Genomic DNA, 126,274 nt, shown 5'->3' on the forward strand with positions numbered 1-126,274 from the left:
ACCCACATAGCTCACAACATTTAGAACTTCTAGTTGCACCAGGTGAATCACTCTCTTTTGGTGGGAAATTGTTGCAGAAATCACCATGTTTGCTTGCTTCTGCACCTTTGCACATCTTGATGAGAAATGAGAAGCTCTGTATGATAATTGAATAGCACTTGGAGAATTGTAGTTTCTTGAATTGATGGTGGAGCTTGGTGAATGAATATAAGCCTTTTATAACAAAGTCATGAACTTGAATGTTCTGTTCTGTTCCTTGGAAAAATTCTTGTGGACAAACAGAGTCAAGTAATCACGTGTCTTTATTTTAAACCATTTGTCACTTTCAATCATGCCTAATGGTTAAGAAAGAATTTGTAACCCCACTAGTTTTGACAAATGAATAAAATCTTCTATAAGCTTCATTCATCATATGCTTTAAGGATTGTTTTGAGCCATAATTTTGTGTTGTGGAGTGGTTACCAAGACAATTAATTGAGGTTCCTAAGAAGAAAGGTTTATTGTATGGTGTAGAATGAACACCTTTAAATATGTGACCCACCATAGCCCATTTGGTTGCACGTAAAGCCACTTGAAATGGAACCAATTGTCCACCAACAAAACAATGGAAACTGATTGACTTATTGGTATTGGTTGGAAGGTTCTGTAGTTTCATAACATAATTTGTCTTGCTCGATTGGATCCAAAAACTAATGAAATTTGCCATTTGCAAGACACGTGTGCAAAACAAGTCCTTGTCCACAAATTGATTTTGAGGTTGATATTTATGGTTGAAACCTTAGGAGCATCAACCTGCAATTACTTGCCACGAATATGAGTGAATGATTCCATAGAAAAATAAAGTTGATGGCCAAGGAAGAAAGAAAAATGATTGGGAGTGGGGTTTGACTTATTTTAAAAAATGTTCAAGTGCAAGAATTGTAAACATAGATTAAACGTGAAGAATCGATATTTTAAATCTAGTTATATTTTGGGTTTTCTTTGGGTGTGTTGTTGGTTTTTCCATTGCTGTACGGTTTGGTTTTTAACCCGGTTTTGTTCCTTTTTTCGGCCTAGTTGGGTTCTCTTTTGATCGTTGAGATAACTCGTTTTTTTGGGTTATCTTCTCTCCCTGAGGGTGTTGTCCTTAGGGGTTTTTTGTGGTCATTAATAGATATTCCTTCATCTTTCAAAAAAAAAATCTAGTTATAGAATAATTAAATATAAATATAAAATATAAATTATTGGCTTTGCATTTTATTCTCCTATATTGTGAACTCTGTTTGAATTTGCAATCAAATCTTGAGCATTTTCCCTTTGAAAAAAATAAAGTCTTGGAGTAATTAAAATGTTTATCGATGGTGAGGATGAAATAAAACAAATAAGAATATAACTGTGCAATTATATTAAAGCGGTCGTTAGTGCGCTGACCGTGGGGTGAGGGATTAGTCTCACGGCTATCGACTGTGGGGATACCTTGGTCAAGACCGAACAAAAAAAACGGTCTATTCCATAAAAAAATTAAAGGGGTCTGAAGGTTACCACAGTAATAGATTAAGACCCGTTTATACTCTATTATTGAATTTAATTGCACAATTATATTCTTATTTGTTTTCTTGCATCTCATGATCGATCAACCAAAAATCGGCCGAGTCACCGGTTTCACTGTTAAGCCGACTGAGCCGAACCGGTTCACAACAGACCAATTGCATGGCCGATCCTATCCTCGAACCGAATCAGTCTAGGGATTGGTTTTCGGTTCAATCGGTCGGTTCTGTCCGAGTCTGATAACACTGCATATGATTATTTTATTTTGGCTTAATAGCACTTTGGCTCCCCTAAGTATCATCGTTGTGCGATTTTCCTCCCTTAAGTTTAAAACGAGCGATTTGTCTCCCTTATGTATCAATTTGTGCCAAATTGGTCATTCCTTTAAGTAGGCATCCAATTGCTAACGGAGGAAGCTTACATGGCCTTCATTAAACGAGGTGTCTCTGACATATACGCCACTTAGATGCCATGTCACATTTTTTTTCTTTAAATATATTCCTTTTTCTTTCAATTTTTCATACCACCACAACAGCACCACCACCACTCCTTTCTTCCCCACTCCAACCCCAATCCCTCCTCCTCTCCTCTATCTTTCCCCAAATCAATTTTCCAAAAATCACAAGCAGAAAAGAAGGTGAATGAGAGGGGGAAGACTGAGAACAGAACCCATAAATCCTCAAAACCCAGACCTTCAGATCCAGAACCCACTCCATCTCCTTCTCCCTTCCTAGATCAGAAACTCAAAGCTTCCAAATTAGAAACTCAAAACCCCAAATCGGAAACCTCAAAAACCAAACGCCACAATCGCAATCCATTGCTCATCGGCAACTAATTCTCACATTCACCGGAGAGCGGGCAATACCAGCGTCGCCTCTGCGTCGCCTTCCGGGAGCTTCGACAAGGGCTCCATGAGCTCGAATCGTTTTCCGACTTTCTGGAACCTAGAAGCATCTCCCCTGCTCTCTGATGCGACGAGTCTGCAATGGGTCTTCGAGCTCCTAACCTAGAAATTATTGGAACGGCCTGATTTGGTGAAGGAAAAGATAAAGCGGGTTTGCGGGTTGTTGTAGATGGAGGGAAAGACCCATAACAGAAGGGGAACGAGAAGCACCAGACATCAGCTGCAGAAGAGAAGCCAAACAAGATGAGTTGAAACAGATAAGGAACAAAAGAGCAGGAGGATGCCGGCCTGGGCAAGCACCGAGAGAGAATTCCATTTGTTTTTTTTTTTAATTTATTTATGCATCATTTAAGATGGTGTAATTATTCAAGTGGTGCAAATAAATGTTAGGTGGTGAAAATAGTAGTGTCATGTCAGCAAATTTCGTTTAAATTGGATGCCTACTTAACAGAATGACCAATTTGGCACAAATTGATACATAAGAGAGGCAAATCGCTCGTTTTAAACTTAAGGGAGGAAAATCGCACAACGATGATACTTAGGGGAGCCAAAGTGCTATTAAGCCTTTTATTTTTTTTGAAAGTGAATCATATGATTATTAATTATACCCAAGTTGTTTACTGGTTTAAAGTATATATAATTAACAGTCTTATCCACACGCACTAGCTAGCAACAATCGTTAATAAGCATGTTAGAGTGAGTAAATATGAAGCGCAAGCTACTTAAAGGGCAATTTTATGGTCCACCATTCTTGGGCAAAATTGAAGTATTAGAAAGACAAGACTAATCATAACAATCCCACCATGGGCGATTTAAAAGTGACTCTTTAATCAACTTGGTTGTCTTTCAGTTCCGTATGTTAACACCCTAATTGGAAACGAGCTAATTACGAAGACTATACTACGGTTCATCATGTTGTAATACATGTATTACTAGATATTATACCCGTGCGTTGCACGGGTTTGTTTACAACATTTTTAACATTAAATAACAATGACTATAGTTTAAATTTAAATTATTTCATTAATATTAAAATAGTTTTTATTTTAAAATAAATAATAATAACAATTGTGTTCAACATTTCAATAATTTCAAAAAAAATATTTTTCAATAAATAGTATTGGAGTTCTCTTTTTAAATAATAATATTACTCAAGTTTAATAATTAATATTTAATAATCAGCATTGGATCAATTTAAAATTTAAAATATTTATTTATTTAATAATGTGAAAAATAATGCCATCCGTTTGAAAAAAAATTAAGCAATAAGTTTTTAATACCATCAAAATAGTTGTTTTACCAATTTTTTTTACTTTTTACTGAGAAAGTCATTTTCTGGAAATGGAAATCACAATTTCCCAAACAGGTTTACACATGTTAAAATCGAAAAAATAAAATTTCATCTTTTTCAACTACAATAAGATATAAATGAAATAGATTAAGGATTATGTAGTAAATTTATATTTATTCAACTTTGGTCATAACTTTTTTTCTCTATTAACTTTGATCAAAATCGTTTTTACTAATATATAATATGATCATAAAATTATATTGAGATTGTTTCTTCAAATAAAACACAGATACATTATATTTTTTTAGAAAATGGAAATTTATTTTTTGACTTATACGAATTTATTCATTTTTAATATTTTAATTTAATTAATTTAATACAAACAAAAATTCTAATACAAAGGTTCAAAGTAACTTTTACATTTTAGCAGGCAATGTGAAAAATAGAAATAAGTTTTATTTGTTATTTTAAAAAAAGTCATCAACTTATTCTGAATAATTATTATTAAATTAATTTTAATTTTAACATATAAAAAATTAGAAAGTTTTACAATTAGAAAGAAGTATAAAAAATTACTATTAATGATCTAATATTGTTATTAATGTAAAATTAGTCAATTTCAATTATTATTATTATTATTACTTCAAAATTTCTCTAATGTAGTAATTGATAATTAAAATTTAAATAATATTAAAATTTAATATTAAAATTTAATGTAAAATATGAGAAATTGAAAAGTTTAACAAATTCTATTCAACTTTCAATTTACATCCACTTATTATTAATTATTTAATTGTTTAATGCATTTAATACTTATAGCTCAAGTGAGCTTTACATATATATATAGATTATCGCAGAAAGAAAACATCAATCAATAGAAAACTAATTCTATAAAACTATAAATCGGGGTTCACATCATCTATTACATCATCACCTTGAGCTAGAGATTAATCCTAATCATAACAAGCAAGTAGCAACCTGAAAAACAGGGAATATGATGAAACAATCTCGCGAAGCTCTTGATCTTAACTTTAGGAAACCGCAATAAAATTCATTCTCGTCTACGACCTTCTCTCTATGAAAATTTTATTTTATTTATTTTCTTAACCATATCTCCACAACTAGGGAGACTTCATTATACAATCAACCCCCTAAGCGATATGGGTTTGCCATTGAGTTTTTTCCCATTCAAAAATGTTGGGAATCAAACTCCCTTATACTAGGAAAGAAACAAAATTTATTGAAAAATTAATGATTGAATCGACGCTATGTTTATATACTTGAATCTACGAACAATAGCAACAAACAGTCAGGGTGGCCGAGTGGTCTAAGGCGCCAGACTCAAGTTCTGGTCCTCGTGAGAGGGCGTGGGTTCAAATCCCACTTCTGACATTTTAGTATGTTTTTTGAATTCTTTCCTTTAATTATGAGATTTTGTTAATAATAAGTAACAGATTTTACCCAAATTCAAACAGTACTTATTTTATTTATCATAGCTCCTTTAAAAAAAAATATTTTATTTATCATAGCTCAATCCATAAAATTCGAGTCTACTCCCTAACAAATGAGTAAATTTCATATCTAATGTTGCAGCTTCCACCAACAACCCTGCCTCCTTTTTTCCCATCACAACAATTTGGAAGTTCACCAATTGCATTATCAAGACACTTCTTGCAATCAACGCTAGAAAGGTCTCTGGTGCACTGAGTTAACCCATAAATTTTATCTGATTCTCCATTAATCTTTAGCTCTCCTTCAGCATAAAATTTTGTGTCCATGGAAGCTTTATAGGAAAGTAGGCTCAGTAAGTCCTTGACCATGTAGTTAAATGTGCTAGGATCAGTAACATTTTGCACATTCAACAAAGAGAACTTGTTTGTGTTGTCAATTTTGCCAAAAAAATCAGTGTGCAAATACTTGAACATGCAATTGTCATACCATATAATAGCACCTTTGTTGTGAGGACATAGGCTGAGGATTTCTGTGGTTGCCTCAGAGACACAGGTTTTGCATTCTGAGGGTGAGACATCGCCACGGCAGAGAGCGAGCCCATGGGCTTGTTGGGTTTGATATTGGCCCACTGACCCAACACCAAAGCCTGATGAAGGGGTCTTGTAGATGAGTGAGTTCATCAGAATTTTCAGGTTTGATTCATATGGGCTTTGGTCTGTGAAATTATCAGTGTTTGAACAGATATGGTAGAGAGGATTGGCTCCAAAAGATGTTTGGAGAAAGAGAGCTAAGAGAACAACTGTGAAGAGCTTTGAGGAAGCCATTTTGGATGGAAGTGATTAAGGAAATGTGTGTTTAATTTCTTTCTATGGTTTTGGTATGAGATTATGGAGAGTGAGGATGATAGTATATATAGAGAGAACTTGTTTTGTTCTTGATTGAGGAAAAGTTCATTAGGCTTACGCTGACATTTTCTATTGACAATTTTTACAAGCCAGTTAGGTAAGATATTTTCAATTCAGAAGGAAATGTTCCCTGCGTCTAGATTTGGTTTCTAAGTAAGCAAGAGTGAAACATTCAATAGCGGATTCTTTCTTTTAATCTTTTTAATCTGCAAAGTATTTGGTGGTTTCTTTTAGGCCAGTTCAATATGATTCGTGCGTGCTTATCAAAAAAAAAATGATTGGTTTGGACCAGTGTTATTAAATATCGGCCATGGCGGCGCCATGGCGTTTTTACATATCGGGATTTTAACAAGCCGCCACATAAAGTGTGTGGCGTTGCGGTTTGGTGTGGCGGGGCCATGGCGGCCGCGACGTCCATGGCGCTATGGCGGGCATAACGGGAAATATCGGGAATTCCCAAATTTGTTTGGGAAAAATAAAAACTTTGCAAAGGGCCCATGGATTTTAATGGCCCAAGTCCCATATTCAATGGCCCAAGTCCCATATTCAGAATAAAAACCCTAATTTCAGCTTCAAAAACCCTAATATCGGGAATTCAGAATGCTGCCCCCCAATCACCTCCGACCTTGCTCTGCCCATTCCCGGCCACCTGCGGCCGCGACCACCGGCGACCACTCTCGCGGCCACCGGCGACCACTCCGGTCTCCGGCCACCCTCCGTCCAAGCTCTCATGTGAGTTATCTCTGCGGAAACAGGTGATATATATATTATAGATATATATATATTTATAATATTTTTTATTAAGGCCGCCATGGCATCCGCCATAATTATATGGCGGTTTTTTGGCTTTCCGCCATGGACCGCTATCCGTCATTGATAACACTGATTTGGACATAGTATAATTAGTATGACATAATTGTAACATCTTAATATAAATTGAAATTTTGTTTACTAAAATCATTTTGTTTGCATGGATAAAAAAAGACTATGAGGAAGATGCCGATACAAAATGTTGGGTGGTTCCCTCCTTAATTGGGCAACACAACTTATTTTAAAAAAAAGTAAAAAAAAAAGTTTAGTTTTTTCTTTTATTTATAAGAGATTATCAAACCCTTATTTTGGTGAATAGCAGCACACCTGAATTTGGAATTCACGTTGATGCTTTTGAAGCACAACGACATTAGATAAGGATTTTGTGAGTCATCGACAAACTTTTTAGGTACATCGTTTGTTCTGTGGCTGAAATTTTAGTATGTCCTTCAAGTCTGTGAGCTCTTTATTTTAACCCTTATTATTTGGGATTTGATCTTCTCTACTGTTTGGGTGGTTTACCTTTGTTGTGTGTTCTTTTGCTGTATCATATTTCCATGTTTCTTTAGTGTAGTTTTTCCCTTTTTGTTTGGGGGTTTATTTCCACCTTTATGGGTGAAGCTTTTGATGTCGTGAGACATTATTTTGTAACTATTATTTTTCTATAGTGAATTACTTCTTGACTCGTGCACGTGGTTTTTATTCTCTTCATTTGAGGGAAGTTTTCCACATTAAAAATTTCATGTGTCTCTATTTTATTTTATTGTTGTCACCGTTGGAAGTCGGATTTGTGTGGAAGTTATTTTGTATGTTCTCACAAGTGAAGAGAGTTTTTCTACACCTAATTTTTCTGCTGCGCCACTTTGATTCCCAACAGTGGTGTCAGAACTCCGGTTCTTTTCGGAGTGATTAATATTGTGTTGAATAATGGACGTCAATCCAAGCCGAATAGTGACTCATTTTGAGATGGCTCATGCGGTGGATACAATTATTTGTTTTCTCTCTAATTTAAGGGGAGATTTGGCATATCAATCAAAATTGCAGAAGTGTTTTGCTCAACTTACTGCAGATTTAGATCCCCTCATGTGTTAATCTCACATGACAAGGTCATGTGAATGATCTAGACCTTTAATTTATTTTTTAATGAAATATGATGGTCAGTATTTATTCCTGCGAAATTTTAATTTTTTCTCTCCATATAACTATTAAGGGTCCACATTTCCTTAAAATAGAATTAATTGTCTAGATCTTTCACAAACCATGTCATGTTTTTTTTTTGTGATAAGTCAATAGATATATTGAAATGAAGTATAAGGGGTACTTCAACCCAATACAAAGATAAGAGAAAGTGAGAAAGTGACAAGAAAAGCAAAAATACATCTCAAGCATACAATCCACTTGAAGGCTAGGCTAATCGAAAAAATGTCTCATTAAAACCTTACTAGGAAACTATGTCATGTGAGATTAACACATGAGAGGATCCAAATCCATTTACCGTATAGTCAAAGTTTATTGCTGCAACTGAAGCTAGTGAGGAGTTTTTATTGGATGAAGAATTTTCTCCAGCACCATGGCGTTATTTACCTCGAAGGTGATGATAGTTATATGTCGACAAAACCATTTTCAAGGGCGAAGCTTAAGAGTTGGAGCATGATTCGTATGATGACAAGATTTAGCCACACTTAAGGAGTGAGAGGGAGAAATGTTTTGTGGTTCCCTCCTTAATTGGGCCACACAACTTATTTTAAGAAAAAGTAAAAAAGGAGTTTAGTTTTTTGGGCCAAGCCTAAATTTTTTTTATTTAAAAGGGATTATCAAACCCTTGTTTTGGTGAACACCAACACACGTGAAATTGGAATTCACGTTGATGCTTTTGAAGCACAACGGCAGTAGATAAGGATTTTGTGAGTCATTGACAGACTTTTTTGGTACATTTTTTGTTCTCAATTTTGGCTGAAATTTTAGTATGTCCTTCTTGTCTGGGAGCTCTTTATTTGGGTGAAGTTTTTGATGTAATGAGACATTATTTTGTAACCATTAATTTTCTATAGTAGATTACTTTCTGGCTCGTGCCCGTGGTTTTTATTCTCTCAATTTGAGAGAAGTTTTCCACGTTAAAAATTTCCTGTGTCTCTATTTTATTTTATTGTCATCTGTTGTCTCTCAATACCAACAGTGACAACAATACATGCTAATAAAATAAAATAGAGACATGAGAAATTTAAGTAGAAAACTTTCCTCAAATTCAGAGAATAAAAATCACAGACACAAGTCAGAAAATAATCCACTATAGAAAAATAATAGTTACAAAATAATGTCCCACCACATCAAAATCTTCACCCAAATAGGTGAAATAAAACCCCTTACAAAAAGGGAAAAAATTACACCAAAGAAAGGAGAAAAATAGGCACCAAAAGACCCAACAAAATGACAAACAAAACCAGAAAAAAGAGAGGGTAAAAATACAAAATAAAAATATTAGTATAACGAGCTCAATGACAGAAAACACATACTAAAGTTTCAGACAAAACAAAATACAAATGATGTACAACCAAAATATGCGATGGCTCAAAAATCTCCTTCTTTTGTCTAGGGTGATGCAGGTGCCGTTGCTGCACCAAATAAGGGTTTCATGCCCTTTTAAATCCAAGACATTTAGGCCCATAAAAATAAAAAATCCTCTTTTTTCTTTCCTTCAAATAATTGGTGTGATCCACTAAGGAACAACCACCCAACAAATTCCTGGTGGCTACGTTGGTGTTCAACAACGGAGAGAGTGTGTCGTTCGTGGACGTTTGAAGCTCCACCGGCCGGAGGTGAGGTTGCACCCGACCTTGGCGATCATCTCCGCGGCAGTTGGTTAGGGTTAGGTGAACTTTGTGAAAGTGAAGTTGTGGTTAATTAAAGTGAGAATGAGATATAAAAGCTGGAGGAAAATCTATAATTAATAAGAGTACCAAAATGTAATTAAATAAACTAGCAGACTATTTTTCTAAATGAAAAGAACCTGTAACCACAAGTAAAAATAATCTTTGTAGAATGAAAGCGCTAATGAAGTCTTTGAGCCTAGAAGCCACCTAAATATACAATGAATCAAAGTGCGACTGAAATCCGCGGCAGATTGAAATTAGGTCTGTTTAATTTGTCCTATCAATGAAAAATAATATATCATTAACAATTTTTCCTCATTTTATACAAACCTTCTTTCTCCTAGTCCTTAGTTTATATTTTACTGAACATGGAGGCAAAAAAAAGGAATTATAATTTAACTTTGGCGCGTTCAAGTTGCTTACTTACTTTTTCTTCATTTTATTTTTTGGTCAACAAGTTACTTTCTAAATTATAATTTGTACTCTACTAGGTTGGTTTGTACCAGAAGAAACCAAAGCTTTTAGATGATAGATCCAAAAATTAGGGCTGCAATTACATTCAAGTCAACCAATGGTGAAGGCCACCTTCATGTATAGGCTTCCTTGGTACTTGAAAAATTTGCATAGGAGACGTGGATTCAGCAATTTTTCTTTGGATACCCCTTACGTATATAAGACGTGTAGATTCAATAATCCACAAATAACGTACGTATCATCATTTTATATTACATAATTACATAAGTACAAATTGGTTTTCTTTTGAAGTGGTAACATATTGCTTATTAATTTACTATGTTCAATTGGACAAAAATAATACAAGATTTTCCTCCTGCGTTTTCCCTCCTTCATGTGTTATTACCCTAATCATTTCCCAATCCTATTTTGTTTCAAGTTTGGGTGCAGAAGAATAAATCATTCTTACAACTTCAATAAGTTGCTCTGTTATGAAAAGTTGGAAATCTAGACTGAAAATTCCTTACAAACATATATATCTTGCCATCTCATATACACAAGCAAAAGTTCTCCGCCTTCAATGAGCATAAATTGAGAGAAATTGAACATAACTAAGCACTTTTTCTCTGTTAGTGCATGTAAATCAGTTCATCATATTTGCACTCTCTAATTGCAATTTCCATTAGGTGACCAGAGCTAGAGGACAACACATCACAACATTGCCTTCTTGGAGCCTGCAACTGAATACAAAAAAACAGTCTATAAATAAATAGGAAAAATATTTTAAAATCCTAGCACAATCTTGATATTCAATAGACATAGTGCCGGGTCTTGCAATCTAAAATCGTTACTAATGTGTAAAGTTATAAAAGTCGAAATCGGAAACTAATTCTTGAAATGTATTTTTATAAATTATATTCTGAATTTTAGTTTTCAGTAACTGTTTTGGTGGCAGTGCACATTATTGATGTTCTAAAACCGCTCGGTTGTTGACTGAATGCCGATCTCACCCGTTCAAATTGAGTGACCCAAATCTAATGTTCTAAGTGCGTGTTTAGAAATCATTCGACAATTCTACAAGTAATTCTAAAGTCAAAATTTGAAAAGAGGTTTTTGTGAGAAACTTCTATATGTCAGAATTGATTTAGAGGAAAAATAAGCTAAACCAAATGCTATAAATACATGTGTCTATAGATTACCTGTTTGCTGTCAAGGTTCAACTTATTAGTGACCACTTTGATATCTTCCAGTTGTGATATCTTGTTATATGAGCAATTCTGAAAAGATTTTCTATAGCTGCTTATGATGCCATCTTTCCCAGAAGAAACCTTGTCAAGATAGAAAATGGAGGGTCTTCTACATGGGTCAGGGTGAATTTCTTTTGAATTAAAAGTGTATATCCCTGCCAAAGCAACTTTTTCCTTCCATGGCTTGAATGTCTCTTGCACTCTCAGTACTTCTGGCAAAAGCATCTTGTTCTGGAACACTTGAACTGCATATCCCCATGACACTGAAACTGTCCATGAGAATCGTTTCTCATAGCAAACTGTTTGCTGTAGGATCCTCTGGGAATCAACATTTGCAGCCTTAAACAAGTGTTTGATAGAAGTTCTAGTTGTCATGTTGGGAAAGATAGGTTCAGTTTGATCTGGGTGATGCAGGGACAACAAGGGACTCAATGGATGTGCTGCCAATAGGCCAAATATGTTTCCCCTCAAATCCACCTAATCCAATTTCATAATCACACAAACAGTGTACTAATTAGTATGATAAAGAGGGTTAAAAGGGAAATCACCAACAGTTTTCATTTTTAAGACTAATTACAGCATGTTTGAATTAACTTATGAGTTTTGAATAAATTCTAAAACTCAGAAGCTAGTCACAGAAACTTCTCTCCATAATTGATTTTGATTTGAGAATGTAGTTGGGTTTTCAAACATGCACTTATAATTAATTAGCTTATGAAAACTGGGTTCATATGTTAATCCAAATTCATAATCACACAAAGTGCTCATTAGGATGATAATTAAAGAGAGGGAAAAAGGAATCACAAACAATTTCCCTTTTTAAACACTTAAAATAAATTACAGCATATTGGAAACCCCTCAAGTAGTGATTCTAAAATCAGAATAAATTTTGGGGAGAAGGTTCTGTTGGTAACTTCTTGAGTCAGAAGAATTGTTTATGAGAATACATAAGCTACAACTAGTTCTAAAATTAGAGCCAATTTGGGGAGAAATTTCTCTGACTAGCTTTTAGCTGTCAGAATGGATTGTCGAAAAAATAAGCTGATTCAAACATGGTATTAATGATGAATTACCTGATGAAAACCTGGTTCATATGTTAATCCCACACCTAGCTCTGCTATGCAAGAGTACACCCTTGCATCACTTCCATAAAGATGTGAGTACCTCTGTATACATGAATCAAACACCTTGGCTAGAACTTTTGCTAGAGAGGAACTAATGGCAAAACCACCACCACCAAAAGCCATTCCAAAACCAAAAGTCTGTGTCCCCTCATAACTCTCAGAGTAAGCACCAACATAGTACCATAACCTGTGATCATATTTGGAAAGTGTTTTGACCAGATTCTCAGGGAAGAAAACAGTGTCATCATCTCCAAACACGTACCATCGAACACCGGAATAATTCAGCGCCACTGTCTCCTTCACCACACGCGCCACGCGGATCGCTGATCTTAGTCCCCCGGGCTTGTAAGTGAAAGGAAACTGGGAAGTGTCTTCAGAGACACACAGAGGAGGAAGAGAAATTCCACCAGTGTTGTCTTCAGGTGGGAGATTATCCACAAAAACACAACCTTTCATTGTTTTAATCCACCAGAGCTTGGCATATTCATTCCTCTTAGGCCATGAGGTTCCGGTTGAAGCAATTCCAAAGACAAGATGGTCAATGCTGGTAGGATCAGGATCAGAGACTTGAGGTTCTGAAGAAGAAAAGACATCTATCTTTGATGTTGTAAAGAGTAGCACTGTAAATAGAAAGAGAGAAATGGCACAAAATGAAGAGGAGACTAAAATGAATTTGGTGAGAGGTGGGGTTTTGATAGGAGTATTGTGAAGTGATTTCATCATGATTAATGAGGGAGCTTGTTGGAGTTTGGAGATGGTATATGTGTAATGTGTGAAAGTTTTAATTAGAAGCTATAATCACTTTCACATAATTCTAAAAAAAACTATCTTTATAATATAAGGAGAGCTCCATCAAGTATTAGGAGTATAAAAGTGCCACCACAGTCTGCGGCTTAAGAAAGCTGGGAAAATGGAAATTCTATACTTCATAGTTTCAAGTTAAATCACTCTCTATATAGGAAGGTCCATTGCATTCAAGTCAATCAATAAAAGCCATGTGAAGACCAACTTTTTTAAAGTAAGGGCGGCATCCTTAGTCCTGACTCCTCCTCAAGTGCTTTGGTCTGTGCTTCCTACAAGACTGGTTAATTGGCACCAAAAATTGTTTACACTTTTTATGTCTATTATGTATAGAAGGAGATGATTCCATCTCTAGGTATCCTATCGAAATCATAGGCATTTTGAGGCCTAAAGCAAAAATGTTAAAATTACTTTCTTTTAGTAAAAATCTTAAAGAGACTTAATATATTATATAAATTATCAATTTTTATATTAATCTCTACCTTTTTGAGCTGCCAAATCGTTTATTTGAATTTTATAATCAACCAATTTTAATATTTCTCTTTTGATAGTTAAGATTGTTAACACATTCAATCTATCTTGGAACATTGTGATTTAAACAGTTTTAATTTTGAAAAACTTCTTTCGGCGGTAACAATCGTTACATAAATTGTCAATACAATTCTTAATGTAATATATACATTTGGAAAGGAATATAAAGCGAACTTGAAACACAAAGAAACAATGAGAGAATTTCCAAAATTTTGATATCAAACATCTGCTTTGATAATTCACATTTAGGTATAAATAAGGAATATTTTAAGAGATAAAACAATGAATGAAGAGCAAACTTGGACAATATTATAGATATATAAGTCATAAAAAATTAACAATTATGAGTAAACACAATTAATTTTTTAATTTTGAGAATGTAAAAATAACAGATATTTTATTTATTAGTATTTTTTTGAAAAATGTAAATTTACTAGAATAAAACACTACGATTAATAACTTAGCACTTCCCACGTTGCAATTAAGATGACTTGATTTTTCATTATTCTATTACTTCTCTCAAGTCTTAGTAATATATACTATATAGGTACTAGTCTTTTTCGGAGGCCTAAGGCAATTGTCTATATGGCCTTACACATTGCACGACCCTCATGGAAACTAGGGATGAGTTTCGGTTAGGTCGCTTTTGGGTTAAAATGTATCATCTAATTGTAATTGAAGGGATAACATCTTCAGTTGTTTTTTTTTTTTTGAAAGCTAAAAGTATATTGGCAAAAGGCTTGAGAGCAAAACTCTCATGCAGAGATTACAAATCAAACGAGCTCGGCATCAACAAAAAGAAAACCAAAAACACCTTTAAGCACCTCCAAGGACCACCGAGCCCGGCCAAAACCCAAAGGCAAAACACCCAAAACATCTTCAGTTGTTTTCTTATGTAACAATTAGAATGTTTTGGGCGACTCGATTTTCGGGTAAGACGATTGGACAGTTGCTTCAGGCGGGCTCAGTCATATCCATCGCTTGATTGCTCATATTATCGCCGAAACTACAAGAACGAGATCAACCACCGTGTGCGTCAAGATCTACGTCGTGGTGTCATTAGTTACCACTACGTTTGTCCATACCAGCACAAATCCATTGCTTGTATGTTCAAATCCATCACACGCTCAACCAAAGCTATGAGAGGTGAAGACGAGAATGGGGGTACAGGCCGTCATGGGGGCCACTAAGACAAAGTGGATGTGGGAGAAATGTGAGGAGGAGGGTTCCATGTATCAATATTAGATCTACCACGCCCATCAATGTAACACCCCGATCTGACGACTAACATCACGGTAAAAACACGAGTCTTTTTAGTGCGCTTTGTCCTCACTCGCGCACTTCCCGGGAAAACTTCCCAGGAGGTCACCCATCATAATATTGCTCCAAGGCAAGGACACTTAACCTTGGAGTTTTTATGAGTTGAGCTCTCGAAAAGAAGATAAATCTTGTTGGTATGAGTAGTACCAATAAAATCTTTTATGCCCTCCTCAACAGTATAGTCTCATACCTATACAGTCTTGGAATACATCTTGTTCCGGTGCGAGACCAATTCATTCATGTGCCCCTTCGCCTAGAAGCCTACCAGGAGTCGCTCTTTGTCTGTGCCTCACTGCACCGGCGGTCACTCCCCGCCTCGTCGGCCCCGGGTGTTACATTCCCACCAGCTTCCGCTTGGTTCGTCCTCGAACCACACCGTACTGGGATAGGTTGGCTCTGATACCATTTGTAACATCTCGATCTGACGACTGGTCTCACGGTAACAACACGAGTCTTTTCAGTCCGCTTTGTCCTCACTCGCGCACTTCCCGGGAAAACTTCCATGAGGTCACCCATCATAATATTGCTCCAAGGCAAACACACTTAACCTTGGAGTTTTTATGAGTTGGGCTCCCGAAAAGAAGATGCATCTTGTTGTTATGAGTAGTACCAATCAAATATTTTATGTCATCCTCAACTGTATAGTCCCATACCTATACAGTCTCGGAATACCTCTTGTTCAGGTGCGAGACCGGTCCATTCATGTGCCCCTTCGCCTAGAAGCCTGCCAGGAGTCGCTCCTTGTCCGTGCCTCACTGCACCGACGATCAATCCCCGCCTTCGTTGACCCTGGGTGTTAAAATCAACACCTATAAAAGATGAAGAGAATGAAGGTAGAGGCTGCCACGAGAGCCACTGATAGCGATTCTACCGACAAGTGTATCGGGTCATATTAAGTGTAATAATTGAGTAAGAGTATCGTCACAAATTAGTTACCATTTGAAAATGCTCCTAAGAATCCCAACGATGATAACATGATGAATTAGAGAGAGAGAGAGAGTGTGTGTGTTCAATCTCACACTTTTCCCTTCGAGTAATGACCACACTAAAGATCCTAACCTTCCTCTCTCACCATCTGCATTATCTTCTACAAAGGAAAGCTAGTTCTGTTGGAACCTCTCAACCATTCCGAACCAAACTCCAAGCATTAGTTCACAACCTCATTGTTGAAATCTGCCACTAGGTTCAGGGTTTTCAGGCTCATGCATGGGATCTCTTCAATTGTTCGATCGAATGAGTTTTTCTTTTTCATTTTCATTTTCAAACTTATTTCGCTCTCTCCCCCTCTATTCGGGTTTTGCATGGAAGAGGCTTTTAGGAAATTTAGGAGGTGGTTTAGTGAGGAGGAGGAGGTGAATAATGGAGCTTCAGCTATGTTGAACGGCGGCGAATGGCAGAGCTTGGCGACGTTGATGTGGGAAGGTTAGAACTTAGAAGGGAAAATGTGGGGCATCAAAGATTTGGGTTTGGAGTAATTAGAGAATTTTGTTTGTGGTAAATTATTAAATAGGCCTTAGTTTACCGGTGGACTTATAAAAAAGACGTCCATTCTAATCTCAGCCTCAATATGTTAATATCAAATCCTATTGAGATTAGTGTTTTTCTTTTGAAAGTGAGATTAGTGTTATTAAGCTTGGACTACTCATCGACTCAATTAGAGTATTAGGTCAATAGATTATTTATCGAACAAATAAGCCACTAATTAAACCGTAAATATACTAAATTATTATTAAATATCAGTATACACATTAAAGAAAATTTTAAAAAAAGTAAGTTAACATGTTACAACTTTTTCTCTGACTAAAAAAACAAATAATTTTACTTTAAAATAACACACGATTCTGGATATAATTGTAACGTGCATTTCAGGTTTTTTTTTTTCAATTTAAAAAACCACAATCTCTCCATCAAGTCTATGGTGCATGAGTCTTTATGTATTGTACTTGTGCGGTTTGTAAGATGATATTTTCACCATTAATATAATATTAAAATACTAAATTGTTGACACTGAATGAAATTACTAAACTATAATCTCTAACCCTAGTTCATTTTCTCTCATCGATACACTAATTTAAAGATAAACCTGTCAATTTTCAGTAATACATTACACTCGCACCATCTACAAGCTAAGGCAATGTAGCCATCAGCTACAATATATAAAATAATGAGTTACGATTTATTTATATATGTCTTTTATTTTCAGTTCATTTTCTATTTATATCTAATTTACTTACATTTTTTATATTCTTTTTTTCATATCTCTCTTGTTCACCGCATTATCACTTTTTAAGGAGTTAAATCAAACTTTATATGGGAAAATAACCACTAGTGCACTACATCTTAGACAAAAACAATTGGCCCCGTGGTAAGTCACTTGGTGGAAGTGCTTCTTACATAGTGGAGTTGGGCTCAAATCCATGTTAGCACCACTTGTGCTTTTTAAATCGTGGTAGCTAGTAGAAGCGCTACTTGCCTACTTGCAGTTCCTCACTTCCTCACAAGTGACATATAGTGAAATAGCTAAATTTTGAAGACTACAGAAAGGGACCAAACTTTCATTTTATTTGCAACTCTTGCTGAATTAGAAGCAACCAAAATCTAGAAGCAGTCGACATTATCCAAAATTTTAAATTGTCAAACCGTAGCCTAATATGTTGACTTTGAAATGTATAGCCTAACTTTCTAATAATAATGGTCAATGGAATATGTCAGCTTTATAAACTTGTCTCTTCAAAGACCAATCAAGGCAACAATGATTATTCTCTCTATAAATACTCTCATTCTCACTCTCCACAATATCCCACACCAACACCATCAAAAAAATCACATTCCCTTCATCAATCACCATCAAAAATGGCTTCTTCAAAGCCCTTCACAGTTGTTCTCTTAGCTCTCTTTCTCCAAACATGTTTTGCAACTGACCCACTCTTCCATTTCTGTTCAAACTCGGGTGAGAATTTCACGACCCAAAGCCCATATGAATCAAACCTGAAAACCCTCATAAACTCCCTCATATACAAAACCCCTTCAACAGGCTTCGGCGTCGCGTCAGCGGGCCAGCCCCAAGCCCAACAGCAAGTCAACGGGCTGGCCCTCTGCCGCGGTGACGCCTCGGCCTCCGAATGCAAAACCTGCGTCTCAGAGTCCGCCACAGAAATCCGCAACCGCTGTCCTTACAACAAAGGTGCAATCATATGGTACGATAATTGCTTGTTCAAATACTCAGACACTGATTTCTTCGGGAAAATCGACACTGCAAACAGGTTCTACATGTGGAACTTGAAGAATGTCAGTGACCCTGAAACGTTTAACTACAAGACTAAAGGGTTGTTGAGCGAGCTTGCAGGTAAGGCTTCTTCGAATCCGAAGTTGTATGCGACTGGGGAAATGGAGCTTGAGAAATCGGTGAAACTTTATGGGTTGACTCAGTGTACTAGAGATTTGTCTAGTGGTGATTGTAAGAAGTGTCTTGATGATGCCATTAACGAGCTTCCGAATTGTTGTGATGGGAAAGAAGGTGGGAGAGTTGTGGGTGGAAGCTGCAACTTTAGATATGAGATATACCCATTTGTCAATGAATGAATACTCCAATGTAGTGGGTTGTGTTTGATAGGTTGATAGTTGACCCTCTTGACCAATAAAGATCAACCTTATATATAGTATTCATATGCATGAATAAAAACTATGTGATTTTTGAAAAGAAAAAATACGTTTTAGGATGAAATAAGGGCCATGTTTAGACTTTAGATATCTCTTGGCACGACCCTTCATTGTAGATTGTCTAGGTTTTGTGAAAATTTTCTTGGCCCATTTGTACTTGATCAAGAGACTTTAATCCCGAAAGAATGAGTAAGACTTGAGTAGAAGAATGAATTTAAGTGAGTTAAAAGTTTCACATTTGTTAGAACTTAGAAGTGAATTAATCCGAGATAATATAAGAAAATATACTCATGTGGTGTCAGATTCAATTTGTGTGGATTGTTGTTGCTTGTTGGTACTTGGTACATGTGTCTTTTTTCATGTTTAATTTACAGTCTTTCTGTCTTTCCAACTAGATTTGTGCTGAAAGGATGAGCACACATAATTGGAGCAACAAAATCAATTATGATATAATCACTCTTATATTTCTCACTTATTTAAAGGTAATATACAATCGTAAGAATAATCCAAGCTAAAAAATAAAGAAATAGTAAAAAAAATTACAGAAGGAGATTTAGTGAGACCGTACCACCTCCGTTCGACATATGTATTTAGTGAATTTTTTTACCATCGTTGACTGTAAAATGTAGAAGAAGAAAAGAGTTTAGCAGGAGATTTTGATCTCCACCAATAAAACACGTAAATTTATAGTAGTTACTATAGGGGTTTGGATCCTCTCATGTGTAAAAAAATTTGAGAGTGTCAAGTTTCATCATCTCACCATTAATTTTATTTTATTTTATTTTTCATTTATTATCTACACAAAAGTTAATGGTGAGATGGTAAAACTTGACACTCTCAAGTTTCAAAGCTACCAGGATCTTTTTTTAATATTTTATAAATGTGGAACGTCGCTCCTCTCTGTATGTATTAACAAAACCTTCCCCGCTTGCAAGGAGCGTAATATATTTTCACAAGAATTATTATTCAAGGAACCAAAAATAAATAAATAGCAAGAAAAGCACAGTAAATCTTTAATGTCAAATATCCTTTAGTATGAGATAAACAATCACGGGATGTAGTTCAATTTTATTTTTAGTATTATACGTAATGAGTACTATGCTTTTCAGTATGATAATAATGTAGTACAATTTTTTTAGATATTTTCATGAATAATATAAGCTGCTTTGTATTTTATTACATTAATAAAAAAACTTTTTAATTATTTTGCTCCCTTATTTATTCAGCACTTTTAAAAATAATTATTATATATGTTTAAAAGCATAGACTTAGGAAAATGGTCTTTTAAATTAAAAAAAAAAAATTGAAACAAACACGCACAAAAGGAAGAGGAAGAAGAAGAAAATGAGAAGAAGAGGTGTGGCAGTGGTTTTAGCGCATATTGTGGTCAGTTATCGCTTAGTGCGAAAACTCATGGTAAGGAGATTACTAATTTTTGTCGGCGGTGGTGGATGCCTGGGTAAAAAAAAAGGCAAGGTGCCAGAGAAAATCAGGGTGTTTATATGGATGGTGATGAATCAAGCTATCCAGGTTAATAGAAACAGATTCAGATGCAATTTGGCTCCCTCTGCATCATGTGCTCGCTGTCATCGTGATATGGAGGATGAACTCCATTGTCTTTGTGATTGTCAATTTTCGATGGCTCTTTGGCAGCGTTTGGGTGAGATAAATTGGCCCAATTTCCAGAATCCAGACATCACAGTGTGGGTGAAATCTCTGGCGCTTAGTAGTAATGCAATTCGTTTCTTGGCGGGAGTGTGGAATTGTTGGAAGTGGCGGAACAATTGGCTTTTGGATCCAAATAAACGTACAGTAGAGCAAGCTTGGAGAATGCTCTGTCACGACCATAACGATTTTCTTCGTTATCATAACGCACGGACCTGGTGTCGAACTCAAGCTTCACGGTCCGAGGCTGGACAAAACCTACTGAGGGAGCCGTGAAGTGTAATTCAGATGGGAGCTTTCGGGAGGAAGCGAATGTCATGGGAGCTGGAGGGGTCATCCGCGATCACCATGGGAATTGGCTGGGAGGTTTTTTCTCTTCTATGGCAGTAGGGAGCACGTTCTTATCGGAGGTCATAGCTCTTCGCGATGTGCTGAAGCTAGTATGGGAGCAAGGGCATAGGAAAGTGTACTGTGAAACAGATTGTGCTGACTTGATCTTGATATTGGAGTCTGAGGAAGATATGCAGTTCCATGAAGCCTATGATATTTTTAGAGAAATCAAGACTCTGCTGGCTAGGAATTGGTCAGCTTCCATTAGTCTCATCCTGAGAGAAAACAATGAAGTTGCAGACTGTCTAGCAAGAAAAGGCTCTTATGTAGTCTCATATGGGTTTCGGGTGGTGGAAAGAGTAGATGCTAAATTGGAGTTCCTTATGTTAAAGGGGAAAATGAATCATCGTCCGCGTAGCTTCTTTCGCCCTCAAAGATCTCCGGCAACGGCGGTGTGCGACACGAAGGTGAAGAGCTAGGGTTCTGTGTGGTTGCTATTCTGAGTATTCTGGTTCCAGAGGAAAAAAGAAAGTGGATATGCGTGTTTGATTTGTCTGATGTCTCCTGGGCTGAACCTCATCCTTCTTGAGTTTTGTTTTTTGTCCGAGCCCAGTTTTATAAAAAAAAAGCCAAAAAAATCATTTTTTCACTGAACTGCCAGAAACCGCTAACCGGCCGATTTTTCCGGTTCACCCGGTTCATTTTCGGTTTTTGTGTACCACAGTTTTATAGTTAAATTGGACCGGCTTAGGGTCCGGTTTTTCGGTCGAACCGGCCGGTCCGATCCGGTTTTAATAACCATGGTTGATATAGAATTTGTGCTGTGGTCATAATAAAAATGCACCTGATATTTCTTTTAACTCGAAGTGTTAGACCATCTCCAATGGTTTCAACATTCAACACCCTCAACACTTCACTTTTTCTCTTCCCAACACTCCACATCACCTTCTCTCTCCAGTTCAACACTTCATTCAACTTTTACCCACTCCAATGGTTTTTCATTCAACACCCTACCCCCTACCCCACCACTTTTTTTATTTATTATTTTGATTTAATTTTATATTTTTCTTTTTATGATTTCATAAAATTAAAATTTTCGATAAAAATTAAATTAAATAAACTATTATCGATTTAATTTAATTTAATGTTTTTATTATTATTTTAAATTAAATTAAATTAACGTAATTTTTTTTAACGTAAATTAAATTAAAACACTTAACAATTTAATATTTTTTTAAAAAAATATACACAATAATTTATTTTATTTTATTAACTTCAAATGGAAGAAAGGAAACTAAGCACACAATAATATATTTTATTTGCTTAACTTAAAATGCAAGACAACAAACTAAGCACACAATAATTTATTTAATTTTCTTAACTTAAAATGCAAGACAACAAACTAAACACACAACACACAAATAACGTAATTAGTACGATACAAAGCATATTTAATCATGATACATTCCAAACTTTGTCCAGATGTGCTTCACTAGATCTGCTTGCAGTTCGTGATGGACTTTTGGATCACGGAACTCGGATCTAGCACGCACATGATCCGCAAAAGCGGGTAACACCTCGGTCGAGCACTTCCCTCAGCTTGCTCAAAATCGGTCCAGCGTTGGGCATATGAATCTCGTTCATCCTCAACAATCATATTATGTAATATGATGCATGACCTCATGATGATACCCAAATCAGTTATGTCCCACAAGCGAGCTGGTTCACGGATGATTTTAAAACGAGCTTGAAGCACTCCAAATGCACGTTCGATGTCCTTCCGACATCCCTCCTGATGTTTTGCAAAGCACTTATCGGGTTCACTTTGAGGAAGTCTAATAGATTTGACGAAAGTTTGATAAGAAGGGTAGATACCATCAGCTAGATAGTATGCCATATTATAGGGACGTTGATTCACGATGAAATTCACACTTGGAGCGTTTCCCTGTTCCAATTCATCAAACACTGGTGACCGGTCTAGAACGTTTATATCGTTCAACGTTCCCGGACATCCAAAAAAGGCATGCCAGATCCAAAGATCAGGAGATGCAACTGCTTCAAGAATAACTGTGGTGGTTCCCTTATCCCCTCTAGCAAATTGACCTTCCCATGCTTTAGGACAATTTTTCCACTCCCAGTGCATGCAGTCAATACTCCCGATCATGCCTGGGAACCCCCGCATTTCACTAACCTGTAGTATTCTTTGCAGGTCCTCTTGGGTTGGTGCTCTCATGTACTCTTGCTCATACAATCGTATGATTCCTTTACAGAATCTACGTAAACACTCCAATGTTGTAGTCTCTCCTATTTTGATGTACTCATCGACTGCATCTGCTGCCACACCATATGCTAACATTCGCATTGCTATGGTGCATTTTGCTAAGGGCGATATACCTTCTTTCTTCGCTGCATCAACTCGCTGGGTGAAGTAGTTATCACTACTTGAAAGGTCCGCAACGATTCGAAGGAAAACATGTTTTTGCATCCCGGTACCGGCGACGGAATATTCCATCGTCGTATGTAGGCTCATTGGCAAAGTAGTCGTCAATTAGCCTTCGGTTTGCCCCTGCATGATCTCTACTGAGATGTTTTCTACCACGAGGTGCACTATCCTCCAATATTAGATTTCGACGATCCCTAAATCGGTTGAGTATATAAGTGTCTTCTCTCTCACTTTTTTCAAGGTATGCTTCGAGATCAAACTCTGGTGGACCCATTTTTTGTGAAATTTGAAGTAGATGGGAAGAGATACATTGAATGGTGGATCTATGAGTCCATATATATAGATAAATTGAATGGTGGACACTGACGGATTCGAAATAATATGAACTATAGTTAATTATCGGATAAGGACTAGATTCGAATTGAGTGATACATATTCAAACTCGGTAACCCATACATTAAAGCCACTGACAACACTGACAAATTATTAAAGTAAACAGTACAGACTTGACACCACTTGAAAATTAATAAAGCAAACACTACAGACTTGACAACACTGACAAATTATTAAAGCAAACACTACAGACTTGACACCACTTGAGAATTAATAAAGCAAACACTACAGACAATTAATTTCCAAAGAGCTCTTGGGACAACCGCTTCAACAGCTCTTTCTTCTGGTCACTAAGATGCTCCTCTTCACTTAACTTTAGAAATAATTCCATTTTCTTAGCTTCAGTCTCCTCTTTCCTCAATTTATTAGCCTCTTGTTGCATCGATACTATCTGCTTCAATTGTTCAACCTCTATCTCCTTGACTTGTTTGTATTCAGCCCAATCTTTCTCCATCGCCTCCAAGGCAGCTGTTGTGCTCTTCTTTTTACCCTTTTTTTTAGCTGCATCCCTACCCATTGGACGGGGAATCGATCCTATAGAGTTTGAGCCACATGCATCACTCTCGCGAGATCTCTTAGATCCACTACTTCCCGAGCCAACATTTCCTCCTGCTTGACTACAGTAACGTGGTTGATCACGGAGAGCCTTCCATTCTGCCATCAAATTAAATTGACTCTTCTTCCCATCTGCGTATAATTCTTGCGCTTGGGTCAAAATATCATTATCCGACCAACCGCTTCGTTCCATACGCTTAGCGCCATCATAAGCGCCAATCCATTTATTTATTTGCTTGCTCATATAATTATAACGGTTTCGGCATGCATTTCCATCCCGCGGAGGATCGAATGAGCAATGCTGATTACAATACTCAACAATTTGACCCCAAAATGTTTCTCCTTTTTGGTTTCTCCCGACAACACTGTTTGTTCTATATTTAAGCCACCCACTAATTAACACCATATTTTGATCAGTGTTCCATGCTGGTAAGTGACATCCGCATTGCTATGGTGCATTTTGCTAAGGGCGATATACCTTCTTTCTTCGCTGCATCAACTCGCTGGGTGAAGTAGTTATCACTACTTGAAAGGTCCGCAACGATTCGAAGGAAAACATGTTTTTGCATCCCGGTACCGGCGACGGAATATTCCATCGTCGTATGTAGGCTCATTGGCAAAGTAGTCGTCAATTAGCCTTCGGTTTGCCCCTGCATGATCTCTACTGAGATGTTTTCTACCACGAGGTGCACTATCCTCCAATATTAGATTTCGACGATCCCTAAATCGGTTGAGTATATAAGTGTCTTCTCTCTCACTTTTTTCAAGGTATGCTTCGAGATCAAACTCTGGTGGACCCATTTTTTGTGAAATTTGAAGTAGATGGGAAGAGATACATTGAATGGTGGATCTATGAGTCCATATATATAGATAAATTGAATGGTGGACACTGACGGATTCGAAATAATATGAACTATAGTTAATTATCGGATAAGGACTAGATTCGAATTGAGTGATACATATTCAAACTCGGTAACCCATACATTAAAGCCACTGACAACACTGACAAATTATTAAAGTAAACAGTACAGACTTGACACCACTTGAAAATTAATAAAGCAAACACTACAGACTTGACAACACTGACAAATTATTAAAGCAAACACTACAGACTTGACACCACTTGAGAATTAATAAAGCAAACACTACAGACAATTAATTTCCAAAGAGCTCTTGGGACAACCGCTTCAACAGCTCTTTCTTCTGGTCACTAAGATGCTCCTCTTCACTTAACTTTAGAAATAATTCCATTTTCTTAGCTTCAGTCTCCTCTTTCCTCAATTTATTAGCCTCTTGTTGCATCGATACTATCTGCTTCAATTGTTCAACCTCTATCTCCTTGACTTGTTTGTATTCAGCCCAATCTTTCTCCATCGCCTCCAAGGCAGCTGTTGTGCTCTTCTTTTTACCCTTTTTTTTAGCTGCATCCCTACCCATTGGACGGGGAATCGATCCTATAGAGTTTGAGCCACATGCATCACTCTCGCGAGATCTCTTAGATCCACTACTTCCTGAGCCAACATTTCCTCCTGCTTGACTACAGTAACGTGGTTGATCACGGAGAGCCTTCCATTCTGCCATCAAATTAAATTGACTCTTCTTCCCATCTGCGTATAATTCTTGCGCTTGGGTCAAAATATCATTATCCGACCAACCGCTTCGTTCCATACGCTTAGCGCCATCATAAGCGCCAATCCATTTATTTATTTGCTTGCTCATATAATTATAACGGTTTCGGCATGCATTTCCATCCCGCGGAGGATCGAATGAGCAATGCTGATTACAATACTCAACAATTTGACCCCAAAATGTTTCTCCTTTTTGGTTTCTCCCGACAACACTGTTTGTTCTATATTTAAGCCACCCACTAATTAACACCATATTTTGATCAGTGTTCCATGCTGGTAAGTGACATCCGCATTGCTATGGTGCATTTTGCTAAGGGCGATATACCTTCTTTCTTCGCTGCATCAACTCGCTGGGTGAAGTAGTTATCACTACTTGAAAGGTCCGCAACGATTCGAAGGAAAACATGTTTTTGCATCCCGGTACCGGCGACGGAATATTCCATCGTCGTATGTAGGCTCATTGGCAAAGTAGTCGTCAATTAGCCTTCGGTTTGCCCCTGCATGATCTCTACTGAGATGTTTTCTACCACGAGGTGCACTATCCTCCAATATTAGATTTCGACGATCCCTAAATCGGTTGAGTATATAAGTGTCTTCTCTCTCACTTTTTTCAAGGTATGCTTCGAGATCAAACTCTGGTGGACCCATTTTTTGTGAAATTTGAAGTAGATGGGAAGAGATACATTGAATGGTGGATCTATGAGTCCATATATATAGATAAATTGAATGGTGGACACTGACGGATTCGAAATAATATGAACTATAGTTAATTATCGGATAAGGACTAGATTCGAATTGAGTGATACATATTCAAACTCGGTAACCCATACATTAAAGCCACTGACAACACTGACAAATTATTAAAGTAAACAGTACAGACTTGACACCACTTGAAAATTAATAAAGCAAACACTACAGACTTGACAACACTGACAAATTATTAAAGCAAACACTACAGACTTGACACCACTTGAGAATTAATAAAGCAAACACTACAGACAATTAATTTCCAAAGAGCTCTTGGGACAACCGCTTCAACAGCTCTTTCTTCTGGTCACTAAGATGCTCCTCTTCACTTAACTTTAGAAATAATTCCATTTTCTTAGCTTCAGTCTCCTCTTTCCTCAATTTATTAGCCTCTTGTTGCATCGATACTATCTGCTTCAATTGTTCAACCTCTATCTCCTTGACTTGTTTGTATTCAGCCCAATCTTTCTCCATCGCCTCCAAGGCAGCTGTTGTGCTCTTCTTTTTACCCTTTTTTTTAGCTGCATCCCTACCCATTGGACGGGGAATCGATCCTATAGAGTTTGAGCCACATGCATCACTCTCGCGAGATCTCTTAGATCCACTACTTCCTGAGCCAACATTTCCTCCTGCTTGACTACAGTAACGTGGTTGATCACGGAGAGCCTTCCATTCTGCCATCAAATTAAATTGACTCTTCTTCCCATCTGCGTATAATTCTTGCGCTTGGGTCAAAATATCATTATCCGACCAACCGCTTCGTTCCATACGCTTAGCGCCATCATAAGCGCCAATCCATTTATTTATTTGCTTGCTCATATAATTATAACGGTTTCGGCATGCATTTCCATCCCGCGGAGGATCGAATGAGCAATGCTGATTACAATACTCAACAATTTGACCCCAAAATGTTTCTCCTTTTTGGTTTCTCCCGACAACACTGTTTGTTCCATATTTAAGCCACCCACTAATTAACACCATATTTTGATCAGTGTTCCATGCTGGTAAGTGACTTCTCCTGCTCGTAGGAGTTGAATCCTCTTCATTTGGAGTGGCTTCATTACCAGCTGTCATGCCACCAAGAGTCATTTGTGTTGAAAATTCGGGAAACTCAGGTGCACCATCATTAGACGGCAGTGTTGGAGATGGATATCTGAACATAGATCCATGATGGGATGAGGACGTTGGTTGAGAAATTGATTTGGATCTTGAAAATTGTTGTGATTTTGGTAGTTGGATTGATTTGGATCTTGATAATTGTTGGGAGTTTGGTAGTTGGAAATTTGATTTGGATGTTGATAATTGTTGGGATTTTGGTGGTTGAAAATTTGATTTGGATGTTGATAAGTGTTGGGATTTTGGTAGTTGGGAAACTGATTTGGATGTTGATAATTGTTGGGAATTTGGTAGTTAGGAAACTGATTTGGATGTTGATAATTGTTGGGAATTTGGTTAGAAGAATTCTGGGTGTTGAAATGGTACTTGTTGGGATCCATTTCAAAGCAAAGAGGATAATAGAAAGATAATAAGATGATGGAAAACTTGGTTTTTTTTTCTGTGTCCAAATCAAACGAACCAAGTCTCTATTTATAGAAAAAAAAAATCATGAATTTTGGTAAATTTTTAAAATTTTTAAATTTTTTTTTTTGAATGAAATAATTGAGTTGGAAAGATTAGGATAAACGAAAATCGCCCGGACGAATAAAAATGTGACACGTGTAACGTTGCAGGCCCTTTCTCTCTCCTCAGGCGCGTGTCACGCACGCGCCTGTCGGTGCCCAACCGACGCGTGCCACGCGTCCCACTACCGGACGCCCTGGGACCCACACGCTGCCAAGCCTGCAGCGTTACGCGCCTTGTCGGCGCGTGTGTGGCACGCGCCTGGCGGTCACCAACCAGGTCGTGCCACGTGTCACCGAGCGCAGGTTTCACAAGTGTTGAATTTTTTCAACTCCTCTCTCCCCCTTTCAACTTTCAACACTTCTATTAAACACCATTACGTACCTATTTCAACATTAAACACTACAAATTCAACACCATTGCTGATAGTCTTAGGTGTAAACTTTCAGATTGAGATTTAAAGTGGTTCCTAACATATTATCATGACCAGCTCATGTTTTAACTCAAAGCTAGCTCTGAATCGTGGTGTAATTCCATTTTCCACCAACAGGATATCATCAAATTATTATTGTTGCGCTTGCCTACATACATTAAATGCAATTTTTCAATGTCAGTAAATAACTAAATACCAATTTCCTCTTCATTTTTACTACAATGTTCCTGTTCTATCTTAAATTCCTACTTGCCATCATCTTAAAAAATAATTCAAGATGGGTTGGTTGCATATTTGGATTAGGTGCACTTCTAGTGAGGGAACTGGTTAGACTCGAGACAACCTCCTGATGAAATTTTTTGGGTAGAATGATTAGGGTGCAAGTGAACTAAGCCACAAAATTCTGATTGTGGAATTTAATAAAATAGGCTTCAAATTGTAAATCTGGAAAGTGCCAAACTTGAGTTGTTGTGAATCCAACAACTATCACCTGAAAATTCTACACCTGTGAACCCATCAGGAATCAACCACCCAAACTCCCCCCACTTTGCCTATTTGCCAGAAAAATTAAAAGATAGTGAATCAGATGGAAGAGTCAAGACAGGCAAGAAAGAGTGCTTGAATTCCAAATAAGATAATCCCTCTCATTTGCATGACAATACCAACTCCAGCATTGCAAGAATGAATCACAAGCACACATCATCATCATCATCATCATTCTAAAGAGCCTTCAATTCCTTTATACCTCTCTATATAAGCCTCTAACAGTCTACACTCATAAGTCAATCAATCATATCTATTCAATTGATATTGATCAATTCTCATCTCTGTCTTTGACATTCCATACTTGGCATTTAGCAAACATGGGTGTACTTCAAGTCATTATCAGGTTATCTTTGGTTGCTACACTCATCAAATTGGCCATGGCTACGGATCACATTGTTGGAGGACCAAATGGTGGGTGGGATGCAACCTCAAACCTTCAATCATGGGGAACATCCCAACAATTTTCAGTGGGAGACAATCTCAGTAAGTCATTAACATGTATCAGTTAAACAAAATTCTGCTTCAGGCTTTGCTTAATTAATAAACGACACATTACCTTTTTGCTTAACAAGTTGAAGTACAATGTAACATTTTGTTTATTATAGCATGTTTGGAAACCCTTCTATAATTGATATTGTAGCCAAAAGCAATTCTAGGAAGAAGCTTCTGTGACTAAATTTTAGGTGTCATAATTAATTCTGAGGAAAAATAAGACATTAATATAACGTCTTTATTTGCAGTTTTCCAGTACCAGCCAAACCATAATGTGATTGAAGTTACAAAAGCAGATTATGACTCCTGCCAGGCAACTAGCCCAATTCAGTCTTACAGTGATGGTGCCACAACCATCCCTCTCAGCTCACCAGGAAAAAGATACTTCATTTGTGGGGCAATAGGACATTGCACCCAAGGAATGAAGGTTGAGATAGACACCCTTTCCAGCTCAACTTCTTCTGATGACTCACCAGCTGCATCTCCTCTCGCAGATTCCCCAACAATTTCTTCCATCATTCCCTCTGAATCTCCAGAAGAATCTACTACCTTACCTGCTGAATCTCCTGAAGATAATAACCATGAAGCTCCAAGTCCATTGTTTGAAACAAATTTGGGAAGTCCTTCATTCTCTCCAGTTGTTCCATCCACTGAATTTCCAGCTGCTGCCTCGCCTCTAGCTCAAGCACAAAAATCGTCGGACCTCTCAGCTTCATCAACCAGGAATGGCGATCTACAAGCCTCCGTTGCGATAGTGTTAAGCTTTCTAATTATGTTCATAGCTTTCTAAGGATGGGGAAAATCTTACCCAACCATTGCTGCTGAGCCTATCTTGTGTGAAAAATTGTTTTTGGTGTTTTGTCCTTGTTGTTGTGGTGTGGTTATTGCAAACTACTTCAGTGAAATACAAGCTTGCTTTATTGGTTTATTTAATGTGTCTCATCAACAAAGTGATTTGCTTTGCTTTTATATCCTATTGTTGAAACTACTTTTTGATCATCCTACCAAGGACAAGCACCTTAAGCAACTTTGAGTCTTCAAACTTTGTTATACAAAATTAAAACGACTGTGAACTACTTGAACTATACCAGGAACAGGACAGGGTACTTGAAGGGGATTTTCCAATACAACAATACACCCCAAAAACTAATTTACCTCCCATGCCCACTATATAAGTATGATGAGGAAAATTGCATCATAGAGAAACATAACAGGAACACAATCACAAGACAAGACCTTAACGTGGAAAAGACCAAAATCGGAGAAAAACCATGACCATACCAGTTTCATATTATAGTTTAGATTGTAGAAGCACAAATTTATCAAATCAAGCAGTCTCCAATAACACTTTCAGCCACACACAATAATAGAGACATAGTGAATAACTTGGAAAAAATATTATACAAGCAAAGCACACATACAGCAAAGAAGTGGATGCTAACCACTCTAGGCAACTGGAGGTCGAAGAAGATGATCCCTTGATGTATCAAGTACAGCAGAGGGCATAAACTGCCACATGGCAATTCCAGGATAACCAATGTAAGGTATCAGCTTGTGGCTAGCAGCACCTTTCCCTTTAACAGCTGCGTCGGCGTGAGGGAGGAAGCCAGGCTGTACATTTCTCAATTTGACCTTCTTCTCTAACTTTTCTTTGTCTAGCTTCAGCTTATTCTTCTCATCACGAATCTCATTCTTCTCAGCCTGCAAGGAACCATGAGTTCAGAACTTCAATTCACACATAATCACATGCCACTTTTTTTTTGTAATTTAAACCACAGATATCTTCCACGGAGTTAATCATATTCAAGCCGGATAGGACTATGTGAGGCAAAGCTCTCCCTACCAAATACTTAACCGAGCTGCACTCACAATTACTGGAACCATGGCACTTTTTCTTAGAAATACAAAGTATAGCCTTAAATTTAATATATAACCATATTACTTCGACATAACCATTATAAACAGAAAATCACCTTCAACTCTTTAATTTTTTCTTGTAAATCGTTATTCATTTCCTTCAGCTTCTCAGCTTCATTTCTTAATTGGGTTACCACTCGAACCGCGTCACTTATTATAGCAGCCTTGTCTGTTTTGGGCTGCCTACCAGGCTCCAAGATAGAACTCAATTCCAGAAACCTTGAAGTTATGTCAAATTGAAGAAATGAGATTCAGAAGTCTGAACTAAATCAGATTACATGCAAATTAATAGCATACCTCTCATTCAGTTTATCCCTTCGTAGTTTCTCACGACATGCCTTGGAGCCAGACACACTTGATTCAGTCCTTAACCTGAAGTAACAGTTTCATATCATTTATTTAGGGAAAATCATGACAAGAAAGGGAAGGGTGACAGAGTAAAAGAAGCACATGAAGGCTAATAAATCACAAATTTTGAGTTGAAAAAACCGGACTAATTGAAATGCTTGATTTCTCAATCAATTAACACATAAATAATTGGAGGAAAGAAAACAGTAGTTCAAGATCACATTTTATCAGCAACTAGCATGATTCTTATGCATTTAGTTTTGACTTTTGACTGATGCAAAACAAAGCTAGTCACTAATCAGCACACATGTAATTCAGCAAGCCCAACCATGCCTGTCAAATTTAAAGTTGAACTTAAATGCATGTAATTGACAAAATCAGGCATAGTAGAGAAGTATATTTCTTGTCATCAGATCACTAAGTATGAACATAATCACTGAAAACAAAGTAAGAAAGGAACATAACTGGCTTCCTTGATCTCCAAATTTATGAAGTACATCAATTAACATATTTGAAACAATTTTAATAATTAGATTCTTTAATGGCTGCTAGTAGAGGAAATTAGAAGCATCATTTCAAGCTTCAGTTTACTTGAAGAATCTTTTTACTCAAACCCTTATACACTTCAAGTATTAATTTCTTCTATACTCACATGGAGAAAGAAAACAGTATGTATATTTCTAGTCTGCATAATAATTTGAATAATTGGGTGCTCAATTGCTACAGAATCTCAAGATACAAAAGTCAAAGCTGTATAAAATTTTAAAAAGTTTCTAGTTCTGGTTCATATATCAAATGGTCAAAATGCCAAATCACAAAACTTTGAAGTCACTACACAATAGTCAAACAGTTGTGAAGGAACAACATCAACTTCACATATCCTTTGCAGAACAAAATAAGAGAAATCACCGCTTTGAAGGGCCACTTTCGAAGACAGTTGAATCCAGTGAGTATTCCATTTCCAAGCTGAAATTACAAATCAACCATCATGTCATGATTCACTTAATCATAATCTGGGGTTCTAGCTTTCTAATGAAGGTTTGACCTTTCTAGTGAACAATATATAAAGAAATACAAAACCAAACCCACTTCATATTGGAAGGAACCCAGGTGAAATCAGCAGAGTCTGCAACCATGAAATCAGCTGCAGCAGCAACAGAGATATCATCAAAGCCATAATCATAGAGCCAACAGGAATCACCTGAGGAATCAATTTCCATTGTTGTTGGGAGCAATAATGTAAGGTAAGAGTAGGAGGAGAATGTGTGTATATATCAAGTGGAACCTAAAGAGCAGTGAAATTACTGTGAAAATAATAGCGTGAGAATAATATAATACTACTACTATGTAATGTAACTAACATTGAACAATGTTGATTTGTTCGTTTGGCATTTTGTTTTGTTTAAAATGTCCCTTGTAAGAAGAGTGAAGAGAAAGTCATTGTTTGTGAGTGATTGCGATTTGTGAGTTTTGGTGACGGAAGCAGAAGATTGTGTGTCGTGCTAGCACTGTTCGCCATGGCCAATTGCCATACATTGTATTACGTTGATACAGTCCAGAGGAGCCAAGTAAACGCCATGCCTAAAACTAGGGACCGCTTCACATGAAAGCAGGGTTTATTTATTATGTACACAAAAATTTCCGCGGCCGCATTACTCACACACCAGGGCCGGTTCAACACTAAATGAGACCTAAAACAAATTTTAAAGTTGGGTTTTTTACCTAAAAAATTTCTTTGTTAAAAAAATTTACGTAAAAATAATTTTTTATTTAAAATTTATTTTTCGAGCTTTTTAAAATGTAAAATTATTTATTAAATTATCATAATCAATTTGATTTACATGTCTTTTTCAATTGATAATAAGCTAATCCATTTTATCTTTGTAGAGATATGTTTGATCTAAGATCCTTTCCCTAAAGCAAATTTTCGACAGACTCCGATACAGATCTCCTAAGCTTGTACTGTCCCAAGGTTTACACAGCCGATGATTTAACCCGTGCACTCGAGATAGCGCACCTTGGAACCTTCACAGATCATTTACCCATAAATGCCAGGTAAGAAAAGGATGATAGCTTGTAGGAAAACAGTACAAAATGTATAAGAGGATATTTTGTGTTCAGTGCCTAGAAGGCTAGAACCTTTGCTGCCAACACCTTACATAATATAGCAGACAATGGAAATTGAAAATCAAATAAGTTTCTTTTAAACTTATAATATAGCCATAAGTCATCAATACACCATCAATGCATAATGCTTTTTTTGAAACTAATGCATAACGTTAATATCAATGATGACCATGGAAATTTGAAATTAACACAATTAAAGGGTCAACAAATTGTGTTTGTCGTCGAGTAGGTGAAAAAGGAAAGAAACATAGTTCTGATTAATATACTATTAATGCTTGGATTTTTGGGACCTTTTTGACTTAGTAAAAAAAAATTGGGGGGTCTTTTTTACATAGTATAAAAAAATTCGGGCCTAAAGCCCTTGCTTGGGTGACTTTGGCCTTAGTTCAGCCCTACGACACACATGTGATTTCTGTCGTTTTAACCGTCACAAACTGCAAAGCTTCTTTACTTTGGAATTTAAAAACCGCTACAAATCGCATGTGTCATCAGTATCGCAAAAATTTTAAGATACCAACATTTACTATATACTTGACCAGTTTCCGATTGAACTAGTTGGACCGACCAATATCCAATTAGGTTTACACAACTAAAGCCAACTTGAATTTAAGTAATGCATTATTTTCTTATAGTAATTCCCTTAATTAATTAGTTAATATTACTATTAAATGTATCACATTGACGTACCCTCTCTTCTTTTCCACACTCCAATTAAATAGTATATTAATTGGAGTGTATTAGTTACTTATTCCTTTAGTTTCTTGTTTATAAGTCACTCTTATCTAATTATTTAAGATTAAAAAAAAATTACTCGTAATAAAATTATAAAAATTGTTAATATCATTTGAGTAGACATCCAATTGAATTCCGCCAAATCAAAAAATATCTTATTCTTTTAATTAAAATTAAAGTCAAATGTAATTATCTCTCCTATGTGGCATGTTTTGATTGGATGACTGTGTAAAACTATTTTACACTGTCAGTGCATATCCATTAAACTCATATCATTTAGCGTAAGTACCCATGATGAAATGCTCTTATCTAACAAAACAAAAGTTAATCATAATTCAAAATGTATGTCCTTTTATCATTTGAGTTAATGCAACACGTTTGTTTTACCAAATTCTTTTTAAGTTAATTAATTAGCTTATCAGCTATCAACCACACACTTGAGATATCTTGATAAAATTTCATATCATTTTATTTAAATTTTTAAGAAAGTAACTACTAACTACTACAATTCTTTTTAAAAATGTACCTTACTGCTGTAGGAGGGTTCTATTGGTTGGATGAAGGACTATTTATAAGGTCGGGCGGGGGGGGTGGGGGGAGGGGACCAGTTTCAGTGACGGTTCTAGCAATTACCTTATTGAATTTGGCATCTTAATTATAGTAACAAAAAAACGGTAATTAGCTCAATAATACTAGTAGATTCTGTAGAACTTTCCACTAATTAGCTTAGTATGCTCATCTATGCTCTTCAAAATTGGACCAATAATAAAGTCCAACTAGCCTTTTGGGGATGGCATGATCCATGCCTTTCATTGACGTCACTGCGATGGGATATGGATGAACTCTATAATAGTTTTAAAAATCGTTTTTCTCTTAACATCCCCCATGGTTTTAAGAATAGATAAAAATAGATAAAACTTAGATGTTATAAAAAACTTATGTTACTCATTTAGTCACTTACTTAATTGTGATAATTTTTTGAATTACCATTTTTTAGTCTGCGTGTCATACTTTATTAGGTAACAATAGTGATGAAGTTGAACTTAAGTTTTATCCTTTAAAAATATGGGGTTGTCTAAATGACTCATGATAAAATTAGGGTTATATCACCCATTGCTTAGTTGTTCCAATTATATTGTCACATGTGTCACTATATTATTCACCTCACTTTTTATTTTTTATTTTCATAATATTTATTTTATTAATTAATTGAATTGCACAATACCCCTACCAATTTAGATAATAGCTTAGTACTCCTTTTCTATAAAAAAAACCCTAATCCCCTTTCTTTTACGTTCTTCCCTTCGCCGACGCCACTTGTACTACTGTCATGCGTGAATTGTCTAAATCGGGCAAGGCAAAAGATCTGTTAGAATTACTCTCGCAAATGTTGATAGTGGGCAACAATCTTGACAGGGAAGCATATTGTATCCTTATTAGTAGCATGAGTAAGCAAAACCTTGTAAAGGAATGTGTTTTGTTGTTCAGTATGATGGTCAATGAAGGTCTCATACATGATTCAAACAAATTATATTGGTCAATCAAGGTGGGGGTGACGGGTAAATTACTCGATCTACGCCGGTGCCGGCGAAGGGAATTAAGAACGTGAAAGAAGGGGGGTTGGGGATTTTTTTTTAAAAAAAAAAGGAGTACTAAGTTATTATCTAAATTGGTAGGGCTATTGTGCAATTCAATTAATTAATAAAATAAATATTACGGAAATAAAAAATAAAAAGTGAGGTGGATAATATAGTGACACATGTGACAATATAATTGGAACAACTAAGCAATGAGTAATATAACCATAATTTCACCATGGGTCATTTAGACAACCCCTAAAAATATAACAACCAGTAGTTATCAAAATGCAATTGTTTATGGCAATTTTACATTTATTATATGGTTTGTTATCAACTTACGTGAATAGTGTATTTGTTCATGTAGAGTGTAGACTTATGTGAAGATATTTACATGAAATTAAACTTCCTCAAGGCATTGAAGGGGATCATAATACTCAAGTTGCAAATTGATGCAGTCTCTATATAGCTTGAGACAAGCCTAGAAAATGGTATGAGAAGTTGTCCTAATTGTGCTTTGTTAAGAGACAGGTTGAATCATTCGCTATATTATTGGTTTATGTTGATGATCATATAGTTTTAGTTGGGCATGATTCATAGAATGGCATTAAGGATCTTGGCATCCTTAAGTTCTTTCGTAAATGTTGGCTGATTAGTTAGCCAAGCTTATGGCTGATTAGAAAATTGGAGAAATAACAAAACTAACGTAAAGAAAAAAATACAATAATAGCTTCTTTTTTTGTAACAGCTATTCTCTTTAATACCAAAAAAACAAAACTATGGGCTGGACCATGATCCGGGCCTTCTTGTTCACTGACCTCTGGGCCCGGAAAGTGATTTTTATTGCAGTTCACCCTACCAAAAAAAAAGCATCCCAAGATTTTGAAAAGGGTAAATAGCCAACTCGGTCCCTGAATGTGTCAACCGCCTTCAACTTCGTCCCTGAACTTCTAAAATGCCTCTCGTAGTCCTTGAATGTGGCAAAAGTCATTCACACTAGTCCCCGAGTTAAAAAAAGTAGACGGACGTTAACGGAATGCTGACGTAGATTTTTTTTTGTTAAGGCCGAAGCTTATGTGGCATTTGAATGTTGAGAAAGTTTTAAAGTCTTCAATTTAGTCCCTATAGTTCAAAAACAAATTCTTTCTCCCCCACCACCATCACCCTCTTTTCCTCCCACCTTCCTCCCCAACCGTCCACCTACTCCACGACCACCACTCTAAACTCAGAAATTTAACCCTCTTCCAGAATCATTCCCACAAATTTGGGCACCAATACTGCACATTTTCCGATCAATTGAACTAAAAATGTGATATTGTAAGTCCTTCACCTCCCTGTAATTCACCTTAAACTCTTCTAAATTCCTAACATCCTGCATCAACAGTACCAAATGTATTCAAAATTTCAAATTCATATTCCAAATTCCATAACAATGAAGCTTCATCCGTCAAACAAAATCCAGTGAACCACAAATAAAAATTGAAGTTCAGCAGCCAAAATTAGCTATTTCGAATGAAAACCTACCCTAAAATACCCAGAAAGAGGAAGGGAAAAAAAGTAGGTACATTTACAAGACATGAAATAAAATAGAAATGGAGAAGAAATCACAGATTAACCGAGAACACAAATCAATTGCCAGATTGAAAGAGAGACAGAGGATGAGGGAATCAGGGTGGGTTTGCTTTCAGAGATTGAAGAGAATTTCCGTCTGAGAACGTTGCTGACTGACAAAACTAAATGGTCAGATTGAAAGATTCAATTGTGGAGCGAGATAAAGGAACCCAGATCCAGAAAATGGAAAGAGGTATAAAGGGTTACATAAAAATCAAATCTTGAGAATAAAGAGTAAGTGGGTGGTGTTGGGGATAGAACATGTGTCATCGGAGGTTTGAGAAGTGGAGATCGGTGGTGGTTTGATACTTTGATTTGAAGACAATACACATTTCCTTTTTTTTTTCTTTAACATCTTTGAAAATTTGGGGTTTCTTGGCTTATGGTTTTTCAGTTGGGATTTTAGAGTGGTGGTGGTGGGGTGGGTGGACGGTTGGGGAGGAAGGTGGGAGGAAGAGAGGGTGATAGTGGTGGGGAGAGGTAGAGGAAGATGGGGAGAGAAATTTTTTTTTTAAACTATAGGGACTAAATTGAAGATTTAATGTTTTGATCAAATCACTTTTCTTACGTGGAATTTCCAAGTGGAAAATAAACATGACAAGTCAGCCTCTCCGTAAACGTCTGTTAAGTTTTTTAACGTCAGGGACTAACTTGAATGCATTTTGCCACATTCAGGGATTACGGAAGGCATTTTAAAAGTTTAGGGACCAAATTGAAGGCGGTTAACACATTCAGGGACCAAGTTGGCTATTTACCCTTTTGAAAAACAATAGAAGCACCCCAAGAGAATATCATTTCCATTTCCAGGATCACGAAGGTCGTGTGCTTTGGATTTTCATTAAACACAAGTTACACACCCTTTCATATTGACGCCAACATATTAAAATTCTGCTTATTTAATCCACGCTAAATTAAAGGTGACTAATTATAATTGTTTCATATTTCAAAAAAAAAATTTATAATTGTTTCATTATTACATTGAAATATAGTAAATCACATTTACTTTAGAGATAACGCCAAAACAAACATGCATAATTGAGAAGGCGCACTAACACAATATACTGTCTTTTAGTCATACTGAACCAAATGCATCCCCCATACCCTTATTCAATTCTTGCGAGTAATTACAAGGAAATCTGCACCTTTTTAGTTCTTCACGTTCTTCCCACTTTCCGAATACATTGCAATTTCTTTTCTAAAACTTGTATTCGATCTAGCTAGCTATTAGACAAGTTGTTCAAAAACTCTATCTCACCAATTAAAACTTAACACTTCTCCTTTAAGGATAACGATATGAAGATAATTATGCCAATTTTTTTAACTGGTGGGACTTACATTGAAACTGGAACTATGAACAAAGGATATGGATCCCTCCCTCACACATTCATGAGCTTTGTGATCATAATTTGGTAATTAACTAAGTCAAATAAAATTAAGAATAATGGTAAACAATTACATGAAGTGAATCAAAGGAATATTCAGACAAGACAAGAAGAAAAAGGGGATGATTGAAAATCAATATAGATACCAAGGACTGCTCTGTAAATTTACTAGACCAGCTTACAAAGATGCTTTTCCCCATCACACTCAGTAAAAAAAATGTGAAAAAAATAGAAACACTCAGATCCACTTTTCAATTTTTACTCTTTTTTTTCCTCCCCAAATCAACAAAAATGGCATCAAGAAAATTATAGAGTCTTCAATTACCGTCACCGATCAACCGCTGCAAAATGCAGCTCACCTAGCTAATTAAGCAATAGCATGTACAGGACCTGGAGTCACTAGATTCGAACCTGGTGTCGGTGTTCTCGTAGGCGGTGCCGCCACGCTCGGAGGATTCGGAGCGGCAGTGTCCGGCGGTGGAGGCGGAGGAGACGGCAGCAGAGATGGTGACGGCGGTGAAGGCGGCGGCGGAGATGGGTCGGACTGAGCCGGAGTCGGAGGAGGAGGGGGAGGGTTTGGATTTTCCACCGGTGGGGTGGTGGCGGCGGTGGGAGGAGCTGGCGGCGGCGGAGGGGTTGGGTTGTCAGGGAGAAAAGGGGAGCTCGGTGGGTTGAAATCTGGGGTTGGGATCAAGGTTGCCGGAGAAGAAGAGCTGCAAGAGCCGTCGGAGCATTTGGCGGTGTTGTTGTTATGGTGGCGGCGATGCAGGATCCCAAATCCCAAGAGGAGACCGAAAACAACGAGCACGGTGACAATGAAGATGAAGATCTTTGTAGCTTTCCCCACGTAGCACATGTTTGCTTTCTCAGCTTTTTCCTCTGAACTTGTTGTTGTTGTTGTTCTGCTGCAGTAAGAGAGTGATGGTGGGGGCTTTTGTCTGTCCTTGTAATGAACTTGGTTTTTCTTTATCTAGTACAGCTGCTACTCTTTCTCCAATTCCTATCTGTTCTATTTTGTTTAGCAGAAATGGGTGTGGGTCTTGTGGGTTCTTTTTCGTCTTTTTCTCATGGCGTTTTCAGGATGGGAAGAGAGAGTGAGTGAGTGAGTGAGTCTGAGTGTGTTGTGTGTGAGATTGTCAATGGATTGGCTTATAAATATGGGTAGAGAATGAGGGAGTTAAATGGATTGTGGACTCTTAAATGTGAGCATGTGAAGAGCAATTAGGCACTAGAAAAAAGTGGAATTGTCAATGCTATATATGAACCAATGTCAAGGACGCTTTCATCTTTATGAATTACTCTCTCCATTTTTATCATATGAATCAAATTGGAGATGTACAATGGTGGTGTTGGTAGTGCGGTGCGATTTCACGATGACATTTTAGTTCTTGGCTATGCTAGTCACATTAATGTTACCGATAGTCTATGTGATGAGTTGTAAGCACTTCTATATACATACGCGGCTTAATTCAGTTTTTGGTCTCTATCCTTTGTCATAAATATGGTTTTAGTCCCTCGCCGGAGTAAAGGTGGGGATTGGTCCCCAGTTTTTTGTAAAATAGTTGGCTTTGGTCCTTCCGGTCGGTTGGGTCAACGTCGGAACTCCGCCAGCTGATGTGACCCTTGCCATGTCCATTAATGAAGTCCATGTGGCTTTTTTTCCATTTAAATTCTAAAAAAAATATAATTAAAACCCTTAATTAAGTCGTTCATTTAATTTAAAAAAAAAAATCATTTTTCATCTTCTGGATTCATCCACACATCTCTCATCATCATCATCTTTCATCTTTCATCTTTCACCATCATCAACATCCTCCCCCTCTTCGTTCAACCTCCCCCCTCTCCCCCTGGGTTTCGATCTGCCTCAGCTTGGTGGTGTTTCTAGGTTCGTCGTTCTTTTTTCTTTCAGATCTGCGATGTGGGTATGGTAGCGGTGGGTTGGGGTTATGGGTTTTGGGGGGTGGGAGTTTCGATGGTCATGGTGGGTGGGAATTATGGGTATGGTGGATATGGGTTGCGGTGGGTAGAGAAAAGGGGGCCAGATCTGGAGGAGGAGGAAGAAGTTTTTCGTGGGTTTGCTTCTTCTTCCCTTCGATTTGGAGGAGGAGGGATTCGGCGGTTGGTGGTGGTGGAGAGAAAGGGGAGATTAGAGGTGTGTGGTTTCAGCTCATCACTTTCTGAGTGGTCTACCCAAACTTTACTCTGTTTGGAAGGTCTGTGAATATTACTTGTTTACAATTTATGCACTGTGTTTTTGTTGTTGGTTGCTGTTAGTCGAAGGGTGGTTCTAAGCACCTTGCTGGGTAGTCGTGAAATGGGATGGCTGGAACATTGTTGTCTGTTGTTAAAGCAAGGGAAGGTTTTCAGATTCTTGTGGAACATACTGCTTGTGCGGGTGCATTGCTGGAATAATGCAGCATTGATGGGTTTTGTGGGCAACATTTACAAATTGTAAATTCATCTCTTTTCATGGTTAGAGCTTAGATTCTTGTATCATTGTGTTGAAAGATTATTAGATGGGTAATTGTTTCCTGTGGAATTTTGATGGATTTTAAGTTCTGGTAGAGGAAGAGGAGGAAGAAGAGGCTGGGAGAATATGGGGTTTTGTTTTTGAAAAATCTGATTTTTTTTAAACCAGACATATCTGGGTTGAAGAAGAAGATGAATAAGAAGATAGATTTTTTTTGAATTAATTAAGAAGGAAGTTAATTAGTGAGTAATTAGTGAGGGTTAATGGTGTTTTAATTTTATTTTTTAAAATGAAAAAGAAAAAAAAGTCATCTGAACCTCCTTAATTGACGTGGCAATGCCACATCAGTTAACGGAGCTCCGACGTTGACTCAACCGACCGGAAGGACCAAAGGCAACTATTTTGCAAAAAAAGTGAGGACCAATGCCCACATTTGCTCCGGCGAGGGACTAAAGCCACATTCATGACAAAGGCTAGGGACCAAAAACTTGATTAAGCCTATATAGGCTAAATGTTAGTTGGCAATACATATTTTGGTAAATTGAGTTTTTTTCCTTCTAGTTCTAAGCATGTTTTAGGCTTATAACGTTTTTCATCTAGAATTTTACCATTATGCATCTATTATTAGTTGGATTAAGAAGTCTCTTTAATATGATTAGTCATGTTTTCCCATCATTTTGTTTTGCGAGAGTAATGCAATTGCAAATTTTTTGTCAAAGTTTAACTTGGTGCCTGTACTTCATTTTCATTGACGGTTTGAGACATTCTTTCGAATGGTCTTTCCTTTGTTTTCGGCAAATTCCTTAGGTACAATGTTTCTTAGGTGGTAATTTTTTGTTTTTATATTTGTTTCTTGTATCAAGTAAAATCTATATATATATGTAAAGCATACTTGTGTTTTTGCATGCAATTAATGTATTAAACCATAAAAGCTCACATACTTTTATATTAAATACATTAAAAAATGAAAAATTTAATAAACTAAAAACTGAAAAAAATTGTATTATAAAAACCTATTCAACTACTTATATTAAATAACAACATTCATAGACTTAAAATTGACTTGAGCTTTGCATTTGACAAATTTAAAAAATAAAAATAAAAAATAAAATAATATTTATTAATAAATAATTTAGATAATCTATCTATATATATTATATATATATATGTAAAGCACACTTGTGTTTTTGCATGCAATTAATGTTTTAAACCATAAAAGCTTACATACCTTTATATTAAATACATTAAAAAATGAAAAAATTAATAAACTAAAAACTGAAAAAAAAATTGTATTATAAAAACCTATTCAACTACTTATATTAAATAACAACATTCATAGACTTAAAATTGACTTGAGCTTTGCATTTGACAAATTTAAAAAATCAAAATAATATTTATTAATAAATAATTTAGATAAAATACTTTTAAAATAAAAAAGTTTCTATCAATATATATCTATCTATATTGTACTTGGGGCTCTTATTTCCCAAAGTAATTATATATATATATATATTTAGTTTTTTCAAAAAAAAAATATCAATCTATCTATATCTATATATATTAGTAAAGCTCACTTGAGCTAAGTATTAAGTACAAATACACATGAGAACCTACATACATTAGTAAAAAAACTGGTGTTTTAATGAGATAGCTTAGTGAGTGAATGAACGGGTAGTGGAAACTTGTGCACTAATAATTTCAGTTTTAAACTTAATAAATATCAAATGTATAAGCAAAAGAGTAACATTCATGTCAAAAGTGTAACAGGCCACAAAGTTATATCTGCAAATGGTTTTAGCACAGTACCTTAAATTAAAATCAAATTTAATGTTAATTTTAAACTAATATCAATTTAGTCCAAGAAAAAAAAACTATTAACAATAAAGCATACTTCCGCCAAAATTAATCTTGATATGCAATGGTCTTAGTTTGCTGTCCAATTTTCTGCAAGAATATATATCTATTTTTCTTAAACTGGCAAACTCTTAGAATTCCTTAACATAGTAACTCCGAAGAAAAACTAACATTAAATTAAAAATAGTGGCATGATGGCAATACCAGTGTCAAAAACTGAATAAAATTGTTAATGTCAAGAGGCTATTCAACTATCTACATTAAATAAATAAAAAATGAAATGTATTATATTGAACCATGCATATATTATATCTCTATATAAACAAACCGGTGAAATCACTCACAAACTCAAATTATTCATATTTCTTAGACTTCAGCTGCTGGTGAGAAAAAATGACAATTGTCTCTAACTACTTCAACAAGTATGTCATTTTCAATTATTTTAGTTAATTTCAAAATTGTTTTTTTAAATTACTCATTCTTATTTCTTTATTGCAGGAGAAAGATCATCAACAACAACAAGAAACACACATTACTTAGTGATATATCCCCGTTGCAGATGATTGGAAAATAAAACTGTGAGTTTCACATATATGGTAATTAACTAAAGAATTCTTCTCATTCAATTGAAATCATACAAATATATCATCATTTCTATATTTATATGACACAAAACAGTAACAAAGTGTGAGCCACATAAATTTATATACTGCACTAGAAAGATAAGTGTAAAATGTAGTACTCACTATATTCTTGATAAGAAATAAGAATCTTTCACTCCTCAATATTGTCATATTATGGAAAAAAAAATAGCAACTTAATCATTCAAAGGGAACAAATGACGTCCATCCTGGAATTAGATAGAATCTATTTTTATGTTCGTGAAAGTGATTTTAAAAGAATTCATATGCCACCAGCAATGGTAAACAACACATCAATCTTGATAAAAAAAAATTAGCACAACTGATAACATCACTGCAATGACTAAATCAATATTAGAAAAAAAATAGTAGACTACCACGTTCATTTCAATACTAATCTAATTAAGTAATTAAATTTCTTTTATATAAAAAAAAAACTACTCTCATTTCAATCTCAATAGAAATCTACCTATTTTTTCTTCCGATGAAGCAAAAAAAAAAAAATCTACCTGTTTGATCCTTTTTTCCCTTATTAGAGAAAGAAAGTGTGAGAATATCATAACTCAATTATATTTAATTATACATATATTCTAAATCTTCTTCTAAATAATAACTTTCTTACCTTTCTACAAATTTAAATATTATAATTAAAAAATACAAATTAAAAACGAACCCGTGCAACGCACGGGTTTAATTTCTAGTTTGAAGATATTACTAACTTGAAATTTGTGATCCCAATCCAATATTACTACCTTGAAATTTGTGATCCTTATACTATGAATGGCAAGTATAGTTGCAAATCTGGTTACAAGTTGTTACAAGTTTTGACTCATGAGGATGCTCCTTCCTCATCTCGTGCTGTCACGTTGCCACCTCCCTTGTGGAAAAAAAATTGGAGAACAGATGCGTTGCCTCGTTGCAAAGAATTGGCTTGGAGAGCTATCAAAGGAGTTCTACCGGTGAGGCATAGCTTGAGGGTCTGTGGAGTGGATTTAGATGATGTTTGCCCTTTTTGTAGTTCAGAGCCCGAAACTTCTGATCATGTTCTGGTTCGTTGACCAGCGGTGCGACCGCTTTGGTTTGCATCTCCCCTGGCCGTGCGCGTGGATCAGTTTTCGTCCATGTTGGAGCTGGTTATCGCTTTCCTATCGACGGCGGAAGAAGAGCATATAACCGTGTTTCAAACCTGGGTTTATGCTCTTTGGGAGGCTCGGAATTCCCAGGTGTTTGATAGCATTCATGTTCGCATGGAGAGGCTTCTTCAGCGAGTTGCTGGTCTGTGTGCAGCGCCTTAACCAGGTCCAGCGCCAATGGTTCGGGATCAGAGGAGCCTTGCTTCATCATGGTCAAGGTCGCGACAAGGGATGTCGAAGGTAAATTTGGATGCCTCATATCGTGAGGGTGAGGGAGCTACCTACGGCATGGTGGTGCGGAATCATTTGGGTGAGGTCCTTGCAGCAGCAGCTTCGCATCCTACACCAGCTATGTCTGCGTTGTTGGCGGAAGCTCAAGGCTTGTGGTGGGCTATGGTGATGGCGAGGGAGCTTGGCTTTATGACCGTGTGCCTGGAGACGGATAGCTTACAGGTCTTTAATGCTTGGAATTGGTCCTCAGGTCGTAGTTCTTATTTGGATTCTTTTGTAGCAGATTATCATCGTTTAGTTTCTCAATTTCATTCTGTTTCTATTTCTTTTGAACGCCGTAGTGGCAATGCGGTTGCGGATTATCTAGCTCATCACGCTTCCTCTTTTCCGAGGGTTATCTGGTTAGAGGAAGTACCTAACGAGGTTTTACCGCTTGTGGACTCTGATGTATTGGCTTCTATGCCTAGTTCTACTTAATCTATTTATGAGTTGAATTTCAAAAAAAAAAAAACTACAATAACTACATTAGTAACATTGCTGGTTTTAACCCCATATTTTGACCCTAAGCATGAGCCATTTTCTAGCCATTATAATAATAGTTTAAAAACAAGATTCTCTTACCTTTGGCAACTTTTTTAATGTTAAAGTTTTATCATGGCAATGAATAGTATTTTCTGGTGATACTACACATCAAATTCAATGGGCCAAATAAATTGTATCTTTATATGGTAGTATGGTGGATATTATTGTTTGGTTTATTTAATTTTCATTTCCTACATAACATTCCTCTTCGCTTTGTCAGGGAACTCTTGACCGCAAAAGAGAAATGGTTCATCTACATATAAAATTGGATTGGCCATTATCACTTATCAGGGTAAAATAAGGGGGTCCATTGCACATGATGAAGGAATCTACCATGGACGAGGATGAATCACACAGGTTAAATTGAGCCGTTAAAAGGGGAGAGGATGGTCAATTATCATAGGGTGTCGTGCCTGACAGATATGCATGTCTGCCACGTCAACGTTGGTGATTGGGTTCTCCGGCTCTGCTACTCAGCTGCTTGCTATAGTAGCCAACATGACCCTTACATCATGTAAAAATGAAAATTTCAATGACCGATCTTACAATACAAATTAGATAAAAAGGATAAGAACAAAATATGTTCACTCAAATTTACATCAAGCTTAATATATGAAGTAAAAAGAATTTAATGGTAATGTAATATCACTCTAAACATTTTTTACATAGACATACAATAATGTGTTATCAAATTAGAAAATAAGCTTTTAACTTAAGAGTGCAGCTATATGACACGAGAAACACAGGCACGACTGAGCACGATGGGTATAAATAACCAATTAGATTTAGTTCTAATATTGGAGAGGAAAGAGAAAATCAGTTTGGTAATCTGAAAACAACTGGATCGTACCATTCGACGAAGGATTCTCGTGCTTTATAGTATTTTCCTTAACTTAATTAAAATAAAAAAGAACATAAATGTTTTGATAGTGACGTTGAGTATGACAATTTCGTAGCACAACCTCTCTTTTAAGGCCGACTTGAATTTTGAAACGTGCATGCTCTAGACTGTACATATAAATTTTGTCATTAAATTTTGTCACCCTATTAACTGTAGGAGTTTTGTTATTTTTCCTTTTTTTTGTGTTCTCTCAAGTAAGGTAAATAAATTAGAAATCTACTAAAAGACTCTTGATAGGATTTTTTTCGTAAACAAACATTCGCATCCATGAAGATAATGTCAATGAAGTCTAGTTGGTCAGGTTGCTTTGTGTTCAGTACTCTCCACGGTCGTAGTACTCTAACAATGATCTTCCAGTCTTTTCTTGAACCTCTGATTTTGGAGATAGCATCGATGTTGGAATTCATCATGTATCTCTTCTCAAGTCACTGATACGGTAAAGGAGAAAATGTTGTTTTACTTTGAAGAAACACTCTATCCGTGGTTATATTTATAATAAGTCGTATAATAGTTTTCCAAACTAAATGACTGATTGATTGCTAAAGTCAAAAGGAGTATATTCTGATTGTAAAATCACTGTTTTTAATTTTAGGTAACAGTTTTTGTAATTTCTGAGTTATTTAAGGTAACGTTTTTAATAACCATTTTTTTGAATTTATGAGTTATTTAAAAAAAAATTATTAAATTGTTTTAAGTTTAACCAATTAAATATTTAAACTTTCGATAACCTTTTAAAAATATAGCAATTAATTTTTATAACACAATATCTTATATTTAAAATTCGGTTACCTTTTTAAACTATATATTTTAAAAAATTATAATTATTATTTTTTATATCGGAAGTATAATTTTTGAGTTATTTAAGGTAACATTTTTATCACAATTTTTTAGAATTTCTGAGTTTTTTTTTTTTTTGATTTCTGAGGTATTTATTTAATGTAACATTTCACATGTAAATATCACATTAATTTAGCATTCAAGATTAAGCTTTATTTTGTCTTTATTTAATTCTAGGTTTTTACTTTACAAATAAGAAATTTATTAACATGCTAGATTTAGGAGTCTGATATTGAATTAAATTTTGAAAATGTAATTATTAGTATTAAATGATGCATTGATATAGTGCTTAATTTCAATGAAATTCAAAATTTGAATGTAGTATAAATAGTTTTTTGGCCTCCAATTAAAAACTGTTATAATTAGTATTATAGTCCTAATATTCAATTCGTATTATAGTCCTAATATTCAATCCAGCACAAGTAGTCGTCTACCCTAGTGTTCATAATAATCAGAACATATATACAAAAGTGATCAATAATATATACATCAAATATTTAAAGAAAAACAAAAGGGGTAATATGAATAAAAATAAAGTTATAAAGTTTTACACAATCAATCATGTTAGGCTTGACTCTCAAATTCCCCAACAGAGTCGCCATCTGTCGCAACTGGGGACGACGCATAAAAAGTTTTTTAAATCGAAAGAGTCGCAACCAATTTATTAAGGGAAATTGGAACCTTTGAAATAAAGAGAAAACTTGGTCTGCGTCAGAGTTCTGAACTCGGGAGTCATTTACGCATGGGGAAGGTATTAGCACCCCACGACGTTCGTAAAACGGTTACCTCTGATTGATTGTGCCAAATTAAATAACTTCAAAATTAAATAACTATATAGATATTCATTTTACCCAAAAAAGAAGATTTAAATTTTGATATCCTATGATTTAATATTTACAAATGAGAGAAAATAATTGTTTATATAGAATCCTAAGGTTTTCTATTTTTTAGTGTCTGTCAGGAATTAAATCCCGGCCTACGTATTCTCTGTGAGGAGACGTCAAGGCTACGTAGTTCTTACATAATATAAATTGATTTAAAATGATTTTTTGAATGAGATATGGATTTTTTTGTGATTTTAAAAGAAGATATTTTTTGTATTTTTAAGATTTTGTATGTTTTTTTGGATTTTGATTTTTAGGATAAATGAAAACATATTTCTGACTTTTCTTTTGATAAAAACGCACACACGCACACATGTAACAGAAACCTAATAATAATAAGATATTTATACATTAAAACATGGGCTTCACAGCCCAACACACACAGACCTAAATTCCTATGAGTAAAACACACACAGCAATGGAGAGAAAGCTACGGTGGATTCCATGGGTGCATCATGTTACTCTCGCGCCTCTTTCTTTTCCTTTCCAGAAACTCTATTTTCCCCTTCTGTTACAAACATATTCAATGAGATGGAGGCAAGGAAGATGAAGGTTAAGGTTTTGTGGTGGCTAAGGTGGTTCATATGTTGTTGCTGCCATGGTTAAGGGTTGCTGGGAAAAGTGTGATGGAGATGAAAGGGTTATTGAAATTGAGGTGGAAAATTGTATTCCTCTATTCTCTTCTGGTTTCTTTTTTTCTCTGTGTATCTCCCTCCTTTTATAGACTCCAACCTTTGCTTGCAAGCTGCTTAGTCATGGTGATGGGCAATTTGCTGAGCATCTAATCAAAGTACTGCCTGCAAATAAAATCAACTATTTCGGCTCCCCATCCCCTGCTTTTTGTACTGCATCATATTGTCCACTGTCCTAGCTACAGAGTCCTTCACCATGAAGGAATTCCTTTTTCCTTTTTCTTTCTTTATTTCTAGTCACTTACGTGACTTTCTTTACTTCTTCTTTTTTTTTTTTCTTACATTTAAACAACTCATCTTAATAACAAGGTAATTTGTATTTTTTTTGTTCTTTTTTAACAACTAAAAACAAATATTAATAGTAATAATAATTATAATAATACTAATATTAATAATATAATTTACATTAATAAATGAAGGATAAAATTGGGTGCTGACAACAGTCAATCCATAAATTTACTTTCGCGTGCAAGTAACCGTTTGTCTCTAACGACATCATCGTTCTCATGGTCCATAGCCTACTCTAGCACTATAGCCCAGTATATTAATCAAGAGTTGATGTTTAGGATTCGATCACCCCATATCAAATAACATTTAATCCATGTCATCATAATCTCAATAACAAAATTAGCAACAAATCAACCAGCCAACAATTAGATAGTAAGAAACAAGAAAAATCCATCGAAACCCCCAAAATAGGGTTTGGCTGTGGCCTCATTAGGCCTAGAGTTTTCCAAAAAATTTGATCTTGATTGATCAAGTTTCTCAGGCCAAAATCCAACAAGGTTTCATCGTAAAAATACCATCACATATTCATACCTAGTGCATGTTATAGCACACAATTCAGATCTAGGCAAAATAGTGAAAATACAACTTTTGACATGTGATTATCATGGAATCATAGCATCACGTAAGGAGCATGAAAAAAACAGAAACTTCACATAATAATCATGCATAAAGAAAGTTTCCCATCATACAAATAACCCTGCATGGTATAACTCACCCAAAATCACATCTTTTTCACATAAAATCATGGTATTTTCAACATGAAGGAGAGGATGAAAGATGAAGTGGTTGATCATTGCTCCCACCTTGCTCGAGTTCTCCCTCTTCCCTTAATCTTATTCACCAACTTTCTCTTCTTCCCTTGCTTCCCTCTCTCTCACGCAACTCTCTCTCTATCTCACAGCCTCTATCTCTTTCTTCCCTCTCAAATTTTCTTTCTTCTCTTTACTGAAGTTCTAAGGAGAAAGCAGTAGAAGGTTTGCTCTCCAATCAGTTTTGTGAAAAAAAACAACGCTTTCTCCAAACCCTCAACACACTCGGCGACACACTCTTAAGATTAGAGTTATTTTCTTTTTCTTATTTTCTAACCCAAGCCCAAACCCAACTCATTAATAATATTAATTACTAATTAAAGAAAATCAAAGCAAAAACCAAAACCCCCAATCCTCATAGGTGGCCGGCGGCCACACCCAAAACTACGGATTCCAAAACCCTTTTCTTTCCATCACATGTTTAGTTGCAAAAATAAATAAATGCATTACCTTTTTAAAATAAATCTGAATGTACAATAATTATAAAAGGTATAAACCCCATCTTATAAAAAAACAAACCCAAACCTTTAAAATGTAAAAATAAAATTCGGAATAAACAAACCCTGCAGCAAAATAGTAAGAAAACTGGACAGCTTGACCTCTGCTCACTAAAACGTGAATAACTCGAGCTACAGAGGTTGGAATGACATGAAGTCAAAGGGAGAATTTAGATAACAGAGAGAGCTACAATTATTATGAAGTAAGTTTCGTCATATTAGGTCGTTAAGACTACTCTAAAAATCATTCAAAGTCACGTAATATTCTCAAGCAACTCAATCTTTACATTTAAACAAAAACAAATCAAAAAGAGATCTTTTCTTATATCTTTCTCTTCAAAATTCGGCCATCACTACCTTGGCCTCCAAGCAACACACAAAACACCTTATTTTTGAGGCCCATAACCCCATAAAATAATTACCCTCACACCCAAATATTACTATTCCATAAAAATACTAATATTTTCACACATTTTATGAAAATTCCACACGCATATCATCCAAGAAATTCATTAATCACTAAAAATCCACACTTCATTATTTATTTAAAATAAATAGTAATAATCATAAAAATAGGGTCTTACAGGTGGCATGCACGACCTTCGCCGGTCACAGGTTTGGCATCCACTTAGGGTAAGCCCCAGAGTTAGTTTTTACTGTTTTTTATTATTAGCCTGTAGTAGTTACCTTTAGTTTCTGATCAGTTTTTCAACTGAAGGCAGATGGACAGGGGTGAGGCGGATTATTACTTGAGTCCTCCAACGTTGGATAATTCTCTGCGACCCAACTGGCAAACAGTTGTTGTTCGCTTTGATGTCTGCATACCATTTCTAATTGAGCATTTTGTAAGTAGGAATACCTATGGTCCGGTGGAGTTCCTCATTAATAGAAGGGTGAGTCAAGCAACTTATTCGGAGCTTCAATTTTCTATCATTACTCCTTAGCTGAAAGTTGGGCCTATCACAACATTGCATGGTCAAACCGTGTGTGTGCTGGGCTATGACTGCCCCAGCAAAGCTGATAATCCTGGTCTATTTCTCTATACTTTTCTTAAACTTCTTTTTTTTGGTATCCCCTCACAGTACTTAGCAACATATACTGCCAGTGTTTGAGAAGAAAGTACTCAAAGATCCACTATGATGAGGGTCGGTTAGGTCTATGTGAATTTGGCTGATAGGTCTCTGTTATATACTAGAGAAGACAGTGCCATGTTAGGAAAGTTTAAGACACTAAGCAGATAATATAAGATCACTATGGTCCATAATATTTAATATTTTCATTTTAAAGAATCGCATGGCTTTTGCACAAATAGAAGCAAACTCCTTTTCACTTGGACTAGTAAGCGTTAGTTTCTGAGTGGGATGCCCTTACCTCTTTACTTTTGTTTTCTTTAGCCATAATACTATTTACAGGATAGTACCATGTTAGCAAAGGGAAAGACAAAAATGTCAGATTATATGCACTCTCTTACTAACATGTGAGGGTTGAAATCTGATCTAACTTCTTTGGGCTAATCAGAGTTGCGATGGATGAGGCTGTGTTGTGTTTGGTTTTATGCTTCTTTTGTCCTGTTATGATTGATTCTGAGCATGCATTTTTTTTTTTTGTTTCGTTCTTTATCAATCTATTGGATAAGAAAATCACCTGAAGTGGGCAATCAAGAGTCAACTTGCTCACTTTAGAAGCAAATTCACTCTTCAGGTGTTCAATTTGGTTGATTATGAATCCGTGTTTATATTTGATGTGTGCACAATGCAATACATTCGTAATCACTGGTCATTTGAGTTGTTAGTGATTATTGCTTTGATCTCTTACTTTGTGTATTCTTTTATGTCTGTTTTCAAATTGTAATAGCTATCAGAGAATTTATGTTGGCATTTTCCTGTATCAAAATTTGAGTTATTTGAGTTTTCTAATGTCACATCAACTGTATTTTTGTCTGATGTTTTAACCATGTTCCCCTGCATTGTTTTATGAAATTCTCCCATTCAGGCTGGAAAAACTTTGGACATCAAGAGCCTTTTGAATCTCACTTGCCTGGCGGTTGCATCGAGAAACTTTGGACCTATGTAGTAGTTCTTGCTGCTGATTTTGTTGTCTTTGACTTTGTTCCTAGACTAGTTGTCAAATAGATTTTTTGGATTTCTATTGAAGAATGGATTATTCCCTTTTCATTAATGGGTTAAGGATCTGTAGAAGAATTGGTTGGTATCTTAGCACACTATTAGTGTTGTTGCTTACAATTTTTCAATCTTTGCTTCTTTGGGGGCTAGCATCTTCCATTCTTCGTATTATAGTCGCATGGCATTGTTTGATCGATGTAGTTATCTTCATCTAGTGGCATTGTTTGGTTGATGTAGTTATTTTCATCTTGGTGAAAATGTTTTAGATTGAGGTGGAAATCTCTTAAATTGATGGAGAAGTTGCTTGTGAGTTGTGACAACCCTTATTATTTGTTCTCGTTTAAACCTTAAAGGCCAAGGAGACTGAGAAAGTAATAAAGTTTTAATATTATACTGAGTAAAAATGAGCAAGCATTACATATCGAGAATCCCCATTATATAGTTGGCTGATCCCAGACCCTAAATAACAATTCTGTGATCCAGAGTGGTCTTTCTGTTGGCTATGTGGGTAGGTCATTGTCCAGCCTTGATTTGTCTCTAGTTTCCTCAATGTGGACCAGGCCATTTTCAAGGGAGGGCGTAATTCAAGGAACTTGTGCGACCTGCTTTGGTTTTTCGACGAAACACAACTCCCCAAGTCTTGTGGGTTGTGGCTAAAGGTTAGATGTAAATGTAGTTTCTTAAAAAAAACACAAATGGTACATTTTCAAAAGTTATTTATTGATCTAGTATAACTTTCTTTTTTAATTTACCAATTTAGAATGTGATTGTCTAAATGACCAATGTGAACATAATTTTGTGAGCTCTAGCACTTTTCCACAATCATTTACTTTTTTTATATTAAAATTGAGCCAAGTCACCTAATCCACATACCCATGGTGGGTTGAGCCGGGTTATAGGCTCATTATAAAAGTGAGCTCACTTGTGGGTTAGTCTGATTGATTCACTTTAAGAGATCTAATCGTTAGGATGAGTTTGATGGCTCATTTGTGGTTAGTCTAACTGAATTCACTTTGAGAGACTTAAACATGGGGATGAGTTTGATGTGCAAATATCCCTCAAACCAACCTCGAATTCGTCCTAGTAATTATTAAATCATTTAAATTGTAACAATAGTTAAATAATCATAATTGACTCATATATTTTACTAAAATTATGATTTAAAACGAAAAAGAGCAACGTCCACTCGCGTCGCGTGTCACGTTCGTTCCTTATTCGCTCGCTCGCTCCATAATCTAGATTCGTAAAGTGAACTCAAACCACCGCAACTAATTACGGTTATTCATTCTCTCTTCATTTTCTGTTATTCGATTCTCTCAATATTCTCAGATAGATTTTCTCATTACATGCAAACAGAGCCTAGTTGTAAACGTGATTAGCAGCTAATTACTGGCGTTAATCTTGGTGTGTGCAGCACAGAAGCACAAGGAAAACGAAGACGACAATGTCGACGTTTCATCTTCAAGAAAGGTATTTTCAACAGGGAATTACAGCATGGAATGGAGGAGGAGGATCCACAGCTATACGTGCAGAGAGAGCAAGGAAGCCAAAAGCCTCCTTCTTCAAATTGGATCCCAAACACGTCAAGAACCACCACAAAAATCAAAATCATCGCGCTGCAGCTGCTGTGTGTTCCGCATTGTTCAAATCTGCAGTTGCTGAACCACAAGTGAGTAATAGTCATTGATTCATTGTTAATTAGTTACTGTATCAATATCATAATCATGAAGAAGAAGGTGTGAGTAGTTTTGAACTTTGATATGAATTGAATTGAATGTATGGTTCATCGTTCTTGCACGTGTTTCGTTCTTCTTTTTCCGTTTTCATTTTGTTTCTTTCTGCATATTCTCCACTCGTTGTGCAAGTATTTTAGTTCAGTTCTATCTTTTTGCGTTTTCTTGTGACCAAACGAAGTTGAATTGACCATAATGACCCTAACTCATCGTCTTCCCCTTTCTTTGTAATCATGTAGTAGTACTATTTTGTTTGGTTTCTTGGACTGGACGTGAGTGAGTGAGTGAGTGAGTGAAATGAATGAGAAGATGAGGTGTTTGAGTTTTTGTGTGGTCCACGCTTGCTTTCAGGTTTTATTTAGTAGAAATGGTTCTTCCTGATCGACTTTAGAACTCAATTTTTTTATATATATTGAATTCTTTTCATTTTATTATATGAAAATTTTGAGTAATGATTTTTCCTCAAAGGGAACTACATTTTTAATTTTATTTTAAAAATAAATGCTTAAATAAAAATAGTTCCAAAATTAGATAAAAGCATTAAATTCCCAACCATCATATGAATTTTCCGGCTCGAACATGATTGCCTCCGAAAGAAGAAACCTGACTCAAACCAAAAAAATAAAAATTATGGTTACCAAATTGCGGACAACTGCGGGTAGATGCGGCCGCAATTACATTTGGAAATCCAATTTGAACTCAAGCCTCTAATTTATTTCTTGCTGTCATCTTAAGATCTCTTTTGTAGTCAATAAATTATATTACTTTTGTCAGGAAAACAACATTATGCAGCAGTTTGCCTTGTACACTACACTTTAAAAACTTTTTTATTTCTTTCTGAAAGGGCACATGATTCAGTTAAATTAGTTGGTTTTAGTTAAAATTTGATATTGCTGTTTTTCCTGTCATTCAAGTTTGTTGCTTGAGTAAATGGTTTGGTTAAAATTACTTATTCCTGTTTTTTTCCTGTTATTTGTGTTAGGTACTTGAGTTGAGTCTATACCAAAAAAAAAATGATACTAGAGTTGAGTTCTCATTAGTCATTACTGAAACTAGTGTGTTTTTCTTTATAAGCACTGAAACTAGTGTGTATATGCATCTATATAGCACATTTCTTCTCTCAATTCCTTTCCTGTTTCGTTCCTCTAAGTTCAAAATTGACCAAAGTACCAAGCTAGTAAAAGCATGTAGTAGCATCTCCAGTTTCACCCTTCCTGACAGTATAATTGAAATTATGGTCATAAAATGCAGGCAACAATCTATACAGCAGAAGATCCAATGCTAGCAAATTATGTACCAGTATATGTGATGCTCCAAGTATGTAATAAACCTTAAACTTCTGTCCACCTAACATACCTATGCAACATATGAATGTGTTGTGTTACATTTTAAAAATGCTTTGGTGTTTCTACCAGCTAGGAGTTATCTCAAATGACAATGTCTTACAAGACCGGTACGGACTTGAGAAACAGCTGAGGGAGCTACACGCCGCAGGCGTTGATGGGGTTATGGTTGATGTCTGGTGGGGTATTGTAGAATCAGAGGGGCCTCAGCAGTATGATTGGTCTGCTTACAGGGACTTGTTTCAGCTGGTTCAAGATTGCAAATTGAAGTTGCAAGTTATCATGTCATTTCACCAATGTGGAGGGAATGTTGGAGATTCTGTTTTTATCCCATTACCCAAATGGGTGCTTGAAGTTGGGGATTCAAACCCTGATATCTTCTACACCAATCGCTCAGGTATCAGGAACAAGGAATGTCTGTCACTTGGTGTGGACGACATACCTCTTTTTCATGGAAGAACTCCTATACAGGTCAGCTTCTTTAAATTTTTTATTTCATATATGTTCTCGCTATTTCTGAAATACAATTCTACATGTTAGTTTCTCAAAGCTCAAGTTTAACCAAGTCCTATCTAATATACACACAGTTTGGTTGGTCATATAATGAAAGAAGCCTATTTTGGTTGGTCATTCTGGCTACTGATTGAAGAGATCAACAATAGCTAACTTCCCAGTTCCTCTAGACTAAAGGCAGTGATTGTTAATGTTCATATGTTTACTTGGTGTTAGCATTGGCTGTTTGGTGCAGATGTATGGTGACTATATGAGGAGTTTCAGAGAGAATATGGCAGATTTTTTAGAATCTGAGCTCATGATAGACATTGAAGTAGGACTTGGCCCTGCGGGAGAACTCAGATATCCTTCTTACTCATATTGTACAGGGTGGAAATTTCCTGGTATAGGAGAGTTTCAGGTGAGTAAAGACTTTTTTGCTGTAACAACTTATCCATAGGACCATATAATATTGGGTTAATATCACTTGAAACAAATATGGTTAAGCTTGATGAGGCTTTTCAATTCTCAAACTTCTTCTGTAATCTTGCAGTGTTATGACAAATATCTTGAAGCTCAATTCAAAGGGGCTGTAGCTGCGCTAGGCCATCCTGAATGGGAGCTGCCTGATAATGCTGGGGAATGCAATTCTACACCTGAATCTACTGAATTTTTCAGATCACAAGGAACCTACCTAACAGACCAGGGGATTATCTTTCTTACATGGTATTCCAGCATATTGGTGATGCACGGTGATGCGATCATGGATGAAGCTAACAAAGCATTTGTAGGCTGCAAAGTGAAGTTAGCGGCAAAAGTAAGATCATAAATATATATATGGTAAATTTGCAAGCACCTTTGTTTTTGTTGCATCAATCTGCTGACAGTTTCCTATAAAAACAGGTTTCTGGAATCCACTGGTGGTACAGAACAGAAAACCATGCTGCAGAGCTCACTGCAGGATACTACAACTTAAATTATAGAGACGGATACCGTCCGATAGCAAGGATGCTCAACCGACATGGTGCAATTCTAAATTTTACATGCCTTGAGATGAGAAATTGTGAGCAAGTTGAAGAAGCCAAAAGCGGTCCCCAGGAACTTGTTCAGCAGGTTATTCATTTCAACAACTTAAATTAAAACCCTATCTGATATACTCTCTACCAAATTGAAGATGTCAGTTATTATCATTTGTTTATTCTCATGCAGGTCCTAAGTACAGGCTGGAGGGAGAACCTTGAAGTTGCAGGAGAAAATGCACTTCCGCGGTATGATCGCGAAGCTTACAACCAAATCCTTCTGAATGCTAGACCAAATGGTGTGAACAGACATAGCCCTCCAAAACTGAGGATGTATGGCGTGACATACCTTCGTTTGACAGATGAGCTATTCCAGGAAACAAATTTTCAATTATTCAAAACATTTGTGAGAAGGATGCATGCTAATCAGGTTTGCACTTGCCTTTAATTAAAGACTATGATGATATTTTCATACTTTTAATGTTTGAAGCTTAGTAATGAAAGGTTACCCCCAAAATGCATTTGTTTGTAGGATTACTGTTCAGACCCTGAGAGATACTGTCATTACACGTTTCCTATGCAGCGATCAAAACCGTATCTGGGGACTCTTACTCACGGAACCGAACCAGTGCTGCAGCCATATCCATGGAATAATGAAACAGATATGAGCATTGAAGGTCCTGGTTTCTTTGCTGATATTGTAGCATTTATCTGGCGTATTTTTTGTAATAAAAAAAGAAACTAGGAAGGTAAATAGTTTCATATATTTGGCTCCTACATAGAGGCTGCTGCTGCTGCTGCGCCTTCCCTTTGTAGTTTGTACAAAAGCTCCTTATCACACTATACAGTCTATACTGGCCGATTTTACATGTGAATGTGATCTTTATGTCTATAAAAGTCTACAATTCAGCACAGCTTTTGCAAACTGAACCAAATAATGGTAATGAATGGTGATAGTATAAATTAATTTTTCATTGCAACTAAGTAAGTGCTAAATGACAGGAACATAAAAAGTTTAGACAAACTTGTAATCTATCCATGGTTGATCGAGAAAATTAGAGACTAGCATGATAAGATTCATAAAGTAGAAGCAACGGATAAGAATCGCTTTTCCCAGCTTTACTTTATGGCCCAAACAAGTTCAGAGGAAGTAAGGTTGAAAAAGGGGAAAATATTTGTGAAAAAACTGAAATGTGGAGATGCGGGGTATCGATCCCCGTACCTCTCGCATGCTAAGCGAGCGCTCTACCATCTGAGCTACATCCCCATGTTGATATGTTTTCGTTATACAAATATATTATTGTTTTCTACCAAAATATTCTATATTTTATATTGTTTTGTTTATATGCTATATTTCCAAACCAAAATCGATGTTTCAACAAAACAAATTTCTTGACGTTATAATTATATCAATTGCATGAATTGGTTCCTTTTCTGGTCTCCCACACGTTAAATTTGATTGGTTCTTCGCCTTCCGTTGCAACATCATCAGTTTAATCACATAGCAAATCATACGTTACTCTACCCGAATCAAATTTTGGATTATTCTGAAACATTTGGATTTGCCTCATACCATTCTGATTCTGCGTTTGTAAAATTGAGAGAGAGTTCCAATTTTTGTTGACAAGTTGAACAATTAGCAAATGTGGATATTGTTATAGGCTTAGTGACAATTATTTGAAAGCTAATTAATGGCTCTTTGATAAGGTGGTGCATGCATGTGTTGGTGAATTAGAAGGATTTTCAAGTTCAATGAGATGAAAAGGGGATCATGCATTTTTGTTGGTGAATTTACAAGGAATGGAATTGACAAGACCTAGTTATGCCGTTGTTCTTGTAATTCTTCTTTGTGCCTTGGCTGAAAGGGGCTCAGATGGGAAGAGATGGAAAGCTGAGGAATTTTATACAGATCATGCTGCTTTCTCATCTTCCCTTCATCTCGACAGAAAAAAGGTATCTAATTCATGATTTTGATCAGTATTCCAAATGCATATGGAATAGACTGCTATAAATTTATCAAAATGGTTCTTTTTTTGTTTATTTTTATTTTTATAGTTTGACTGCTTTTATTCTTCTGCTTAGTGATGTACAAGTTATTGTTGTCTAGGTTGCAGAGAAACTGCTTTAAACAATGTATAGCAGAGAAGGTCTAGGATCAATTCAGTGTGAATTATTCAAGTCTACTATAATTTATCAAATAACTATTTTTGATACATAAATGGTCATTAACAACCAATTTTATCGTGAGCTCAAAAAATTAAATGAGGTTCTTGAGCACCTTGATCTAACAAAAACATGCCTAGCTAGGAACAATCTGTAGTGAAGAACACCTTGAACTTGCCCAGTTATGTGCCTCTCTGGAAATCCTTCTACAATTGATTCTAAAGTCGAAATCAGTTATAGTGTGAAGCATTTGTGCGTAGTTTCTATGTGTCATAATTGATTTTGAGAAAAACGAATTTGATCATAACATCCAATATGTCGCTTTCGTTATCACTTTGTTGTCTGCTGAATTGCATTCATTGAATTGTTTGACATAGGCAGAGCAGGTGTGGAAACATTGCAGGAAAGAATTGATAGAGAGGAATAATGATAGTAAAGATTTTGACTTGCATCTATTGGATGAAAGTGGTGACTTGCATCTATTGGCAGATATATCAACTCTTTCAATAGAAAATGATATAAATGAAGCAGCTAAATATCTGCCACCCCATATGAAGCAATACTTTTTGGATTGCATGAGAAACAAGAATCCTCCTACTCCTGTTTCAGAAGAGCAGAGAAATAGGCTGAAGAAGCATTATATGTCACTCTTTGGTTTAGCAAGTGGTCATAGATATTTGCTCTCCGAGACACCACCATCAGGTTCTAATTTTGTTCCATCATCACCAGCAGCCAATTCTCCACCTCCAAGTCCAAAGCTTCCGTATGACCCACTCATTCAAGACTTTTTTGTGCCATCTCCACCACCTCCTCCTTCTCCACCAGTTGATCCCCAGCATGATAATAACAAACAAAAGAAAGCACTTATTATTGCTGCTGCTGCATCAGGACTTATAATCTTAATAGGCTTGCTCCTCTGCTATTTTGAGGTCAGGAGGAGGAAAAGAGTTGACAAAGGTGACAGGGATTTACTCATAGTAAGCTCAAGTGATTTGTCTAATGGTATGTCTATGTCTAGTTTTTCGATATTAACCTATTGAGGCAGTGTAACATCAAAGTTTAAAAGGGTCCTTCTTTCCTTTTATTTCAGGTTCAGAAAAGTCTGTTGGTTTGGAAAATTCTGATATGCAAGAAGCTGGGATTAACTATGGAAAGAACCCTACTCTTGTTAGGAATTTGTCCATTAAGTCTGAAGACCGCAATGCCTCAATGGATGAGATAACATCATCAGATGACAAGGGACAAGTACAGTTGTCAATATTAAAACCTCCTCCGGGAAGATCAGCCCCGGAGCCTCCACGACCGCCACCGCCACCTGGTCCTAGGCCTCAGCCTCCACCTCCTCCAAAAGTAGCTCAGCCCCCACCTCCTCCAAAAGTAGCTCAGCCTCCACCTGCTCCTCCCAAACCAGTGGCAGGGAGATATCAACCTTCACCTTTAGGACCACTACGTTCTGGTGAGGGTGCTGAATCCGATGCTCCAAAACCGAAACTGAAGCCATTTTTCTGGGATAAGGTTGCTGCAAATCCTGATCAAGCAATGGTCTGGCATGAGATCAGAGCAGGGTCATTCCAGTAAGAATACTTAAGCCTATCAGAATCAATGCTTCCATTCAAAATCAGAAAAATGTACATTTATGATTGCTAATTTTTATGACAACATCCCAGGTTCAGTGAAGAAAAGATAGAATCCTTATTTGGCTGTGCCAACCAGAACAGAAATGAAAGAAGAAAAGAATCTCCATTTGTGGAATCTTCTGTTCAGTACATTCAGATTATTGACCCCAAGAAAGCACAAAATTTATCAATTCTTTTACGTGCTTTAAATGTGACACCAGAAGTAGTTATTGACGCCCTAAAAGAAGGTAACTCTGTGAGTGTGGGTGTGTTTATCTAGGGATACCAAGGAAGGACATTTTAATCCAAAGTATAAGGAATTCGTGACTAACAATGATAGTGTAGCTCCAGTTAAGTTGAATTTTCTCTGTAAGTGTATAGTTATTAGTTTCTGTTGAGATTTTGAACTCATTTCATGTCATTTAGTATTATATGATGCTGTTCGTTAGACATATGTGTGTTCATGACACCAAGAATTAGTGCTTTGTTCTTTCTTCTATCTGTACTGAGGAGTGAGGACATTGTAAACTCTTGCCCTGATTACGGTTTGGTGAATGCGTTAGGGCTTACATTTTGTACATTGAACTATGAAACGAAAGGAATTCTAAATTTTTGCAATTATGGTTCTGCTTCACCAATTTTCGCATTCAAAAAAATGAAAAATCAAAGGCAACTATAAATTTTTAGCATGTTTCTAGATTATTATTTGCATATCAGTGTGAATTACTTGCAATATGTTGATTGTATCAGGTAGTGAGATTCCTGTTGAGCTCATCCAGACATTATTGAAGATGGCGCCAACGACAGACGAGGAACAGAAGCTAAGGTTATTCACGGGCGACCTCTCTCAACTTGGGCCTGCAGAGAGGTTTCTCAAGGCCTTGGTTGATATTCCATTAGCTTTCAAACGTCTTGAATCTCTATTGTTCATGTTTACACTTCCAGAAGAGGCCTCAAGCATTAAGGAGTGTTTTTCAACATTAGAGGTGCGAGTGAGATTCGACAAATTTTCTTTTTTGTTTTCAATTCCAATCTAAATTGCATGCTATCCAACTCTTTTTGCAAGTGAAAATGGAAGGAGTAGTAGGGAAGTGAATTTGGTTCTCATTTTTGTGGTTGTTGCATCTAATTTTATTGGCAGGTTTCTTTCAACAAACTAAGAAAAAGCAGGCTCTTCCTAAAGCTATTAGAAGCAGTTCTCAAGACTGGAAACCGCATGAATGATGGCACCTACCGCGGTGGTGCTCACGCATTTAGGCTCGACACACTTTTGAAACTTGCAGATGTAAAAGGAACAGACGGCAAGACCACACTACTGCACTTTGTGGTTCAGGAGATTATACTTTATGAGGGCAAAAGAGCTGTGAGAACAGCAAAAGCAAGTGGAAGCCATTCAGGTATCAAAACTGAGGATTTCATTGAGGATTCAAATGGAGAATCAGAAGAGGACTATCGCAGCCTTGGCCTTCAGGTTGTTTCAGGTCTAAGTAGTGAACTTGAAGATGTGAAAAAAGCAGCAGTTATAGATGGTGATGCACTAACAGCTGCAGTGTTGAAACTTAGTCATTTATTAGCAAAAAATGAAGACTTGCTGAATACTGATCTGAAGAATCTCCAAGAAGAGAGTGAGTTCCAACATTCCCTTACAAGTTTTGTGGAGAAAGCAAAAGCTGATGTGTCATGTCTGATAGAGGAGGAGAAGAGGATAATGGCTGAGGTTAAGAGCACAGCAGATTATTTCCATGGGAATGCAGGGAAAGATGAAGGGTTGCGTTTGTTTGTGATTGTTCGCGATTTCTTGATAATGTTGGACAAGGTATGCAAAGAGGTGAAAGACACAACAATGAAGACGAGGAAGGCTTCTGCCAAGAAAGAGGCTTCATCTGTGTCATCCTCACCAGAGACTAGTCATCATTCACCTTCTGATATGCATAAGCGACTGTTTCCGGCCATTGCAGAACGGAGAGTGCATGACTTTAGTTCAGATGATGATGATGATTGGAGCTTACAGACGTAGCTTTCCTATGAAGTTATGCAAGTGTGACTTGAGAGCTTACTATTCTACTTCATCAAGTGGCAGGTGTACGTTGCTGCCTACAATGACAAGGAAATGAAGCCCCTCTAACTTGTTGAAATGTATCTGCTACAATGCTGCTAAAGAGTGACTCTTGATCAAAGGAAGTTACCTGATGTCTGCTATGATGTTCCTCATCATAGTGTGAGCAGCAAGTGGGTGCTCTTTCCAACCTATCTCGCGATGAAAATCAAGATTCAACCAAGATTGCATCTTAGGTAACACGGATCAAGGTTGTAACCAACCTCCCCTACAGCTACATACAAGTGCTTATAGGGAAGGAGAGAGATTGATTTGTTGTTTGTTTATTTTACGCCCCCACTGATTGGATAGATGTGGTTTTGATAGGTACCCATAGTTAGTTAGTAGTTTAGTTAGTTAGTAGTTTAGTTAGTTAGTTTGAGAGAGTTAGTTGAGAGTGATAGAGAATGTTACAAATATGAGAGACTTAGACTAATAACATCTTTGGGATCATCATTGTCGGGAATTAGGAGAAATGCTGAGACTCTCGAATTACACAACAACCATTGTAGTTTCTATTGTTGAATAACATCAGTTTTCTTCTTCTTATTGGTTGATTTTTATCAGATTTTGGATGAGTTAATGTTGAAACGTTTAAGTCAATGGGAAAGTGTGACAGTTCCTCTGATTGGGGTAGTTTTTAAGATTCATCTCTATATAGTCATTATATTAAGTCAGCATTCTTCATCCTGTAATCTTTTTTGGAAGGTTTACTATAGATGTTACCAATTGTTACTCATCAAAATTATATATACATATTTGATGATCATTGCCAGTGAGTTATATACAGATAGAGTTAATAAGCCAATCTTGTAGAATACAATCAGATAGAAGAGATTCACTCCCCCCCCCGTCCCAAAATAGCCTGATTTCCCACCTTCTTCAAAAGGTTTATGTTCATGATTAGGGCTTTGTTGGAAACTAATATAGTAGTCCATCATGATGTTAAAAAATATGAACAAAAGAACATAAGGGAAAAAGAAAACAAAAAAGTCCTTGTCTGTAGCCCATTTTAACATACTATATATAGTAATGAAAGCCTTCAATTGGCGACTGTTACAACTTACAACAAATCCAGTATGGAGCAATGAAGTAAAAAAAAAACTATAGTAGAATTATGGTGGTCATGAATGACACATATCAGTGGATCAGTGGAGATTCATTCAAAATGGTTGCATTTTATTTTTCATTTTTTGGTTAGTACAAATAACTTGAATGTCATGACAAATTCAGTAAAGCAAAACATCTAGAAAAGCCAAAGCACTAAAGCACTAAAGGTAGCAGAAGTGGCCTCCAGTAATAGATGTTTTCTTAATCACTAATTAATCGAGGCAGTGGCAGAAGCGTAATAAGCAACAGAGAACAGGCCATGAACAAAACACAGAATCCCTCCAATGGAGAGGAAGTGATGGTGTGTGAAGCCACATGAACCTCTTGACTTGTGGTTTGATGAAGTCCCTATCACCAGCATGCTCAATCCAACAGCCAACACAATCCTGATCAAGTCAACAACACAACCAAAAGAAGAAACCAACAAAAGGTTAAATAACATGTATGGATCGGAGTCGAATTCTGGCACCCAGAAACTACTTACAAAAGCTTCTCCCCGTAATTAATTTTGACTTCAGAATTAATTGTAGAAGGATATTTGCAAAATCCACTTAATGAACAACTCAATGTGTTATTGGCTTATATATTCTGTGTGTTTGTGGCATCTTACCAAGTTAAAATGAGGCAAGCCATTGAGAGTTGTCTGTTGGGAGAAGCTTTTTGAAGCTCTTGAGAACAGAGGCAATTGCAGCCACCTATCAGATTGAGTATAACATGGGCTAGAGCCAAAAGCACTGCTGCACCTAACCCAAGCATAAAAGCATTATGACTTGGTTCTCTACACTCAAATATCCACAATCTCAGGTGCTTAACCTGTTTGATTAAAACAATTGTTGCAACTTAATATAGAGTTCATTGCATTCATAGAAGTTGTTTTCAATTACATACATATGCATATATTTTCTTAAGTGCAATATAGAAAGATAAATTTGAGGTTACCTTGTTTTGTGCAATTTCAGCTTCAATGCCAAGAATCCCAGCTGTAACATCCATGATTACAATCAAGAAACAGAGAAAAATGCTTGCTTTTCCACGCATTTCTGGGAGAATTTCTTTGCTTCTAGTTTGTTTGTTGCCAAATGCTGGTTAAGATGTTAGGGGAGGAAACACTTATATATGAATGAAGGGTAGAAAAAAGTGTATAGAAGCACATTTGTAGGGAGTGGGATAAGTGGGAAAAGCTTGTTTTAAACCAACTATGCAAACTAAACTTTAACATGCTTTTGTATCTTCTTTTCTTTCTGTCTTCTTTTTATCAAGTGTTAGGATTCGTTTGATAGGGTGCAAGGAAAGCAGGGCATAAACCAGCTCATAGAATGGCGTGACTAAAGGTATTTACTAGGTTCGAGTTAATAGGATGTTTATGCGGGTTGTGGGTTGTGATTTGGTTAAGGTTTATCTGAACGCACAAATGATTATGATTTGATGATTTTTTAAATTTAATAATACATGGATGTAAATTTTCGGAATCAAACAAGATATTCTTACAGCAGACATCTGCGGTACTAGTCATTGCTCCACCGTCAGCGTACTAAGCGGTAAAAGATTGGCTAAAAAGTTTTTTTCCACTCACAAAAGTTGGAAATTGAACATACAATCACTTATTTAAAGTACGAAATGTTAAATCAAGAACGCCAAATGGAGTAATTTATTTTCTGCAAGTGCATTGCAAAATTAATATCATGCACTCATTATACGTATATACTATTGGAAAAGTTAATGTATTTTAAAAGTCTCACATTGCTTATGCATTGAGCCTTTTAAAAGTTTATATATCAAACTTAACATGAAGGTAATATAGAGCTTGGTAAGAGGTAGGCACCCCTTGCGCAAAAATATGAGCCTCAAACCGGGGCCCTTACATCATCCATGACTAAAGGCACAAAAAAACTAAGGTACTTCATTGATCCAAACAGAATCCCCAAAGTCCCCAGCACTTCTAGCCAATTAGTAGCAACCATATTACTAGATCTATGAACATAAGTTTTTCCAAGCTAACCCCCTGAACCTGAGTACCATCGCCCATCGAAACGTCGATGCTTCCTCCAAGAGTGAGGAGAGGGCCACCGTCCCTCCTCACTTTTTCCTTTAAATAATAGAAAAAGTTTTGTTATTTTCATTTTTTTTCCTTTCTTTTTCTTTAACCATCAATCAAGAAACCAATCGAATGGGTCACATGGGCACATGAGCCAAGGCATCAACCATTCAAGCCCAAGAATATTTAGTGAGGTGTTCGTAATGTAAATGACACTAAACACTCCTGACAAAAGATTACTTTTCTCTATTTAAAAGTTAATATTTTCTTTTCATAAATTTTCATTAAATGAGTACCTACAGAAAAATTTAGATTTGAAAACATTATCCCTTCGTACGTGTTTACAATCCAGAAAAACTAGTCACTCTACCATTGATATATTGGAATTGTCATTTGAAAATTCTATTTGCCTCCTTCATTTTTTGTTGCTACTGATTCAATATCAATATTTCCATTCAAATTGTGCTTCATAATCCAAATACTGATTTGAATGTGAGAGAAAAATGCCCTTTTTTTGGTTGTGTTTCATATTTCCTACATTCATAGATCATGGGATTGCATTGTACCCATAATTGAATGTCCAATACTAAACAACCCAGATCGAAATAGTTTGGGTCTTTACAAATTCATTACCTCGGCCCACTAAAAGCCCATCACATGCTAGGGACTGATTTCAAAAACAGGAAAAGGAGGGAAAAGGAAATAAATAAATCATTTACTAAAATCCCATAAATTCTTATTCTTATTAATTAATGAAAAAAAAACCAGGCCTTTACATGATAAACCACCTGTTGAAAACACGCGTAGATACAGGCATGGATTAAAAAAATACAAAATTCCTAAAATATTAACAATACCAAAAGGGGGGAAATGAGAAGGAAATTGGGGAAAAAAAGTGTTAATAAGAAAAAGCAAATTGAGAATTTCATGGAAAGATCAATTGTTCCTCAATAAAAATCGTTTTGAAATTCAATTATCATCAAGTCCACACTACATTTCTATCAATTCAGTAAGAAATAAAATGTTTTAATTCTATCTACATTCAAAAACTAGGCAGATATATGATTAATTGTCAATTTTTAACTATCCACTTTAGCCCATATTATAATTTTAAGCAGAGTCTATAAAATACTTCTATTGCATTTTATGATAAAACATGAAATTGATGGATTCATTGATCTAAATAGAAACAAAGCTAGCAAGAGATAGCTTCATAACAGGAGGAATAGCATAAGTTGTCATCATCAGTCACTAATTAACAGTAATTAACATGATGAGTTGTAACCGTTAAACCAAGATTAATTTCAATACTTACACTGTATTATCTCACTATTAAGATCATTAATTAGCAGAAAAACCCAAAACCCAAAAAAAACAGAGGAAGATGAAAAGTCCCTATTCTTCTCTAGAGCCATTGACAGAAACAGAGAGTAAGCACTGCACTACCCAAAATTGGTGTTTGATAAAGGAAACACCTTGATTCATACCCAGAAACCCAAATGCTAATTAGTTCAAGAAAGTTTTGGAGGAATCATGATCAGACATTTCTTGCTCCTGTTCCTGCTCCTGAATCTGATTCTGATGGAAATGGTGATGCTGATGCTGATGCTGCTTTCTCTCTGTAAATTTTCTGAGCAAAGCAACCTGTTCAACAGAGAAAACACAGAGCCCTTTTGAGTAAAGCATGGTTTGAGCAACAGGCGAGTTCACCAGAATCTGCAACGCCTGGCTCCTGTTCAGCCTCTCCATCTCGCCGAAAACGCCGCCGGCGGAGGCGGCGGCGAAACGGGTGGTGGTGGGCATGGACTGAAGGACGGAGGTTTGGGCTTGTAAGAATTTGACGTACTTGTAGGCCTCTTCGAGAAGGGTCCCCTGGTCCATCTTCTTGTCCCATGGCATCAGCTTCTGCAGGCAGCGTGTCTTCTCGCTCAGCTTCTGCCTCCTCTGGCGGGCAAGGTGGCTCTGAAGAATCACCGCCGGTGCTGGAGGAGGAGGAGGAGAGAAGGTTTCTATCTCCTGATGGCGGAAGCGTTTCCGGTAGGGAGTCTCCGGCGAGTGGAGTTGGGGGAGGTGGTGGAAATGTGGTGGTGGTGGTGGTTGGAAGTGGGGGAAGATGTTGAAGGGTTGTTCAGGAGGGTAATCAGGGTAGGAGGAAGTGAAGAGTTGTTGTTGTTGGTGGTTTTCGAAGTTGGGGTACTCGGATTTTGGGGTGAGAAGGTTGATGGTGTCGGCGGCGTGGAGGTTGGGTTGTTGGTCAGGGAAGAGAGAGGGGTTGAGGGTGAGGAGGTGGTGGAGGCTGATGCCGGAAAACATAGGGTCTAAGGCGGAGGAGTCGCCGGAAAACATGGGGTCCATTGATCGGAGAGAGGATGAAAATGAAGAGTGTGCAAGGTAGTGTAGTGTAGTACTAATATATATATATAGGAAGCGCAGCCACAGAGTGAAGAGTGAGAATGAGTGAGTGAAGAATTAATAATAATAATAATAAATAAAAAAAAGAAAAATAGTAGTAAATTAATTGGAAGAAGGGACACGTGGAATGGATGATGATGATGATGATTGGCGATTGGGAATGGAAAAGGATCATCAAGGGTGGGTCCGAGTGATGGTGATGGTGGTGGCGCAGAGTGACTGGCCGTTGCGGCTGTGGCAGTTGTACCAGCCTACGTTGGTGGAAACCGCCTCTGAAATCTGAATGATGCTGTTGTGTTATGCAGCACGTACACTGTCCTTTTTTGTCTTATTATGAGGCAAGTTTTCATTTCTTGTTTTGGGCATGGACGCAGGGAGTATGATCGATCGTTTCATGTACCACGAGCGTTGGTGTATGTGTGACTATGAGTATCTTCTAGCTAGGTAGCTAATCATGAATATAATTCTGATAAAGCAATTTTATTTATTACTTATACTACCGTTTCTTCAGTTTAGCTTCACTTCACTGCTTCATTTCTCTGCACTCTGTGTGTTTCTCATTATAAAGAAGAAGAACAAATTATTGATATAAAGACCTTAGACCATCCACAATGGATGGTTGAAAGTGTTGTTGAATTATGTTGAATTGTGTTTAATAGGTTTAATGGTTTGTTGAAGTTGGTTGAAAGGGAAGAGAGAGGGTGAATTTGTTGAAAATGTTAAACATGTTTAAAGAGCCTGCGGTGTGCCACGTGGCGCGAGGCCAGTGGCCACCGCAGGCGCGTGTCATGCACGCCCAGACAAGGCGCGTCAGGGGAGAGAGAAAAAATTTTGCAGCCCCTGCCATGTGGCTGCCTCTGGTTGGTCAGTTCAAATTTCGTTTTTCCTTATCTTTTGAACTAAATTATTTCATCAAAAAAAATATTTTCTGAAAAAAAAATTATACCAAAATTCATGATTTTTTTTTTCTCTATAAATAGAGACTTGGTTCGTTTGATTTGGACACAGAAAAAAAAACCAAGTTTTTTCACTCTCTTATTATCTCTCTCATCATCTTATTTATCTATCTAATAGTCTATATTTAAAAAAAAAACAAATTGTTAAGTGTTTATTGTTTTAATTTAATTTAAATCGATAATTGTAATTTTATGTAATTATAAAAACAAAAATATAAAATTAAATAAAAATGTGAAATAAAAAAGTGGTGGGGTAGGGTGAGTGGTGAGTGGTGGGGTAGGGTGTTGAGAGTTAAACAAAACCATTGGAGTGGGTAATTGTTGAAAGTTTGTTGAATTGGAGAGAGAAGATAATGTGGAGTGTTGGGAAGAGAAAAAGTGGGATAGAAAAGGGTTAAACAAAACATTTTTTGTTTAACCATTGTATATGGTCTTATGAACATGAAGTGTATACTTAAATAGATAGAAAAGCAGTTTTTTATCATTTACAAAAAGAACAATAATGTTGGATATTCTTGTTGGTAATTTTTTAATTGAAATTTCTCTTAACTGTAAAAATATAATAATGTTTGAGAAAGTTGCTACATCCCTCCAACATATATGGACGACTATGGCGGTTTCAAATGCCACAATCTATAATATTGTATTAAAAATTCTTTTATGTATCGAGAGTTACCTTCCCTAGGTCTATCCGTGTGTGGTGTTCGGGTTTTAACCCTCCTTTCAACAACAAAAAAAACACTAATTACCGTAATTCCTACAAAATTAATGTGTTTATTTGGGGTTCAAAACAAATGTGTTTGTTTGGGAAAGGTTGAACACTCATGCTAACTTTTTTTTTTACTTTTGCATTTAGCAATGGTTTTGAAAATTGCTCCTAAACGCGTATGCCGAATGAATCTCACCAACACGTATCATTACTCTAAAAACAATGATGAGTTAAATTTTTATTGATATATAAATGAAAGAAAAGGAATGAGAACTATATATTATATGTAGAGATGAGGCCATCTTTTTCTTTTGATAACCGGTCATATCGTCATTTAATATTTACTACGTGAGGAGTGAGGACCGTAGACATTTATAGAAAGAGTGAACAATTTGTTGTGTATTATCTGAAATATGGGCATATGCTCTCTCAATGAAAAGGATTTTGTACTAGATATGGACATATGGTAAATAGGAACTCTTCAATTCTGTGGGAAAAGAGTGTCATGTGTGGTGGAAATAAAAACCTATGATATGATATGACAACAATGATATATACATACCTCATTTTTTATACACTTCATTTCCATCTATTTTTGTTTTTATCTCTCTCCTCTTATCATCTATCATATCCTATATTTTCTCTCTCTTACTTTTCATTTTATTTCTATCTCTCTTCTCCTCCACCTCTTTCCACTCATCTTTGAGGTGTGAAAGAATAATTATTGAGTAAACTACACTCACCCCTCAAGGTTTCAATTGAAAATTCCAAAAAGGTAAGTAGCTCTGAACTTAATCGCTTTCAGAACTAAAATCGACTGCACGGTCTTCAAAGGTGCACAAAAAACTCTTCAATTTTATGTGTGGGTATCTTCACTTTTGGAACCCCAAGCAAAAACCATGGTGTTGCTTCTTGGCATGTAGTTTTATATGGTCAAAGTGTTTGTGCCCCCTATGTTTATTGTTCTTGACAGACAACCTTGAATGACTGGGAAGGTGGTGTAATTATAGCAAAATTGTCAAATGTATTTGTGGGTGGTGGGGATAGGAAATTCAGTAACTTACATATTCATATGCATTTCACACACACACATTCAAAGAGCCTTTGTTGTTAAGTAGAATCTGCCTAAATATCAAAGGATTTGATTTTAATGCCACCCCTATTCGTTTTCATATAAAACATAAAAAACTAAAATCAATCTTTGGGTTGAATTCATTTTTCCACCAATCCATAAATCAATCACTCCATGTAGGGCACGCTTTTGAAAAAAAAAGACCTTGTTCATTGTTTTGTGTCTGGTAACAAAAATATGTTATATTTTCCGTTTGTTTTTGTGATTCTTTATAAATAAAATATTTTTGTAAAATTGATGGCGATCAATATTCGTTGGATATATCTTCAAAGGTCCGAGTGATGGTGATGGTGGTGGCGCAGAGTGACTGGCCGTTGCGGCTGTGGCAGTTGTACCAGCCTACGTTGGTGGAAACCGCCTCTGAATGATGCTGTACGTACTGTCCTTTTGTTTGTTTGTCTTATTATGAAGCAAGTTTTCATTTCTTGTTTTGGGCATGCATGGACGCAGGGAGAGCATAATCGTTTCATGTACCACGAGCTAGTAAGCTAGGTAGCTAATCATGAATATAATTCTGATAAAGCCAATTTATTTATTACTTATACTACCGTTTCTTCAGTTTAGCTTCACTTCACTGCGAAATTATTGATCCTATATTAGTAAGCTTTTTTTATGAATTTTCTAGATTTATTACTCTTTACTTCGGACTACTTAATCCTGACTACTTAATATATTAGTAAGCTTATTTTATGTCTTTCGAGTATAATGCACGATAGCAAAAGTGGAGTACTATTGTAAAACAAATTTCGTCTTTTTTTCTACGGAAATTTCTTTTGTCTTTTAACATGAAGTGCAATGCACAAATATTTTATATATATAATTGACTTCAAATGTAACCAAATTAATTAGATTATTTTAAAGTGCAATGCACAACTATGTGTTTTCATGTAGCGCATGCTTTTGAAAAAAAAAAGACCTTGCTCGTTGTTTTGTGTCTGGTAACAAAAATATGTTATCTTTTCCGTTTGTTTTTGTGATTCTTTATAAATAAAATATTTTTGTAAAATTGATGCCGATCAATATTCGTCGGATATATTCACTACACCAGAAAAGGACTTTTACAGCGCCCCTATTACAGCGGTTAAGGTTGCAGCCGCTGTAAAAACGAAAACACGGAGCGGAATACAACCTTTTATAGTGGTTGTTTTGTGAACCGCTGTAAAAATCTCGATATTTAACAGCGGTTATGTATAGAAACCGCTTTAAATAATAAAGTTCCACTTTTTACAGCGCTTACTAGCAAACCGCTGTAAATATTCACTGTTAAAAGAAAATCCTGGAAGAAATGTTCCATACACCTTTAAAAATTTTATGACTCTTTTTCCACTAGGCTGGAGTGATTTATTGGTAATTCAAAGCAATTTATATGTATATTATTCCTTACTGATTTCGTTAATTTACAGCCCCACTAACTTTACCAATCCCGTAACCGCAAACCCTTAATTTTATCAGTTCAGTTCCTCTCTCAAAGCTTGCTCGTACCTCCACCGTCCCTTCCGCTGCCGCCGTCGTTCCTGCTGCGTCGATGCCGCTCTTGTTTTGTGTCGCTTCGTCCATGTAGTTCGTTGCCCTGTCCTCATAAGGTAATTTTTCTCGTGCATTCCTTATTCTTCTCCTATCCTTATTCTCATGCTCTCATCGCCTTTCTGATTCAGCCACCAGCACAATTTCGCCGCTCATGGGTCTCTCAAAGGAACAACTTCTAACGCGGTTACAGGTTCGTTCTCAATTGAAGACAATAGTTTTCTCTCAATTCATCTTTCTTTGAGTTGATTTGATTATGCAATTTGAGTTACCCCTAGATTCAGCAGCAATTTTATTTATGCATGTTACTTCCTGCTTGAGACTAATTGCTTCAATATATCTTGTCTTGTTTCCCCAGAAGCTTCAAATTGAATTTTCCCAGTATGAGCATCTAGTTGTTTTGACTGTTGAAGCCCAGGTAAAAAGCCTTTGAGTAATAATATATCTTGTATCTTGTATATCATGTTCATTGTTTTAATTATTTTACTTTTATGATTCGTTGTCCATTTTCCTTCAGGCAAAATATGTTGGAAATTTAGAGGGTGGCTTGAGTAAAAATTTATTTTTGAAGGTACGTTGAGATAAAGGCATTCCTCTTGGTGCATTCCTCTCCCCTTGACTGGTCAAATTTATTTTGGGGATGGTTTTTCTGATTGTCTTTTAGGACTGGCTTTTGTTTTATTTTCCTTGCTTGGGGTGTCTACTAGGGTAAATCAATGGTGGGAAAGCATTCCATTCCCCACTTCTGCAGTGGTCGTTGTGTGTGGATCAATTTACTTGGTCTGTCTTCTGGTTGGATATGATTCCTTCACTGAGATATGCTTCTTGCCTTCTGCTGTTGTGTCACGGTTTCAAGGTATATCCTTTTTCTTTCCAGCTCCATTACTATTGTTCAGTCAATGTAGATAATTGTTTGGGTATGCTTATAGTGGACTAATTGCTGCCTGTTTGAAGCAGTAGGCTCTTGTAGTTGTTTTAATCGGTTGATCCTCGGGTTATTATTCGTAGATTTGGACATGTTTTAGTTGCATATTCCATGTTCTCTTAGCACTGCTGGTGACATACAATCCTTTTGTTAAATTTGATTAACTCATGAATGAGTGTGTGATTGGTTTCTCAGGAGTATTTTCCATGATTGTTATAGAGACTAGCCTGAGTGGAGTCAATCCAGGAGGTTGGGAATTCACAACTTTTGAAAAATGCAATTTAATTTGTTCATATTAATCACCTTTTTTCCTTTCAGATAATTTGGTAGAAACGATGTCTTGGCAGCACTTCAAGATGCTGAAATAGTAGTATTTTTATCAAGTTTTCATAGATTATGCTAATTATTTTGCTGATGTTATCTCTGAAATGGGAGACTTGAAATTCCGTTTTAATAATGCACCTTCGGTGACCTATTCCCTTTGCAATGATTTTGTTTGCTTGTTCTACTTAAAACACACTATACATTTGATATATGTGCTATGTTGCACAATGTGAATCTTTGAGGGTTTGCTAATATACTAACGTATTCTATTGATTCTGCAGTGTGTTTGGGTTGTTTAATGTGCCTCCCAAGTGGTGAGTTTGGTTTTTTTATAATATTGTATTATTAATTTTATCTTGATCATTCCCTTTATGATAATGCTAATTGAACATATTATGTTGTAGGTATTCATTCTTTTTGTTGGTAGTATTCCAGCTTCTCATTCAAAATGTCTCACTACTTGGACACCTTTGTGGCATTTTATCTGGGTTTGCATGTCAGATTTCACTCCTTTTGCCTCCCTTCTTTTCATTTTCTAACTTTGCCAATATTTGAGCAATTGACCTCAAGTTTTATATTGGGTTGCTTAATGTTCCAGATACATATGGCTTGTTTAATTTCCTCATACCTAGGACATCTTTTTATTCTTCCACTGAAGCCTCTTCCTTGCTTGTAAGTATCTTTCTGGAATTGGCTTTGGTACTACACAAAGATGAGAAAACTTGCATTTGATTGCTTTCTATATCCTCTTGCTGTTATCATTAGACTTGATTCATTTACATATCAAATCACATTTATAAATTGTACTTTTGATCTGTTTATAAACATGTCTATTTATTTACATGAAGTTTTCTATAGAACAGACTACAGAGATATCTGAGTTCACAACATCCATTTAGTCGTCTTTATTATTTTGCTTTTGCAGTGCCCTTGTCAGACTAATAGTGTTGATTGCGGATATTATGTGATGAAGTCACTCACCATCAACTTGTGATCCCAATGAGGGTAAGAAACTTTAATCTGCGTTTGCATTGGATTTTAAAAGCTCCAATTGTAACTTAACTCTATTTTTATGTTGTTTTGTAGTATTTCGAAGATTGTCAGTTCGCTCTCTATAATCAAGAGCAATTTCGTGAAGTTAAAGATGAGTGGGCCGCTTATGTAGTTAACAAATTTTTTTAGTAGTTAATCTATTAGATGTTGATATTATGCACTTTAGAAATTGTTTTAGATTTATGATGCTTTTGAAAATTTTATATATTTTAATATTTATTGGTATTGATACGCTGTAGAGAAAATGTTGATCTTATGGTTGAATAGGTGGGCTAGTTCAGGGGCTGAAAAAAGAACTGTGAATAGTAAACTCAATTACAGCGGTTAAAGTTCAGAAACCGCTGTAAAAGAATATCCATGTACAACGGTTACGCAAAAGAACCGCTGTTGTAGGCTAGTAATTACAGCGGTTAAACCTAAAAACCGCTGTAAATAATGCGTCTTTTACAGCGGTTCCGCTGTTAAGGCTTTTACAGCGGCGAGATCTACAGCGGTTCTGGACCGCTGAAAACCGCTGTAAAAGGCTATTTTCAACCGCTGTTAAAGGTCATTTTTGGTGTAGTGATTTCAACTGATTCGGAAGTGCAAGATGTTCATATTCTTATATTTTGCGCTTGATTCTAATTTCTAACCATGGTAGTTGAAAACCCACGAATTCAAACATGAACTATCGTGATTCAACGTATGCGATTCCAAACAACGTGTTAATTATGAGTTACCATGGTTGTATTTCGATTCGTGTTTCAATTAAAAATTCCGAAAAAAGTAAGTAGCTCTGAACTTAATCGCTTTCTAAACTGAAATCGACTGCACCGTCTTCAAAGGTGCGCAAAAAACTCTTCATTTTTATGGGTGGGTATCTTCACTTTTGTATCCTCTGCAAAAACCATGGTGTTGCTTCTTGCTACGTAGTTTTATATGGTCAAAGTGTTTGTGCCCCCTAATGTTCATTGTCTTTGACGGACAACCTTGAATGACTATGAAGCTGGTGGAGTTTTAGCAAAATTGTTAAATGTATATGTGGGTGGTGGGGATAGGAAATTCAGTAACTTACATATTCATATGCATTTCACACACACACATTCAAAGGACCTTTGCTGTTAAGTAGAATCTGCCTAAACATCAAGGGATTTAATTTTAATGTCACCCTTATTCATTTTCTTGACACCCAATTTTTCTTCTACCACATAAAACATAAAACATCAAAATCAATCTTTGGGTTGAATTCATTTTTCCACCAATCCATAAATCAATCACTCCATGTAGGGCACGCTTTTGAAAAAAATGACCTTGTTCGTTGTTTTGTGTCTGGTAACAAAAATATGTTATCTTTTCCGTTTGTTTTTGTGATTCTTTATAAATAAAATATTTTTGTAAAATTGATGGCTCTCAATACTCGCTGGATACATTTCAACTGATTCGGAAGTGCAAGATGTTCATATTCCTATATTTTACGCTTGATTCTAAGTTATAACCATGGCAGTTGAAAACCCTCAAATCCAAACATGAACTATCGTGATTCAACGTACGCGATTCCAAACAACGTGTTGATTCTGAGTTACCGTGGTTGTTTTTCGATTAGTGTTTCAATTGAAAATTCTGAATCGCCTTCAGAACTGAAATCTACTACTCTATCTTCAAAGGTATGCAAAAGAGTCTTTATTTTAACGTGTGGGTATCTTCACTTTTGTATCCTCTACAAAAACCATGGTGTTGCTTCTTGTTATGTTGTTGTATAGGGTCAAAGTGTTTGTGCCCCTATGTTCAATGTCTTTGCCGGACAACCTTAAATGACTGTGAAGTTGGTGGAGTTTTAGCAAAATTGTTAAATGTATTTATGGGGGGTGGAGATAGGAAATTTAGTAACTTACGTATTCATATGCATTCATAAATATCAAGGGATTTGATTATAATGTAAACCCTATTCGTTTTCTCTCCACCCAATTTTACCGCATTTATGAGTGTGGAAATCAATTACACACCGCACTTATAAGTGGGGTAAGAGAGGTGACATGGGAATGACTTGAATATATAGGGGTGTGGTATTAAAATTAATTCCTAAACATCAATACAATGTTGAACATGATAATAATGATAGTGGAAAATGATTTTCTGCAGCCTCTGACGAACCACAAACCGCCGCACCGTCACTAACCTGTCTCGAACCACCGCGGCCAGCGCCGCTGTTATCGCAGTTACCACCACCGCTGTTATCAATTATCATGGTCCATGACGTCTTGTTCTTGGAGGAATGGCTAAAGAGCAGGTGTGGTGATACAAACAAATTCACCCCAAAAGCCTCTTCTGCTAGAGCCATTGTTCAGGCGTGGTCTGAGCTCCGAGGCTCCCCTTCATTTGGTCAACATCACCTGCAACATCTCAAAACCCTAGTTAATTCCCAAACATCCCTCCATGTTGCACAACCCCAAGCAACACTTATCCTTGCAATTCTTCAATCTTCCAACTTTTCTCTTCCATATCACTCGTTTCCTTTCTGAAAGCCCTGCCACTTTTTACTGCATTCACAGTCTTGTTGAAAAAGCCAATCAGCTCTGTTCTGAAGTCTCAACTCATGAGGCTGATGCATGGAAGAAGCGGCAAGGAGAGCCAGAACCAAGCAAGAAGTTAATGGACCTGCTTTTACACCTAGTTTTCCTTGTTGGCATACAAGTAAGTATTTCATCACTTATTATGATCAACTGCTTTTAGTGGTAGAATCTCTCATCTTAGGTGGTTTGGGACTTTGGGCATTGTTTTGTGAAGACTTTAGAAGAACCAGTAATGTGGTTTGACTAGATGGAAGACAACTCGATATATAGAAATATAGGGAGATCAAGAAAAAAACACTAGGCCAAATTATTAAGAGAAATTTAGAGGTAAATAGTATATTTCTAAACTTAATAATTTAATATATAATAGTGAATTAAAGTGTTAACTGATCCATGTAGCGGTCTCCACATAATGGAAATGATTTGTTATTTTTACTGCTTTGAAGTGTATGATGATTTTTGCTGCATCTTGTAAAGTTAAGCAATATAGACCTTCCTAGACTAAAAGATGGTAAGTGCTTTTGAGTTGGCCAGCTTGTTAAAAAATAATCCATTTGGTGTTAGGAGCTTAAAATTGGTTTTTAAGGAATGGTCTTATTCCATATGCATTAAATATTGTTTTCCAACTTGATTGTGCAAACTTTTTACTACTTCTCAGGTCTTGCCCAACTTGATGAAACTGTTGGCGCAGCTGATTACTAAGTTACCACAAGATGCACAGAACATAGTTTTAAATGAGTTGTATTCACAAGTGGCTGATTCTGATGATGTCATCCGCAAACCAACATTGGTTTCATGGCTGCAGTCATTATCTTACGTTTGCACCAATTCTACAAATCAAAATGCAGCCTCACATATAAGTAAAAGTGAAGATAATCTGTCTTCACCCAGTATTGCTGACCCATTAACCAGTGGAAGACTAACTGCACACCTATAAGAGATTCAGGTTAAATTTTTTAGGCTACTGCACCCAGTTTTGTACTTTCTGGTGTCCTTAATAATTCTCTAGCCATGTTATATTTTATTAATGCATCTTGTTACTACATGCCATATATGTTGAGAGTCCATTCTTCACTTCAATTGCTGCATTTACTTTATGTCTATTGTTCCGTGTGACACTCTTTTGTCACTACATCTATCATTTTGCTCTCAATTTCAAAATATATTTGGCATTGCTTGAATTTGAGGGGGTAAAGTAATTTTACAGAGCATTAAAATACTTTCTCCTCAAATAACTTTTTTGTTAATTATGTAAAGAATGTTAAAAATTCTGCATTATATCAATAGGGCATTGTTATCACTTGAAATAAGAAAATTTAAATCCCACCACAGTAGGTGGAATTTTAGTTTACCGGTTTCTCTATCCACTTTTTGCTATATGCGTTTTGTGCTTAAGGTAGAATCTTGCAGTTAATTGTTTCTCTTACTTGGCATTTCTATTTTAGATATTTGCATTAGTGCCCATGATTGGGTCTGTAGAAAGGAAAAGTAAGAGCACATTTGTCATCTTTAATCAATAATCACTGGTTTGAAAGTAATCTAATGCTTGGATTAGTGCTTTAAATTTTGGATTCAATTGCTGTTAAGGTTACTATAGGTGCCATATATTCCGGGTCGTTTTGCTTGTTATATTGATAAAGCATGTGGTCTGTCACTCTGTAGTATAGTTTGGTTGAAACTATTGACATCAGATTTTCTTCTTTTCTGACTCATTTTGAATGTTAAGGTATGTGATTAAGTGGATTGAATAAGTTTTGCTCTCCTTTGAGTTCTAAATGTATTGGTTTCTTCCGTGAAATAGAAATGATTCTTTATAGGGTTTGGAACTCCTTTTGTTTTTTTACCTCTATCTATGCCAACTTAGTTTTTCTGCCTCTTCTTTAATGACATTGATTGTAAGTTTGTAAACCCCTCCATACCTTAGATGCATGTTTGCTTTGATATGATACATTAGAGGGTTGAGAAAAAGTAAACTGAGCATTCATTTGAAAAGAACTAAGCAAACTGAAGCATTCATTACTGTTTTTTATGCAGTTGTCTATAGAAATTAAGAAGGTAATATGCTAATGAAGCAAAGGAACCAACATTTGATGAAGCTCAGGATTTCATTAACCGAACTTTGAATGCCATTGACTGGAGGTTGATTAGTCTCAAAGTAGCTCCTGGCCAGCTGTGAGGATGTCAATCCCTTCCCATCTCATGGCCATAAAGTGTCATCCAATGGCAACTTGTAGCTGTATGGTACTTTTGTTTGATGATCAAAGGTTATGGTGGCTGATCTTTTCAATAAAGAGAGCTCATGTCATCCTCCTTTTCATCTATCCAAGAAGAGCTTTTTTAATGAACCTAGCTTTGGGATATGGATGCGGTATATAGCCTGTGTTGGAGCATATCTGCTGTGTAGTTTTGCTAGCGACACTCTTTTAATCACGCTTTTAAAACACACTCTTTGTAATTGGTCAAAAGAAGTCAGCACACTTCCATAAATCATGCTGATCTTCCATAAATAATGAAATTCTTCTATAGATGTTTTGTGTATCGAATGAAAAGCCAGATTCACAGTTATAGTTAAGATACTATATTATTATCATTCTTTCCCTATTTTTCCTTTCACAAGTTATATTTCCTCTCTCTTTTTCTAAAACCAAAAGAAGGCATAAAGGAGTGAGAAATTGTTTGTTTTCTCACTAAAAAGTGTGTAATTTTCAATTTCATGATAAAAATGTCAAAGGAGACATGAATCTCTTCTTTCGTTCAATTAATCCCAATGAGGAAACAAAATCACCCTAAATCTCTTTATAATCTTCCTCATTAATTGAACTAAAATATAACAACATAATAAAATCCTTTTTTAAGTACCTTCTAAGTATCCTCATCTAAGTACCTTCTATTTTTATTAGTATATCCATGCAACACTACTACAAAAATAGGGTTGCGTAGCACTTATGAGGTAGCAGTTAGTGTTAAGTGCTACCCAAATGTTATATAAAATAAAATTATAAGAGATTATTTATCTTTAAATTCAAAATAAAAAATAAAAAATAGGGAACCGCTACCCAATTGGAAATTTCGTTGCTGGGTAGCGGTTAGAGTAACCGGTTCCTTATAAGTGGTGCCCAAAGTAAATTAAAGCTTTAATTTTTTTCCCCAAACCCTACCCCGCGCTCCACTTTCCAATTCCCTCTAAAACCCGTATCTCTTCTTTTGCTAGCAGTGTCAGTTTCCTTCTGAAACCCTTGCTGATCTTCAATCTCTGCACCATTGACGTTCTCTGTTGCTCCATCTCTGCGCCATCTCTGTTCACCGAGCCGTAGATCATTGCAATCGACCCACATCTCTAAGAGTCGTTTCTGCTGCTTCTTCTCCTCAAGGTTGGTCACACTCCTTAACTAATTGTTTGGGTGATTTGGTGGTGAGGGTTAGAATTGAGGAGGGTTGGGGTTTATATTTTTAGCATTTGTACTCTTCAGTATTTTTCTTTGCTGTATGTGTTTTAGCTTTTCTGGTTTCTTTTGTGGTGTTGGAGCCCTTGTTTTGTTCTGTTTTTGCTATGACTATGTGGATAAGCCTTGTTCCCATGCTTTGATACATATTTCTCATGACTATGGGAATTTGAAAGTCAAAGTGAAACTGCAGTAAAAAACTGACAATTATTTTCTTATGTTTGGAAGATGAAGGAAATATTATTAGATATCAAAGCATGGGAACAAGGCTTATCCAAACCCAGAAACATGGAGCAAACCCAGAAATTGAGTATGGTTGGTTTGGTTGGCCACTATTTGGAGTATTTGGGGTCTTAGGAATGCCAATATATTCAGAGGGACTTCAATTAATCTAGAAAATTTACTAGATGTGATTCAGTTTAAGTCTTGGAGCTGGATGAAGGGTAGACTTAAGGGATTTGCATGTTCCCTCTATGAGTGGCAGTGTCAACCTATGCACTTTATCAATTTGCTGTGAAGTGTTGGTAGCGGGGCTTTGATCTGAATTAGCTTTGGAGCTTCCTATTTGTTATAGATGCATAGCCTCTCCTTGTCTCCTTGTCTCTTTCTTGTTTTTGCCATGGGGTTCTGTTACCTTTGCTGCTGTCCTTGTTGCTACTGCCAGCGTGAGGACATAGGATCTTTTTAGTGTGCTGGTTTTTTGCTACTGTGCTATGTTTTCATTGATCATTGTATATTCCATTTTTTCTTTGTACTTGGGTTGAAATACCCCTAGTATTTCATCTTAATACAATTTTGCTTATCCAAAAAAAAAACCATTTTCTTTTCTTGTCGTCTTTAACATATTTGGGGCTAAAAAAATTAAAGCTGCTCATGACGGTTTGAGAGTTCCCATAGACTTATAGTAAGGAAAGGTTAATGCATGTGACAGTGTATACCGTATACCATTGATCTTGGCTTGATTACTGATTGATTGGAGCCTTGATATTTTTTATAGATTGTGCTCAGTTTCCACAACAGTCAAAGGAACCAACATTTTTGCTAGATGTGTTGGCATTTGGGGATATGACAATGAGAACTTATTTTGATAAAAATCCCCATTCTTCTAAATAAACCCTTGAAAGCTGTATTAGAACAATTTTATGATCAAATTGGAAAAGAAATTGGATAGCTTAAAATTTTCTTTTGCTTAAAAAATCCACCATATTCTAAATTTCTTTTGCAGTCACTGTATGGCACAACTACCCTGCTGGCTGAAAGGTGTAATCTTCAATCATATAGCAATTGTTATAAATTAGTTAGCTGAATATTAGTTTTGCCCACACTAATTTTTTTCCAACCTCACTTTGTTTTGCTGTTTCTGCTACATTTAGCTGTTACATGTTGAACCTTCTTGCATTAAATTCTTATGATTGTCTTTACTTCAAAACTTAAAGCTGCGGGTAACAAATCAAGGTTTTGTCAAAGTCAAATAGGGTCATTACATTTTCTCTGCCATTAATTCTGTGTAAAGGCAAATTTATCCAATTGCTATTATATAGAATCCTACGTGCTTTATAAGTAGCACAATTTTTTATTGGGATGTAAGTTTATCTTGAACCTTTAAGCTTGTGATTGCTGGGTTATAATGTAATAAATTTGTGTTGAAAGTTTGACAATGCGTGATAGGGGTGGTGTTGTCAAGAGCCAATGTTAATTGTTTTGGTGGTAGATGTGGGGTGTGTCTTTAAAGTTCTGATTCAGATTCATGATGCCAGTTGGTTGTGTTGGTGTGGTTGATTGATTGTTTGATTGCTAGTTGGTTTTAATTGTCTAAATACTTTTATGTGTAGACTTTAATATATAAGATAAGATACTGTTGTAATTATCTTAGTCTTTCAAATTATTGTTCTCATGCTTCCTATATGGCTGTCATTTGTATGATATATTGATCCACTGTGCTAGTTTTTTTTGTTAAACTTTGCAATTTATGCACATATTCCAGCTTCTAGAATACAAGTAATGTAACTTAAATGGTGATTATTTTTATATATCTTTATCTAATCTAAATAATTCTAACAGATAAGTTTTTGATGCCACGAAAAAAGAGGTTTGCTGCTGAATGGAAGTTCTATGTTGCCTTTGCTACTGAGAAGGAAGACTAACTGCAAAGAAACAAGTTCACTGGTTGTTTCATTTGGAGAAATGGTAATAGACTATGCCTACCATGAGAGGAATGCCACTTACAATGTAGTTGTTGGTATCTAGTTTCCGGGATCTTAGATCTATGGAATTTGTTTATGGACAATTTTTAATTAATTCGGTTTCTAAGTGTAGTTTACAATCAATGTCTGTTTATTTAGTTTGTGGGTAGAATTTATTTGAGATCTCAGAACTATATGAAATTTGTTATGGTTTCAGCAAATATATGGATTGAGTATCAACTATGAAATTAGCATTGCTCTAATTTTATTGGTTTATTCCGTCAAAATAAGAATTTATTGGTTGCTGTTAAAAAAAAATGGACTGTCAACAAAAAAACAAAAAAAGAGTAAAGGTGGCAATTATAACCGTTGCTAATGTGTAGGTAGCGATTTAAAAAAAAAAAAAAAAAGAGTAAGGTAGCGGTTCCTATAAAATATTACCCTACCTGCGTAGCGGATATAACCGCTGCTAATGTGTAGGTAGCGATTGAAAAAAAAAAAAAAACGAGTTAGGTAGCGGTTCCAGGAAAAACATTTCACACGTGCGTAGCGGTTGCAAGCGCTGCTAATGTTTAGCGATAGGAATCGGTTCCTGGAACCGCTACCTAAATTTTAATTGAGTAGCGGTTCGGAGCCGCTACCCAAATTTAGCAACGCTGAGTTCAGCATCACACACTTAACCGCTACCCAACATTGAAGGGAATCGCTACCCAAGCCCTTTTTTGTGGTAGTGCAATTTGCTTCAATACACAGAGCACATCTAACTTCCGTGAAATTGACCAAAGATTGTCTACCATGGATAAAAGAAGTATGTTTCATGTTCTGCGAGATGCTTTAGCCGATCATCTCCTAAGTCGATCTCGTTACCTCTTCACCCGATCAAATACAATTTTCGACTTTGAACTCAAACACTCCGGTCGATCACTTCCTGGGTCGATCGGGCTGTCTCCTCACCCAATCAAACACAACTTCCGACTTTCAACTCAAACTATATTACCTCAAGCACCACAATTCAATTCTTGTGGACCAAAGTTAGGGGACTATTGTTCTGGGAGACACTCCAACACCGATCACCTCCCCTAGCTAGGCCAATCATGTTGTCTCTTCACTTGATCAATTACAAGGCCACGTTGACCACAATTCAATTCTTGTGGACCAAAGTTAGGGGACTACTGTTCTGGGAGACGTTCCAACCGATCACCTCCCCTAGACCAATCACGTTGTCTCTTCACTTGATCAATTAAAAGGACGATCAACATCAGTCGGCCAACCCAAAGTAATTATAGAGCAGCAACCAAGACAAAAGCACAGAGCTCGAGAATGCATTAAGCACTCATGACCGCCTCAAATTGCGCAATCTCAAGCTCTATAAAAACTAAGGTTTGAAGAACATAAGGTAAACATTATTTATCTCATTTCTAAGGTCCCTAAAACTCACTTTCTAACTTAAACGTCGGAGTGTCATCGTAGGGCGCCTTTCGATGCGATGAACAACAGAGCACCGTAAAGATCATCATCTCGCCGCCTTCCACGCCGGAGTTTCATCATTCCTTTTCAATCAACACCCTTCCAGGTGATTTGGTCAGATTTGTCCAATCAATTCACAAATTGAAATGATTAGTTTATGAATTAGTTTTAAAACATAATAAATATACTATAACTGAAAATCAATATTTTAACTAGTGGAGTTTGATGGTAATGAGTTGATTAAATTGATTTAATTTTAAAATATTTTTTCTTAAAAAATGAAATTTTTAGAGTTTAAATAGAACAATAATGATAGATGGACCTGATCTGCAACAATTAAAAAGTTAAGGGACTGAATGTGGTTGAAAAGTCACTGTGGGACTTAGTCAAAACTAAAATTAATCAAAGGCCTAAAAGTGTAATTAAGCTAATTATATTTATATTAAGGATAAATTTAATATTAGTAATTACATTAATTATATTTCTTCTTAACTTGTCTCTTGTAAGTGTAACAAAGATATGAGATACTAGTTATAGTTAACGTAGAAAACTGAATGAAGCAACCTCCAAAGCCTTTCTTCATGCGTCATCTGTGCATGAGATTAATTTTGAATTTTGGCCATATGCATAATACATATGAATCTCAATTGCTTAACTGTCAGTTACATGCAGTTTTGACTTGAAAATTTTCGTTAGTTCCATGCATGCCAGGGTCATCATTTTCTTCATTATTCATGCATCAATTCGCTTATATACATACGCAGACATGTCTTGTGAATGCACAAATTACACGTAAGCATTTTTTCTTCTTCTTGTTCTAATTTGTTCCATGCTTGAATCTTGATTGATAACTTGAATCGTGAACACTTCTTCATACTATGTTCACCCCACCAATAAATTAAACAATGTGATACATCCTTTTTCTGGTATAAGCTACGTCGGAATGTGTGCAAATTAAAGAATCAACTATATATTTACCAAATTTATATATTCACATTTTTTGTCTATCTCATTTTACTAATTAACTGCTCGGATCGAATTTCCGAGGAGTTATCTACCAATTGTATGTTGGACTTGTTAGTATAAACTATAAAGTCATCTCCAATGGCAGTATCTCAATGCAAAGAAACATTTAACCAATGTCTAAAACTGTTAACACTACGTACTTCTGTTTGCTCCCTGTTTGTTCCTGGTCGGCGTGGGTACCAGATTCTGCAAGTTGGTTGGAGTCCCCCCTCCCCCTCTCTGGGTAAAATGTAACAGTGATGGGTCTGTGCGTGGTGCCATGAGTGAAGCTACGTGTGGGGGTGTCCGAGATGAGTTTGGCCAATGGGTCTTCGGTTTCTGCTATAATATTGGCACCTCTAATGTCTTGTGGGCTGAGCTTTGGGGGATTGCTACTGTTCTTGAGCTAGCTTGGAGTCGTGGCATTCCAAGACCGATTGTTGAGAGCGACTCTAGTGTTGCGGTTCAGCTTATGAAGCTTGTTGTGATCCTTATGGTAGCCTTGTGCAACGAATCCGAGCTTGGAAGGAGCGAACTTGGGAGTTTCGTTGTGTTCATGTGTGCCGTGAAGCTAACCAAGTAGCTGACTGTTTAGCCAATATGATACACAATAACACACTTATTTTTAATAAAAAATTTAATAACCAAATAGGCACTTAACGAGACAAAACAATACAGTATAACTTAGAGAAGTAACTGATATAATTAATGATGTGTTAGAAAAGTGTAAATAAAATGGAATAGAAAATTAGTAATGTATAAATGTTGCCTTCGAGATTTATGCGCAAATGTGTTTATTGTTGAAAAATCAAACCAAATCAACTTAAACATTGTTTGGTACAATAGAGAAAGCTATGAGAGAGAAAAAGGGGGTGATCTCACCCTTGTATGATAGAGAGGATGGAGAGCAGGGAGAGCTCGAGAGGTAGGTTTTACTAATTTTTTGAGGTCTCTCCAAATTAGAGAGAAATAGGCATTTAGGGGTTTTATTTTTACTGTTGCGTAATGATAGGTGGCTTGACAATGTAGAATTGTGTATGAATGTATCTAGCGACCGAAAAAAATTTAAATTGGATAAAATTATTTTTAAATACAAAAATTTCCTATTATATATGTTTGCTATCTAAATATAATTTTGATTTTCTTTAGTTAGATTTGTATTCCATAGTTCAAGCACACAGTATCCAACCAAAATGTCAAAATCACGTGCTGATATTGTAAAATAATGTCTAAGAAGTATATTCTCAGTTTGAACTACAAGTATATATTTATCGGATAAATAACTCATATCTGGGCATCATTGAGTTCAGTAGCTCCTTACAACAATACACGGCCAACGTTGATTAAAAAATGATGCCCAGTAATAGCCACAAGACAATCTCTACTCAACAACAACGACAGCAAGATTAACCCTATTGGGTCAAGATCTAAGATCTACGACGACTGGAACAGAGACCTTCATTGGCAGCAACGAGCTACAACAGGTTTGTCTCCCCTAGAGACTCTAGTAATCTGCTCCGATCTGTCACCACTAACAACATACTTGATAAACCTTTGGGTGTGTTTCGACCGGTGTTAACAGAATTGAGTCCAACCATAATTGAGTCTTAGTGATTTATGTTTTGATACATTTATATGTAAGATAATTTATTGTAACTTTGATTAGAACTGATTTTGATTATGTAATGATAAAAATTGGTATAAATATTATAATGAACTAGTGTTTTTTACCCGCGCGTTGCACGGGGAATTTGTCTATTGTATTTGAAACATTGATCAATATTTTAAATTATAAAAAATTTAAGATACTAAAAATGTAATAACAATCATAACAAAGATGTAGATATTTAAAGAGCATAAATTCAGGCACTCAATTCTAGTGCTTTGTAAGCATATACTGAATTAACTAATATAAAGTGGTCAAAAAGATAAATTATCATTAAGACTTATTTTGGCTTCCAGATGTTGCATAGAAATTATATCAAAACTTATTTCTCTATGCTCGTTCCCCTCGTGTGAACTTTGAATTCTTTAAACAAAAATAAATATAAATTATATATGTACAAATGTTTTCTAATCTCCGCACAAAAATTTATCATCAAATTAAGAATTGCCCAAAAATAAAAACATGATATTGTGTTGTATAGTATAGAAATTATATCAAAACTTATTTCTCTATTAAAGTTTTCATGCTCGTTCCCCTCGGATGAACTTTTAATTCTTTAAACATAAATAAATATAAACTATATCTGTACTAATGTTTTCTAATCTTCGCACAAATTTTTTTATCATCAAACTAACATGGAATTATTTGTATGCAAATATATTAATAGTTTTCTAGTCGCTCTACGACACATAATTTTAAATGTTACACTGAGATTAGTTTATTGAGCATAAACCATAAACAACATACATGGAAGTGAAGGGAGATTTTCCATGACATAATTCACTTTCAAGCAGTGGCGGAGGCACAAGAATTTTAGGAATGTCTCAAGAAAAAAATTGAAGCAGTGTGGGACTTGAGAATGAGAGGAGGGAGGGGAAGGTTGAGCTTAGAGGAAGGGGTGATCTCTATGTTGTTTGTGTTTCTCTCTCAAATTCAATAGATATTCTTTTGAACTTCATTTTTCCACCCTGCTCTTTTTTTTTACATTAGAGCTATACCTCTTTCCTACAGAGTAATAAAAAATATAAAAGAATAGTTTTAACTTATACGAAGCATTTGATGGAAACTTTTTGTGTTAATTTTCAAAAACAATCCTCTAAACCTATTATAAATCAATTTGAATCTGTGATATTTAAGGTAAATATAAATTTAACTTCGCAGTTAAAATTTGATAATTATTAAATATCAATTTTTGTAATCTACTATATCATTTTTTTAAATGATATATTTAATTTATAGCAGCTATACCGGTCAGACCACAATTCAACTACGATTGAGCTAATGAACGGTGAACCAATTCCCTCACGAATTTGATCAACGGTTCAGTTTTAATAACCTTGTTAATCGGTCTGATTATTTGAGATTAAATTTGTGGTTCTTGTGTTTTGCTTGTAAAAAAAAGTGATAAAAATTATGCACACCAACTGTTTGTAAAATGTCCCCTTTAAGTTTTGGCCTTCAACAAATGAGTTTTTTCTTACGTTGGGCTGCTGCTTCATTTCTGTTTTGTTTATGTATTTTTTTGCACATTCTTTATTTGATAAAAAAAAATTGAAATTTTCTTACAAATTATGTTCTTTATATCTTAGTCTCCCTTTATGAAATTCTTGCCTCCACCCCTGCTTTCAAGTGAAAAAATATACACAATTAAGTTAACATTTAATAGCTAGATTGTCCTAATATCATGATGCATCACCGACTAATAAACTTGGAAGAAAAGAGCAAAGTTATTCTAACACAAAAACAACGTTCACTAAAGATTTGTATTTTAATCAAAAAGCCAGGATTAAATACAAAATATGATACATAACCTTCTATATTCTACAACTAAAAAAAACTGCTCACTACAAATACCATAACAACTTTTCTTTGGACTTTGAGATGGGATCAATCCCCCATTCTCCCAAAGCTTTGTTTCACCCGAAAAATAGTTTGCAGATCAAAGATCCAACCAAAGGACAATAATGATGAGAGCATTTAAAAATGATCACAATACTTGACCAAACTCAACTTCCTTAATGCAAAACAACCGCAATTAAGGAGACAGACTTATAGAAGCACCAACATCTACACTTATACACAATCCCATCGCCTAGCAAGCGGAGAGGAAAAAGACACACAAAAAATCATCCTACTAAAACCAAATACATTAAAGGCCTCAATAGACCCCACATTACTGAAACCTTTATGGGCCAATGTCAACTTGATTCACCCAAGCCTCAAGAAATATGCAATGTGGAAAATAAAAGTAAAGTAAGATTGCTTAGCAATGTCATGATATAAAATTTGATCAGAAAATCGGAATCATCATACTAACATGATCATGTGACTCAACATGCTAACATTTGCACAGCTTCTTGAGCCTTCATGAAACTTGAGTGTTGGCATTATCATAAATGATAAACAAATTGTGCTGAACTTGGAATCAGTTCAATGAAATCATGATCCAAACTTCAAATACAAAAATAATAATAATAAATACTCATTCTCTGAAAGGGGTATCAAATAGTGCAAGCCCACATACACAATTACACATTGGCAAATAACTCAGCAACACTAAGTCACCAAAGAAAGTAGTTAAACATTAATTTGACTATTTGAGACATCATCACTCATAATTTGAATACTTAAAATACTTCTTTGAACAAATAATCACTATCCATCCCCAGAATCAGTAACGTCAATTCAGCTATACATTTGCAGACAATTCACAAACAAACTCGGTAAATCAAAAGTACAAAATTTTAACAACCTTGGCCACAAAATACGAAGAAAAAAAAAATCATGCAACCACATAGAGAAAAGAGATCGAAAAGATTTTGTACATGTGAAATGAAACATAATTATCTCATAACAATGAAGAAAAACCTGATACACAAATGAAGCATAATTATCTCATAACAATTAATAGGCCTTAATGCATCATAACCAACTTGAAAAGAAATATAATGAATGATTAAACATAAAAGAGATCTTTGATACCAAATATCTGAGTTGAAACCATAGGAAAAATCAGCAAACAGCTCTGAGTACCTGTAACTTGGGGTCTCCACAATCTAGCATGAATCTCACCAATGAAGTAATCACAATCTAGAGGGGGAAAAACTTATAAAAAATTCTCACATCGAACCTAAAGCAGAAACTCACCACTCACACGAACTTAGGTTCTTCTTTCTTCTCTTGTCAATTATTGGGTTCCTCTAGTTTCTTCTCGTTAGGATTCTCTTCCTCCTACACAGAAAAGAACAAAGAAATAAAGCAGAAAATAAGAACCCAAATCAATAATGATAATCCAAAGCAAGAAGAGAAAGAGTAGAGAACTAAATACCTTGAAATGCGAGATGGGGATTTGAAAAAAACCTAGGATAGAAGATGAATTAGTTTCAAGTGCAAAATTCAGATAAGGGACATTGGAACAAATATATCAAAAGAGGATGAGGAAAAAAAATCTAATTAATAATTAAGGCAAATATTTAAAATTTTATGAAAAATTTTCTCAGATTTAAAATTACTTTTAAAAAATCGGTTTCAAGATTTGTTATGGAAATAAATTTTAGGTGAAGAAAAAGTTTATTTTTAGAGTATTAAATAAATTTATGTTATTTTTATTGAATTTTCGGAATTTTATTTAATTAAGGATTTTATGAGTTTTTATTAATTAATTTTTATGGTATTTATATTGATTTTTTAGTTTTTCAATTTAATCTAGGTAAATCTCAGATAATTAGGGCAAATCTTTTAAAATTTTAATATTTTATGAAAAAGTTTCTCAAGATTTAAAATTACCTTTAAAAAATCAGTATCAAGCAAATCACAATAAAAACTCATAAAATCCTGAATTAATTAAAAATCAAAAAATTCAATAAAAATTAATTAATACTCTAAAAATAAATAATAAGATAAATTAAGATAAAATCAAGAAATAAACAACCTAAATCCTAATCAAATCTAAACTTTAAAAAGGTACTAAATAAAGATAGATAAAAACTACCAAAATCTAGCAAATCACAATAAAAAACTCATAAAATCCTGAATTAAATAAAAATATGAAAATTCAATAAAAATACCATAAAAATTCATTTATACTCTAAAAGTAACTCAAAAATAAAATAAAATATTTCATGAAATTAAAATTAAAAATAAACAATAGATAAGGATAGATAAAAACTATCAAAATCTAGCAAATCACAATAAGAACTCATAAAATCCTGCATTAATTAAAAATCCCAAAATTCAATAAAAATTAATTATTATACTCTATAAATAAATGTAAAATAAAATAAAATATTTCCTGGAAGTAAAATTAAATAAATAATAAGATAAAATTAAGAAATAAACAACCTAAATCCTAATCAAATCTAAAATTAAAAAATGTACTAAATAAAGATAGATAAAAACTACCAAGTCTAGCAAATCACAATAAAAACTCATAAAATCCTGAATTAATTAAAAATCCGAAAATTTAAGAAAATTTAATTAATATACTCTAAAAGTAAATCTAAAATAAAATAAAGTATTTCCTGGATTTAAAATAAAATAAATAATAAGATAAATTAAAATAAAATTAAGAAATAAACAACCTAAATCTCAATCAAATCTAATATTAAAAAATGTATTAAATAAAGATACATAAAAACTAACAAAATCTAGCAAATCACAATAAAAACTCATAAAATCCCAAATTAATAAAAAATTCGAAAATTCAATAAAAATTAATCAATATATTCTAAAAATAAATTTAAAATAAATTAAAAGACCAAATCTTATCTTTTAAAATAATATCAATCAATTATTTTAGAATATATAAAATTAAAACATATATCAATTGAAAATTATATATTCTAAAATAATATCAATTAATTAGGTTAGAATATATAAAATTAAAACATATATCAATTGAAAATTATATCCTCTAACAAATTGGCACGTGGAATAATTTTTATGAGAATTGATCTGGTGCTGACACGTCACTAAGAATTAATCTGGTGCTGACACGTCACTATGAAAGTTCTTCTTTTCTAATATATATTGATTGATATTGATATTGATATTGATATTGATATTGATATTGATATTGATGAAATTGATATTGATATTGATAAAGGTGAGCTGTTTTTTCTAGTGGGCGGGTGCATTCTTCCCTTTTCCGGGTGTGGGCTTTTTTAGGCTTCTTTTGGTTCCTCTTTTTTTTTTAATCCTTTGAGGAGGGTGTGTAACGTGTCTATCTCCTCTTGTTTATATAATACAATTTTTGCTTTTGAAAAAAAAATGGATTAATTTATTAATCTACTTTCACGAAATTATTGATAATATTGGAGTGATATTTAAATTTTTCATTAAATTAAAAATAATTTATAAATTTAAACTATTAGAAAAATTATTAATTTTATTTCACTAAATTAATGACAATATATTAATGATATTTAAATTTAATCTCATTTTGAAGTTAACAACAGTGGAAATATCAAACACTTTTTTCAGGTGAAATAATTAACACATTAAACACACAATACCTTACACCCCTATACACCAGGCAGCAGGCACGTTTGGGCCACTAAGCCCAACACCACTAACACTGTATTCTAATTTAACCTAAGTTATTAAAGCACACACATGTCACGGGGTGGGGGAATAAGCCGCACACGGAACAAAAAAACAGAAGATAGAAATGAACAAGAAACTGAGGATAGATATGGACAAATAGAAAGGAGAAACAGTGGAGATCGAAAGCAGGAAGAGGCAGGTCATGGAGGATGTTGGGTAACATGCCTTTTTTTTCCTTCTCTAATTCCCTTCTCTTCTTAGATCATCCCCACATGCCCAGATCAGGATCAGGGGCCAAAGTGCAAGGAGAAAATAGGTATAGATGGGATGAGATTTTGGATGCAATTCAGATCTGGAGAGAATCAGTTCTTTATAACAAAGAAGCATCCCAAACCAGTAGCAGCATCAGCGAGATTCTGGAATCGATTCTGAAGATCAATGTTTGATGATCTAGAATTGAATCGGGAAGAGGGTGACGCTCAACCAAACACACTTAATTTACCAGGGAGAATTCACTGGACTTTTAATTATTTTATTCAATATATAAATCAGATTTCCCTCGATTGTTACAAAACTGGAAGGCCTATTAAGACCCTAGGAAATTTGAATAGGAATCCAATGTTAATCAAGCCTGACGGAAAATAAAACTACAAATTTAAGCATATAAAATCATAAAAAGACTAGACGAGAACGGAGCAATACCTCAAATTAACCCTTTTTTTTTTCCTTCCTAACTTTGATTTCATGTTACATAGGAGTAAAACAATGCTCTAAAAATCAAATGAATTACAATTCAATGGTCGATAAAACTGTACACAAGAATGCTGGAAACATAGTACAAGGAATAAACGCTTTGGATTAATAATTACAGACCCCCACGCTAAAAGAGGCAGGCAGCTCTGAATGGCTTGTTTCAACGGGTACGCTCCGTCCCCTTCCCAAAATTTAATAGTCCACCATGGCCTGGAACATCAGGTCTGTGCTTCAGCCAATGAACCATCTCCCTGTCCAGTGAGGAGTTATTTATTACAGCATCTAACATTGGGCTACCAAAGAATATCGGACTACTTCTGAATGACCATATTTGGTCTTTAGGCCAAGATCTCTGGGGCTGCTTCTCCTGCATAAACAGAGCAGTCAGCAGATGATTATCATCAACAATAAAGAGTTAAGACTAGTAATCACAGTTCTAGCATATCAGGGCTAGGCTTTAAGCATGTCATTGTTTAACAGCTTGTTCAAAAACCTATTTAAATACAGGAATTTGATCCAATTGAGGCTTTTACAGGAAGATATGATGAGCTATGTCATGTGACATTGGATTTGTGTTACGTATCCAAAGAAGACGGTGGTTTCTATGGACAAAAAAAAAGGAAAACGATGCTGTGCAGGAAGTTGCTTATCTTGTATCTAAGAAATCCTTATATCGCCCTCTGAACTACCTCAAGAGAAGCTTCTTGTTGCAGAGGAGATATCTAGGGTACAGAGATGTGACAGTTCATTTTAAACCTGAATGGATGTATTGTATGTATCTTTCCTACATAATGAGACAAGGATTATCTCAAGAGAAGCTTCTTGTTGCAGAGGAGATATCTAGGGTACAGAGATGTGAGTGTTCATTTTAAACCTGTGTGAATGTATGTATCTTTCCTACATAACGAGCAAGGTTTTGTTTGGACATGGCCCTGTTCTTGCTTTGGGCCTTCCAAGCTTTTAAAAGTTGATCACTGCCACCACCCTACCAACAACAATAAGAAGAATCTTGACAAACACCCATCAGATTAAAATGATGTCACGGAGTGAGATAAGGTTCTCTATTTATTGATCACTTTAACATCATTTCATCTACAGGGATAAGGCTTGAAATTGTTGATGGATTCCTATTATTTTTGTGCAAATTTTATCCTATGGATAAACATTTCCCATTTGCTATTTTGCAGCAGCTTAGAAAGGATGAAAATTTAAGAACTCAAACGATTTATAGAAAATCTAACCATTCTTGCCAGCATAGATCTGACAGTCCTTGGACCATAAACCCGGTGCCCTGATGGCTCCTGAGCCTTGGTGTAAAAGGAATTGATGTCTGGTAAAGACAAACAACCCCTACTGGCTCTTGCCAGGCAGCGATCTGGATTTGAATAACTCTGATTATGCCAAAACATGAGCTGCCCTAAACAATAATTTTCACCATATGTCTTTCGATACTCCTGAAATTCTGCTCCCAACTTGTTAGTGTATTTCGGACCTAAGTCAAGTGGACTAATATAAACAGGTGGGGAAGTAATCGTTTGATAATCCTGAAATAGAGGGAAAACAGTTTTTAGATTGCAAAATAAAATTTTAAAATGACAAGAAAAAATTAACTGCACTATGCAGCTTAGTATTCACAGTAGAAAAACATACCCGTATTCTAAAGAAATACTTGGTATATGCGTAAATATGAATTAAGTCAGCAGCAGCATCATGCCGACATTTATATGCACAGGAAAGATTTCGGACCTCATCCCTCAACCTACAGAAACGTGGAGGAAAAAAAATTGTAAAGACTGCAAGTTTCACCAGGTTAAAACTTAAAATGCACATAGATTAACTGGAAGTTAGAACCAATTACCATAAAAGGGATTTCTGAAGCTCTTTTTGAATATCTGCAGAACTAGAAGGATCACGAGCATGAATTCTGGACTTGAGATCATTCAACATATCTTCCTCCACATGAGGAGCTATGCACTGAAGAAGGTCCTCAACAAATGAACCCTCTCCTTTCCAGAGATAGGAAACAATTGCTTCAGGACTGAGCTTCTCAAGAGGAGGTGGTGCTTTCCGTGGATCACCAAATATACATCTCATAACATACCTTACCTATAATACCCCATGAAAAAATAACATCATCTCCAAACTAAAGAAAGCAAAATTAACTGCAAAAACTATCCATTTTCAATGAGAAAACACAGTATTAAATGAGTCGACATTTTTCAGGTTCAAGATACAAAGAAGTGAGTATCAGCAAAGTGCCCGTCCGGTATACAGCATCAGATGTAAATTTCTTGACCATCCAGAAACTGTGATAACATACAGCTAGCTTCCTATCTCAACAGTAATAGCAACTAGTGGTACTTGTTACCAAGCCCATTTAAACAGCATTAGTCTTTACCATTCCTCCTTGATGATCATGTTTTAAATGCAAAATGTTTCTTCTTATCAACCTTAAAATAAGAATTATGGGAAAGCAAATACAAACAGCGGAGAGGCACAATCACCTTATCGAGAGTGACAGCAAGATTTTGAAGCCTTTGGTTGTACACACCCTCAGCCTGAGTCGTACAAAAGATAGGATGAAGAGAAATAAAAATTAAAATGAAAATGAGGATAAAGAATTACAAATGTCATCTTTATGATGATAAAGCACATGAAGGGAAATAAACCAACAGACAGACAGCACACCTGAACTTCAGCATCACTCTTTTCAACGTCAAGACATATCTCTGAAAAATATTTCCGTTTTTCTTCCAGATTATGCTTTAGAATTTCCTCAGGAAGTCTAGTTCTTTCAAAATTGATGAATCTCACCTTTACCAAAGCACAAATGTCAGGGAAAATTAAAACACAAAACAACTGCAAGAAGGGGGGGGGGGGGGGAATATTGGTAACAACACAGAAGATGTAAGGCACATACAAGGCGAGCTGCATAAGCAACAAGCCAATCTGGAAGGCCTCCAAGCAAACAACGGCCTAAACCAGCTCTTCCTAGATCATTATAGTCGTCCTCAGACACGCAATTTAACTCACAAGCTTCTAGCATCAAATAATGACGATAAAGAATCCCATGTGAGTCCTTCAGAACCTGAGAAGAGGGACAGCATGTTTCAGTCAATAGATAAAGTAACTGAACTATTTAAATAACAATAGAAACTATATTATTCCACTTTTTAAAGCAACCCCAGCCAGGGTTCAATGAAGATTTCAGAATAGTCATTTTTTTCTCTCATTATATGTTTAATAGAACCAAGTAGTTGAAAACTTCCCATAAGTCCAAACCTTTTCAAAAGCCCCTTCACCAGTCAGATTCAGATAGCTACCCCGGCATACTTGGCTTCCACACAAACAGACCGATGCTTCATACTCCTCCTTGCTCTAGAATGAAAAGCAGGTACACATTACCAAATTAGACAAACATATACTGATATATTTATCTCTTGGAATAGTTAGAAGTTAGCAGGCAAGGGAACAAACCTCTGTAACAGAATTATAATCAAAAGTGATCTCCTCACCATGTTGAATTTTACGAACACTATAAATACCAATTTGGTATTGACCATCAACAGCTGTAACTCTGAAAAATAGTGAAAAGGACAATAGTTAAGTGCCAGAAATGACTTTATGCTTAAAAAAGGTATCAAAAGTGTGCCCCAGACTGCAGTATTATAATCCTCGACACACCAGAGGCATTGCTCTTGACAAAGTTGAGAAAAATATAAAAATGTGTCAATTAATTTTAAATCTTTAAAGAAGGAAATACAATATTTGCATAACACAGGTTCGGCCTTGGCATCTTCACTCCCACAGCCAAGGCAAAGGAAAAAATGAAATGCAAGATCTATCAACCAACTAGTTAAAACTTCTAAACAAAGGCATTTTCAGGCACATTTGCATAAAGGCATGCTGTAGAACAAAAGCAATCGGAACAAAGCAGAAGAACGGAAAGTGATTTATAAAAGAAGGCAAGTTAATATGAAGCAACATGCTGATTTTTAAATAAGTAAACAGTAATAATGCTCACGTACCAAAGCTAGGTTTAAAAAGTTTAGAAAGGACTATTATAAAGGCATAAAAACATTCTAATTGAAATTTAGCATGACAAAAACAATTAGTGGACCATAGAAACCAGCATAATATTCAACGTCCAAGTTCCATCTCATGCCAGATGCAGATCATGAAGGGCCTGAAGCAGTTACAACTTACAAGTACACAGTTTTCAAAAGAAAGCCAGAGGAAGACTCATGCAAAATGAAATATAATGCAAGGAGATAATTATGAAATGTGTCAACAGAAACAATCATGATTTAACCAAAGAAAAAAATCATGACTGTAGTTGGTAAATGGATGCCATAATCTTTCATGCATATGTGAGTAATGACTCCCCCAAATGCTTGTTCACGGAAACAGCATACATTGCTCTAATACCAAGAGCTGAAAAGTCAGAAACAGAATGATAAAAATCAACCAACATGAATGACAAAACAACTTACTTGGCTTCACAGTTAGGTCGGCAAGAATGACATATCCGACTGGCATAATTGGCCTTGTGCATAGCATCAACAACAACTAAGTCATATCCATCAGCATCACCCTGTCATGGAAATTGCAAGATTGGATAAGTACAGGATGGAAGATGAATGAACTGTATGATGTTAAACATCATTATTATGATGGGATAGGCACCTTTGGCCTCTCAAGGTAGATGTTATAGAACTCTGGTGCTGGATCTTTACTATCTTTCTGCAGAGATCGAATCCCATCTTGTTTCTCAAACCACTTCCACACAGGATAAACCTATGAAAACAATAACATAAGTTACAGTGTCACCATCACAAAGTCATAAGCTTATGGTACTGAGTACAGACGATTCCTAAACTTGTGTATGAAAGAAACACTGAATAATAACAGCACATCAATTCAAGACAACTAACATATACAAACAAGAATTTTGCATGAAACATTAGCTGGCATCAAAATCCCTGATGCAAACAAGAAGAGCCAATGAACAAATATGGCACCATGTGTTATATGTCGCATAACATAACAGAATTAGGAATAAAATCGGGAGAAAATTGTCGTGCTCCTATTTTAGAAAATATGATAGTCCCGTCTTAGCTGGATTGAGCACGTGTGGAGAATATTAGTAGAAGCATCAGTAAGGAGAGTTTACCACATGGATCAAGTCTCGTGTGATGCCAGTAGCCAACCCCACCTAGTGGATAGACACTTGGTTTTCTGTTATTGCCGTTGTTAATTACTCCCTCTGTTCCTTATTATAAGTCACTTTTTATGGAAAAAAATTTCTAAATAAGTCACTTTCTAATAGTTAATATGAAACAGATAGTGAGATTTTGAAAAGTTGTGAACTTTGAGAGATAAATTCATGAAGTTAAGCAAATAATTAAAGTAGAGAGAAAAATATATTTAATTTGTAAGTTTTTTAATAAGGGTAATTTAGGAAAGTTAATAAAACATTTAACAAACTTATTGCTATTAACTACTTTTCTTAATTCTAGAGAATTAAGTAAAAGTGACTTAAAAATAGGAACGGAGAAAGTAATATGTTGCATATGTAAAAGCACAGAAAATTCTAGATTTGTAGAGAATAGATCATAACTAGTTTAATCGTTTTAGAGAAAACATGACAAACTGTGCTCAGAGTTTCCTATTCTCTCTAGTAGAAGGTCCCATCATCAGTTATTTGACATTATATTTGCATATATAAAAAACAAAAGAATATATTTTGTAGAGAATAACTAGTACTACTTTACTCATGTTTAGAGAAAACGTAACAAACTGTGTTCACAGTTTTCAATTCTCTCTAGTAGAAGGATCATCTCGTTATTTGACATTAAGTTGCATATGTAAAAAACAGAAATAAATAGAATTTGTTGAGAAACTATCATCACTAGTTTAATCAAGAGAACACAACAAATCATGTGTTTGCACAGATTTCTATTTTCACCACTAGATGGATTAAGGCTTAGCTGTTTGATATTATACTGGAAACTCATAATTAATCCAACATAAGAGCGAGAACAAAGCATGCATAGTTTGCACATTAAATAATCAAGAAAGAAGTGGCATGAGCAAAATTCCATGAATGAAGCCATACCTCACCCAGAAACTCCACAACAAAATCATCTTGGTCAAAGCCTTTTTCCTTGTCGCAAACAACACCAAGCCCCTGCATGATCCATCCCAACAGACAGTAACAAAACCAAGTAAAATAGCAGTTGAAAAGCAACAAACAGAGAAGACAATGATTTGTAAAACAAATGAAAGATAACTGCAAACTTAATAGGTAAACAACAAGAGCATATACCTTTCTATAAGCTACATATTTGTCATCTGGACGATTGTCAATGGCCTTTAGGATACCTTGACACATTCGGATTGTTGTTGCATCATAGTCCTCCTCAGCACATCTTTTGATTTCTTCAAGAACAGGCTGCAAAGGGTAGCTCATCGGAGTGCTTCCAGTTCCAGTAAAACTCCTAACTTGCTTATTCAACGCTCGAAGGAGTATGTCTTCTATAAATAAATGCTTCTCCTGCAGAGACCAATCAAACTCCTCCGGCATAGAATCAAGCAAAAGATTATGGGTATAAGGATCAATTCCATAAACTTCTTGCTCAATAACCTCATTTCCAAGCTGCTTTCTAGGTTTGAAATTTTTTACTTCAGGAAGTTCCATATCTGACTCCTCAGTGCCATTCTTTTGCGCAATCAGCTTCTCAGCATAGTCATCAGGTAATGAAACCCGCATCTTCCTACGCACATCCTCTTCATCAGCTACAATGACATATTGATCAATGACTTCATATTTCCTGGTAACTGGAGGAACTAGACTTGCTTTCGTCATGCGAGCACCCCACTCGCGGTCATCAGTTATAAAATCCAACTCTTCCTCAGGTGTGAAGTATTTATTCCCTCTTGACTCCCTGGTAAGACTTTCTGAATGTACTTCTTGATCACTTTCAGTGTTGGTGGTGGTTGTATCACTGTCACTGTTGCCATCTTCATAAGACCTATCAAAGTCATCAGATGTTTCACTCTCTGAATCAACAGATTTCTTATTCAACTTTGATAAGCGCCTCCTGATTTCTCGATCAGAGGTATACTCTACATTATCCAAACCACTGTGTGTTCCATTATTTCTATACCTCCTTTCATTCACTGATCTATTCTTCTTATACTTTGAGGAATTGTCCCACGACTTCAGTAGCACATCTCTGTCCTGCACAGGCTTAGAACTCTCTTCCAGCCGTGTTGCAAGCTGGATAAATAAAGTGATAATATGATTCATGTCACCAGCATCACCCCGATTCTTTGTTCTGTACAATAAGCATACGAAGAGGTCAGAATTTGAACACCGATATTTGTGTTGGGGGGGGGGGGGGGATGTGAGTTTTCAGATGAAAGACACTCATTTTAGATGGCCAAGAAACATGAGCTAAATGAACAAATTCATAAACAGAGGCAACTGCAACATATAATTATGAATTTTGAAGATTATATTTGGATCCAAAATAAGATGTAAACCCCCCAAGCTTAGCACTTAGATGCAACACAACCATTTTAGACGACCCAAGAACCATGAGCTAAACGAACAAAATTATAGAGGCAAGTCCAACATATAATATATAAATTTTGAAGATAATATCTGGATGCAAAACAAGTAAGATATATGTAAACCCACCAAACTTGGCAATTAGCATACATGAAAGATAGGGTCTCCGTGGCAAGAAGGTAAATATAATAAAGCAGTAGAGCTTATGCATACAGCTGAGAATCAAACAGACGACCTCCATGGCAAGAAGGTAAATATACAATGGACAAAATCATGAGAAATTATAGGGTCTCCGTATCTTTGTCCTCATAAACTAATAAAGCTTATCATCTTCATTTCAAAGTGTCCAACAACAATGGATAACACTGGCATCAGAAAAAAGTGAGAACATTCACCTTATCGAGGAAAAAGGCACAAAACATAAAGAGAACTTACTTTATTGCATCACGGCACATTCTACTTATGTCCTCTTTGACAGAGCTCAACCCACGGCTACTATAATAGCCAGTTTTCATTTTAGCCTCAATTTCGGCAACCTATTAACAAAGAGAGAATAAGACAAAAAATCATGAGTAACAATCAACAAAGACATCTCTATGATAATGACTTCAAAATAACTTATCACTATACCTTGGGCACAAAAAAGTCACAGGAGTTAGTCTTCATAATTTCTTTTAGCCTTGAAGCAAGGAATTCCTCCATCCTCTTAAAACCACTTTCAGATTTCTTAATTGCCCAACGTCTTGTACGAGCATCTCTAGACAGAATGGAGGAGGACCGTCTAGCATCATATAATTTGGATCGCTTGTATAAGTTTTGACGGAATAATGCGTCTCGCTTATCCACACTATCAAAATAATCCTTCAATTGCCCAAACTCATCTATATCTAAATTGCTAGATTTAGAAACAGATGAAGTTTGCTCTGTAATATGTTTAAGGCTTCTTATTTTATGAGGCTCGTCACCAATTCTAGTCATGCGCGAAGTTCGGCTCTTGATCCATTTCACACTGGCAAATTTAGAAGTTAGCTCTCCAAACTGGCTGCACCCTCTAATGTCTATTGTACATAAAGCAGGAAATGAAAGAAGGATTTTCTCCAGCATGTCAGCCGTAATATTGACACAGCCCATTAGAATTATAGAATTAATCTTGTCTTTCTCATAAGCATTCTGCAAACAAATAATCAGATTAGGCAAGGACGATTAATGAGAAGCATTGTCAAAAATGTGAATGGCAAAATATATATACCAAACCTACCATGATGTTCCACAGCATGGTATCAGTGCAGGAATGACCCAAGGATGACAAATTGACCTGCATTGTAACTTCTTTATAAAACCATCCAGCAGCACTCCAATGCTTGCAAGTCATTGATGCATAGACAAGGGACTTCAAATCAGATCTCAAAAAATGGAAAATTCGTGCCAAAATACGACCATCCAATAAGCCCCAGCTTCGCACATCTGAATCAGTAATCCCAATTTTTTGTTCAGGGAAAGTAACATCACCACATAGTTCCTCAAAAGTGGGCTCATCCTTCTCAATAGTAACATCACCATCGTCCAACTCACTATCTTCTTCACTATCATCAATCAGCATCCGGGCTCTTTTGGAAGCACGCACATCACCTTCTAAAATTTACATGTGACACGCATACAAAAATCAAGAAAATTAATAACATTAATTAGTAGACAGCTTGAGCGAAACCATCTGGGATAGTCCAATCTAATGTACAATACCCCACATAAATGCATGATGCGGCTGTATATCATTCAGATCAGGAGAGCAAATTTTCTAGTAAATGAGATCAACTTATACAGGTCAGATAAATTAGTTTCCCAGAGCACAATTTTACTTTTTGAAAAAAAATGGAAATTTGAACCAAAAAAATAGAAGGCAAGAACAAGATAAAAAGCATTGAGTCAGTTTTTTTAAATGGTACATTTGAAGTTTAAAGGATTAATTATTTACCTGATTTCCAATATATTTGTCTCTCCATTTCTTTCTTTGGTTGCCTTGCATTGATCCAGGGATCTAAAACCTCATTTATAGCCGCGGCAAACTCTCGACTCTTAAATGATTTCATAACCAATTCATGTAGCTTTCCGCGAGTATAACCAGAAAACTGAGGGTGTATGCTGTTAAACAAACTTGAATTTGTGTAAGGCTCGCCGTATGAAAAACCTTGGGTTTGCTTTGATGGAAGTCCAGAGCATGCACCAGAAGTTGAACTGTTTTTTTGCTGGCTTGTGAGACTAACATCAGAAGTTTCTGTGGCAGAGGTAACAGGAATCCAGAGTTTATCACTTTTCCTGAACACACTGCTATGCTTCTTTATAATTCCTTTATCAACTAAATATTGTAGCTCTGAAAATGATGAGGGCCCTCTTTCACGCCCAGAACCATCAAGATAATACCAGTCGCCCAAATTTAACTGTAACTCATGGACAGTACAGAGATGGTCTTTAGGGATGCTAATGAACTTCTTGCTCTGCCAGGAACCTTGATCACTAGCAGCTTTTGACAGAGAATCTTCTTCAGTTGATGATCTCTTACTATCACCGGTTGACGAGAAATGCCGAGTTGACCTTGAATGATGTCTATCCTTGCCTCGGGTCTTGAGGCGTGACTCAGAGACCAATAATCCCTGGTCTTTGACTACGCACGCATTTATCCTTACCACTGAAAGAACATTTCCTTTCACTCCTCTCACAGAAGCAGGCTTGATTTGAACTGATCTGCTCACAGGACTGCAATCAACCCGCTCATCAGCACAAAAAGCCCATAGAGGGAGATCAAGCCTGCTGTTTTGAGATGGCAAATACAAATCATCTTTATGAGGCCAACGAGGATCTTCACATCCAGACTTTGGCATTTGACATAATGGAAAACCATTATTTAAGACAAGTTTCTTCCTGGAATATCTATCTTGGGCATCTTCATTCCTTTTCCAGTCACCACCTTTGCATGGCCAACGGGTGGAAAACCAGTCACTAGAAACACCAAAGGCAAATCCATTATCGTTGCCACACGGCATACTTAACTGAGATTCAGAATCTCTTGATGCTAAATCAGTACAGGGATGACTATCATCACTAAGGCAGGAAACAAGCCAAGGGAAACCTGAACAAAGACAAACATACTTCTGTCATGGGGCATCCAACTCTAAGCACATAGCCATTCAATATAGAACTTCTCCAAATGAAGAATAAGCATAATGCACAAACTAGTTGTGGGTGCATTAGCATAACATGATGATTGAAACTGCAATTTTAAGTTCCAAATACGATGTAAATCACAACAAAAAATTAGAAAGTTTGATTTCATTCTCTTAACCTGCTTCCAATGTTTACATAAACTCAAAAATGCTATATCATAAGCAGCTCACCACATTAAATGCATAGATGCCATGGCTTCATGGGATTAATGCAAACTTTTGTTCAATTGAGAGAAACAGAAAAATTAGTCAAGCATAACAGAAGGATAAAGGAGCCAAACCTAAAATGATATGCAAATTGCCTTATATTATAAAAACAATCGCCAAAGACCAGATTTCAGAGATCAATTCCAAGTGCATTTGCTTAATCAAAACTCCAGTGAACAGCTAGTTAATGCTATATATTCATCATCTCTCAACCATGCATTACGAACATCAAGACAAGTGTCCACTTGTCAACATGCAAGCCGTTAAATATCAGATTATCAGAAACTAAAACTAGAAGCAGTTTTTTGTAAACCAAGCTAAAACTTGAGTAATGGAAAACTTCAACAATAAAACAACATCAATATTGCCAGGTACCATAAAACAAATACTAACTGAAAATTCCCAAAAAAAGACCACCACTTTGAATATAGCACAATATATACGGCTTCTAATAAAATAGAAAGTCAAACTTGTCGGCTATCATGAAAGAAGAAATATTGCTCGATTGCATTTTTGGATCCCTAATTTGGACTATGCGCGATTTTGGTCCCCTAGTTTTTTTTTTGAGCTAATCAAGTCCGTCTAATATAAATTCCGAAATTAAGCAGATTTTGTCCTTTCCTCGATATTCATATGCATAAAATCATTAAATTCTCATCTTCTTTCAAAAAAAATAATGAAGCATTTGATATATCATACAATTTAAAAGTAAAAAATATAGGTGAAAATTTTGATAAATTTTAAAGGATTTTGTAGGATATAAGATTACGGTAGCGTTTGGTAATGGAACCGGACAAAACGGGACAAAAAGTAACAGGATGGAACAAGACAATAATGTTTTGTGCATTAACAAAACAGGATCATCATAAGATTAATAACACATATACCCCTATCATCATATTTCAAAGTTCCAATCTTTTTTTTTCAAATATGCAAAAATTAATATAAGGTTCATTGAAATTATCAATTTGAATATTGTAGACAACATAAACACGAAAGACAAACTAGAGGAAATCAAAATGAAAAATCAGATCTGTAGCAATCACTCAAAGCATTTTTAATTTATGGTTGAAATTTAATATTTTGATTAGTGAGTTTTGATTGAGATTACAGATTCAATTGCTAAGATTAATATTAAAAAATGAGAATTTAAGAGTTTAAAGTGGAACAATAATGAACAGGACATGATTGTAACAATTACAAAAGTTGAGGGACTAAATATGCTAAAAAATATTGGGGGACTAAAGTCACACATTGTCCAAATTAGATGGACCAAAATTGCAATTAAGCCAAGAAATGTCAAACACAAAAAAACATGAATTAATAAAATAAAATAATGAAATGGGAGAAGAACCACCAAGCAATAACGTACCTTCATAGTCTCTTAAACCCTCCCCTTTTGAATATTCAAAATTCATTTGCAAAGCTTCTGCAAAAAACAACAATAATAATAATAAATACCAAGTTGGGAACGAAAAGAAGTCTCGGTAAATTAGGGGAAAATTAAGATTGACAACAAATTCTGAGATTTTTCCTCATATTTTAAAAGAGATTCGCAAGAATATCATTGATAGAACAAAATACCTTTTATTGCCTCAAGTTCCATCCCAGGAATGACATCATAACCCTCTAACAGATTTCTAACTCTTTCATCAATGAGAGTGTCGTCAAAATGTTCAGGTATAAACACACTGTCGTTAGGGCATATCAGTGGATGTAGTGAGGAGGCCGGCATTTCTGTGTAATTCTCAGGACCAGATTGAACAATATCTGCAGTATCTGCCAAAAGATTACCCGGAGCTTCTGGAGGACTTACCAGCTCAGTTACGGTCTCAGACACAATTGACGGAAAACTCTGAGCTGCCAATGGTGACACTGCATTTTCAACGGTTAACCACCTATCACTATCTAAATGCTTGATAAAGTGATCTGACGTTAGTACCCCTTCATCAACAAGGACCTTGATGTCACACAATTTGGCAGGACCATTTTCTACACCTACATGATCAAGGTAAAACCATTTCCCTGATGACAAATCTGTCACCACAGGGACGTGTGGAGGGGTATCACAAATGTCCATATCTTCTTCCATTGAAGGCAGATCCTCAGGAGGAGGCTCAAGGCGAGGGGATTCTTTGTAGCTAACAGTTGGGCTGCTGGACTTCTGTTCCTTTACAAGTTCACTGAAGGTTTCGTTCTCAATAGCCTCATTGGTACTTTGCACATTTCTTTCTTCACCTTGAGATTCAGTACCTGAACAATTTGACTCCCTTTGAATGTGCTTATCTTCATGATCCTTATAACTACTTGGGGAGTTGTATTTTTCACTTGATAAGGCTTTACAACTTGTTTCTTGATGAATGTCTTTCCTAGTCCGATCAAGGGGGGATCCGTCTACTAAATTTGGAGTCCGATCCCTTCGAGCATGACGCCAACCTCGATCTTGTGGCGAGTGCTCAGCACGTGCTGGACTTCTCAATTTATGATCATGCTGACGACTTCTATCCCAGTTCCTCGTATATGGGGACCTCTCCCGGCCATGGGGGGATTTCTCCCTGCTATATGGAGATTTATCACGACCACAGGGGGATCGACGCACCGGAGTGCGATCGCGATCTCTATGATCATAATCTCTATGCTCATAATACCTGCCTCGGTCTCGCGGGGACCGCTCAGAATGAACAGGGCTGCGCCCATGCCTGTCATAAGCTGCTGGTCTGGCAGATAAAGAAGATTCGTGATTTCTGGAAGAAAACTTATCTGCAGAAACTTTTTTAGAATTACTATTTCTGTAAGACCTCTCCACCGAGTGACGAGAGAAGTTCTCTGAGTGAACATGGCGATAGGTATCATCAGAAAGCCTTCTGCTTTTAGAACCAGAAAACTCAGCAGAATGCTTCCAGTCAGAGATGTCAGAATCATTGCCGAGCCTCTTCATGCGACTACCAGAAGTGTAATCTTGGGCATGGTCCTTACCGTTGCTGTGTACATTTTTCTCATCATCAACAATCTTTGAGCTGATCCTTATATTCCTCTGTTGTCCACTCTCCCACCTGGGAGAATTTCTAGCATGCTGACCCCCACTTCTGTTGACTTCATTCTTTCGGAAAAAGTCATCACTTGCATATCTGGCGGGAGGGGGTGTACGTTCGCGTTCAATTTTCCGCCCCCTTCCCCTGCCCCTCCCTGGACGAAACCTGCGGGCTCTATTGCTTCCGTAATCGTCCCTGCCCATGTCTCCCTTATACCACCTATCTGGAATGAATTCTCCCTTCTCGATGTCATCCACCATACCTCTCCACGACCCATATTCATCTCTGTCAGCTTCTCCTCTCCTACCCTTCTCAGGTGTTATCTCCCCTCTTTCGACGTCCTCTTTCCTCCAATTCCCAGAATGAATCTCCCCCTTCTCCATCTCCCCTGTTTTCCATCTATCACCGACAATCTCCCCGTTCTCCGGCACGAACTCACCATTCTCAAGGTCAGTCCCTGCCCCTGGCCACTTCAAAGTTCCCAACTCACCCTCTTCCACTTCCTCCTTCTGCACATTCTCACAGTCGTAATCGTTGCTGCTCCTCTTGCTCACTCTGTCCAACCCCAACTCACTCTTCCTCACTGCTGCCGGCTCGTCTTTCCTACCCTTCATCGTCTTCCTGTCGCTGTCAGCAAACTTAAACAACTTGGAATTGAAGCCATTGTTATTATTATTCCCACTCTTGCCTCCGCAATGCGTCTTCTCTGGTAACCTGTCCATAATATACTGCAAAGGCATGCATGCGACTCCCCCATCGCCCATGGAAATCTCACCGCGGCGGTTAGAAGCTCGAAACCCTAGCTATCCTCTTCACCGGGGCTATGGATGCTCATGCTGCAGATGCTTTCAGCTTCTCGCTCCAAATTGAAAACCCTAGAAACCAAAACCGAAGATTAAAATCGAAACAAATGTATACAATTCAATTCAATTCAATTCACACATACAGCGGCGAAACCTGGTGTAGAAGAGAGAAAAACTCGATTCTCGATTTGAACACAGTATGAAGCTACTACTCCATTGAAATCGAGAAGGAGAATTACCGAGAAAATAGAAGGAAAAAGATGAAGAAGAAGAGAAAATTACCGAGAAAATAGAAGAGAGGAGATGGTAGATCGAAGGTTGAGGTGTGAATCTCGGCGCGGGAGAAGAATGAAGAAGAAGAAGAAGAAGAGGATCGAGTTTCTTTCTCTTTCTCGGAAGAAATGGGGTAATTCAATTCTCTGAAAAAATTGATTCTGATTCGAATTGTAATGGTAATTAGTAATATAGTGGCTTTTCTCTTTTCTCCACGGCGCTATACCTCTCTGCTGCTATTATATCTTTCTCTTCCTTCCTTGCCTTGTGTTATCGTCGCTCGCTTGCTCTTGATCAAAGACGAAACCTTGTATATTAATCATGTTTTAATTTAATTTAATTAAAATTTCAAATTATTTAAAATTTAAAAGTAAAAAAGATATGATTGCATGCATGTGTAAAAATCTTTACGGCGCATGGGTTAAATATGTTTCACGTCAATTCAGGATAAATAATGTCGTGGTGCTTACGTGACTATATTTTATTGAGGTTAGCAGCGTATGTGGAGAATTACCAACTATGCAGAACGTCATATATGACCTTAAAATGTGTTGAGATGTTTTGAGTCGGTCTTGTATATGAAAGTTGGCTTCTTCAAGAGGGAACTTGTAGGGATATATGTTGAAGAGACATTAAAAAATAGATTTGTGGTGCTACTCCATTGCAAGGTAACTCCTTTCAATTATTTGGGTTTACCTTTGGGGGAACCCGAAACAGTTGGCTTTCTGAAATCCATTAATTCTGAAATTGCAACATAGGCTATTAAAGTGGAGAAGTAAACAACTTTCCTTCAAAGGGAGATTGTGTTTTATAAAAAGTGTGTTGACCGCATTACTCCTGTTTTCATTTCATTTTATAGGATGCTCAAAGGGATAACTAATAAGTTCATGAAGATTGTGATCTCTTTCCTTTGGGGAGGCTTAGAGGAGGTCAAGAAGATTCACTTGGTTTTCTGTAAACCTAAAGAAAAAGGTGGGCTTGGAGTTAAAGATTTTGAATAATTTAATGTTGCGTTGTTGGGAAAATGGCGTTGGAGGTTGCTCTAAGAAAAGGAGCAACTGTGGAACATAGTTTTGATAGCTAAATATGGACCGAAATACCTCTAGAGACTCTGTTTGGTGGAGGGATTTAATAAAAAAACATGCTTTGGATCTGCAACTGGAAATTGGTTTGTGAATGGGTTATGTCGTAAGATTGGAGAGGATGATACCTTATTCTAGGAGGAGGATTGGATGGGTGAGGGCTTTCAGGGTAAGTTCCCCGATCTGTTTTACTTATCAGACCGGCAAGGGAGGAAGATTATAGAGATGGGGTCATGGATTGATGGAAGGTGGAACTGGGAGATGAAGTGGAACATAGGTCTGCTTGAGAAAAAGGAGAGCAATTGGGTATTTGATGAGTTCCATAAATAGCTTCACTCCAATTAGGGGGAGAGGGGATTCCTGGTTTTGGACTAGAGAAAGGAGTGGTAGTTATTTTGTTCGCTTAGCTTATTATGTGTAACAATTAATGACATTGAAGATGGTGAGTTCGCATTCGAACATTTGTGGCAGGTATCAGCGCCCTCAAGCACTATCGCACTAGGTTGGAAGGTGATGCTCAATCGAGTTCAAACTAGAGAAAATTTACTGCGTAGGAACATGGCAGTGGTAAATGGTGATGCATCTTGCCCTCCATGTTCTTCGTCAACTGGGTCCACTAACCAACTGTTCTTTACATGCCCTCAATCATGGAAAGTATGGATGCAGGTAAGTGCGTGGTTGGGCTTCAGTCCAGTAATACCTGCAAATGCGAAGGAACACTTTGTCCAATTTTCCTTTGGCAACTGCAGTTCAAAGAGCTTATGGGTTTAGGCGCAGTTTGGTCGGTTGTTATATGGCACATATGGCTTGTGAGAAATTCGAAAGTTTTCAAGGAAGAAAATTTTGATGTAGAAGAGGTGTTCGAGCAAGTGCGGTTCAAGTCTTGGGTGTGGATTAAAGCCAAAAACAGAAGCTTCTCATACTTTATGTTTGAATGGTCCATTGATCCCCTCTCTTGTCTCGAAGCCATGTAGCACGTACAAGTAGTCGTCAAAGTTTGAGGGTTGGGGATGTATAAGGAGGGGTTTGTAAGATCAAGATTTGGTCATGTGGTACAACTCTATGTTTTGATGATAACAAGTATTTATTTATGGATGAACAATTATGGTACTCTAACGTTTGTCTTGAGTGTTTTGACAAACAGTTTCTGATTCTGATACCAGAAGATATATTCATCAGAAGATCTGAGGATCAGAAGTTCTGAAGATGAGAAGATCTGAAGATCAGAAGATCTGAGGATCAGAAGTTTTGAGGATTAGAAGATCTGAAGACCAGAAGCTCTGAAGGACTAGAGGCTCTGAAGGTCCAGAGGCTCTGAAGGTCCAGAAACTCTGAAGGTCCAGAAGCTCTGAAGGACCAGAGGCTCTGAAGGTCCAGAGGCTCTGAAGGTCCAGAAACTCTGAAGGTCCAGAAGCTCTGAAGGACCAGAGGCTCTGAAGGTCCAGAGGGTCTGAAGGTCCAGAAGCTCTGAAGGACCAGAGGCTCTGAAGGTCCAGAGGGTCTGAAGGTCCAGAAGCTCTGAAGGACCAGAGTCTCTGAAGGTCCAGAGGCTCTGAAGGTCCAGAAGCTCTGAAGGTCCAGAAGCAGAAGTTACGAAGGTCAGAGGATCCAAGCTTCCCTCTGACTCTGATCACCAAGCTTCACAAGTTCCAACATGAAGCGTCGTCAGATCAGAAGTCAATGGTTAAAGGCAAATGTCATTATCAAGAAGTACAAGAGCAGTGTACTATTCTGACAAGCTTACCTACCAAGGTTCAGCCACAGCAGGTTCTGGAAGTTCTAGAAATGCCCTCCAACGGTCATATTTTCTCAATGGAAATATCCTTTGCACCTTGGACTATTTAAGGCTGAAGAAGAGAAGAAAGACAATGAGAGAAACCAAGAGCTGCAATACAAGAAAAGATTCAAGCCTCCACTTTCTTCATCTGTTCTTATTTAGTTTACATTTAGCTTATTTAGAAGCAAACCTTTGTAAACACCAACCTCAAATAGTTGTTTGTTTTTCCTTAAGGGACCGGGTAGGTCAGTATCCTTAAGAAGACTAGGATATGTGTATCTTAGTGGTGATTCCTTAAGGGACCAGTTAGGTCAGTATCCTTGAGAAGACTAAGAGAGTGAATCTTAGTGTTTACTAGTTCATTGTATTGTTAGTCACTGAGCAGGTTGCTAGTGCAGTTGTAACAAACTCTGAATAGTGGATTGCCTTCATTCTAAGAAGGAAGAAATCACCTTAACAGGTGGACTGGATTAGCTTGAGGGATTTATCAAGTGAACCAGGATAAAATACTTGTGTGCTTTTCTCTTCTCTCAATCTTTATCCGCTACACCTTCTATCTCAGAGAAACCGAAAAGATTTACTTTAAATCTTAAGGGGAAAGTTTTTATATTCAAAACTCTATTCAACCCCCCCTTCTAGTCGTATTTTACACCTTCAGAGTTGTACTTAAATTTGATTGTTGAATAAGAGATTTACATTGAGTATTTAAAACAGTATTGGCTTGTTGAGGAAGTTCGTGAGGGATAAGTTGGTTGCACAAGGAGTGGTTTTCCTAGTTCACATCCAATTTATGTTTAATTTAACTGTAATTTATTTGGTTTTTGGTTCTTGTAATGGGTTGGGGCACCCCTTGTGCTCTCCAATAATTCCATCTTTTTCCTATAAAAAAAATGGAGAATAACTGATCAACGTGGTTATTTTTTTTTACAATCCCATTAAAAATAATTAATGTATGTTATTATTGCCCCGTAATGTGTAAATTTATCCCTATTTTACCCTAAATGAATCAAGTCATCAATAAATATATATATATATAACTCATTTAAGCTTTTGCAGTAAATGCTTTAAGTAATTAAAACATTCCTACATGTGTATCCAAATAAATAAAGAAATACAAATATTTCTTTGTGTTAAATACAATAAATAATAAAAGTTTTGCTCTATCGTACAGATAGTAACTAGAAGAAAGTTGTGAATGGCTTACGTGGCATTTGAAACAATAGTAAATTTTTTAGTAAAATAAAAGTAAATGACATCAAAATTAAGAGGAAGAAGATTGATTGAGATCTATGTTGCACGAGTACTCCAAAAATAGCATAGTACCCGTACCGGGTACGGGTACGCCATGGGTATGTCGTGGGTACGTACCAGGTACGTACCCAAATGCACCGCCAAACATAAAAACCGGGGTACGTTTTGGGTACGCCAGTGGGTACGCCGGATGCTTTAAAAAAATGTTATGTTATATGTTATATGTTATATGTTATGTCTCTTCAATGCTACTCAATCTTATGTTAAGTTTCTTCAATCTTAAGATTATCTCTGACGGTATGTGTTTGAAGATATACATAAAGGCGTTACATATTATCTTGATGATTTTCATTAGGTTGTGATGGTTTTTATGTTGGTCTTTCATATGAGTATTGACCATTAGGAGATTTGATATTTTTAATTATTTCTATTTATATATATATATAACTGGCGTACCCGTACCCTGGTCTTTCAAAAAATGTCGTACCGGGTACCCGTACCAGTACCCGGTACCGGTACCGTACCCGTATCCATGGAACATAGATTGAGATTGGAGGAAAAATGGCAAACAAGAACATAGAGATAAGGTTTTTTACTATGGACAAAAAAAAAAGATTTTTTCTTCCAAGTGTAAGAAAGCGCGTCAGAGTGAAACATTAATAATTATAGGAGAGATAAATCATAAGTGTACACATCATACGCCAATTCATTCTTACATTTAGTGTGTGAAAAGTTTCGAACTATTTAGCATTATCCAAATAATAAACAATCTTCTTTTTCCATAAGCTTTGTTTGATTAGGTGGTCATGGTTCTCATGAGGCAGTTGTTGTTAGTATGAGTTCTCATTGTGTTTTGGGGGGTTTCTCATGATTTTGAATCTGTATACGGTGTTGTTGTCTCGCGCATGAGGTTGCCCTTTGCTCGCAAAGTGGTGATGGTTCCGTGGTGTTTCGCCGGTTTCTTCTATTGGGAAAGCCTTAAGAGGAAGGGGCCCCAAGAAAGTTGAGAAGAAGATTACAAATAAGGAGGACCGGGTTGTTATTCTTAGTGGGGTTGCTATAGTGGAGGTGGCGGATGAAGATATTGGTCATGTTAGGAGGAAGCTCTTATGCTTCTGCCATCGGAGCTTTCGGAGCCCAAGGGTGTTATGACTCATAATTTGGGCTTAGTTCATGATTGTACGAATGTTGTTTGCCCTCAACCCAAATGCGGTCCATATTCATGCGCGGAAGAGATTATAGAGAGGTTCTTTGGGTTTTGATTTTGTTTGGGAATTCTTTTGATGCGCTTTGGTGTTTGATTATGTGGGTGTTAGTTTTAGCTTTGAGGGATGATGTCTTCTCCCTCATCTCTTTTTAATATATTGTCTAAAGAAATATTAAAGATACGTGATTTAAAAAATTTATAATTATAAAATATTATAATAAAATCATGTGATTGGGATTATCAATATCAATTATATATTTATATATGTATAATTAAATTTTACTTTACCTATATATTAATAAAATAATAGTTAGTTTTTAATAACTTTTGTAATCATCATAATACTAGTAATTAGTTCTATTTTTTTTTTCCAAATTTCCATATTAAAAATAAATAAAAAATTCACTATTTTAATATTAAGTATTAATCACAACTTTAGCAAAAAAAAATAAAAATAATAATTATAATAAATAATAATTAAAAGTAAAATTGACTCACATTAGTACAAATACTGATTAGTTATGAATAACATGTTATATTATTGACGCGTTGAGCTTTGTTTGGGTTGGTCTTTCTGGTTGCGGTTGTTGCTCGACCTCACTGTTTGGTTGCTTTGGCCTTGGGGTTTTGTGGGGGGTTTCTCTTTAGGTTTGTTTGTTTTGTTTTGGTGGGCTTTCTGTTGTACAGGGGAGGGTGTGCTTTTTTGGTCGGTGTTGTATAGGGCGTTTGTGATTTTTTGATAGAGCTGTTGCTCTGCTCCCTCTGCTGTTTTTGAAGAGGGCGAGTAGCTTCTCCTCTTCATGGGGTGGCTACTGTCTTGTTTTCCTCTCTTTTATCATATATTATATTTTGCTTTCGAAAAAAAAAACATGTTATATTATTCATTATATTAGTTACTAATTGTAAATAATTTCAAGTTATCATATTTAATATTATAAAAATTCAAACTATTAATCAAAACTTGAGAAACAAATTTAAATAATAATAATATTTTAAATTCACTTAACCTTTACATTAACGACAATATTAATCAATAGTTATAATGTATAATAAACTAAAACCTTTTATAATAATTATATTAATTAATAATTATAATTTTGTCCAAGTTTTCATATTTAAAAATACAAATTATCATCGCTTAAATTTTAGTTATTAATCACATGGGAAATAAAATAAAAATTAATAATGATACTAAAAAGTAAAAGTAAAATTAAATCATATGAGTAACAATGTTAATTAGTTACCCCGCTGGAAGGGTAGGTCTCCCCGGTTCCTCGCCGGCTCAGGGTCTGGTCGAGTGGAACCTTCTCTCGGTACCCCCTCCGGAACCATTTCGCAGCAGCCTTGTTCTGTGAAAGCTCAAGGATGCTTGCACCCTGATGATGTTCTGTTCCCAGAGATTGTTGGCCAAGATTCCATGGCTCAAGGTACGCTGTCCAGGTCTTCTTTTTCCGCTGGTTCCGAGCTTGTTTGTGCTGGTGCAATTTCGCCTCTGGTTGACGGTCCTTCAGCCATTGAGGATTCTATCCCTGTATCGGTTGGGCCTTGCCGTGATAGTTCTGCTGCTTTCTCGCCTCTGGCTGCGGGTTCTGTGGCCAGTGAGGATGTTGCTGTAGTTGCTGCGGCGAGCTCGACGGGTGCCTCGTCTAGTGAAGACTTTAAAGTTTATGTGGATGATGTTTTGAAATTCTGCATGAAGGCAGGGTCTGTTTGCGACCTGGATGCGTTTGATTGGGATCAATATGGGGATCAGATACTTCGTGCTATTATTTCTGACTTTGATGAGAGAATTAATGAGTTGAGGGTCAAGCCGGCTTCGGAATTTCCTTCTAGATCAGAACATGTGATTCGTATTGCTAGTAAATCTGTTGTTGATGAGGTGCGGGGTGAGATTTCGGTTGTACCTTCGATGGGTCGGGATGCTTGCCCCGATATGGGGCTTGAGAAGATGCAGGTTTTGAGTCACGATGATGGGGCTTCAGATTTGTCGTTGTGCGTTGTGTCCTCTTATGTGGATGCGTTGTTTATTGAGGGGCATGGTAATGGTATTCTTTCGGATGTTGAGGTTGATTTGGAGTCTCCGCCGCGCCGCAAGAGGGGTCGCCCTAAAAAGGTTATTGGTCGTGGAAGGAACAAGAAGGTCCTTGGCTTCTCTAGACGACGTTGGAAGAAGAAAGCTTTTGAGGATTTAATTTATGAGGATATGCATTCGCCGATGCTTTCGGATGCCACTCCTGCTTTTGAGGAGCGGGGGGATGCGTATGTGGGTAATGATGAGTTTGTGCGCACTCGTGCGGCTAAAGTCTGGGAGGTTGGTAAGTCTTGCGGTTTGGTTTTCCCAGGTACTGATGAAGAGGCTATTGAGGCTTTTGCATCTCACATTCAGGAGACTCTTGCAGAGAGGTACAGTGGGGGCTAGGGTCTTTTCAGATGGTCGTGGTTTGGTTTTGTATTGGGGGCGCGCTTTTCTTTTATTTTGGTCGTTTTGATCGTTGTTGGCTGTTTTAATTTTTGCTTTTCGTGTATGTTCGTTTCTTTCCGTTTTTCGTTGTGCCGCCCATTGTCGAGAGGGCTTGTTTCTCGACTTTGATTAATATATCATATCTTTTGCTCTCAAAAAACAATTAGTTATTACTAAATTTATATTATGTATTATATTAATTACTAATTTTAAAAAAATTAACAACAAAATACTTCTTATTAATAAATAATCAAACAATTTTTTTTAAAGCAAGATATGTATTGATGTAAGAATGAGGATATAGACATGATGTACACTTTCCAAAAGGGATCGAAAAGCATCAAGACCAAATAATAATCCAAAATCAGAAAAACAACCAGCCCAAACATCCAAAGAACCCCCCCCCCCTCGCAAAGCCAATACACGACTCCAACCCCCATTTTTTTTAATATTGTTACTATTTTGTTGTTTAAACAAAATAGATTTGAAATTGGGTAAATTACACTCACCCCCTCAAGGTTTGGCAAAATGACACATCACCTTATTCTTTTTTATAATCTACACTCCACCCTATTTTTCAGATAGAATTTAGTGTCGAATAAACATTTGTCTCTAATAATTATCATAATTTAAACTATTAATCACTAATTTGAAAGATATATTTTAAAATCCAAAACGACGATGTCACCTCGTTCTAGGATGGATTATTGTTGTTCATTGTTCAAGAACTGGTTGTTATATCGTGTGATGTGTTTTAAAAGCTAAACCTCTATTTTTAAAGAATGAAATTATTCTTCCCAAGAAGCGTGTAAGTGAGAAAAAAGCGCGTTGAAAAGACTTGTGTTGTGAGCCTGAGGCTATTCGTCAGATCGGGATATTACAAATGGTATCAAAAGCGACCTCTCCTAGTATGGTGTGGTTCGGGGACGAATCAAGCGGAAGCTGGTGGGCCTGTGACATCTGGGGCCGACGAGGGCAGGGAGTGATCGCCAGTGCAGTGATGCACAAACAAAGAGCAGCTCCTGGCAGACTTCTAGGCGGAGGGACATATGAATGAACCGATCTCGCACTTGAATAAGAGGTATTCCGATACTGTATAGGTATGAGACTATACAATTGAGGAGGACATAAAAGATTTGATTGATATTACTCATGACAACAAGATGCATCATTTTTTTGGGAGCCCAACTCATAAAAACTCCATGGTTAAGTGTGCTTGCCTTGGAGCAATATGGGATGGGCGACATCCTGAGAAGTTTTCCCAAGAAGCGCGTAAGTGAGGACAAAGCGCATTGAAAAGACTTGCGCTCTGATACCAATTGAAGGTATGAAAAACGGTAGAAAGGGGGGGTTTGAATAACGTTTTCAGTACAAAACTTCCACCTTAAAGATTTTGGCAAATCTTTCGAGAACTTAAGTGCTAAAGATAAGAGATAGAAAAGCACACAAGGATTTTATCCTGGTTCACTTGATAAATCACTCAAGCTACTCCAGTCCACCCGTTAAGGTGATTTCTTCCTTCTTAGAATGAAGGCAATCCACTAAACAGATAATTGTTACAACTGCACTTGAAACCTACAAGTGACTAACAATACACTGACTTAGCTCACACTAAGATTCACTCTCTTAGTCTTCTCTAGGATCCGATCAACCTTGATCTCCTAAAGGAATCACCACTAAGATTCACTCTCTTAGTCTTCTCTAGGATCCGATCAACCTTGATCTCCTAAAGGAACTAAACAAACTGTTTATCAAAGAATTGTTTACAGGAGATTTGCTTCTAAAAAGCTAATAGTAAACACAATGAATTTCAGATGAAAGAAAGCTTAGAATATTTTGAATATGTCTTGCGCGTGTGTATTGCTTCTTGCCGCTTCTTTCAATCTTCAGCCTCTATATATACTCCAAGGATTAGGGTTAAGCGTTGCATGGGAAATGCTACCGTTGGAGGGCAGTTCTGGAAAATCCAGCTTCTGCTGTGGCTGAGAACGTTAGGTAGGTCGTCAGGAAGGTACACTTGCTTTTGTACTTGGATAGCGACTTGACCTTTTAACCTAGGAGACTTCTGATCAGGGGAATACTTCATATTGGAACTTGTGAAGCCGGTTGATCAGAGTCAGAGGGAAAGCACAGATCCTCTGACCATTGTATCTTCTGATTCTGAACTCAGAGGGAAGAACATGGCCTTCAGAGTTTCTTGCTTCTGGACTTCAGAGTTTCCACTATTCAGCTTCTGGATCTTCAGAGTCTTCTACACCATCAGAACATCTGAACCTTCAGTGTTTCTTGGTTATCAGAACTTCTGGATCTTCAGAGCTTCTAGCGACTGAGTCCACATCAGAGTTTGTATAGCTTCAGAACTTCTGAAGCTTTTCCACTGTTCATACTGAACATGGTGAATGCGAAAGCGTTGCTTGGGTTACCCTTTATACACAGTGCTTCTGATTTGTGTGAGATTGAGTTGAGGTCAGAGCCTGTAAATAGCACACTCAGAAAAACACGTTAGAGTACCACAATTGTTCATATCAAAAGGTTAACTTGTAATCATCAAAACATAGAGTTGTACTACTAGATCAAAACTTGATCTTACAAGCGTGAGGCCAGTCGTCAGTCGAGATGTTACAACAACACCCTTTTCTTGAAGCAATGTTGGATTGGGGGCACTTTACTAAAAGATAGATTTTCAAATTTATTTTGTTTATCGATTCAGAAGAATATTACTATGAAGGAGATGGGAAATGGCATAATGGTTCGTGGAATTGGTGTCTTAAATGGAGAAGAGAGCTCAGTGTTAGAGAAAATTGCTTGTGGAATTCAGTGTTACTGGTTCTGCAGTATGCACAATTGAAATTGGGTACTGGAGACGCTTGGAAGTGGAAGTTGGATGCAGGAGGGAATTATACTGTCAAACTCGCCTATGACTTATTGTTGTCTTGTTCTAATTGGGATAAGCAAGAGGCTTTTAACTTGGTTTGGTCCAAAGAAGTGCCATCAAAAGTGTGTGCCTTGCTTGGATGGTGTTGCTTGATAAGATTCTCATAAAAACTAATCTTCGTAGACTGAATGCTATTTCAAAAGGGGTGAATGCTGATTGTGTTTGTCGCAGGTCTGCTGAGGAATCAACTGAGCATTTTTTATTTGTATGCTCACAAACAATGCAGATTTGGCTCAGGTGTTTCAAGTGGTTGGGGTATGTCACAGCTCTTCCAAGAAATAGTCATGTACATTTGCTGCAATTTGAGTTGTTGGGGCTTAACATGAAGCAAAATGAATTGTTGAAGGTGATCTAGCTAGCTGTTTTATGGTCAGTTTGGAATAACAGAAATAATCTGATGTTTAGAGAGGTGGAGATGGAGATAGAAAGATTGTTTAAGATGGTTCAAATTCGTTCATGGAACTGAATGTCAGCTAGAGTCAAAGGATTTTCCTCTTCATTTTTTTGAATGGGTTTCAAATCCAATTCAATGCATTAAATATGGTTAGCTGGAGCTGTTTGGCGGGGTAATAGATTTTTGTTTTTGAGGTTGTTGGTTTGGGTGTGGGGTGGCTGTTATTTGTTGGGTCTTGTAGCTTTTATTTTGCTCCTTTCTTGTTGTTATGTTCATGCTGTGACTTGTTCCCATGCTGCTGTAACCCTGATTTTCAAGGGTTACTTAGTGATCCAAAAGTAAATTAATCATGCTAATGAACTTTCGAAATCATAAGGATGCATGTGTATTTTTTTTTGAAACATAATACATTTTAATACTTTCCAAATCATGCTCTAACAAATGCATACATAATACCCAACAATATAAATACCCTTACATAAACGAACATAATCACAACATAGACGCCAAAAGGAATATAAAAGGAAAGCCTCGTATGCCCATCAAGCTCCCCGCAATCTCCACACGGCTAATCTCTGAATCAATAGTTCGTCGTCACACCGTTTCCCGGCAGCGCCTCCCGTCCTGCATCTAACGATCTCCTGCTCATCCTTTAGAGCGGCGTCGTCGAACATTCATAAGAGAGAAAAGGTGCAAGGGTCAACTTCTTATACCACATGGCCATAATTAGGACGTGCACACATACGAGCAAGTAAGAACATGCATATTCACATACATAAGCACCTAGCAAGATTCTTACCAAATGACATACTAATACATCCCTAAGGAATTCTAGATGTAACTTAGGATAAGGAAAACACTTCAACAAGCAAGGCACAAGACCTACAACGACACGTCACACCTTACAGGGCATTCAATAGTCAAACACAAGTCGCAAGACAACAACCAATGTTCTAACGTCAACGACGTTCAAGGGAACTTATGTGTCTCTATATTGTTAGCGTATGCAATATGCTTGATGCTCAATGCACAACATGATCCAGATATCACGCCAGGGACAAGACCTCATCCAGTCGATTGCCACTCAACATACGCCAGCATCCATAATTGGTAGCCGGAACAAGACTCAATCAGGTCGATTGCCACTTCTAATGAACCCTGTATGATTCATTAGGGACCGAATATTGGAAACACGCGGAATCCTCGATCCACCAGGGAGCCGGAGCCCTCCTTCACGACCAATCCTGGATTTTCCAACATGCAATGATATGGTCCATGAATTAGTCAAGCAACAAAGTTATAGTCTTCTGTCGTTCGATGACGGCTTCACCACACCTTCACATAGGTGGTCGGGATCACCAACTCATGGGTGTCACCAGCTATCCGTCGCCACGGTAGCCCAACCATCTTAGGTTCCACCTTCGATTCTCGATCGATCAACATCACTCATACACCGCATAATGATTGATAAATATCAAAACATACTTTATCGATCAACATGTGAACTTGTAAAGCATATACTCATCATAGATATCCTAAGAGTTCATCATATCATTTTCAACGAGTAATCATGTTCTCAACAAGTATTCATTCTCTCAAACTTCAACACTTTTAGGCATGTTATTATTCATCTTGTTCTCAACAAGTTTTCATGTTCCCAAACATCATGACATTTAACCATCTCATCATTCGCATTCATGTTATTCAAACATCGAAGCATATAAGCAATCCCTAACTTATCATGTTCATAATCAATTTCTCATGTTAATCAAGAATTCTTAACTCATAAACTCCATGTATATCATGCATATTATTCAAGGCAACAAAACAGCAGAAAAAGGGCAGAATTAAAATTGAAAACTGTATCGAACTAGCAGTCTAGAAATCATGAAACTTTCACATATTGAAGCACTTTAAGTTAAATTTCAAATAAAATTGGTTTCATCCGATTTAGACTCATATCCAAGGCGTTATGCCCAAAATAGTACAGGTTGTCAGGGCTTACTCGCAGCAGAAAAAGGAGAAGTAAAATTAAAAACTGTATTAAACTAGCAGTCTAAAAATCATGAAACTTTCACAGATTGAATAACTTTAAGTTAGCATTCAAATAAAATTGGTTTCATCCTATTTGGACTCATATCCAAGGAGTTATGCCCAAAACAATACAGACTGTCCAGCTTACTCGGCCAGATCAAGATTCCTCTAAACATTTCCAACTTCATTCATTTCTTTTGTCCAAGTCTTAACCTTTTAGTTTCCTAACAGGGTTATAAGGTTCATGTATCATATCAAGCTCATTTCCATTAGTTCTTTAAGGTATTAACATGTTCATCATCATCATACAAATCTCATGCAATTCATAGCAAGCAATTTTGCACGCTAAAGTCCAAGACCCGAAGTGCCCTTACCTTGATCGTTGGCTTTCTCCTTAACTTTTTTTTAGAGGATAAATTTCACCTTACAATAGAGTGCATGTTTTCATTTTTTTGGTACAGTATGCATATATACGAAGAGTTGTTATCAGTGCATATTCCAACCCCAGCAAGGGGATGACAAATGCATCGTCCACAGTCAAGGGCCGGATGGGAAGCCCGCTGGGAAGAGGCGGCGAAGAGGAGAACTCATCAATCAAGACTTATACTGCACAAAGATGAATGGAACAAAATGACACCTGATATGCATGCATTTCAAAGTTCCAGACTCTCCATTTTGTGGTCTTCACAGTCAGTGACCAGGCTGCCTAGATATGTGTTAGAGCATTATGAAGGATATGTGTTGTGTGTATGCTGCTGATTACATATGTGTCCTCTTTTCATTATGTGTATGCTGATTACTAAGTATGTTGCATTCTTATATGTAGAAAGAATATTCAATTTTAAATGTGCATTGCCAATCTGAAAGAATATTTTAAATGTGCATTGCCAATCTGAAAGAATATTCAATTTTCCGTTAACAAACCTTGTTCACTTGATCAAGCTTGCTGATAATATTTAGTCTGACATCAGGAAACTCATCTTTCAAAAGAGAAAGGAAAATAGGGAGAAGTTGCTCAATTGTCGCATCCTTTCTCTAGTCTGATTTCCTTCGAGTTGTTCTTCACCTTAAATACTAGCTCCTTTGTGAAGAGTAGAATAGGTAAAGATGACGTCTTGATGGTGTTTGAGGAAGATTTGTGTTAGGGTTTTTCTTGAAGATGAAGAAGATGATGAACCTTCTCTCTAAACTCTCTCTCACTTATCTCTCTAAAGTCCTCTCATTTCCTTTACTTTGGTTCAGAAATCTGATGGGAAGCCCTTATGACAAGGTGATGGACAACTCCCAAGGTGAAATGATGACTTGTACTTGTGGTTTCGGTTCGTTTTCCCATGCACCCTACTTTGGCAAAGTCATCATGCTACTAGCCTTTTTAGTCTTGGTTCATGAGCCTATCCTATTAGCCTTTCCCTCCAACACTCTAAATCTGAACACACAAACCCACAATCAGATATTAGCTGGCCAATTTCGTGATTGGCTCGTTTACGAGTCGAACTCGACTCGTTTTCAAGCCGAAAACACTACCGGCGAGTTTCTTGACCTTATATCAATATTACAGTCAAAATTCTCGAAATTACGCGTAGATCATCGTAATGATAAGGAAAATATTTATTTCATACTCGAAGAATAATTCGATGACAAAAGGCGCTCCAGGCGAAAACGTGTCGGTTCGACCGTTTTCCGAAGTGCAGTCGAATTCTCCGACGAACGAAGAATGAAATACTTGGGAAATAGCTTCGATACTAATAATCAAAATATTACTTTCATTAGATAAAATTCATCATACAAGGTCACACTCATAAAGATCACATTAACCGAGCATTAAAGCACTAAACCGAGAAATTAACCGAGTTTATTTCTCTTAAACTTTCACGGGTCTTACAACTGCAGCATGTGCTTTCTTTCCTATTTTGCTGATTATGAATTTTCTATTTGTATTTGGGATAACACCACTTGTGCTAGATTAAATAAAAAGATTGGCTTATCAAAATAAATACGAAGTACTTTAACAGAAAATAAGAAATTGAAATCTTAAAGTCAAAGGCTGCCAACAAAAATTCATAAACAGAAAATGGGAATCAGTGTTGTATGGTTAAATTGGCTTTGTTAAACGTTACTTGATGATCTACATACACTTAACATTCATTGGTTTTCTTCTCTTCCATATTTTCATATTTACCATTTTAGAATTTACATGGATATCCAAAAAGGGTACTTAGGCCATGACAGTTAGCTGAGAGTCTATAACTGGGGTTATTTATTTTCGATCTTAAAGCATTAGAACATTAAAATCCTCAATCTGTTTAGTTTCTTCTATATTATAATAAGGTAGAATTATAGAATAAAGAGTACTTTGGAACATTAAAGTTGAAAATGTGTTAAGAAGAGTAATGTGATTGTGTCATATATATTGATATATGAAAGTATAATATATAAAGACTATATTTCGGGCCGGGCTGGGTGGCCCGAGAATCAACCCTCACTCGTCCCAACCTGATACCAGGTTCAAAATAGATGTCTTTTTTTTGTCCTTTTTTAAATTTCAGGCTAGGTCAAACCCGACCCTAAAACGTGCGGGCCGAGGACGGATCTTCGGGCCGGATTGAGTTTTGTACACCCCTATTGCAGCATATGTTTTCTTTCCTATTTTGCTGATTCTGAACTTTCTATTTGTATTTGGGATAACGCCCCGTGTGCTATATTGAATACAGAGATTGGCTTATATAGGACATTCCCATCACCAATGTCTCCCACATTAAATGTATAGTTGTCAATGTACTGATTATCAAACTCCAATGTTAGCTTAGACCTTACCGCAAGTTCAAATTCCATAGCCATGTTAACTGAACTATTTCCTTGCGTGCGCAAATAGACGGAAAAAAAATGTAAAGAGCTACTTGGGTCTAACTCATATTCTGCTAATAGGAAAAACTCTTGGCCACACCAAGAGAGTACCAGAGACTGCAAATGACCAGTTGGAAAAAAAGTGGCAGATCAATTTCGCAACAGTCTCGAGTACGCATGACATACAGAGAGATTCAATTTTCAGCACCTTAAAATCTAGATAGTCATATATCCTCCACACAAAAGGACCCTTCAAAAAATATTGATTGGAGGCCTTAAAAAAAGAGGCATCATATACAAGTTTAGAAACCCTTCTATCCCTTAAGTCATTATTGGCTAAGACCTTCTCAAATTTTGAGGGCGTCATATAAGAGAAGCGAATTAACGGCGCAAGCCGCATACGTAGGGGTATTTATGACAATTAACTCCTACTTGCTGAGTGTAGGAGAATATTTAGTTCTCTAGCTTGGAGATTAGCATGGGGTATTCTCCATGAAGGTCATCTGCAGGGGAATAGAACAAAAGTTATTGAGCCCTGCATCCTAG

General features: G+C 36.3%; 11 protein-coding genes, 2 long non-coding RNA genes, 2 other non-coding genes and 1 pseudogene across 17 annotated transcripts; 8 read left to right on the forward strand and 8 right to left on the reverse strand.

The window, feature by feature from the left end:
- The first annotated feature begins 5,030 nt into the window (after positions 1-5,030).
- TRNAL-CAA (transfer RNA leucine (anticodon CAA)) lies at positions 5,031-5,114 on the forward strand. Its single transcript has one exon. It is a non-coding gene; the product is annotated as a tRNA-Leu (tRNA).
- Positions 5,115-5,189: 75 nt separating this feature from the next.
- On the reverse strand, positions 5,190-6,031 carry LOC130749031 (cysteine-rich repeat secretory protein 38-like). The gene has a single exon (XM_057602306.1). It carries the CDS (start codon positions 5,996-5,998, stop codon positions 5,273-5,275), a length of 726 nt encoding a protein of 241 aa, XP_057458289.1. The 5' UTR covers positions 5,999-6,031; the 3' UTR covers positions 5,190-5,272.
- A 4,643-nt stretch (positions 6,032-10,674) lies between these two features.
- LOC130709454 (uncharacterized) lies at positions 10,675-13,506 on the reverse strand. Its single transcript, XM_057558825.1, has 3 exons — positions 12,533-13,506; positions 11,412-11,936; positions 10,675-10,952 (listed from the first exon to the last, which is right to left on the reverse strand). The coding sequence occupies exons 1-3, from the start codon at positions 13,304-13,306 to the stop codon at positions 10,842-10,844; spliced, it is 1,410 nt and encodes a 469-aa protein (XP_057414808.1). The 5' UTR covers positions 13,307-13,506; the 3' UTR covers positions 10,675-10,841.
- A 4,509-nt stretch (positions 13,507-18,015) lies between these two features.
- On the forward strand, positions 18,016-19,108 carry LOC130749703 (cysteine-rich repeat secretory protein 38-like). The gene is given in 2 exon segments (XM_057603084.1): positions 18,016-18,769; positions 18,771-19,108. Coding segments are annotated over 2 exon segments (756 nt in total). The 5' UTR covers positions 18,016-18,088; the 3' UTR covers positions 18,846-19,108.
- Positions 19,109-29,373: 10,265 nt separating this feature from the next.
- Positions 29,374-30,675, forward strand: LOC130748752 (uclacyanin 1-like). Its single transcript, XM_057601995.1, has 2 exons — positions 29,374-29,738; positions 29,996-30,675. Exons 1-2 carry the CDS (start codon positions 29,573-29,575, stop codon positions 30,535-30,537), a joined length of 708 nt encoding a protein of 235 aa, XP_057457978.1. The 5' UTR covers positions 29,374-29,572; the 3' UTR covers positions 30,538-30,675.
- A 330-nt stretch (positions 30,676-31,005) lies between these two features.
- On the reverse strand, positions 31,006-33,353 carry LOC130748753 (transcription factor ILR3-like). The gene is made up of 5 exons (XM_057601996.1): positions 33,102-33,353; positions 32,922-32,978; positions 31,962-32,036; positions 31,721-31,883; positions 31,006-31,448 (listed from the first exon to the last, which is right to left on the reverse strand). Exons 1-5 carry the CDS (start codon positions 33,230-33,232, stop codon positions 31,194-31,196), a joined length of 681 nt encoding a protein of 226 aa, XP_057457979.1. The 5' UTR covers positions 33,233-33,353; the 3' UTR covers positions 31,006-31,193.
- A 6,197-nt stretch (positions 33,354-39,550) lies between these two features.
- Positions 39,551-40,790, reverse strand: LOC130748932 (uncharacterized). Its single transcript, XM_057602181.1, has one exon. It carries the CDS (start codon positions 40,295-40,297, stop codon positions 39,809-39,811), a length of 489 nt encoding a protein of 162 aa, XP_057458164.1. The 5' UTR covers positions 40,298-40,790; the 3' UTR covers positions 39,551-39,808.
- Positions 40,791-54,369: 13,579 nt separating this feature from the next.
- LOC130742420 (beta-amylase-like) lies at positions 54,370-58,839 on the forward strand. Its single transcript, XM_057594524.1, has 9 exons — positions 54,370-54,660; positions 54,798-55,052; positions 56,368-56,433; positions 56,532-56,930; positions 57,208-57,372; positions 57,505-57,768; positions 57,855-58,064; positions 58,161-58,400; positions 58,503-58,839. Exons 2-9 carry the CDS (start codon positions 54,828-54,830, stop codon positions 58,713-58,715), a joined length of 1,782 nt encoding a protein of 593 aa, XP_057450507.1. The 5' UTR covers positions 54,370-54,660; positions 54,798-54,827; the 3' UTR covers positions 58,716-58,839.
- A 325-nt stretch (positions 58,840-59,164) lies between these two features.
- Positions 59,165-59,237, reverse strand: TRNAA-AGC (transfer RNA alanine (anticodon AGC)). The gene has a single exon. It is a non-coding gene; the product is annotated as a tRNA-Ala (tRNA).
- Positions 59,238-59,770: 533 nt separating this feature from the next.
- LOC130743876 (formin-like protein 3) lies at positions 59,771-64,370 on the forward strand. The gene is made up of 6 exons (XM_057596097.1): positions 59,771-59,923; positions 60,511-61,135; positions 61,224-61,707; positions 61,801-61,997; positions 62,500-62,735; positions 62,891-64,370. Exons 1-6 carry the CDS (start codon positions 59,771-59,773, stop codon positions 63,764-63,766), a joined length of 2,571 nt encoding a protein of 856 aa, XP_057452080.1. The 3' UTR covers positions 63,767-64,370.
- Positions 64,371-65,002: 632 nt separating this feature from the next.
- Positions 65,003-66,175, reverse strand: LOC130748144 (protein VASCULATURE COMPLEXITY AND CONNECTIVITY-like). The gene is made up of 3 exons (XM_057601303.1): positions 65,894-66,175; positions 65,565-65,767; positions 65,003-65,340 (listed from the first exon to the last, which is right to left on the reverse strand). The coding sequence occupies exons 1-3, from the start codon at positions 65,990-65,992 to the stop codon at positions 65,163-65,165; spliced, it is 480 nt and encodes a 159-aa protein (XP_057457286.1). The 5' UTR covers positions 65,993-66,175; the 3' UTR covers positions 65,003-65,162.
- A 2,040-nt stretch (positions 66,176-68,215) lies between these two features.
- Positions 68,216-69,423, reverse strand: LOC130748791 (transcription factor bHLH117). Its single transcript, XM_057602039.1, has one exon. The coding sequence runs from the start codon at positions 69,342-69,344 to the stop codon at positions 68,496-68,498; it is 849 nt and encodes a 282-aa protein (XP_057458022.1). The 5' UTR covers positions 69,345-69,423; the 3' UTR covers positions 68,216-68,495.
- A 105-nt stretch (positions 69,424-69,528) lies between these two features.
- Positions 69,529-75,726, forward strand: LOC130743877 (rhomboid-like protein 15; annotated as a pseudogene).
- A 1,722-nt stretch (positions 75,727-77,448) lies between these two features.
- On the forward strand, positions 77,449-81,163 carry LOC130742470 (uncharacterized). Of its 2 annotated transcripts, XR_009021161.1 has the most exons (4): positions 77,449-77,667; positions 78,143-78,694; positions 79,232-79,519; positions 80,608-81,163. It is a non-coding gene; the product is annotated as an uncharacterized LOC130742470 (long non-coding RNA). The 2 variants fall into 2 exon arrangements; XR_009021160.1 differs by lacking the exon at positions 77,449-77,667 and having other exon boundaries at positions 77,926-78,694.
- A 451-nt stretch (positions 81,164-81,614) lies between these two features.
- Positions 81,615-84,447, forward strand: LOC130749471 (uncharacterized). Its single transcript, XR_009022932.1, has 2 exons — positions 81,615-81,944; positions 84,078-84,447. It is a non-coding gene; the product is annotated as an uncharacterized LOC130749471 (long non-coding RNA).
- A 10,133-nt stretch (positions 84,448-94,580) lies between these two features.
- LOC130748764 (histone-lysine N-methyltransferase ATXR3-like) lies at positions 94,581-110,021 on the reverse strand. Of its 2 annotated transcripts, none has more exons than XM_057602007.1 (20): positions 109,753-110,021; positions 107,220-109,542; positions 107,008-107,064; positions 104,183-105,334; positions 103,469-103,839; positions 102,841-103,380; positions 102,646-102,746; positions 100,963-101,974; positions 100,753-100,824; positions 99,321-99,431; positions 99,128-99,228; positions 98,112-98,211; positions 97,917-98,012; positions 97,555-97,722; positions 97,323-97,448; positions 97,139-97,192; positions 96,493-96,740; positions 96,285-96,393; positions 95,876-96,178; positions 94,581-95,001 (listed from the first exon to the last, which is right to left on the reverse strand). In XM_057602007.1, exons 2-20 carry the CDS (start codon positions 109,429-109,431, stop codon positions 94,795-94,797), a joined length of 7,140 nt encoding a protein of 2,379 aa, XP_057457990.1. In that variant the 5' UTR covers positions 109,432-109,542; positions 109,753-110,021; the 3' UTR covers positions 94,581-94,794. The 2 variants fall into 2 exon arrangements, with proteins under 2 accessions (XP_057457990.1, XP_057457989.1); XM_057602006.1 differs by having other exon boundaries at positions 103,469-103,842.
- Between the last annotated feature and the right edge of the window lie 16,253 nt (positions 110,022-126,274).

The sequence above is a fragment of the Lotus japonicus genome, chromosome 3, assembly GCF_012489685.1.
Source record: "Lotus japonicus ecotype B-129 chromosome 3, LjGifu_v1.2".
Lineage (NCBI taxonomy): Eukaryota > Viridiplantae > Streptophyta > Magnoliopsida > Fabales > Fabaceae > Lotus > Lotus japonicus.

Coding starts and splice junctions, on each gene's coding strand:
- LOC130749031 (XM_057602306.1), bottom strand. CDS start 5,998: ATGGCTTCCTCAAAGCTCTTCACAGTTGTTCTCTTAGCTCTCTTTCTC.
- LOC130709454 (XM_057558825.1), bottom strand. CDS start 13,306: ATGATGAAATCACTTCACAATACTCCTATCAAAACCCCACCTCTCACC. Junction 11,937..12,532: donor ATGAACCAGGTTTTCATCAG/GTAATTCATCAT, acceptor AAATTGGATTAG/GTGGATTTGAGGGGAAACAT. Junction 10,953..11,411: donor TGAACCTTGACAGCAAACAG/GTAATCTATAGA, acceptor TTTTGTATTCAG/TTGCAGGCTCCAAGAAGGCA.
- LOC130748752 (XM_057601995.1), top strand. CDS start 29,573: ATGGGTGTACTTCAAGTCATTATCAGGTTATCTTTGGTTGCTACACTC. Junction 29,739..29,995: donor TTCAGTGGGAGACAATCTCA/GTAAGTCATTAA, acceptor CTTTATTTGCAG/TTTTCCAGTACCAGCCAAAC.
- LOC130748753 (XM_057601996.1), bottom strand. CDS start 33,232: ATGGAAATTGATTCCTCAGGTGATTCCTGTTGGCTCTATGATTATGGC. Junction 32,979..33,101: donor TGGGTTCCTTCCAATATGAA/GTGGGTTTGGTT, acceptor TTGTAATTTCAG/CTTGGAAATGGAATACTCAC. Junction 32,037..32,921: donor GAAAGTGGCCCTTCAAAGCG/GTGATTTCTCTT, acceptor CTGTTACTTCAG/GTTAAGGACTGAATCAAGTG.
- LOC130748932 (XM_057602181.1), bottom strand. CDS start 40,297: ATGTGCTACGTGGGGAAAGCTACAAAGATCTTCATCTTCATTGTCACC.
- LOC130742420 (XM_057594524.1), top strand. CDS start 54,828: ATGTCGACGTTTCATCTTCAAGAAAGGTATTTTCAACAGGGAATTACA. Junction 56,931..57,207: donor ATGGAAGAACTCCTATACAG/GTCAGCTTCTTT, acceptor TGTTTGGTGCAG/ATGTATGGTGACTATATGAG. Junction 57,373..57,504: donor CTGGTATAGGAGAGTTTCAG/GTGAGTAAAGAC, acceptor GTAATCTTGCAG/TGTTATGACAAATATCTTGA.
- LOC130743876 (XM_057596097.1), top strand. CDS start 59,771: ATGGAATTGACAAGACCTAGTTATGCCGTTGTTCTTGTAATTCTTCTT. Junction 61,136..61,223: donor CTCAAGTGATTTGTCTAATG/GTATGTCTATGT, acceptor CTTTTATTTCAG/GTTCAGAAAAGTCTGTTGGT. Junction 61,998..62,499: donor TATTGACGCCCTAAAAGAAG/GTAACTCTGTGA, acceptor TGATTGTATCAG/GTAGTGAGATTCCTGTTGAG.
- LOC130748144 (XM_057601303.1), bottom strand. CDS start 65,992: ATGCGTGGAAAAGCAAGCATTTTTCTCTGTTTCTTGATTGTAATCATG. Junction 65,768..65,893: donor CTGAAATTGCACAAAACAAG/GTAACCTCAAAT, acceptor TTAATCAAACAG/GTTAAGCACCTGAGATTGTG. Junction 65,341..65,564: donor GCTTGCCTCATTTTAACTTG/GTAAGATGCCAC, acceptor TGACTTGATCAG/GATTGTGTTGGCTGTTGGAT.
- LOC130748791 (XM_057602039.1), bottom strand. CDS start 69,344: ATGGACCCCATGTTTTCCGGCGACTCCTCCGCCTTAGACCCTATGTTT.
- LOC130748764 (XM_057602006.1), bottom strand. CDS start 109,431: ATGGGCGATGGGGGAGTCGCATGCATGCCTTTGCAGTATATTATGGAC. Junction 107,065..107,219: donor GGAACTTGAGGCAATAAAAG/GTATTTTGTTCT, acceptor TGTTTTTTGCAG/AAGCTTTGCAAATGAATTTT. Junction 99,432..100,752: donor TTGTGGAGTTTCTGGGTGAG/GTATGGCTTCAT, acceptor TTGTTTTCATAG/GTTTATCCTGTGTGGAAGTG.